At 43.5% G+C, this 144,179-nt stretch overlaps 3 protein-coding genes, 2 long non-coding RNA genes and 1 other non-coding gene across 23 annotated transcripts; 1 reads left to right on the top strand and 5 right to left on the bottom strand.

Annotated features, from left to right (window-relative positions):
- Positions 1 to 27,258: 27,258 nt before the first annotated feature.
- LOC111850218 (uncharacterized) lies at positions 27,259 to 35,140 on the bottom strand. Of its 3 annotated transcripts, XR_011982983.1 has the most exons (7): positions 34,307 to 35,140; positions 32,981 to 33,059; positions 29,704 to 29,942; positions 28,109 to 28,281; positions 27,789 to 27,906; positions 27,592 to 27,660; positions 27,259 to 27,501 (listed from the first exon to the last, which is right to left on the bottom strand). It is a non-coding gene; the product is annotated as an uncharacterized lncRNA (long non-coding RNA). The 3 variants fall into 3 exon arrangements; XR_011982982.1 differs by lacking the exon at positions 29,704 to 29,942; XR_011982984.1 differs by lacking the exon at positions 29,704 to 29,942 and having other exon boundaries at positions 34,626 to 35,140.
- Positions 35,141 to 37,732: 2,592 nt separating this feature from the next.
- Positions 37,733 to 51,457, top strand: nkpd1 (NTPase, KAP family P-loop domain containing 1). Of its 5 annotated transcripts, XM_023823865.2 has the most exons (6): positions 37,733 to 37,774; positions 38,655 to 39,439; positions 47,901 to 47,961; positions 48,348 to 48,476; positions 48,704 to 50,412; positions 50,894 to 51,457. In XM_023823865.2, exons 3-6 carry the CDS (start codon positions 47,946 to 47,948, stop codon positions 51,161 to 51,163), a joined length of 2,124 nt encoding a protein of 707 aa, XP_023679633.2. In that variant the 5' UTR covers positions 37,733 to 37,774; positions 38,655 to 39,439; positions 47,901 to 47,945; the 3' UTR covers positions 51,164 to 51,457. The 5 variants fall into 5 exon arrangements, with proteins under 5 accessions (XP_023679633.2, XP_023679632.2, XP_023679635.2 ...); XM_023823864.2 differs by lacking the exon at positions 37,733 to 37,774 and having other exon boundaries at positions 38,572 to 39,439; XM_023823867.2 differs by lacking the exons at positions 37,733 to 37,774; positions 38,655 to 39,439 and adding an exon at positions 46,894 to 46,913.
- Positions 42,167 to 46,718, bottom strand: LOC111850208 (uncharacterized). The gene is made up of 2 exons (XR_002839730.2): positions 43,381 to 46,718; positions 42,167 to 42,432 (listed from the first exon to the last, which is right to left on the bottom strand). It is a non-coding gene; the product is annotated as an uncharacterized lncRNA (long non-coding RNA).
- Positions 51,458 to 51,727: 270 nt separating the features above from the next.
- On the bottom strand, positions 51,728 to 67,201 carry esyt3 (extended synaptotagmin-like protein 3). The gene is made up of 23 exons (XM_023823863.2): positions 66,582 to 67,201; positions 64,390 to 64,431; positions 63,806 to 63,940; positions 63,270 to 63,346; positions 62,855 to 62,924; positions 61,379 to 61,468; positions 61,180 to 61,235; positions 60,373 to 60,493; positions 60,069 to 60,245; positions 58,801 to 58,883; positions 58,608 to 58,656; positions 58,223 to 58,312; positions 57,218 to 57,280; positions 57,000 to 57,059; positions 55,663 to 55,734; positions 55,450 to 55,536; positions 54,945 to 55,094; positions 54,337 to 54,767; positions 54,066 to 54,164; positions 53,556 to 53,687; positions 53,365 to 53,470; positions 53,208 to 53,257; positions 51,728 to 52,155 (listed from the first exon to the last, which is right to left on the bottom strand). Exons 1-23 carry the CDS (start codon positions 66,876 to 66,878, stop codon positions 52,104 to 52,106), a joined length of 2,589 nt encoding a protein of 862 aa, XP_023679631.2. The 5' UTR covers positions 66,879 to 67,201; the 3' UTR covers positions 51,728 to 52,103.
- Positions 67,202 to 81,192: 13,991 nt separating this feature from the next.
- slc39a10 (solute carrier family 39 member 10) lies at positions 81,193 to 103,173 on the bottom strand. 12 transcript variants are annotated; one of them, XM_023823845.2, is made up of 11 exons: positions 97,985 to 98,010; positions 92,107 to 92,176; positions 90,397 to 91,506; positions 89,016 to 89,193; positions 87,879 to 88,054; positions 87,381 to 87,554; positions 87,146 to 87,269; positions 86,188 to 86,454; positions 86,029 to 86,109; positions 84,095 to 84,285; positions 81,193 to 83,385 (listed from the first exon to the last, which is right to left on the bottom strand). In XM_023823845.2, the coding sequence occupies exons 1-11, from the start codon at positions 97,993 to 97,995 to the stop codon at positions 83,233 to 83,235; spliced, it is 2,535 nt and encodes an 844-aa protein (XP_023679613.2). In that variant the 5' UTR covers positions 97,996 to 98,010; the 3' UTR covers positions 81,193 to 83,232. The 12 variants fall into 12 exon arrangements, with proteins under 12 accessions (XP_023679613.2, XP_023679619.2, XP_072556237.1 ...); XM_023823851.2 differs by lacking the exon at positions 97,985 to 98,010 and adding an exon at positions 92,573 to 97,798; XM_072700136.1 differs by lacking the exons at positions 92,107 to 92,176; positions 97,985 to 98,010 and adding an exon at positions 103,126 to 103,173.
- Positions 103,174 to 125,246: 22,073 nt separating this feature from the next.
- Positions 125,247 to 125,410, bottom strand: LOC111850225 (U1 spliceosomal RNA). Its single transcript, XR_002839741.2, has one exon. It is a non-coding gene; the product is annotated as a U1 spliceosomal RNA (small nuclear RNA).
- Positions 125,411 to 144,179: the final 18,769 nt, after the last annotated feature.

The following is a 144,179-nucleotide window of genomic DNA, read 5'->3' as shown; positions in this document are numbered from 1 at the left end:
CAGTCCACCTGCACCCTGATATCTCCTCATATATTGGATAAACTCAATAGGACACCAGATATACGCAGCACAGAAAGCAAGCAGGAAATAACTGCAAAGAAATGATGGCTCATCAGTCCAATTCCCATTTTCCAAAGCAGAGTCACGGGAAATGATGTTTCAATATGAAGAAATCCTCAACACTCCGGGTCTGGATGAATGATCAATATCTATATGAGCTGAGTGTAATTAGTCTGCGTGGATTCATTAGATGGAATAATTAGTTCAATTAGAGAGCATGAGTGAGCTCTGTGCTAGAGAAAGAGCTGGCACAAACCGACAGTGATAATTCATCTGCACAATAGGATCTCCTTGTCGCCCTGTCTGTCCGTCACGAGCAGAGCCCCTCCCACCTATAACTCACGGGTGGATGCCCTTTCTGTCAGTCACGGCACTGGGCCACGCCCCTTGTCTGGTGTCCACAGACACTCTTCCTGCTTGTCAGTCAGGGATATACATGCCATTTCTACAGCGTGACAAGCGGGGACAAAGCTGAACGGGGCTGAACTCCAGCAGCTTTGCCTTGAGCAGGGCAGTGATTGTAGGGTGACTGAAGCAAAAAAAAAAAACGTTTTGGTCAACATGGTAAGAGAAAGTGTAGAATTTATAAAACACTGCAGTGTGCATTTTTGTGAAAAAAGCATTGTGTTATTCAGAGCACAGGGAAATGTTTAGCGGCTTCTTAATAATCAGTCCTTAGGCAGCAGAAGATGTGAGCGGAATGCAGCTTCACACAGACAATGCTAACGTCTGCATTATCTTTAAATATATATGCCCACAGAAATATGAAAACTCATAACGGGATGTGACTGCACTCTGCACATCTGCGGAGGCTCGCCGGCAAGCACGCTCCAGCCCTGATGCTGTCTGGCAGGAACGCCATGCACTGCGCTACAGTCTCCTCGCAAATCCTCACCCCCAGTGTGAGGAGAGAGCAGGGAAGACGGTGTGTCACAGGTCCGCGTGTGAGCAATGACGGGGGCTGGGGGCTCTTTTTAACACATATGACTGTCACTGTTCCCTGGACGTGAACAAAAGAGGCAGTCACCCTGATTCCTGTGATCATGAGACCAGCAGCTTTTAGGAAGACCATCGACTGAGTCGTTCTAATGCCAATCTAAATAAAAAGTAAACCAAAATGTCAATCAACTTTTGTTTTTCTTCAGATTATTAGTAAAGCAGGATCAATTGTTATTCTGTTCAGGTCTGCTATCGTGTGCATGGCCAGGATGAAGGAGGCCATAATACTGTCCACAGCTTAACTAAAGAGTTGCAGGGATGTTTCAGTCCAAAATACGGGGACATTTATTAGCAGTAAGCTACATGTAGGAGCCCATTGGCTTTGAGTCTCATCACATATAGAAGTGTGGATGCAGCAATACACCATGACTATGTGCAAAGGAGCTCTACTCAGAGTCAGAGAAAGAGAGGAAGGTGGTGAGGGAGAAGAGCAATGAAGAATGCAAGGTGAGGAGCTTTCCGGAAAGCACAGGTCATCGTTTTAGCCGCAGTAACACTCGCTGGCAGGAACCTGCACTCACATAGATTACACACAATTATTTTATAGAAATATAGGGAGTACGGGGAAAGTTAAACCGTGTTACTGTTTACAGCTATTCAGAAAGTGTGTTCAGAAAGTGTTTCCCACTTTTAGTAACAAAATGTACCAGTGCCTCATTCATACATATGCAGCAAATCATGAGAAGTTTTGCTAGGGAGTCAAACCGATTTCTTTGTTCATTGTTGTAAGAAGAGGGAAAATCTGCATCAGAAAAACCGCAAAAATGCTTTTAAATCATGAAATAATGACAACATCAGCTCATAACAAAGAGAAACAGTTTATTCCATGATTACATAAACGCACTTATTTCCCTGATGAGCCGACAAAAGCACACAGACAGTTTTTATTTTTTATAAAAGTTTATAAAAGTTTCTGCCTCTTATGCTCCCTTTTTAAAGTGAGAGCGGAACCCTGAATCAGCTCTGTAAATCCTGGTGCTCCGTCTTCTGACAGTCATATAGGGTTATTTCTCATGTCAGGTGACTAAGATCGACTTCCCAAACTGCACCGGCGATAGGACTAAGCCAGCTGGGTGCTGCTTTAGTCTGCAGCTGCTGGTCGACCCCATCCATCACAGCTCAACAGGTCCTGCCTGAGTGACCACCCCCCGCCCTCCCCCCAAGATCAGCCCCCATACCAGCTCGCCACACGGAAGGACGGACCTGCTGCTGTCACGCTGCAAATGGCAGCGCAAACAGCACCCCCCCCCGACCTGACCCCTAACAGGGCGATGCCACACCTGCATGAGACCAGGGATGGTCTCAAGTAATTAGTGAGGTGCACCAGCGTCTCCAGGTGAAGACCCAGCCCAAAACACCGAAGGCAGCACACGGCAAGTCTGATCGGCTGGAGAACGCCACAGGAAGCGACCAATAACATTTCATCTTTCAGAAGCCTGGAATGAGCCCCCAGGCATGAAAATGTATCAAGAGGGGAAGTGCGGCGTTCATAAAAAGTGATTAAACCCCACTGCTGTTAAACACCTCGGATGTTAAATAGGGATTGCTTCATTAAAATGTGCCTTTTTCATGACATTATTAAATTGCTTTGAGTAATACAGTAAAAAAGCAGATTTTTTTTTCCAGCAAAATCTTTATTAGCAGCTGAATAATCAATGTCACCTTTTCATTAGAAATCAATAACAAAATACCAGTCCTGTAGTGGATTATGGTATACTGTAGGATAATGGTATACTGTAGGATTATGGTATACTGTAGGATTATGGTATACTGTAGGATTATGGTATATTGTAGGATAATGGTATTCTGTAGGATTACTTGGCCAAGCACAGTATTTTTTGGCCAATCCATTGTTTTTTCAGTGTTGCAGTAACGACAGACTGTGGGAAATCAGAAACACCAGCATGTACTAAAACCGCGACTCACTTAAGTCCGATCATCAGACGTGATCAGACGTTGAGATCCGGAAGGGAAAGCATCATTCCTTTTTTCTCCAGAATCCCACAACACAAACACCAACCATTGGATCCACGAGGTCACCCTCCTTTTCATGGGTATGCATAAGGGTCGATTCTTGGATTTGACCCTTTGGGGGTGCTCAGCCCACAAAATATACAGGAGAGAATCACTACAATGATTTAAAACAGTGTTTAGAACCAGTTAGGGAGCTGGGAGGGAGCAAAAATGTGAACTGTCTGGCGGGAGCTGAGACGGATCACAACTGTGAACCACCGGTGGGTCCCCAAGGACCGGGTTGGGAAACACTGATTTAGAAAAATAATTTTTCAGTGGAGCTGAGACAAAAAACAGGTTGGCCTAAGCCACTGTAAACAGGGTTTAGAGTCGTTTATGGGGTGTATATTTTGGAACATATTATAAAGTTGTCTGGTGGACTTATTCTAAGTGTAGAATGCTTCCTATTCCATTTCAGACCGTACCTTCCCTTTTCAGTGGTGTTTCCCATGGTCTGGGGCGTGCCGGGCTCCCTGCGTCCTGAGGAGAGCGACCCCTACGTAAAACCGGCCACTTCCTGTTCCCCGTCCCATGCCTCTGAATGGCGCCGCCGTTATTACCGTGCCATTCAGGGGCCCCCGCCCTGGCAACCATCTAACCATCTGTCACTGTCCGCCATCTCTCCTGCCAGGCATGTGATGACGCGTCAGACCCCAGACTGGCGGCATGACAAAGACATGGGTTCAGGGAGGGGTGGGGCACCGACACTGGAGCCTCACGGACCGGTACCGCTGGGTCCGGCCGCCCGCTCCCTCTGTCCATACCTCCATTTACGTGGCCTGGGAGGGGAGAACGGCGGCACCTCCAAGAAAAATGGTAAAAACCCCCCAGGGATATGACACAAGTTTCAGACGTGGTTCTGTTTCTCATCAGTCATAATACAGGACTGTGCTGGGATCAGCGCCTCGTCTGAGAGAGTGTTAGTGTGAGACCCAGGTAAAGCAAAAATATATATAATGGCCACAGCGTGAGTAATTTAAATAATGCAGACCGAATTTACACAATTTGCAGTATAGATGTTGTAGTTAGAGGCTATGTGGGATGTTTTTTCAGTCATTCAGGAAAGAAAAGCAGCTCTGAGCTCACATAAGGCAAAATAACAGAAAATAAATACATAAAAATGAAAGTGGGTGGTTTTGTACTGGGGAGCAGCTATCAAGAGTGGCGTGTTGAAATGACAGCTTTCTGGGTGACATTTGGGGACGTGGGTAACAAAGGGCAGCTGGAAGGTGCCGGGAGAGGGGTGGCCCGTCGCACAAAGCCGCCAGCGAGGACAGAGGCACAATGCCCGATCTCAGGCCCATGCATCATCCCCGGGCGACACCGGGGCTCGGGGGACGCTGACCCTGCCGAGGACACACACTCGTGTGTGACGTCTCCTTTAACATGCTAACACGCCGCTTTTGTCCCACCGGCTTCCTGATGCCGTCGTCTCCCCCCGTTCCGGAACCTTCCGCGTCGTGGGCATGCGGTGCTGTGAGAACCATCCACCTTCTCAGGTGGTCGTCTCTGGCCACCTGAGGCTGCTGCTACCTTCCTGGATATCTGCAATATGGGGACTGGTGCCAGGGGTACATCAAGTGCCTGGACAATGACCATTGAACATGGGGCTCCATGCCCCCGTGCTCCCAGGAACTGCACAACTCCAAGCTGCCCCTTTCTGCATGCCCCCCACCGCTGTGTCTCTGCTCCCTGCCTCAGAGCCTCTGCTCGATTCTGTTTTCACTCCTCCCTCCCTGCTTCCATGACTCCCTGCCTCAATATCTCTATTCCTCTCTGCTTTCATCCCTCCCTGCCTCAGAGTCCCTCTTCCTCTGTGTTTTCATTCCTTCCTACGATACAAATAATAATAAAAAAAAAACACACACAATTACAGAATATAAACCTCAATAGCTTTGTAATATTTAAATACAGAAGTGGATTCACCATGGAATATTACTTTTGTGGGCTATTTTTCTGACTGATGTTTATACCTCATAGAGTGTCACATGCACTTCACAGGCTGAGAAAGGGATGGAGAGTGACTGACCTGCTCCGTTAGCGCAGCGCTGTAGCCGCCCGCTTGCTCACCCGGAGGCCAGACGGCCGCGTGTGGATTTCATTGTTCCGCTCTACATTTTGACAGTGGAAAAAAGCAGAACACTCATGGTAACTGTCTTTTTTTGTAGACCGTGATGGAGCACATCAAGGAAGATCCTCACTGGGAGGTACAGTTCAAGTCCTCCCCTTCCCACGCCTGCACTGGAGGAGGTCCGGGCCCCCTTCACTCCCAGAGGGGTTGGGAGAGCAGTGATGTCAGCCCAAACGGGGCCGCTGCTCCTGGGGGCCTCAGAAGCTTAGGGATCAGGCCGCACGGGTGTTGGGGCCAGAGAGGCTGGGGGGCTGAGGGTGGTGCAGGGAGGCGGGGCTGGGAATGTGTGCAGATATGATGGATACAGCAGATGAAAGCCCAGGCAGGAGTGGCAGACAGCCAGGCCCCTCTGAGCCCTGTGGGGGGGGGGGGTGTACTATAACCCAGAATGCACTAGAACACCCCCAACCATGTCCTATGGGTTCCCCCTCCACATGCTAACCCCCCCCCCCCCCCGACCACCAAGACCTGCTCCAGACTCCCCTTTCATAGCCCACCTGATTTTCTACACAGAGGGGAAAACAGTCAGACTTCCTGATAGACCCCCTCCAGATAGACCCCCTCCACATGGTGTTTCATGTCCTGCTTGGCCTTGTTCCTCCTGACAGGAATGAAGCAAGCATTATTATAATCATCATTTTCATAATAATCCATCGTAGTTACAGTAGTCACCGGTATTATTATGATACCTGCTTATATAAGCATATATATAAGTAAAGCGCAGTGATGATCTCACCCATTATTTTGAGATGTATATTGAGAACTCTCTCATCTTCTCTGCAGATGTGGTGTTGACTGACTGTTTGCACGACATGATGTTTGCACCACTATGCTTCTCCTGGAGCCTGGAGTAATGCTGACCATCTCAGCAAAGAAGTTCCACTTCGGTCCAATCGGATTTCAGTGCCTTTTTTTTTGTGACCCTAAATGGGCCCAGTTAAATGACTTAAACTGATATCTACCCATTAAACGGCATATTCATTGGTTTCTGCGTTTGGTCTGGACCCTGTTGTACCGGGTTAGACTGAGTCACATACATGGGAGAGCTGATACAAAGACACAATCCAAACTGGGTTTTACCAAAGTTTAATATGAACCCACCTACAAATCAAAATTACGACTTTATGTCCGGGAAAAAACTCTCCAAAATGACTTTACAAAGTGCACCATTCATTGGGAACATAATTAAATAATTCATGAATTTGACAGACCATTATGATCCGACTAGTGAATTAAAAGCATTTTCTGTGTTGTTGAATTATTTTATTCCAGAAATAGTAACTTGGCTAGCATTAATTTTCATTACGGTTCCTAACTAACCTCTCAGTGATTTATTGAGACAGAGCTGGTCTTCTTTTGTCGTATGGCAGCAAATACCCACATCACGTTGGAAGCCTTCGGAAGACTCTGGATGTGACAGATGGTTAAGTGACAAGGGACCTTTCAGCTCCCGTACCCACAGCCAGCAGCTTCCAGACCCATTTCCTGACACCAGTATGGCTTGTTTACCGGTGCTGGTGTCCCTTGCCTACACAGCCCCCCCCCCCCCCCACCATAATAAGTTGATATTCCCTCGGTGCTGCTGCTGGCTTTCATTTCCACAGTTACAATATGAGGAGGGGAAATTTCAAATCAGCACAAATGCAGCTCTGCAATAAATCAGCCTTATAAATAATTAAGAAATACGCAGGATGCCGTTGAATTAATGACACGCTGTACTTTTAATAAACATGTTTGCCTTCGGTCAAATCGAAAGATTCATCAGGAGGTTTACTGGTGCTGATGTTCGGTGTGTCCCGTTAAATTAAAATGCAAGCTGTTGGCCCTAAACTCCGGAATGAGCCATAAATATTATTCAGGGCTTCCCAACATTCAAAAGAAATGTAATTAATAGTGAAAAGGCAGATAAAGCACATGCTTGTGGAGTAGACTGGTAGACCAGTGAGCTATTCGTTTCCTTGCTGCTTTTGTGCTTCTCCTTTCCCTGTGATCTCCCGCTCATATCTTATAACTCACAATTTCAGAAAAAATGTTTTCCTCAGCAACTTCGCCTTGACACTGAGATTCATCTCCGCACGCGGCCTCACACGCGGTTTCTTCACATCGCTTGTCACGCGCATCCAGACTTAACACAAAGCGTCACTGTTAAATGAGGGTGCTTAAGAAAATCACACAAATGAAATCTGTAACATTTATTACTGTTTTGCTCCAAAACGCTGAGAGTTTTAGTGAGTCTGCTGTTGGTGCAGCTCTGTAAGATTCGACAGACCAGAATGCTTTGCGCTTTCATGTGACAGCAGAGTGTTCTGCCCTTTGTATGGGTAGTCTGCACGTCTGCCACAAGGCCGAGGGCCCATCAGATACCTCCACATGGGGTATGTGTTACTCGCACATGCTCACACGTGTGCCTGAACCCAGACTCATTAACCTACACCAGGTAACTTGCTTATCACCCGTAATGGTTTAGGTCGAAGGACAGGTAGCCATGGAAACAGAATTTAGCTACGCCAGAGAAAAAGCAATGAAACAATAATTAGTGCAATTAATCAGTCCAATCAGGCTGAGGAACACAGAGAAAAACACCCAGGGGTGGAAAGATAAACACATAAAAAATTAAAATGAAACGGTGTAATATGCATAATTTTTATTCAATGCACACCTTGCAGCATTTATATTTATATAGGTTTTTGTGAACATTTAAATATTTTAAATTACTTCCGTTGTTATTTCACCAGTCTGATGACTCATCTGCCCTATAGCATTGGAGTTCACACCTTTGGGGTGAACATCCATCCATCCATTCAATTTCCATAACCACATACCCAATGCAGAATTACACATGCTAAGGATGATTTAGACACCAGTTCACCTAAATTACATATCACTGGACTGCGGAAGGAGACTAGAGTAAGCTACTCTGAGAACAAACATGATTGTACTTGCTTGACTAGAACAAAAAAAAAATAGTTTGCACTGGTAATATTATTATTGGAAATGCAAATACATTAAAATTAACAATTGTCAATAAGATATTGATAAGAAAAAATGAGACGATGGCTTGCAATCTATGTTCAAACAGAGTGAAAGTCTCATTCCAGAGAACGTAATTGTGTAAATTGAAACTGCTTTATTACAGTCTGGCTTTAATATATCCAGATAGTATTATTGTACGGCTTAGTTTTCTATATAGGAAAGTGGGGGGAGGCACTTTTGTTAAGGGATTTTCAGATAGAGTAAAAAGGTAAAATCATTTCCTGTGTGATAGAGAGAAAATAATATCAGCAAAAAAAGGCTGGCAGCCAGATAGCATACAGCCTTTGTTAGCTTGATAACAATTTGTTCATTTCCTGACAACAACAAAAATATATAGAAATCTCTTCAGAAATGAAATGGGATGCCGTTTTATTTTTGGCTGAGGGTGTATTTCGTGCTGCCGGAGCAGTAATCGCAGCATCAGTTATTACTGTAGTATCTGTGTTGTGCTTCGGTGTGCATGGGCAAATTCACTCACTTTTGTGCGACTTGATTTTCTCCGCAGGGGACATTTGCATTTTAATGGAGGAGTTTATAGAGCTCGCCGTGGCTTTTGGGTCGCCACAAGTGGCACCGTTAAGGGGCTAAGCTGGATTAGCGCTCACGGTGAAGGGGGATCGCTCACAAGCGGAGGCGCGTCTTCGCGATCGGATTAGCCGTCCATCGGCGAGCTCCGACCGCGAAAGGGCCCCAGCGCCGGGACACTGAAGGCTCCGCGGTCCATGTTGAACTAAAGGGATTCGTTTTAGCCATGGACTGACAGGCTAGCACCCGCGGTACGTGTGCGTATGCACCTTAATGTTGGCATCGTATAATCCCTTTCTCCCTATCTGCCCAATAAACTGTCTACAAATAAATAAATTAAGAAATGAACAAAGATATCAATAACAACCACAATAATGATAATAATAAATAACGTATGTGGTTTTGGACACTTGCTTCATGCATGTAAATAACCCCTTAATTGCAAAGTAATAATTACAGTGAGCCACTTCGCTAGAATAGCAACGGGAAGTTTTATGGCAGGAATCTGAAAAAAACTTCTGTTTTTACGGCATCTTAGGCGTCGTGTTATCGTCGTAAAGATGTCAGCGTCACTTACTGCGTCTTGTACAGGCACGAATTTTCATAATAGATTTTAAGTAAAATTATGTAGTTATACTGGAACTCGAAATAGTCTTTGATTAGTTCACTGTGCCACTAATTAATGAAACGAAATGAAAGACCAGATAAAACCCTTTTATGGGGTTAGTAATTTGTTTTATTCCAAAAGTGTATGCTTTGTATTTAATTATGTAACAAATTATATGAGGATTAAGGTTATTGCAAGGAGATTAACCACAAATAATGTGTACTTAATGTCCTTTGTTTTATATATTCAAATTAATATTTTCAAGGCAGTCACTATTTTAAAAAGAAGTAAATAGGAGAATCTCTGTTGTTTATGAATTTGTCATTTGCCATGACAGTCAGCATTAAGATTTCTTCTGAAATCTTCCAGAAAATAGCCCAATTCAGGACTGATCTCTCTGGGTTGAGACACTGATAATGGAAGTGGGTGAATCCCAGGCTTTACTGGGAAGAGTAAGAGATTCCAGATTCCCCAGCCTGAAGCACATATTGTAGACCGGGGCATCTCCATGTCATTAGAAGATCTAGGCTAGAGACGCAAACCAACCTCTTGTCTTTTGGCTACTTCTCTGAATGCAGGGAAGTTTAAGAGCTGGTGAAGGTGCTGGGGCTGACTTGAGTTTTTCATTCCCAGTAACTCCTGTCGTTTCTTTATACATTTGATTTAGTTTTAAGCTCTTCAGTGGTAACACTGCTCCATTGAAGCCCAGAAGAAGCAGTATGTTTCTGACTATGACCATGAAGTCCTGCTTCTGGCTCAAGGACAGTGCTGTCTGAATGCTTGTTGTCCTCAGAGCCGTGGCTCTCTCTATCACACTGCTGCCCTCCTCCCTGGTTTCCCTCCACGCTGCCCAGGCACGTTTGTTCACTTTTCTTGGATAATTAAGGCCTCCCCACGTCTCCGGCTTCGAGTGGAGCCTCCAAATGTCACTGGTTTCGATTTATAGCCCAGCAGCGAAGGGCAGCAGGCGTGTTCCCGGGCAACTAAGCCAAATGACAAAGGAGAGACGAGTGAGTTCCCGAAGACGTTTAGCGTGAGTGCCGCTTTACAAATGAGAGCAGCACTCAAACTCCCGGAAACGGATCGCTCCCGGTTTTCGGAATTCCACGGGACAATGCTAACATTTACTTATCTATCAGGTGTTTCTGCCTTTCCGCGGGAAAACACAGTGGGTCCGGCTAACGTGAAAAATAAATTAAAATCAATATAGCAACGTTCTCCTCAAAGCTTGATTAATGACCAGGTGAGGAGCAATAAATCAGATTTGAAAGCTTTCTTGTTCTTTCCGTCCCCGACAGATTCATAACCCATAGCCGTTTCCCATTAAGCTAATACAGGAAGGTGTCCCCGCTCTGTCCAAACTGTATATCCCTTTAATGGCCATTTTCTGTTAGAGTGCACAAATCCATTCAGAGAAAAACAGCCATAATTTAGGATTAATGCACAAACTAAAATCTGCAGCCAATAGTCCCTCGTCTGATTGCTCGTCTCCCGCATTAAATGCGGCGGCGTTGGCTGCCTGTGCGTAATTGCTTTCGGCTGCGTATATATTGATAGGAGGTACAGGGCTGTGGGGAGAGCTGTCTGCGGCCTTGTCTGCGAGGAGGCAGATAAAAACTGACACCGCAGAGGGCCGGATGCTGGACCCAATGGGAGCGGAAGCTCCTCTGGCATCAGGGCTCTGTTTAGCCAGACGGGGGGGGGGGGGGGGGGTATTATAACTGATAGGCTGATAACCCTGCAGTTCCTTCTCATTAAGCCTTATCTGTCTGCCGCGTTCATCAGGTTTATCTTTTTAATTATGTCGCCACTCACCTTTAAAGAGGATCCCCGAGCCCCCTACATTTAAAGGCTTGTCTCCCTCACACGTCAGTGACCTACTCGCTGTTCAGACGCCCCCACCCTTCCTGGCACATGGGCTCTATGTCTTGGGGTTGGTCACCACAAGCCCCCCCCCGACAGCATTCCCTGTTTTCGCTGTGCTTGTCCTTGGTGGCTCAGGGAGGATGCGACAAGTCCCGGCAGAGCCGGAATGAACCTGGTCTTCAGGTTGAGCGATGAAACCAGGACGAAATGGAGAGCAGATCCATGTGCTGCAGCAACAGCAGAATCCTGCAGCTTACGTTAGATGAACATGGAAGGACGGTAACCAACATGTGCTTTCTTGCCATTGACTTTGAAAATGATGTTGAGATAATTTGATGTCTGTTGGGAACACGGTGTCCAGCAGAACATTTAATTCTTTCATCATACCCAGTATGCTACCTGGAATTTGTACACACAACCTTTGTAGTACTAGCACAGCCTGCTACTGGAGTGTACAGTGTTGAGCACTAAAGCATTACAGTATTAAGCAGCAAAGCAGCACAGTGTTTCTGTTATGGGCCACAGTCTCGTGTTCTGAAAGATGCGTCCACGATTGTGCATGTGACCCTGCAGCATCAGCAGCAAACTGCTTCCGCTGGGGGCAGCATGCAGTAGCTGCGGTGAAGCGCTTTTAAATGCGTATTGGCTGCAGCGGCCAGGCGCACGGGGGGGGGGGGGTACGGGGGGGGGCAGAGGGATTTAACCTGGGCTACTGCGTAATGACTCGGTATCCATGACACAGCGAACCCCGCACAGACAATATAACCCTTTAATGAAACTAATCTCTAGCATCACAGCATCTTCAAGGCAGAAAATGAATGAGGAGAAGTTAAATGACCCCTTTTCATGTGTTAAAATGTGTTTTTTCAAGGGATTAAGGGATTAGTGCGGAGATTACTCCTTAAAGTGCTCCAAATACCTTAATATTCATTAGGGCAGACACAATAGGCGAAGCCTTCCAATAAAACCCCAGCGCTCTCATAATCGTTTCTGTCATGCAGCTCCTGATCTTACAAGCCAGCGGTCATCCTCTGGCCTTCCTCACTTTCATTACGGTGGCTCCATTTGCATTAGAGAAGACCTGGAAAACACGATGGGAGGCACTGAATTTATAAAAATATTTGTTCGCATGGCAGACATCCCCCAGGGCGCAGCGCGCCGACCGCGCACTCCTGCAAGCTGCGTCGCATTCAGCGCAGACAATACCCCCTCCCTCGCTATCTTCACCGCAGAAGGGGCGCAAGCCCTCCCAGTGCCAAAATTGCAGGAGAGGGTCTGTTTCCCCGAGATTGTTTTAGAGTAAATAATAGAGCAGTGTGAGAGGTTTGGCCGGCCCACACGTGCGAGGGGAATCCAACCCACCGGTGCGTTCATTAACGTCGGCTATGACATTGGGCCCATAACTACAGAGGAGGTGCTGCAGGTCTGTGAAGTCCTCCTCCATTTTATAACTATGCTAAATGCTACATTAGCAGCTTCAGCAATGAAGGAACAATAAGGATCCGTGAAGAGGATTGCCCCCTGCCTCACCAGAGTAGCAACGCTTTGGGGGCAATTTCTTTACTAAAGAAAACTGACTTTTCCCACCACTACAATGTTTTGCAACATTCCTGAATGTCAGGGACAAGGGCGGCACGGCGTAATGCGGGCCAAACAGAAGGGAAACTGCAACTTGAAGTCATCCAAGGCTCTCTAGCATTGCTCTTATGATTTTAATCAGTCCCATGATAGTATTCTGAAACATTTCAAACGTTTGCCTTGGAATTTCTGGCTCATCACACATCATGCGAGTTGAAAAAACCAAAAGGACAGGATTGAATTGGAAGGAGTCTCAACATTTTTATTGCAATCATAACGACATTCAAGAATAACATTATTAGTAATTTTACATTAATAATTACATTTACAGTGTTATTTCTGTTGTCAACACTAACATTATTTTATTGCTTTCTACACTAAGTGATTTCTATTTTAATGTTTTGGTTACACCATTCAGGATGTTCTATTTGAGCATCACACACTAACTCCCAAAATCCATAGTGTAACAGCAGGGCTCGCGCTGAGCAGGCAGTCGTCAAGTTAGGAAGGTGCATCTCTGTACCGGAGATGTGGGATGTGGGTGGCCTTGAGCGAACACAGCTGACTGCCACACCATAAACTCCCACGTGTCCGATGTGATCCGCAAGTTAAAAAGGGAATATTATACCACCAGACCGGTTATTACACTCACACTCTCCGTAAGAAGAATTAATATACCTCCAAATGTTTTTACTGAGATAACTAATTTTTCAGTTATATAAATGAGCCTGTGCATATAATAATGATGCAATACACAAAGTAATTACTCCACGATTTCATTTATGACATAACTAATGAATTTTGCATGTACTTGTATTAATAACGCTTTGTTTGTTTTTGTGGCATTGTTTCTCATAATAATACAAATGAAAATTGCGCAGTTGCTCATCCACATGCTGCTCCGGGGTAAAATGCAGATGTACCGTACCCACATACAGCCGTGTATAATGCAGGGCGGTATAAATAAGGGAGGCTGCACGTGCTCGTTGTGTTATTACGTTATTATATTAATTGCACGTATGAGCCGCAGTGGAGACCCAGCAGCCTGCACTCAGACTCAAACACAGGCTGAGCTCCTGCTCCTCCCGCAGTCACTGCCAGAGGAAGAAGGTCATGCTCCATAATCACTGTCTCCTCCGTGTGCCGCGCGATGCTCTCTCTGCCCTCCGTGTTTCAGTCGCCTTGGGTTCCATTAATCCGGTAATGAAGCGCTTTAACGCGACGTCAGCTGACAGCGTGTAGGTTCATCTGGAAGAGCCCCTTGTTTCATGGGACAGTCCCAGAATTAACGGTAAATTACGGTTACTGATGCACTGCCTCCTTATTCATGCTGCTAATGGGAATTTGGGCAGAAGGATACATATTCTCACAGTGAGGGACCCACAGGGTTCCTTGAAAGGGCTTCCCCTGTGTGCTCTGCCTTCGGAGCGGCCGCCGGCCCGGAGTCCTTCTGTTTTCTGTTGGTTCACTTCACATTCCTGTGCCTTTTGTTACGGTCCGGTCCGAAATGGATTTAAACCCGCAGAGACGTGCAGTTGAAAATATAACCTCCGACGCTTATGTAACTTTTAGCTGTGGGTGGTACAAATAAATTTAGTTCCCTTCACAGTTAATTTTAATAGGCCCATCAATATATCAAAAAAAGAAAAAAACAGAAGAATGCACCTTTGTAAGCCTACAGCTTTCCCACGGGTGCATTAAGCAAATAAAAATATGGTTAAAAATAATAACAATGATACTAACAATAATAATAATACATCATATGTACCAATAATATAATAATGCTGAATTTATTTAATGGTGAAAATTGGTCAACTTGCATAAGTTACATAATTCACATTTTTGCAGTGGCTTAATAAAATTTACTTACAAAAATCTGTGTAATTAATAGGCCTGTCTGTATTAGTATCATATCTGCCGACACAAATGAACATAATCTAGGTCTATATATATATATATATATATATATATATATATATATATATATACTGTAATATCCTCCTGAGACCCCACCCATTCATTCATGTCCATTGTAGTGGACATTTTGTTTTTGCATCTTTTCACTGATGTAAGGAAACATATTTATTCCTGTTGTACACTAAAGAGGACATGCTGTCAAATTAAAAAATAAAAGTAAATTAGAGAGGAAAGAATCTATATCCTAAAATTGAAGGACACTTTTTTCCTTGGGTCTCAGGAGGATATATATATATCCTATATATATCCTAGATATATATATATCCTATATATATCTCGGAGGCGCTGAATAGGTAATGGTCCAGCCAGTGCTGAGCATTGCGGGATCCGCCGGGTGACGCTGCCACGGTGCCTGACCGGCCCATTGTTCGACCCAAACAAAGTGCTCAGCCTGATGCGGAGCCTCCAGCCGTGCAGAAGCCGGACGCTGCTCCATTTACACCGTGCCTTTGACATGGGTGGACAGCCGAGCACCTTCACGCAATCGAGATTGGGGGCTTTTCATGTGCCGGGGTCCAGATATCCAAACCAATATTAAAGAGAGAGTGTGTGTGCATGTGTGTGTGTATATATATTAAACACACACACACACACACATTTTAATATATAAAGTACACAAATACATTAAAAGTTATGAAGGATCCTTGTTCAAAAACCACCGTGAGCGTTATTATCTGACCACACGCACTCACGCACGGGTAACGCTTTCTAATGAAAGCCACGTTGGAGTGTAAAATATCGCCGCGTTATGTGTGATATCACCCGTGTGGGGTTTACTGAAAGTTTACTTAGAGGATTGGATGGTTCCAGCAGATGTTGCAGACAGCCTTTGCCTTTGATCTTCTGCTTCCTCGTGTTCCCGTTCCCCCATATAGGAATTCGGCGGAGTATTTTGTATTCCTTGTGTACAGCGCGATCCATGTTTAATTTGAGTTGCTGGTACATTCTCCCGCACCACCATGTTTCTATCGGTACCATAATGACCCTGCTTAATCTTATTAAAAGGCCCGTAAGTGAGGAGCGCGATGGCCTTGTGGCTGTGACGACACAGTGATTCCCGCCTGCAGAAGGCTTTGATTGGCAGGTGTGTCCCATCCGCTGCAAACAGCACAAAAGCCAACAAAGAAAAGACGATGTCTGACAGAGCTCCAGTGATGCTGTTACTTAACCTCCTCGGGAAGAATATCCCAGACATGCAGACCTCATATCCCTCCGTCATACTGCAATTTTTCCCGCCTGTGCTGGTCTCTGTATTTCCCGTTGGGTTTACCATACAAACCGGGGACGTGCTCACCGGGTACGGAAGGTGTGTGCGGTGCACAGACTCTCTACGTCTTCTGTGTTCACCACATGGTCCAAGAACCTTTTTACTGAACAATAATTTTCAAAATAGAGGTACATAGCATAGAGTTAAAAGAGAGAAAAAAAATGTTAAAATGTGAACAAAATTTGGAAACATAAAAAACATGGACCAAATAAATATATGTAGGTGAGCAGACCATATTATTATTATTATTATCATTACTTTTTTAGCAAAATTAGTACAGCTGCAAATATCCTTAACACTAGAGAATTGCATAATGTTTTTATGATCAGTATAAATTATATTGCCTACATTATAGCCATCGGTTCAAACTAATTTTATGGTTTTCTAACCAAACATTTTATATCTCTGGTAATGAACGACATGGCGCTGATTTTTAAAATCTCTATGAAGAGATGTATGTCATTTCAGCATTTTGGGGTAAATATCAGCTATTCACAAAACCGCAATTCACATTGAGTCTGCTTAATAAGGAGCGTTCTCTCTTTCAAAATGATCGCATCACTGGGGTAATGTAGTTTCAGTTCATTTAAACAGATCCAGGAGTTGTGATGTTTTATGTTTTATTTATACTGGGAACGCATACGGCGCGCACTGGCGTTCCTCTTCATACTCGTCGGCCCCCGGCTTCTCAGTTGTCTCCCGCACACACATCAGCATTGCTGCAACTGCCGGTAATTTTTCCATATTTCAGAAGCTCTGCGCCACCTTCTGGTCGCTTTCGTATAATGTTAGAGCGCGCGCTCTTCCTCAGGCATAAAACAGGTGTAACAATAACTTCCTATTATTTTATATATTCTATATATTATCTTCACACCAATAGAATAGCTATGAAAGATCATATCTGTGTTTTTTAAAACTGAAAAAAGCCCCTGGAATTTATCTATATGCATTTATTTGTGTGTGTGTGTGTGTGTGTGTGTGTGTGTGTGTGTGTGGATTATATTTATGTTACGTTATGGGGACCAAATTTTCCCCATATAAAAACCTGTTTTTTGACGTTGTGGGGACCATTTTCAGGTCCCCACAAAGATCTGTGAATGCAGTCGAAAAACTAAAAATGCAAAAAATCTCATATTTAGTTTGGTTACTTATGGTTAGGGTTAGGGCTGGGTAGGAGTTAAGGTCATCATGTTGAGATTATAGTTTTCCCCACAGAAATGAGTGGAGAGTCCCCACAAAGATATAATTACAAACATGTGTGTGTTTGGGACTTTCTGAAAGGGTTCTGCTTAGGATTTTGGAAGCAGTGTTGACCTCAAACTGGTCAGAGTTGCTGTGTGTCAGCATGTTACTCTAGTTGTTCCTGGGCTTGGCTATGAAACCGGCCTTTTCTATACACGTATCATGGACAGTGTTGATCTTCTCTGGATTCCAGACATAAATGAATATCAACCCAGATTACGAAGTGTATTTCCCTAAGGGTGCGATTCTCCTGCCGAAATCCTTACTTGGAAGACATTGGTAAGACTTGCTACGTGTGAAAAATTTACCCAAAGTGACTTTCCCAGCTCTTCACATTCTGATACCATTTATATAGCTAAATATTCTTACTGTAGCAATGCAGGTTAAGTAATTTGTTATATAGCTGCAACATCTGGGCCAATAAGTCTCAGTGTGGCACCTTATTTGTCAGAAGTTAAACAGCGTATACATTAGGTTACCTGCTGGCTAAATCCAACAACGAACAGAGATGATAACTTATCAATCACGCAGCCCATCTGTAAATTAGACCTTCAGATGGGCCAAGCACAATATGACCCAGAGAGGAGGTTCTCTCTCTCTCTTATTAAGGCCCATGTACAGTAGCAGAGACTGGGAAGACACTCACGGAATTGGAAGCTGATGTTGATTGATGGCCCCCCATTAGATCCTCTCCATCTTCTCTCTCGGACGGCATAACGGCCACTGAGTTGTAAAGCTACAGATTACCTGGGCGTCCAGCCCCCTGAGGACGCTTAAATAAAATATACACCCTTTAAGCTGCATCCTCGTTTTCAGAGCTGTGCATACAGATGATTTCTTACCTGCTCTATCAGTACGCAGCCAGGAACCTCAACACACTTCTCTGAATTGACACACAATCAAACATGTGTATTTTCACCCTGGATATTCTACGGAATACGGCCTACTACTGTGACCTTTAAACATAAGGTAAGAAATTACTGACACACACCTCAGGCAGATGAAAATACTACACTGACCCTGACCACAATGCGTAATCAGAAGGTGGGTAGATCTTTTACATCAGTTAAAAGACCCAAGATGGCTTCAGCCGAAAATGAGTAACCAAGAGATAGCATTTTTCAAACTGCTGACGTGGATTAACTCAGAGACGGGATCACAAACCCCAAGCATTTCTTCTTTACTAAGGTCCCTCTCTACTTTCAATTTGTGGCCTCCCTTTCTTGCATCAGCGATAGCACAGTAGCGGTATGGGCTGCCCATGTCCGTTTCCCTGGGGTATTTGGATGATGTCCCAAATCGCTCGCCTGCGCCGAACACCAAATAGATTTAGAGCTTGTGAGGCGGCCTTGTTTGGCAGCTCGGGAATGATCCCTACGGCTCTTATCAGAGCCTGCAGGAAGCAGTGGTTCCCTTTCTGAGCGAGGTGGCTGGACTCGGGCCTCACAATGACTCGCCTGCACTTCTGCACAGTTCTAAAGTGCTGCACGCATACATCAGTGCACTATCCCCGCTGCCGTTGACCGCTCCACTGGACTGTAATCAATTAAAAAATGGAGGGATCTCTGTGAATGTGCAACGCTTTTTTAAAAGCCTGTTATCTTCCAGGCCCTGTGCAGTACTCGCACTGCCCTAATCCATGCACGGATTGCCCTGCATTAATCTGCGCTGAAGTTCATTTCCATCTTGTCTTCCCACTTCATAATTTTATCTGTTTTCTTATAACTGGTCCACTGCGCAATTTTGCGTTGTCTGCAGATTTGACTAGCTTATTAAGGGTGACAGACGGTTTATTAAGGGTGTCGAAATGTAGTTTATATCAATTAGGAAGAGTAATGACCCACACGGAGAACAATGAGGTACAGTGCGCGCAACTCATTAGTCCTCGCTTATAATGACACATTGTTTCCTGTTTCCGTGAATCCCGTGTACAGTACCTGCGAGTCCAGCTGCCGGTACTCATATGTTGAAATTTGTTAAATTGTTACTGGCTTCAAATGAATTGTGTATCTTTCCTGCTATCACCCACTATACTCACCTACTCAGGAAAATCTAATAAGGGTTATTTATGCCTTTTCTACATACATGCTAACTGCCCCCTAAAATATTAATATTCAACAGTTATCTACTGCCCACTGTGTCCTCTGTAATATATTTAAGGGTAATGTAAGTTGTTAGCAGGGCATATTTATTTTTTTATGAATTACATCAGCTATTTTATTTCTATATATGGATTTTTTCATAACTCTGAGGATTCTTTCAATAAAATAGCTAAAGAACTAGGAAAGATAATCTGTGTGTTCTTTAAAACAGCTGAAAAAAAATTATTTGTTATCATAATAAAATGCATTGGGAAAATCATATATTATTTATAATTAGGCTAGACGACACTATGGTAATTTGAGTTTATTTAATATTATAATGACCGGTCTTGGTGTTATAGAACATGGATGGACGTAGACTTGAAGTTATATGATCTGCTCTCCATCTTACCCTCAAGTCCCTTTGGCCAACTTATCTGCTGATATCAATGGTTATATACTCAGTCTTTCCATGTTAAACGCATCAAGCAACCTTAAACTGTGGGTACTGGATGGCCCTGAAATCAAGGACAAACATGCCTATTGGTTCTGTGAACTTTGAAGAACCGGGCTTCATCTACTTCTGAGCAATCCGTTATGACAAAGTCCAAGCCAAACACAGGTGTAAGAGCCAAGTCCAGCAGGAAGTCCGGCTGGGGGCTGAAGACATGCGTGAAATCAAGATGGCTGAGATCTGTCAGCAAACATCATGGATGAGATGGAATCCAGCAATGCACTGTAAGATCTCTTTAGCTGGCATTGGCAGGTGGAGCCAGACAACATTAAATTCATGACCAGGAGTTTAGGATGTCCCATCTAGCAAAGGCGAGGATGACTCACTGCCATGCCCTCTGTGTTCATGATGAAGAAAACTGGAACAAATCCTGAGCTTCCTGCCTGGAATCCACCATCAATGGTGAAATAATCAGGCGCCTCCAGCAGACACCAGCTGCATCAACAACAGACCCCATATCTACCATGTTGGACCACAGCTAGGATGACCAGATTTTGTCCAGACAGTCCGGTTTTCCTGCCTTCTGCTCGTACTGCTGTCCTCCTTTTAGTGCCCTTGTCCTACCCACTCACCCCCCAGACACTGAGAACGGCCGTGCTTGCAATTATTGTTCTGCGATTACTTTTTGCAGATATCTTTTATCATTAAAACAAATTGCAAGCAATGTTATTCTCGGCTTCAGTACACACACTTTACAGCAGGGGTGGCCGATGTTATCCAGAAAGGGCCGCTGTGTATGCAGGTTTTCGCTGCAACTCCCTAATTAGATTACTAATCAGAGGACTGATTGACTGAAGAGTCCTCACACCTGGGTTTGAATAGCTGACCTACAGGTTATCCCAAAAACCTGCATACACACCAGCCTTTTGCGGATAAGATTGCCCACCCCTGCCTTACAGTGAGTGTTATGGCATCATGGCTAAAGTCTTGCAATTTCAGCTAATAGCTTTCTAATACCAAAACGAAAGACATTGTTCAGACTTCAGTGGAATTCAGAACACCATTTTTCCAGTAAGAGCATGAAAGACATGCATTTCCTAAGCTCAGCTGTGTCGACACAGATGTCATTTGATGCACTTTATTATAGTCTATAAACTTAATTCCTTCAGAGTTTTGAACTGCATCGGTGGAATAAATGAATAAATTAACATAGTTTTATTTATTGACCTATGCTGTTGTTGTGCTATTTCGCTGACCCCCCCCCCCAACACACTCACACTTTTTGACCCTTTGTTCTCCTTTTTGGACACGTGTTCTGTTCTTTTTTGGCCTGCTGTCCTCCTTTCTAGAGTCACAGTCTGAGCCCATTTAGATGAGGAACTACAGGCCAATTTGCCTGCATGATCTTCAATTTCCTGTGTATCACAGGGTTTTGTAAAAGTCAGACCAAGAACATTTCCAAACACGGGCTGCGGGAACCGTTTCAGGATGGTAGTGACCTGTGGGACACTGTGGTACCTGGGCAGGAGCTGCGGATAAATCTACATCCACCATTTTCCCCTTTCCTTAAATAGGACAGAATTCCAAAAAAGCATTTAGCAGGTGTGAGGGGGCAAGACCACCTTCCATTCTGGGAGGCTGAGTCAGACACATTCATGGGTACACACCACGTTTCGCCACCTGCTACTCATTTTCCATGGGTTTATGTATGAATGCCGGTGCTGTTTCGATGACCGTTTTGTCTTGCTTTTTTTGTGTTATATAGTTCACCTCCCACCCACATTCTTTCTCCCTGAAAAGAGGGAAAACTGAAAATAATTTCTGCATTTGTGTTACCAACTTCCCAAGCTGCGCCACTTGGCACTGTCTGTGAGCCACGCTGGCTTCCTCACAGCAGGAAATTCATGACAAACACCCCCATAAGATCACAGACATGAGGTGCAACTTCGGCAGTGCAAAAGCTGCCTGAGTATTTTGTTTCAGATTATTAACGATTCCTGAGGAAAGCACCTGCCACAATTGTGTTTTTCAGGCAGTTTTTTAGTGCTAATACCCCTCAGTACAGTGACAGTACAGCTCAGTGCCTGTTTGATTCCAGCGGCATCTGTACTAAATAAGAGGTTTAGGAATATCAGCATTGTTCCAGCTCTTGAATATGACTAAGAATCCATGATTCCATCTCCGTACTTCAAGAATGCTGCTCTAAAATCATACTGCATTTGTCTTCATTTATATCATATGTAGAGTTGTGCAACACACATCTGAAATCTACCACTCAGTCATGACCATATTCTGATTCTTCGGTATTTGGGCTTCTGTAAATGAATGTCTTGTATGGGACGAATGTGCAGATTGAAAATGAATGCAGGGTATCCTACAGAATCATGCCAGAAAGACGAAATGCAGGAAAGGTAACATAACCCTTGGAGCAATGGTTTTTAGAGACTTTTCAGCAACGTATTAACCATCCTTGGATTAATATGATCTTATTCAAATGTAATTACTGAAGTGAGCCCAGATTAAATGATAAATAATTCGACTCCAAAGACCTAGATACAAACAATGAAATGTGAAAAAGGTCATTTGTAAGTGCCCAACATGTTCAGCTTGAAGAAAGAAATGTAATTTAAGCGCTATTCCAATGTTAGAAGCTAACGCAAGAGTAGATCAGGCCCCTGTTTGTGACTGGCACCAGAGACCGGTATCCTTTGACAATTACGCCCATATCTTGCCTGAGGTAGAGGCTATAAAGGGTAATATACAGTTGCAGTGAGAAGCCATGATCATGTGACTCGCTCCTGTGAGATCGTCCCCAGAGGGTACCAGGCAAATGCTGCAGTTTAATATAAACATGCCTGACGGAGGCTGATGGGATATTACCGTTCTCACCCTGAAACAAGAATCACTGAGTCATGAGTAAAATGTGAACATTTATTAAACGGAGCTAAACACTGACAAACAAGAGCGAAAATAACCTGCTCATGTGAAGGAGAATGAGCAGGTAAGCAACAGCAAGACGAGCTCTGGAGAGAGCAGTTTGCAAAAACAACATCACGATTCACAGCCACTATCGTTACATGCAGTGTAACCGAAAGACATGGCCAAGCAAGATCTGTCGCAACTGCACGTTCACAGAAAGCATGTGACATGTACTCACTATATGCACAAAAATCCTAGGTATTCAATTCACTTCTTTGAGAGGCGCCAGTCTAGGAACTACCATTAAGTTACCTGATTATGTAAATATATAAGATTTTCATCTCCATTCTTCCAGTTCAGGGTCACGTGGGCTGGGAGTTTAATGTAGGAAATACTGGATATCAGGCTGGGCTCATCCTGAATGGGATGTGAGACTATCACAGGACACACACGTAACACAGCAGGAACATGCAGACATCACACACACAGAGCAGGGGACAGCAGTCAAAACACCAACCTTCAAGGTTAAAGGTGTTTGGACACATGAAACAAAACTTGACAAAAAGCAATCTGGTGTGATTTCTGACTACAGAAAACACTACAACCGACATTTTTTTTCTTTTTAGAAACTTCTTAAAGCGTAGTTGTTGGGAGATGTACCACAAGAGTAATGGCCATATGATCACGCAGTGACAACGAGAAGGCGGGACATCCAGGAATCCCACACTCTGAGGAATGAGGCCGTAGCAGGTAAGGCGCATTTCCTGTCTGTGGGAGGTCTGCCCTGGACACATGCGATGACATTCCACACGCAAGTGGTCTACAACTGTGACAGGCCTTCACAAGCTGCAAGACTTGGCATTAGGCGTAACATTCCTATTACGCTTAGTCCTCTGGGTGGTATTAAAAGCTTCAAATGGTCCCGCGTGAGGGGTGGCACGGTGGCTCAGTGCCTCACACCTCCAGGGCTGGGGGGGTTCGAATGTCCCAGTCTGTGTGTGTGACTGTGTGTGCGTCGAGTTTGCATGATGTCTCTGTGTTGTGTGGGGTTACCCTTGGTTCACCACATTCATCACACTGAAATAAGACATGCAGCTAAGCTAACTGGAATTTCTAAACTGCCCCTAATATGAAGTCATATGTGCTTGTCCATGTCTTACAATGTATCGGCCCCCTGTTCCCATGCCCAGTGGCCTGTGCTGCTTTGGCCCCCTGGTGATGTAACACCAGTGGATGGATGGAGAGTATGATCGCTACTCCTTTAGCACTTGATATGTTCGGTGATACCAGTGTTGAAACTCACACAAGCCAATCACATCGTGCTTTGCAGAGACAGCCACAACCCCCCCAGCAGGCCCAGCACCCAGCCAAAAACTGATCTGAGAAAATGCATCACATGGCAACTGTAGCAGTGTATCTTGAAAGCTGTCACCAAATATCCACCATAGAAAATACAGCGGCAGAGAAATTCTGGGTCCAAATTTATGGCTGTAACAATATCGTTACATGTGACAGTAAGCAAGCCAACTTTAGAAAGCGAGGACAGAGCAGCCAGACAGAGGCGGGAGTGTGGAAGGGTTAGGGGTCCGATGTGGACATGTACTTCAGCTGTTCCGGCAGACAGGTGCACGTTTTTGGAGCGTTTGTGACAGCTTAGGACTCCCGGCCTGCCTCCAGTGGAACAAACCGCTTAGTCTCTGAAGATCCGAAGATGAGGCTCTCACTTGATGTTGGCAGTGAGAAATGCAAACACTTGCAGTGCTGATTACCGAAGCTGTTCCTGCACAGGGCTGCAGCTCCGCGCCGAAAACCTTGAGGGAATGCGAGGAATTCCCAGTGGGAACAGAGGGCACTTATTGGGGAGAGCGGCATGGCGATGACTTGGGCCACCCAGGAGCCTACTCATAAAATGCAATGCTTGGCATGAGTCAGTTCTGCTGCAGTCCTGCAGTGTTTAACACCCCAGAACCACGCCGGTTTCGGAAAGTCCGGCAAAACACATGGAGGAGGCGACTGTCCCCCAGTGGCATATAGCCTTGGTGCATTAAAACACTAAAACTGAGAGAAATAATTAGCTTCCGGTGCACTGTGCAGCCTCCTGTGTCTTTTTATCACTCATCAGATGTAGAGCTGTGACTAGGTACAAAAAGTATGATGTGTAAAGAATATAAGGTACAAAAAGTAGGATGTATAAAGAATATAAAGTACAAAAGTAGGGTGTATAAATAATGTAAGATACAAAAGTAGGGTGTTTAAATAAGATAAGGTAAGGTGGGGTGTATAAATAATATAAGGTATAAAAGTAGGGTGTATAATTAAGGTAAGGTATAAAAGTGTGGTGTACAAATAATACAATGTACAAAAGTATGGTGTATAAATAATATAAGGTACAAAAGTAGGGTGTATAAATAATACAATGTACAAAAGTATGGTGTATAAATAATATAAGGTATAAAAGTAGGGTGTTTAAATAAGATAATGTACAGAATTAGGGTGTACAAATAATTTATGGTGCAAAAGTTATGGTGTATAAAAAATATAAGGTACAAAAGTTAGGATGTATAAATAATATAAGGTACAAAAAGTATGGTGTACAAATAATATTAGGTACAAAAGTAGGATGTATAAATAATATAATGCACAAAGGTAGGGTGTATAAATAATGTAAGGTAAAAAAATAGGGTGTATAAATAATGTAAGATACAAAAGTAGGTTGTAGAAATAATATAAGGTACAAAACAGGATGTACAAATAATATAAGGTACAAAAAAGTAGAGCATCCAAATAATATAAGGTACCAAAGTATGGGTATAGAAGCCATTTCTGGGAGAGTTTTCTCAGATCTCCTGCTTTGGGAGATAGGCACAGAATACCTTTTAAATTTGGACCCTGTTTTTTGGATTACAGCCTAATAAGGGAAGAATTGAATTAATAATTAATTACTGCTGAACAGTTTCACACAGTCATTCACAGAATGACTTTTTAAGATAAAGTCAGGTTGGTTAAAATGACATTGCGGTTAATTCAATATTGTGTACAATACCGAAAAAAAAATCAGACACAAGATGATTCCAGATAACGCATGATAAGATGAGTTTTAAATAAACGACACTTCCTCTCCTCTGGAATCTCCAGTATATTCATTCCCACACAGTGAAATAATTGCTCAGCTCATAAAAACAACCTGTTTGCTCCCCCCCCCCACTATAAACGGCACGTCTTGGGACACCACCAGCCTTGATTTGCATGCTTTTTAAAGCTGGCATCTGCACACTTTTCGCTGAATCACAAACTGAAATGCGCCAAAGCCGCTTCCAGAGACAGGCCTTTGGCAAAGACGGCCGTGGTGCTGCTATTTTGCAGCATGCGGTGTACATTAGCCCAGAACCACCCTGGAACGGGCCTTGTGTTCTCTCTGTTGTGCTGTGATACTGATACATCTCTGAGTTACGAAGCGAGAGAGTGAAGCGTTTCGGGCCTAATTCCCACTGTCCTGTGATCTGCCTTCTCCGCTGGGAACGGCGTTGCCAAGTGTTAAGAAATCATGGCACTCATTTACTTTCACACAGAGACAAACTACACCTCCCCACTGTATAAGAAGGCATCTAAATCCATCATCAAAAATGTACATATATGTGAGTTCCCATGCAAGGACAGAATAACATGAGGCACATACAAAACATACATGTACGTCTTCTAGGTGATGCATCATATATATATATTAATTGATTTTTGCATCCTGTGCGTATGCATGACTATGAAATATTTATGTTTCATATATAAATACTATATATAACCTATAATATCCCAGCACAGGATCGCAGGAGCCTGGAGCTTATCTGAAACAAAAGGCAGAGGATCCCAGGAGAGACCAGGATGGGAAGACAGTGAAGAGTAGGGTACACACACACACACACACACGCACGCGCACACACACATGTGCACGTGTGTGCACACGTACACACACACACACACGCACGCACATGTAGGGTATACATATCTTTATGGGGACCGCTCATTAATTTTTATGGGGAAAACTCTAATCCTAACATGACGACCTTAACCCCTACCTAGTCCTAACCTTAACCATAAGTAACCAAAACAAAATACAAGTTTTTGACTGCAGCCACAGATTTTTATAAAATTGAGTTTCTATTGTGGGGCCCGAACAGGTGGTCCCTTCAACGTGCAAATAACAGGTTTTTATCAAATTGTGGGGACATTTGGTGCCCACAAAGTAACATGGCATGTTTTATGTATTCATCATTTATTGAACTGTATGTGGTGGACTGACATTTTGTTATGATATGATTCCTTTATGCTGCTGGTTGTTTCCTAACATGCGCTATGTACAGTATTTATGTACTTTTTCCTCATCATTCTGTGCATTGCTTAAAACTTTTTTAAAGTACCAATTAGCATTTGAAAATGGAAAAAAAAAACAAAACAGAAAGATAGTAAGTCATGCAAAGTCATGCTTTATTAAATCTAAATTAATCCGTTTCAAAAAGCTGAACAAGCCACAGTCTAGTCATCCCTCTCTCAGTGTAATAATAAGTCTCTCCTGATTTCAGACAGTAACCTTGACTGATTTCACTGTCTCTGTGAGTCTCTGTTTTAGTAAACAGATGGTGGGTCAGCCCACCTACGAAAAGCATTCCTTTAAACTGAACGTTCGTGTAGGTAGGACGCTTCTGGGCGTCAGGTCGCTACTGCGATAGGGCATCCTGACCGCCTCCGAAAACTGGCCTGCATGTTAAAAAGAAGGCCCGTTACTAATATATACAAAAGCATCATTTATAGGAAAAGCGACTCATCTGCAAATGATGGTGGTCAGACCTGGGAACTCAGGATATCCTTACGTGGCCAATCTTCAAGGACTTGATGTTAATCTTATGAAGGGGAAAACTGACAAAGCAAAACTAATTAAACCAATTAAAACCGATAAAAGAAATCAAATTAAAGGTGGATTAAAAGAATGAACACGTGAGAATGTTCTTTTATTAATGATATAATCCGAAGTGGAGCTTAGTCACCCTGTCGCTGCAGACTCTGGGATGGCAGATTTCGCTTATCCCTGTGTTTACGCGGGTTGTCTTCCTCCCGCGGTCCACAAATACAACAAGGCCAGCGTGGGTGTCCATGGGTGGGTGCCTACGGCAGTGGGGTGGGGGGGGGCGGAGAGCACTAACCAAGACAGGGATTTCTTAATCCAACTCGCCTCTCCCAGCTCAGCAACATAAGCCTATTAGGTCCGGATATGGAGCAAATCAGAGATGTTCAGCGAGTGGATGTTAAGTGGAGAGCGGGAGCGATAGTAAATATATTGGGGGAGGATATAGAGGAGAGCAATTACCGATGCTGGGGTCTGCAGAGCGAGACAAGGAAAGCAGGCAGGCCTGCAAGCAGCTAACAGCACGGCCGGATCGATACGGGGGCCGACTCGTTGGCTGGAACAGGATCCGGCTGGCTTTGGCACCACCGGCACGCTGTTCAGCGGCGCGGTGACGACTCCGGGGAAACGGCCGCCTTTTGGAGGAAGAAGCCGAATGGGGGACTGAAAGGCTACACGCGGGCCACAGTAACATCAGAACCAGAAATTAAAAGACATGTTAAATCACATAAATTAAAGAAATTAAATGAAATTTTTATATCCAAGCCGGTGCCATCTGTGGAGAAGACTGGGCAGGAACAGGGTTAACTGGTAACAACTTTACTTGGTGAAGCACAATTACTTAGCAGTAACTCAGTTACTACTGAAGTACACATCATGAACAAATATAGTAGCTACTTGAGATAAAACACGTCGTGATTCATTAATGATGAACAAACAGGAGATCAGTGTTTCACTTGTATTGTTCATTACTTGTTCCTTCAGTAATTCACAAAGGTTTGCAGAACTAACAGATACAATAACAAATATAGTAACTGCTTGAGATGAAATATGTCACGATTCAGGAGATCAATATGTAACTAAGACTTACTTTGCGGTTAATTAATACATTAGTAATAGCATAATGCTACATTATTTGTGCCCCCTCAAGACAAGGTAACTTAGCATGAAGAGCTAGAAAAATTGGCTAAGCGGCTAAGCTAACACCATAACGCACCATCATGCCCGGGGGTGGCCTTGTGTCACCAGTGCTCTTTGTCCCTGTGACGTATGCCCTGTACACATTCAGTGTCACAGGCCCTTGTTCAAGGGTCACCCTTTGCCCCCCCCCCCCCACATGTCACAGTCCCAACATGGCTGCCCCCCGTTCTGTTCTGTAGTTTGTAATTAACCCCTCAACCCCAGTGTAAAGGGCCAATTCTCTGTCAACGATGAGATCGCTAAACATGGACAGCCATTGCTGTTTGGTGGGGAGAAGGAACAGAGTTACACTATTCAATTTGCCAGAATTAAATAAACAAAAAAAAAACTGTAGCACTTTACAACAAGAATACGCTAATAGAGGGTTTATGAATGATTTATAATCAGGTTATTAATTAGGTTGTGACACTTTGAAAATAATTAATAGACAATTAAACAAGTTATAACACACTGTTTTTATTATTAATGAGTTACTACCATTTAGAAGTGGCAAAAGGGAGCCTTATTGTAAAATGGTACAAAAAATCTAACTTGCACATAGAAATGAATAACTTCTGTTGCGTGTCTTACTCCAAGTTAAACCGGGATAAAACAGTATCAGGAAAACAAATCCTATATTTCACGCTGCGCATGGTCAGAACCAATGCAGGTTGACACCTTGATTCAAACCTCTATCTGTGGGTATATACCCACTTTCTTCAATACAACAGCAAAGCATTAATTTTATGCGATCGTAGTGGTCAAACGCACCTCTGAAATAAACCTTCATTAGCTTTCCTTTTGTAAGAGTGCAATGAATCCATTATGATTTCAGCGGGGAAACCAGGGGTGTACACGCGTGGCTGTTAGGGACTTACCTGACAGCAAAGTGCACAGGCTTCGCTGCAGTCCCTAAACCGCAGACTCAGATTCGCAGAGCGGCAAAACGTTTAGTGAAGTGCGGCTCGGCGTGCCGTGTGCCCGCAGCTCCACCGTACAGGGGCAGATCAAGAAATCGCCCTAAGTGCCTGTGACAGGCTCCAGTACCGCAATAAACATCTGCTGAGCTCCGCACCGTGGGCTCTGCCGGGGAGCCGCTGGAGGAGAACGGACAGGCCTGGGATTAATTGAGAAATTTGAGTTATAGGGCCGCTCCTGCAGGCCTCTCCTGGGAAGCCTGTAGCTATTCACAGAACTGATCTGGTCAGGCTGTTTTAATCGTGCATCGTGAACAAAGACTGCTTCCATGGAAATAGCTTTCAGTCATGATCTATGAGCAGAAAGGTGTGAAGTGAAATAAGCATTATTCATATGCTTGAAAATAAGTCCTTTTTAGTTATATTTTCTTCCTGAAGCAGATATATATATAAAAAAATCTGTTTATATAGCTTATCTACCGGAACTGCCGGAAGTCACATGACTAAATATAGTCACAGCATAATGAAGAACTCTTTATTAAGTAAATAACACTCACAGCGTTTCAATTCCTCTATTTTCATGAATTATGAAAAGTGTACAAAGCAGAAATCTGCAACTTGCACAAAACAAAAACTGAACAAAAAAACAACAAATTAAAAAACAATAGTTATGGTGAGACTGAGTGCAGAGGCGACGGGTGGGGCCGGGGGGGGGGCGTGTGTGCCGCGCCCTTGCTGAGCGGCTTCGTGGGGCACTGATTACCGCCCTGGGTTACCAAACAGCACCCTGACGCCACCCAGGGGAAGTGATGTCAACTTGCGCAGAAGCGCGGCATGATAGCTGGTGAAATATGAGAACGACGGAAGCGGGAACGGAAAGAAAGCAATATGAGTAAACCAGTCAGGATATAAATATTAAAATCATGCTCTTCATTTAAGATGTCAAAGCGGGAGCAGGGGTGATGCTCCAGGCCGCTTCTGCTTTTCCTATGATGGGTGAATTCATCTCGCCATCTGGTGGCCATTTCCAGTCATAGCGGGGTGCAAGTCCACATAATTGAGTGAACATAGGCTGTGTTAAAATTTGTCTGTAAACCGCATCCAGTTGCATCTGCTTTTTGTTTCGCTTTGAGGCCTCGGGCTGCGGCTTTATGTCTGAGTATACGACAGGATATTAGAGAAGAGGGCGCTAACGGCTAACGGCAAAACAGCCTTGCTCCGCCGACCTCATAAGCTGGCCTGTCCTCAAAATAAACGATGTTTAGCGGCTGAGTCTCAAGGCGACACAGCGCTGCGCGATGCTCAAGGTCATGGTGCGTTGTCCAATATTCTTTATGAATAAATGCACCCTGCACATCCCAGGATGTGGAAACCCGGCTGCACTGCACCACTTCCCTGCACATCCCAGGGATGTGGAAACCCAGCTGCACTGCACAGCTTCCCCGAATAACGTCGGATTTTTGGCCGGGCATCTCCGGGGCTGATGTACCTGCGCGTGTCAGAGCAAGCTAATTGACTGCAGCTTCACAGAAGCAGCAGTTCCACCTGGCTGGAGACCAGCAGCCTGGTAACTTGGGCTGCACAGACTGTCAGCGTTAATCAAGTCCTGTCTCTTAACAGCGCCGCTGTTATCAATGGGCTACAGATTAATATTACGGCTGAAACAGATGATAAATCCTTTGTACATAATTAGTGCACAGCAAGGTTACAGCTGACGTGATTTTTTTTTAATCTTAATTAAGGGGGAAATTTGTTCCATTAATTTAATTTAGTGTGCATGACTGGGCCACAGCTTAACAAAGTTAATCTTAGACCTGTCACTACTGCAGAGGAGTGGATGTGGGAGAGATCCTTCATGGAAACGTTATCAGATTCATCCACAGTGCTGAGCTTGCAAGCTCGTCTTTTGGCCCAGTGTGGGACAGGGCTGACTGAGTGCACAGGGACTCCATGACGGTGTGTGTGTGTGTGTGTGTGTGTGTAGGGGGGGCAAATATTTAGGGCACGTGGCAGCTCCCACTTTTCTGACACTTACACCTGCAGCTGGTTCTCTACAAGCACAACGATGCATTATGGGATATGGGTACAATTAGATGAAGACTGTACTGGTGGCAAATTCGACACTCAGGTTTGCACTGTTTTGAAACCTTCTGATTTCAACTCGGCTCTTCGACTTCGCTTTTGAAATGGCAGGAACGCAAGCGACCTTCTGATTAGTTTGTTGGTGTGTCAGAGATAAATATATAGATACATAGTAGGAAAGGCAATTTCAAAACATTTCAAAAGAGTGTCCCGAGTGCCCAAGATAATACTGTTATTATATACCCTTCTGATGTGCCGATGGTTTCTGTCAGTGAATTCCGATTCTGAGAGTGCTGTTTCAAAACATTTGTTTCAAATCTTTTTGAAATGTCTCGGATATCTCAAAATTGCCATCCCTAGATGACTGTGTAAAAAAAATATATATATATATATATATATATATATATATATGGCGCCAAAATTAGAAACAGTCACGTAATGTGGATTCTAACACTAACCACGGAGCTCAGGGTGCAGGCAAAACACCCACTGGGATGAATAACATTTTTCTGTCTGTCTGTCTGTCTATCCGTCTACCATTAAGCCACCAAGGCTCACCGTCACATTGAGGCGGGCAGAGATCAGCATGTGTGGCGTGGATCGTATTTAACTTGCGTTTAGCCTGCCATCTGCGATGGCCGTAGCTTGGGGGACGGGCCCAGCGACACTCCCAGGTTCAGTGGCGTGAGCATGACTGACAGAGTGCATGGCGTTTCAATATTAATCTGGGGCTAATTACACAGCAGGCCAGCTGGAGACAAAGGGAGCTGAGGAGAGAACGACACACAAACAAAAGGACTGTAAGAGGATCCTCCGCCCCCCCCCCCCCACCCCGGCATGATGAAGCATCCTTGTTTAGCCTGTGGTTTCAGTCACCAGCACCGATTCTTGATCCGCTGAACGTTTTCCTGCATTTTTATATGTCTTTTTTACACACAAATCAGGCTTTAAGGTGTTTATCGGAATTCCCCCTTCAACCAGCAAACTAGCTTTTTCTCTGAATGTGCTATTCTTTTCTAAATTGACACTCATTACTGGTAACTACTTTGGACACTAATTCGCATGTACACAGGTAAGAGGCGAGAACATTCAGAATGATGTTGTTCAGCTCCATTAACTGCTGATATCTGGATATGTGACTAGCAGCCAGACTCACCCATTCTGAGATGGAGGAGAAGGAGATCCTCTTCCCTCGTTACCCCTGGGTATGTTCCTTGTTGATTGTCCTCCATCTACTGGACAAAAGCAGAACTGCATGTGAAAAAGCCTAAGTCAATTTATGTTACCGCCTTTTTAGGAATGCAAACATTATATAAATTATTTCGACCAACATATATTTTCCCATTCTTTTTTACAGCATGTCATTCATTTTCACTAACATCCTATAATATTTTCTTTTACATTTTACTTTGTGTAGAGTAGATTTTAGAAGTTTATTTTAATAAGAACAATTTACCTGTATAAAATTTGGGATTTACTATTTCAAAAGAATTTTGCAAAATTAGCTTTTCTTCTGCACCACTAGAGCATCATTGTAAATATAGCTGTTTATAAATATAGTTGCTTATTTTCTGGTGTATGGCTCCCTCTGCTGGTAACAACTACCTACAACCCTGAGTGCAATACATGACACTGAAATGAATTTTATCATCCAGGTGACCCTGTACTGGTAAAATATGAGAACATTGTTATGTTTTTCAGGATATTTACTCTTTAAACCTCTTTGCAGTACATTGACTTATTTGAACTATGTTATACTGTCAGTGCGCCTGGCCTGTTTGTCACTATACAGTGGATATAAAACGTCAACACATCCCTGCCAAAATGGTTGGTTTCTGTGTGATAATAAAAAACCAAGACAAATCATGTCAGAACTTATTCCACCTTCATTGCAAAATTGCAATCAATACAAAGAAGGGAAAAACAAATCAGAAACTTTAGTGAAAAAAGGGGGAAAATCAAAAACGCAAATACAAAAACCTGGTTACACATTTTCATTTTACTACAGCACTCGGACTTTTCAGGTAATTGTATCAGTTTGGAGTATCTGGACTTGACAATATTTGCCCACTCGTCCTTGCATAAGTGCTCGAATCAATCACATTGCAGGGGCATTTCCTGTGCACAGCCCACTTTAGATCACCCCAGAGATTTTCATCTGGATTAAGGTCTGGCCTTTGACTCAGGACTCAGTCATTGGGCGTTTTTCCACCGCACCAGGTACCGTACTTTTGGTACTTTCGGTACTTCCATGAAGTGCCGAAAGTTTGGTACTTCTTTCATGTCGGTTTTCCACTGGCGTAAAAAATGGTACCGGTGCCAAATGACATCAGTGAACGCCCCTGACTGACAGCACAAAATTAAAACTAACAGTTGAGGCTGGAAAATGCGATTTATTGTTATGACAGCTTCTATCACAGTATAAGATTTAGTAAAATCCTAATCATGCTGCCATCAATTACATTTACGTAGGTACACTTACTTTGGCTAAGCCGATCAAAGGTATTACGGTGTTCCGGGCAATTCAGTTATCCTATGTTTCTCCTGTCTATCAGGAAATAATGTTTCCCCTAATATTAAAGCAAAGAGGTATGTGAAATGTCTGAAAATCACTCAGGTACATTATTACATGTGAATACAGTACATCGTCACGCATAATATAGTCTTATAAGCAATACTATACCGTTTTCATCAAGAAATATCTCTATCGAGCGAAATAAGTAATTTCATTTATTATCTGTAAAAACAAAAAACATAGAAAAGGCATGTGATGTTTTAAAATTAATATATGGCTTGTTTACCTCAAGAGCTTCGTAAAAAGACATGAAAACAGCGAAACCGTGTACAAATCAGCGCGCGACAGGGGAAACATAGGGAAACTGAATTGCCCGGAACAGCAAAAACTTTTTTTATTTCGAGTCGTGCCATCCAAATCCCACTGGATCTGTTCATCCGACCATATGGCGATTAAAGCCTGTGTTTCCTCGTTTGTCAATCCTTCCATTTTACTTTTTTATATTTTTGTTTCTACTGCTTTTTATTTTGTTTCTCGCTGTGATCGCTCTGTTCGCTGTGTGTTTCAAAAGATGGCGGTTGTATTTTGTGTTTCAGCGGCAGGCTATTTGCATAACCAATCGACAGCAAATACGTTTGCAAGTCCCACCCCAAAGTACCGAAGTACCAAAGAAGTACCCCAACTGGTTTGGCACTTTTGGTACTCGAGATTTCGGTACTGGTACTCGACCGGAAGTCAATGGAAAAGCGAAAGTACCGAAAGTACCGTACCGAAAGTACCGTACTTTGTGCGGTGGAAAAGCGCCCATTGATTCTCTTCTGCTGAACCCATTCCTTTTTGATTGAGATGTATGCTTTGTGTCGTCATGCAGGTGAAATTCCTCTTCATGTTCTAAGCGGATGCTTGAAGATTTTGTGTAAAAATAAACTGATATTTGGAGATATTCATGTCCGGATATTCATCCACCTTGACTGAAACCCCAGTTCTAGCTGAAGAAAAGCAGCCCCAAAGTATGCTGCTGTCTCCGCCAAGCTTCACTGTGGACATATTTTATCCACCTGTTGATTGTCTTCACTCTGCTCCATGGGATCTTTAATGCTTTGGATACTTTTTTTCTACCTCTGTCCCAATTGATACCTTTTAATGGTGAGATTCCATTCTGAAAGCTCTTTGAGGACCATGGCTTTTGGAGTATGATGCAACCAGGAGGATATCAGAATAATCTTACAGGTACAGTCAAACTATGTGTGAGGTCAATCAGAGTCACTATAATTGATGTCATATGTATATGACATCAGTATGCTATTTAACATACTGAATGTGACTGGTTGATTCGAGACAGAGGCTCATCCTTGATTATTAAAGACTGTGCACAATTATGCAGCCAGGTTATTATTTTAATTTTTTACCCTTAACAGTGTCTGATTTGTTTTCACCTTTTTTTGTATAGATTGCAATTTTGAAATTAAGGTGGAATAAGTTCTTATATTGTTTATCTAGGTTTTTTTTGTACACACACAAACCTGCCATTTAGCTCAATAAATTGTATCTTAGTCCATCGTGATGACATAGCCCTGTACCAACCCAGGGAAGCTGTAAAAAGTGCGGCACTGGGAGCACCATCAGAACATCAACTGGGGACTGTGAGCAAGAGGTGGAAAGTTCGGGTCCAGAAGTAGAATTCCAGTCCAAGATTTTATTTCAACCATCCAGCAGTTAGTGTGTAATATACAAGATAACAGACGACGTATGTAAAGAATGAGTGAGATCTGTGTTTCCCAAATCACTTCACTATTCCAGAATTAACTAATGAACTTTAAGCAGCACTTTCTTGGCTCCTTCCCAGCTTTCGCGTGAAAAAAAGCACTCAATGATCATAACAGGAACACCGATTCCACGTTTCAATGGTGAAATATGTTATATGATTGTCACACCTTACATATGCAAAGATAAAAAATATATAACCTAATTAACACACCAAAGCAACCAAAATGAAGACCAAAAAACGAAATAAACTATTTGTTGAAAGTATTAAAATCATCAAAATATGGTATCGTTTCTTGTAGAAAAGCTCAATAGCGAGGGAAAGGAAGTAACACTTCTCGAACAAAGCCTTAAAAGCAATTATTGAAATATATTTTAATAAAATGATTACTGCAATGTTGTGCAGGATACTACACACAAGACCAGCACAGCAGCACTCAGGGTGAAACCTTAGAGCTCCCAAGGACTCTAGTCACATCTTCCACATGCCCAAAGCCCGTTGTGTGTCTTTGGTCTGCCATGTTATACTTTTCCTCAGCCACAGTTTGCTGATTCAACACCGGAGTCAGCAGGTATTGGCTAAGAGGATGCCTGCTGTCTCCCAATAACCAGCCACCAGCAAACACACCATTCTTTGCCATCTGACACTCCAAAGCTGAACCAGATATAAGCATCATGTGTCCTCCCAGGCCACTTGGTGACAATGTCTGTCAAATGTCCTTGATGGTTGCATGTCACCTGGATATTTAGGCCTAGTGCCAAGAACCCTTTCCAACAGGCACAGGTGGGATTGAAGAGGCTGCAAGTATGAAGAAGGTTGAGGGCTCCATCCACCAGATGCAGGACACAGCAGCCTTGAAGCCATGTGCTGAAATCCACTGGAGGCGCAGAAGCAGAGAGCTGTCAGAAGCTGCAAGATGCACTGAGGGCAAAAATCTGGTGTGTTCCTCTTCTCAATTTATCCTGCACCAGACCAAGGAGGTTCATTGTTTCACCCCTGGTCAGCCTGTATTTCTCCATGAAATGTTCAATACTGAGATGGTCCAAGGGGTTCATGATCACACAGTTAGACAAAGAACTTGGCTTCTTTGGTTACTGCAATTCTCTGCCATTGCTGGTAGTGAGGGGTGATTCACCTTTCCAGTTTAAAGAAGGCATATACCTGTAAATATTGGACTTCTGTTCTATTATGCATTGCAAGAAAAATATAAAGCACCTAATTTCTAATAGTATTTACTGCTTGTGAATATCCGTGAACAAGATTACAGCACAATTACAATGACTTCTACTGTACTTAATATTATTATGGATTGACAGACAATGCAATGCAAAGTTTTTAGATATGGTGACATGAGTTTTAAAAAGTCTGTGAAGTTTTCACTGCGAAAAAAATTGCAATTGAAATAACTTTTTTTTAAGTTACATTATATACCTCGAGTATAGAAAATGGTATCGAATCTGAATATTCTTTTTTGGTCTTGCAAGTTTGAAATGTTGGTATCATGACAACAATGACATGAACTATCTGCCTCACTCATTGGACTCACCGGAAATTGCTGGGCTGGACTGGTGAAGATAGCTGACAGCATGCTGTAAAGTTTTACAGCTATTTATTCTGAAAACTTACCTGTTGATTACGGTTCAAAGTTTGCAGTACCTCTTTCCTTGAAGGTTAGTGTCTTCTTTTAGTTGATTTATGTTTTTTTCTCATAACTGGATAAAGTTATATTAAAGCTTAGTTTATCAATCCTTCATGTTCTGTTTTATGTCATATCAAGCGCAAATTCTGCATATTCAGACTTTAACCAGGTGTCGAGCTCGGTTGGAATATTAGACAATCTCAATCTCAAGCACCAGTGCTGAGGGGACAATCAATGCTGGTCGTGTGGTAAAAACAATGAGACAGATGTCGTATTGTAGTCTTTTCTTATTATGCACAAAGCAGACACTTGGCAACTTCCTTTTATAGGAGTGTGGGTGTTTGTGTGTGGTTCTGAAATAAAAATGCGTAACATACTGTATTATTTAGATATTATCAAACAATCAATATATTATATGCAATATAAATGTTTCAATGCCATAATGCTTTTACAGGTAACTTTAGTAGTGCATACAACTTCACTAGACAGTGGAATAACAGGAATATTCCTTGCATTACTACTGTTGGCTGTAAGGGGGGTCAATCTACAAAAGAAGTACGTACCACAATTAGTCAATACTTTTAACACAGGTTAGACTAATACTAACATGATTTGTTGATGAAATAACATCTTTTGCAGGAGACACCACATAACAGTAGGGCTGTATATAATGTGTTATCAACAATAGAAGAACATAATAATGCTAACTGGATTTATATGGATTGCTGTTAAGGCACATGGCCAACGAATTACTATCGCACTAACAAACAATAGGTGTAACGAAAACAGCAAGTAACAGTTTTAACCCTTTCAACCCTATCCATTTTTGAGTGTTTTTCTATCTCTTTGTTAGCCTTATTACATGGCATGTACATGAGTTAGTCACACATGCTTTATGTTTTTGTTTTCAGGACATTTTGAGCAACTCAGATATGTCATATTTTGATGACAATGTCTTGACATCATCCTTTTTATGAGAAAAAAATACTTGTGCCTATTGAAATTTCTGAGATGTTCGTCTCATCTAATATAAAAATTTGCAGGCATTTACAAATTGTAAGGAAAAGTAGTAAAGATGTCCCAATGTTCTTGGTTGATCGTCTGAATACAGACAGTGTTAGAAATTCATTATCATAGAGGAAGTCAGGGATAGAATGGGGGTTCCAGTCGGCATCACTAGGGTGACAAGGAAGTAATTGAATTATAATCATCAGAAATTCTCCATCCTGTCCTGCCCCATCCCCATCCCCATCCCCGCCACAGGCAACTCATAGTCCATTAGGTCACTCTTTATATGTAAATTCACTCACAACATCTACACACAGTACCTTGTTAGGGAGGGTCTTTTGGGGTATAAAGGGGGGTGAAGAACTGCCCTTAATTTGTATTTGAGCTGCCTTTCAGTACCCGGTGTATGTCTACACTGTATTACATTATATTATTTTTACTGTTCAATAAACCACCGTTTTGCTGAAACTGCGGAGACTCTGCAAGTGGATTCCGTATATCTTTTTGCCGTGCCAGCCAAGAGAAGGGGCTAACAACTGGAAGAGTGACCTGGGAACTTTTTTTGGCTGATATTTTCCTCAAGAAGAGACAAGATTGCTTCACCTTAGAGAGAAGACTGACCAGAAAACTTCATTCCAGACGTGCCACCTTCGTCTGCGAACTGAACAACCCAGAAAGAATCATACTTGTGAGTATAACTGGTTTGCGATATCAGACGTCTGCTGAGACGAACAGTAAAATAATATAGGAAATAGGGAGTAATTCAAGACTTAGGCATGAGAGATCTCCTAGCTTGACCTGTTTATCAGTACTAGATGGTAAACAGGAGGTGTGTTTGTAGAGGAATTGGGCTTTGGTAAGAAGGCACCAGCAGGGTTCCCCACATTTTAACCCTGTGTCCTTGAGGTAAACCACCACCATAGGTATATTGTGTAAGTTTATACTGTGAGAGTTTAAATCTATACTCAGAACCTAAAATGATGGAGTGGGCCATCGAAAATGTTGCAAAGCATTGCAAGGAGTGATCATTCGGATCTCTCACAGATAAGTTAGACCCTCTAAATTGGAGGCATGTAGGGAAAGGAACATGAAATGTTCCAAGAAAAAGTATAAGCATGCTAACGTGTTACAGACCTTGCCGGAAGGACAGCTAGATATTAAGTGCAGACTGGCAAGTTCGCAGTCTGAGTGTGCTGAGCATAGGAGTACAATTGGTGAATCGGGGGATAAAACAGAGAGTCTCGGACAGGAGAACTCTGCTAGTCGAGCAGAGTGTCGGCTAGCCACCGAAAATAGTATTGAACTGAGGCAACTGGTAGCTTCTCTTAGGCAGTGCCTGAAAGCGGCTAAGGAAACTAATGCATTCCTTAGAAAGGAACTAAAGAAGTGTCAGAATGCTTATGAGGCACTATAGTCTAGAAGTCTTAAAGTGTGCTGAGGATGAGGATACTGTTTTGAAAGGCAAATTAGAACGGGTTAAGGAACATGTTGCAGCTTTGGGCATGTTGTTCTAACTTCAATCTTTGCTTTTGAGGATCTTTTTCGGCTTGCCTGATTGTTCTTGATGACTCTTGTCTTTGTTCAGTTTTCTGTTTCCCTTACTTTTACAATCCAGGCCACTGACCTTTTCAGCTAATTCCAGTCTGAGTAATATTTGATCAGCTGGTTCATTGGTTCCATATTTTCATTGACTTTGATGGTGTTAACTATGACTGTGTTCTTGACTTCTGGATCATTTTGAAGGCTTTCCTTGGATCGCACAGGCTGTTCCGGCCAGTCACACTAATTCAGGAGAAAATCTGGTCCGTTCATCCATGTTCCTCCTTGTACCAAACTCTTTGCTTTCAGCCCTCTGCTGGCTTGATCTGCAGAATTTACCTTTGTTCTATCATACTTCCATTGTGATGGCTTGGTGGCTTCTCGGATCAATGAAATTCTGTTTGCAATGAAAGTTTTGAAACGGGCAGTTTCACTGTCAATGTACGTAAGCATTTTAATACTGTCTGTCCAAAAGACAGATTGTTGCAGTGGAACTTGAAGTTCTTGATGTAACATCTTGTCGATCTTCACTGCAACAACTGCTGTGGCTAACTCAAGTCTCGAGACTGTGACCCATTTGAGTGGAGTCACTCTTGACTTCCCCATAAGGAAAGCAATATGTTTCTTGCCTTGGCCATTCTCTAGCAGCAGATAAGACACAGTGCCATATGCGTATTTCGAGGCATCCGAAAAGTGATGTAATTGCACTGCAGTAGTGCATCCAAACTCCATAGATTTCAAACATCTACTCACATGGAAGTTAGAGAGGTGAGTAATATCGCCCTTCCATCTTTTCCAGTCTTCACCATGCTTTCCATTGATGTTCTCATTCCAACCATGTTGTTCTTTACAGAGATCTTTCAACAGGAGTTTAGCAGGCAAGATGACCGGAGCCAGATAGCCAAGGGGGTCGTAGATTTTACATTTACAGCATTTGGCAGAGGCCCTTAGCCAGAGCGACTTACATAAGTGCTTTAATTGACAACTCATAAAATGCCTCTTCTGGTCATCGGATTGTCTTGCAGCTTTATACTGTGGGTGAAAGTATCTATTTCCTTGTTCCATTGTACACCGAGTGTCCTCTCTACTGGCAGAGTGTCATGTCTTAAATCCAGGTCTTTCACTTCATCGGTTCTGTGATCTTCAGGGATTTACATTAACACCTTTCTACTATTGCTCATCCACTTTGACAAGGTGAACCCTCCACTGGCACACAAAGCACGAAGATCTCTGACTTTCAGGCAGTCATCTACGTAGAAGTTGCGCAAAACTGCCTCAACAGCTTCTGGAGATACAACATCTCTGTGATCCTCTGCAGTTCTTCTCAATGAATATGAGGCAACACTTGGTGAGGAAGTGACTCCGAAGAGGTGCACTGTCATATGGAATTCCTTCATAGGCTTGTCCAACTAGCCGTTGGGCCACCAAAGAAATCGAAGGAGATCCACATTGTGTTCTGGCACTTTAGCTTGATAAAACATCGACTCAATGTCTGCCATTACTGCTGCTGGCTCCTCATTAAATCTTAGGAGGACACCTACTAATGTGTTGGTCAGGTCGGGCCCCTGGAGCAACTCACTATTTAGAGACCTATCCTGCAACGAGGCTGTACAGTCAAATACCACCCACAGCTTTCTTTTCTTTGGGTGATAAACTCTATGGTGTGGTATATAGAACACACTATTGTCATCACGGTTCAGCTTAGAGGTCGACCGATATGGGTTTTTCAATAGCCGATGCCGATGACGATATTTAGGAGTCAGGGTCAGCCGATGGCCGATATATGCTGCCGATATTTTTTGGCCGAAAATTGGACGTATTCCCCTCTATTTGCATGATAAAATATCACATTAATAATAACAAACGATACACAAAATTTCTCAACTTATCATTTATTGAATACTGACTTGTGTAAATTTAAATATAAACTTAAATAACAAAAACACAATACAACTTATAAACAACTTAAACTTATAAACAATAAAGATAGCAGCATCAGAATCTCTTTAGCAGCAAACTCATTCTTCAGCTCCCAAGCTCACCAGTCTGCTGCAGATATTGCACCTGGCTTTTCCTGGTGTTGGCTTTGTGAAATGCTGCCATACAGGATTAGATTTTTGTTCAGCCATCAGACAGCAATTACTAAAACAGAAGAATAAATGCAAGGTTAGAATTTTTATTATAGTACCTTCATCTTCAATTCATTCTACAATTCCAGTATTCCATGCACATTAAAACAATTACACTCTAATACATTTTGAAGAAAAAAAAACACTAAGTGCATCATAGTATGATGAGTAGTGTACACTAACATGTTGTTTCTGTTGTTAGCAGACAGATAGCTTAAAGCCAAATTCACAATCAGAATCTAGTGATCCCGGAAAATAAAATAACTGTCGTATTGCACAGCCTTGTATGCAAGGACAACATAAGCCCCTAGTGATTGTGACGTTGTCTACGTATAAGCCCGTATAAAGGATAGACATGTTTAATGAGGAAACTAACTGCGCAAAGTCATGCACTTTTTATCTAGACGTCTGACAAATTGTTTGAATCTCCGGTCTCAAATGAAAAAAAGTTGCACAGAAGGACCATTGTCAGCATCAGCTCAAGTAAATGGTAACCACGCTTTCGAACAAACTCTTTTCTCCGCCATGCATTGTTCTTAGCAGCTCTGTGTCTCCGAGGACGGCGCTGTCTGTGATCAGGGCAGAGTAACGCAACTCTCACACACGCTGCAGTATTTGAGAGCTGCCTGCTCCGCCCCACACACTCACAGACTGAAACTCTCCGACACAAGAAAAAAAGCATAACTGATAACATCGGGCTGATATGGTAATAATTAAAATGTTAACAATTAAAAAGATTTTTAACGATTAAAAAACGTCTGTGAGCCCACCAATAAGCGCACAAAACGAACTCTATTAGAATCAATGATCCTTAATGTTACCTGTAAGCTACAGTTGGTTGAAGGCTCATTATCATTACCCCAGTTCCCAATAGCGTAATTCGCGTTTTCTTTTAAAGCAACATTTCATAGCAAACTACTTAAATAAACAGGTCATTGAAAGATCAGAATTTAAGCCTTACCGTTTTATCCCAGGACTCTTCCAAAACTTCTGGCTGTGGTCCTGCACAAGGCAGCATGGGTCACGTGTTCCACAGCAACAATAACACTGGGCTGCCCGCAGACGTGCCTGTCTGAAAATCGGCGTAGTGCACTCGTATAGCGGCCGATGCCGATACATTAAAAAATGCTAAATATCGGCCCGATATATCGGCCGGCCGATATATATCGGTCGACCTCTAGTCCAGCTGATGTGCCGGAACCTCGACAGCATAGCCATTGCCAATGATGGTCTCCATGAAACTCTTGTAATCTTCAAAGAATTCAAGATTCTTCTTAAACTTCCTAAGCAAACATACTATATGCTGTTCTGCCACACAACCGTTATTAGGCATTTGGAGCTTCTCATTCCTGAGCATTCTCCGTTCTCCAAAACCATCGTTTTATCCACAGACTGCAAAAACAGTTTGTCTTCTTATCATCAAAATTACGCTCTGGAAAATCAGTGTTGTACTGTTGGACCAGTAGCTTCTCAATTTCCATCACAGATTCTGCTTACTGAGAAATGAGGCGGTTCATTATATGTGTCATTCAGATCTTTCCTTATGGGTCCATTCACAACCCATCCAATGGCTGTTAACTGCATAAGGACCTCCATTTCGACCATTGATTATGCACCATGGTTCTAACGCTCTTGAACAGTTAGCTCCAATAAGTAGGCCTACCTCAGCTTCTATCTCTGGAACGCTCACTTCATGAAGATAAGGCTACTTCTGGATATCTGACAGTTTGGGGGACGTTACCAGTATGAACAGGTATACTGCTATGCGTGAACACCTTGGGTAACTCAATGAACTTGGTGTCTTCCAGCCCACAGACATTCTTGGTCTGATATCACTAAACTGTTCATGAGCGTCTATTCTCCTGGTTTATCTTGACCCATAGTGCTAAGAAGAATTCATGTTGGTTTTCCCTTCACATTCAATTTCATTTGCAGGTCTTCTGTGCAGATAGTTGCTGTGGTTCCCGGGTCCAGAAAGGTGTACGTTTCAACATACTTGTTACTTTTCTTTGACTTGACCTTTACTGGTACTATTGACAACACACATTCAGCTTCTCCGGCCCCTGTAAGGCCACAGGATTCCTGAGTGATAGGAACTCGAGAACATGACACTCCATTACATTGAGCACCATTTTTATTTTCAGGTAAGACAGAATTTTCATCTTTTACTTTGTGTAGAAATGTCTGAGTGCTTTAATGCACATTCTTTACATTCAATTCTTCGTCTGCAGAATTTGCTGAGATGGCCTAGACCCAAACATCCAAAACATAGGCCCTTTGATTTTAAAAACTCCATCTGCTCTTTATGGGGCTGGCCTTTGATTTTACTGCACAAAGCAAGAGTATGAAACTGCTGGTAGTACAAATATGGCTTTTCAAAGGCACTGACTGTTTTACCTGAGTTTGCTGGCTTAACATGAGTTTCTTGAGGCCTTTTGCTTAAGCATTAGTTACGAAACTGCTTCCACGGACCTCTTTCTTTCCTGGATGCCTTTCCTTTTGGTCACTATTTCAACTTGTGGTTGGGCAGCCATCTGAGATATTACCAAAGAGGGGATCCATAGCTATCTTAGCTTGGCGGTCTATGAAATTCACCAAATCTGCAAATCTTGCTCTCCCACTTCTTCATTCTTTGAGCTCGAAAGCTTCAGCATGCCAACGTTGTCTCGTTTTTTAGGGCAGTTTTGATATCACTGTCCGTAGGTTTGTGGGATTATCCATCTCTTCTACAAATTCGATATCCTCCATGGAGTTGCGACATCCGATCAAAAACATTGCATAAGCATTTCATGCTTTTCTATCATCTGACTTCACTTGAAGCCATTTGAGTGCTTTGACAATGTACACGCTGCCAATCTGTAGCTCATCCCCACAGTACTTATGAAGTACCTGCTTTGCTTCATGATAGCCCTTGCTAGATGTCATATAGGCACAGCTGCGAACAAGCTCTTGAGGTTCACCAGCTGTAAATTGTTCCGAAAAGTACAATTTATCTCGATCATTGTTGGTCTTCTGCTCAATTGCATGCTCAAACACCATCATGAAGGTTTTGTATTGTAGTGCATCACCCTTGAACACAGGAATGTCCTTTGTTAGTAGCAGAGATGGCTGCTGTTGCCTTAGAAATAGCTTGGTAATTACATTCTGCCTTTGCATGACTGTTAAGAAGTCATCATCTCCAGTAACTTGAGCATCATACCTGCGATTGGACACTGGTTGTGGCAGATGTGGTTGTGGTATTTGAGAGTGCTGCGCTTGTGGTTGTACGTGAACATTCACATTTGCTTGTTGTGGTAGCATCATGCTAATTCTATGCTTCTTCACGTTCCCGCTTAGAGACACTGACACATAACTACTAAAACAATCTTCAGATCTTTCATATTCTTTAAGCACTTTTAATTTTGCTTGGCTTTCGGCTAACGCAGTCTTCAGCTCCATTCTTTCCTTTTCAGCTTTAATTTTAGCTGCTTCAAACTCAAGCTCTTGCATAATCCTGGCAGATTTCCTAATGTTCGTCTCCTCACCTTTGCAATCGATCTTCTAATGCCTTCTCTGTTAGCTTGCGTGATCTGCCCTGCTCCACTGCATCCTCGCCATATCTCTGTTAATCTTTATCAGCAATCTTACAAATTGCAGAGTTAATGCTTCACCTGCATGCAAAGGTTTAAAGCACTTTCCTCAAAAAAGGGCTTTTGTTAACAAACCAAGTGCAAACAACTTCTCAAAAATCGGCAAAACTCTACACTGACTGAATAAAGTCTTGCTATCAAAATACGTTTTTGCAGGGAGAGACAGGGATCGCTATTTCTAACACGCCGTTTAACTTTCGTTTTCGTCCGAACTCTCTAATTATCTCCACGCATCCGACTCAAGTCTTTTCTTCATAATGTTCAGAGAAAATAGGGAGTTTTATAGCTTTTCCTGGAGAGTGCTCAAAGGATTACCCGTTTCGGCGTTAGCTTCTTTCGGCGAGCACTTGTCCTTTCCCCTGCGTTATCCGCCTCCAGGCAATCCAGCTTAGTTCCGCTAGCGAGTTTTTTTTTACTAAATGTAGTGGCTCTCCGTTTCGTTTCTTCTGTACCACCGTTTGAAACCAGTGTAACAGCCAGTTTTTGAAACGCAAGTGAGACCAGATAATCTTTTAAAAATGTCTACTTGAAAACACAAATTATACAGGAAACTCGGTCAAAAAACTGTATTGCTTCCTACTTCTCTGGCTTCAAACTAAACTACGTCCAATCAGCTAAAAGTGACGTATCACTATCTGCCAGCAGCTCAAAATACAAAAAATATTTTATAATTTATACATCACTAAATTATGCATTTTAACAAAAGTAATATCTATAAATTCTTATGAAACCACATAACTAGTATTTTTAACCGTTTTAAAAATAAAATTATTACTACCAAAGAATTGCATCCTGTTTGGCTCTTACAGAGTCTAATGCTGAATGTTTATTGCTATCGCTTTCCCGCCTATATACGGAATGACTGGTAAAGTAGTATGTACGTTATTGTGTTTACATTGGAAGTGTTCTAATATGGGTGCGTACGATCTCAACTGTTTTGACGGAGCTCGACATCAAACATTCATACACAAACTTCTGTGAATAAATATTCTGAAAATGTCAAGTAATTGTCTTCCTAATAAACACAATGTTGCGTTTTGTTATTTCTAGTCGAACTCATATTTTTTTCCTCAGAAGTGTAGTACATGGATCATTGCCGAAGCGAAAATGTATCATTTAATGTGAATGATATCGATGTTTCATGGATCATTAGGGGTGCGTTTTGGAGGAAAATGTTTAAAATATATGTCTCACTGCGCACAAGATTGCAACGTAGACGACCAGTGGCCAGTACTACGAAGCGGGGTTACTGGCTTATCGGGGTAACTTGTCGGATTTAAGGTACCCCAGTTCAAATGGACTTCATATCCGTTCTCTCACATTTTGCCCAGACTACCTTAAATCCGACAAGTTACCGCGATAAGCCAGTAACCCCGCTTCGTAGTACAGGCGACAGATCGAGTACGTTCTCTCAATCGATATGCAATTCATGTTTGTGCGTTATACCTATCTAAAGTTACGAGCCTGAGATTAATGAGTGAGAAAATCGACGCATTTCGCGTTTGTCAGGTTCTAAGGGTTAAAACATATTATATAAATGTATAAACTGAACATACAATTTCGAAACGAAATTTGCAATTACCACCCACACATGCTCAACTATTGTGCTGAAAGGGGCGGGCACAACCATATATAAGAACTGGACCCTTGCATGATTGACAGCATTATTCACCAATAAGGTTGAGCAACAAGGTGATTGGGTGGTCATTCTAAGATTTATTTATAGTGCCAATCAAAACGATAGAGCTGAAGTATTTTCCGCTCATAGACTCATAGCCCTTTTAAATGCCAGGAATAATAATAATAAATCAGTAAAAACAGCCCGTAATAATTCTACATTATTGTTTTGCAGGCAGAAAAGGTGTTTTTCTTTCTTTTAAGCGACCACTACAACACCATGAAAATGACTGAAGGTAAGCTGAGGGAGTGTTTGCAAATACAGGTAAAATAAGATGCTGTTGGCTATGGATCCCAGAGAGATGTTTTCTGGTATGTAATGATATTTGCTGATTTTTACATGTTCTTTCCTCTGGGGTAGCAGAACTGGGTAGTAACGATACAGTGCAACCCCTGGGGATCCACATCTGTCTTTTGTCCCCACCATTTTGGTGTTGTCTCTCTGGATGTTGTTTGGGCCTGTATTGATAGACTTTGATAAGTGGAAGACTGGCACCACAAGCAGAGCTTAAACTCAAAATAGATCATTTGCTACAGTGTATGTCTTTACTGATTTACTGTTGCATCCTCAAGTATGTGCTGAAGGTAATTAAATACAGACGTTGCTGATTTTCACCTGCAGAGCCGCCTTCAGACAGTGTCTATGCCTACGCCTTGTCCAAAACCCTCAGCAGGGTCCCCGCCCCAGCCACCGTGGGCCTGTACTCATCCTGCCACAGTCGCATCCACATGGTACTCAAGAGCATAGAGAGTAAGTGTGCAGCACCTGTGGCCGAGAGGAGGACCACTCATTTAAATATAACAGCACTAAATTCTGAAAACACGTGCACTGGATTGTCCGGTCAAAATCAAAAACAATATTTCAACACTATGTACCATATTGAATACTTTGCTTATATATGAGAAGTGTAGGTATGTGTTTTTGATCTATCTTACAGGAATGAGGCTCTTCTGTCAGCTCTTTTTTCTGTTCCGTAGGTCAAATGACGAAAGAAGCTCAAGAGAATGAACATCAGAACCACAGGCAATCTGTAGCTGATTTATTCAAAGTTATATTCAGGTTGCTCTTCTATCAACCAGTGGACAGACTGGACACAAAGGGAAATCAGAGGCCGAAGCCTGCGCGGTACATATTCGTGAGGTTTAGTGCCTGGCACTTTGCTGGCAGCGACATACTGTGGGCTGCTCTGGTGATGCGGCTGTATGAAGCCTTTCATGAGAACTTTGGTAAGTTCCTCCTGAGCCTATACCGTGTAACTCAATACACAACACCGATGAACAGGATAGTGAGTAGATGTGGTACCTTGGAGTGGAGGTCAAAGAAGTGCTGCTGCATTCCTTTATGGCTCTTAACACTTTTTGTACTCCTGGGGATCCTGGTAGGATTCCCATTGATATTTTGTTTCTCTAAAGAGCACATGGATGCACAAGATAGCAATATAGAGTTACACACGATTCAAAGCTTTTTAATTGGAATTATTGGACTCCCTGCCACCTACGTCATAAGCTCTGTGTTTCTTATTGTGAAAAACATTTTCTACAACCAGTATGTTAACATCAAGAAGATGATGGACAATGAGAAAGTGAGTAGCCAGCTGGGATTTATGAATGAGGTGAAGAAAGAAATGGAGATCCTTTCCTATTTCATCAGTTTCATGGAGACCTTTGAGAAAAAGAAGATACGAGTGGTGCTGGAGATTACCCACCTGGACCGATGCAATCCAAGGAGGATTGTCGGCGTGCTTGATGCCATCAACATCTTACTTTCGGATGAAGGCAGTCCATTTATTTCCATGCTTGCTGTCAATCCAGAAGTTCTTGCTGAACAACTGAATTATGCAGAAAGTTGTTTTAGTAAAGAAGACCGAGCTCATTCCTTCTTGAACCGTCTTGTGACGTTAGCTTTCACTATACCTGAGCTGTGTGATTCTTCCAAGCGAAATATCATAAAAAGGATTTCCTCAGGACACTTGGAGCTTCCAGATGACATTGAAGATAAACCACTGTCCTCTTCCTTTGAGAAATATTCAGAGGAATGCCATGTTATTTTAACTGAGAGAAAAGACCCAGAAATTAATTTGAATGAGAAAGATACTGAGAACCTAATAGAATCGGTTTTTCAGTGTATCCGTGATAAATGTATTTTCCGTAAGTATATTATGGGAGACACTATGTCTATAAGAAGAATAATTACCTCTGTTAGAATGTCAATCATCATTATGAAGACTTTGGGACACGACTTGCCCTCCGCAGAGCACACGGCCGCTTGGGTGGTTCTAGCTAATCAGTGGCCATGTCGGCTGAGCTGGATCCTCCAGTGCATGGAGGATGACAAACAGAACGCCGAAATAAACCAACAAAGCTTTGATACCTCGAAAACTTTATGGCAGGTCTTCAGTGAATCCAGGGTGGAGCTGTACATGATCAGAGACAGGGTCCGTCCTCTCTTGGAACAAGATGGTGACCCTGAATTGTTTGAAATGTTTCTGAAGGTTAATTTTACATTCACCATCAACGATGCAAACAGGTTGAAATTGTCCACTGTGAACCTGGACCACTCCATCCAAAGGCAGCTGGCTAGGATCAAGGGAATGTCCAGTCTGAAAGACACAGTTAGCCAAAAAACACCCATACCACTGCCAGTCAAGGCCGTCATCAACATGAGCATGGAGGACATCTGTGGGGAGGTAAGACAAGTCATTTTTAAGCTGGGTGTGACATGCATGGAGACCAGAACAGTTACCCAAAAAATTTACGTACAATTCTACTCCATTTCTCAGATGCTATGCACAGTGTCATGTGATCTCTGCTCTGAGTGATTTGCAACTAGGGCAGCGTTTCTCACACCAGTCTCAGGGGATTGGGAGAGAACATAAAACTTAGTCTTGATAGGCTCCTGTGATTGGCTAAATAGTTCAGTTCTTCTTATGCTTTGACTAGTTTGTTTCCTTGATTGAAAGACTCATCCAGCTGTGTCACATTTATATTAGTGGCACATGCATGATTATAAGAGACCAAATCGATACCCAGCAAGGACTCAGTGCTTAAGTGAAATCCAGGTCCCTTTGATTGAAATGGCAGTTCTAGCTCAAAGTGTCCTCCCTGACATGGATTAGGTGGTAATCCTCCATGCAGTATACCTGACTCCAAGTTGTTTCTGATCATTAGCTGAAGAAACTGAAGCTTCCTGACCTCTATGTTGAACGGGTGCAGAAGAACATGCTGGATGGGTGTGCACTGGTCTACAGTGATAACAGTGAGATCCAGAAGATGCTGGAGATGCCCCTGGGACATTGGACAGCCTTTGCCATCCACTTCCTGGGTGTTACCCCACCTGCCCCTTCCTGCCTGATTGCAGGTGAAGACAAAGCAGATGTAGCATCACCAAAAAGTCACATTTCCATATGTAGTGAATCAAGTCACATTTATAGAAGCTAGGAGCTGTAAACAAAGACAGCACTTTCATCCATTTCATATGTATAGTTTTAATGTGCAGTTTCACAACAGTTTGCATCTTCAGTGTATATTTGCTGTAACCTTGTTCTTCACAGAGCTCGTTATTGTTAAACTGAATATCCCAGATATAGAAACAATATGATAGACTGAAAAAGTAAACAATAAATATTACAAATGGACCAAAAATCACAAAAAAAATTTGAATGAATTAATGTAACTTGTAGCCCAACCTCCTGAATATGATTAGAGGGTTGAACAGTAAAAGTATTTATATAACCCCGAGTTTGTGGTGCTGCTTCATCTCTCTTTCCTGTAATTCTGAGTGCCAGTGTTTCAGACAGGTAACATTTTGTTAATGTTTCATTAATCTGCTTGCCAGGGATGCTCTGGAAGCAGCCGCACAGCTTTCCGCACACTGACACGTCACACAGGCTGTCTGACCCCGCACTAGTGACATAGCGACGGCTATCGTGCAATCCAAATACACGGCTGTACATACATTGAACACGGAAGGCTACGTAAATAACGGGAATCGTAACTATATGCTCCTTATTGCTCACCAAACTTTATTTTCTCAATAGCCATGCACTGCATGACTAAATTCCCTGAATTTGATACTTTAATATATATATTTCATACAAATTTATGCCTTTACAATATCACATTTTCCATTCATACAAAAAAAAGCAAAAACGAAATTCATGTTAAAATTTCAAATACAGAAAAATTCAGACAAGTACAGAGACGTCAACAGTAAACATATGTACATTCAAGAAATGACTATTCATCTATAAAATGCTTTTAAATAAATTCAAGGTAACATAAGAGCGTTACTAGAAATAGCAGAAATGAAAGACGGAGAGGAGAAAACGTGGAATGAATTTCCACATCTCGAGTCTTCATTCGTGCAGAGGAAGTTGGTTTAAATTTCCCTCTGTTCTGGCCTGTTCAGCCCAGGTAAGGTTAGCTCAAACCTGCGTCAGGAGAGATAAATGGAGGGATGGACTGAGCACATGCCTGCGGATCTTCTCTGTATGTCACGTTAGATTACTAGATGACCTCATGCAGGCCAGCCCCTGCACTCCAAAATTCCAGGAGGACTTACTACACTTCAACTGCAAAGCCTGACCAAGCTGCACATTACAGATTTTTACTGGCTGATTTTCTCAAGCTTGATTTGCTTCTTTGATTTGATTTGCTGACTGTTCTTTTTAAGCTCTTTAATGTCTTATCTTCATTCCTCTTGTTGCATTGAGCATGTTGTAAAACAAAAGAATTTCCCTCGGGATAAATAAAGTTCTTCTTATCTTAGCTCATGTAGTTTGTAGCCATTAACAGTTATGTCATCCTGTAAGTAATTTTATAACAAGCTGTTAGTTCTGTATATGAGATGCTACTCGTCTGTGTTGATCAGGATTAATAAAGTTACATTCATAATTCAAGCTACATTCATTCTTGTTTTGTTTGCCTCATCTGCCGGCCCCTGGAGGATGGGCTCCCCCTTTGGGTCTGGTTCCTCCCAAGGTTTCTTCCTCTTAGGGAGTTTTTCCTTGCCACCGTTGCCTTTGGCTTACTCAATGGGGGGTCCTTACGTGGCAGAAATGTAAAGCGCATTGAGACAATGTACTATTGTGATAATGCGCTATATAAATAAAATTGAATTGAATTGAATTGAATTCAAGTGTAGCTGAGTTTCCCCAGATTTTCCAGTGCAGAGGACACATTCAAACATATGGTACAAATGCTGATTAAAACTATCAGACCGCATTTCTGCCTTAAAAGGCAAACACAGTAAATCCCCTGTCACTGAAATTGAGAAAAATGGTGTCTTGTCTTATTTTTACTGTGGATTTTGTAATTATTGTAATGTGCACACTCCATTTTCTTCAAAGCCAAGCATAGCCAAACTAAGAGTTTGTCACAAGACAGAACAGAGACTAAGAGACACAATTTTGGTCATAACTCCAGTTTAATAATGCCATTTTATCACTGTTAGTCATAGTTAAATGAGTAAAGCTGCTCTTACCAGTCAGTGAAGCCTTTGGTTAGGTCCTTATCGGATAAATCAATCATTACCTATTCATGAAAAGGGGCAAAGTCTTAACTGAAACACCAAATACACAGTGAATCAAATGATACTGTTCATTATACTATAATTCATACAACGTTTCCTCATTACATACCATCCCAATGTCCTTTCGTTCACGTTTGCGGAACATGCTGTTGTTTTTCACGGCTACATCCAACTTCCTGGTCTTTACCGATTCTAACGGTCCAGAAAATTCAAACCTACAAGACATGAGAACGTTGCCAGAAATGAGAAGAGGCGGAACAGGGCTTTGTGTACTCGGCCCGGACAGAAGACGAGCCGTACTTCTCATTGAAGACCGGATTCATGGTCTTTTTCCTCACGGACGTCTTCATCCTGTGTTTCCAGGACTGGTCAGGAAGCAGGTAGATACGGACGTAGGTGTCAGAACCTTCATCGCTACAGGGGAACAGGCTCCTGCAGATCACAGAAGACATGCTACTCTTAAAAAAATGGGCATCTGTCGCAGTTGCTTCTCACACGAAGCCCACAGAAGAGGAAACAATGGAGGAATCTTCTATGAACTTATCACACCATGAAGTTCATTTCCATCCATTTTCTAACCACAACTGCATGTAATAAAGGCAATGCAGAGATGCAAGTTCACATAACTGTGTAAGAAAACCCAAAGGAAACTTGGAAACTCATACAACACAGAGAGGACTCAGGTTTCAAACTCCCAACCCTGGTGGTTGGAGATGACCACATGTTTTCCACTAAGTCACTGTACAACCCTAAAAAAAAGGACATAAAATTTCTTGGTAACATTATAACTTCTGCATGCAGCCCACTCACCTGCAGGCATTCACGACAACGATGAGCTTCTTCCTCAGGGCAGTGTACCGCACAGTCAGATGAATCGCTCCAAAGTCCCCCTGGTGGTTCAGGATGGCCCTGCAGTCAACCCAAGACCAAAGCTCAAACATCACACCATGACACCCAAAGGAATCACACAAGCACTGCTACCAGACATTATCCAGGATAAATCAGTAAAGCATGACAGCTCTGTAGTAAAGCACAACAGCTCTGATTTAAGAACAACACCACCACTGCGCCGAGGACTCACTCAGGATAGGGCTCTGTCAGGTCGAAGCGCGACGATGCCATGGATTTATCGGAGAGAATGTTGTGGGAGTGCGAAAGGTGCGAGAGGTCCCTGTAGCTGGCCGTGGAAGAGTGCATCGACTGCGTGTCAGACGCCGACTCGGTCCGATGGGGGGCGTACTCTGATTGGAACTTCCTGGGGGCATTGACCAAGGGGGCGCTCGGCAGGGCATCTGGATGGGCATTGGTTAGTGTATTGGATGAGGTACTGGGCAAAGTACCATGATGGGCATTGGTCAGGGTACTGGGTGAGGCTTTTGGCAGTGTACTGGGGGTGCTCTGTACTCCAGGGGTGGAAACGGTGTTTTGCAGATGTCCCTCTGAGGTCTTCTGGGTTTGAGAGCCAGGGGGGGGACTCATGCTTTTAGGCTCTGGCTTTTCTGGCTTCAGGATCTGTGGGAGAGGACACTGTCAAGACTAGGGCATCATCGGCTGATACAGACCCAGCAGAACCAGAAAGTATAAGCCATTGACCATTTCTTCAGGAAAACAACTGCAGGACACACCCCAATCCCAATGAATGTCAACTGGGAGTCAACAACCTGTAGTTCATTATCATTTTATGCTCACTCTGAGGGAAGCTTTCATCTTGAGATGACTGTTGGCTCCTGAGCGCTCCAGCAGAAAGCGCTGGTCCAGCGTCATTTCAGAGACGGTGAGGAGGCGAGCGAGAGGCAGCGTGAAAGTGCCCAGTAGTGTTTTCTTCTCGTGCTGTTTAACCTGGATTCCCCAGAAGAAAAATCACTCAGCAGGAATATGGGACTAAAACAGGAACCAGAAATAAGAAGTTGTGCAAAACAAACCTGCAGGGCGAACTAGACTAAAGGGAAACTCAAAATTCAAGAAAACCCACTAAAATTCATGCGTCCCAATAATGATGAATAGTGGTGACATCACATCATGCAAGGGGTGAATCCAATATCCAATGCGAATTCAATCTGAAGACAGGTAACAATAAAGCTTTTTTTTTTTTTAAAAAAAAAAAGGGGGGGGGCAGCGGGACAGAGGGCAAAATTCGGTCCACCCTTCCTCCCACGCAACACAAAGATCTGACTCTTCACAGCAATATCCTTACCTGCACGTGAAGAGACTGGTTTGTCACACTTTGAACGAAGAAAGTGAAACACTCCTCCCAGACTGGGTCTTTGGATGCAAACGCCACCTGTTGACGAGCGATGGGAGGACAGGCGAATGGTGAAACAAAGATGGAGGAATGCCAGTTAATAATGTCATCAATACAGAGAGCACAACTAAACACTGCCCGAGAATGACACTTAAACATCCACACCTTGCTTTTCTGACTCTGTTTGTCAACAGAGACTTCCACATAGGAGTCCGGGTTGGCATTTCTCCTGGTTACCTATGAAGATGATGAAAAAAAAAAGACTTTTATTTAGGTACTAACCAGGATTTCTTCAGTCAATAAAGCTGTACTTTTCTGAATAGAAAATAAAAATTCCAGATAATGAGGTCACTTCATTAATAGCAAAACAATATCACGTTTAATGTTCCCCTAAGTTTTTCACTGAAATCACCAGTCACACTGCGTGCCGCACTGTGCTGTGGCAGCATATGACCACTAGAGGGATGAAAGAGTCACCTGTGGCACAACAGCATAAAACGCAAAGAACCTAAATCTTGTGCCCGACCCTGGAGCAGGAACCAGAGACAAACAGGGTGGGGTGCAGAAAGTATTCATTTCTGAAACCTTGATACCTTAACAGGGCTGGCAATGCAGGCAAAAAAAAAACCCTTACCAGGGGTTTGGTTGGTGCAAATTGCAGTAACATTTTGAAGAGCTGTTTATCAAATGTTTATAGTATGCCACCTGCAATAAACTTAATACCAGAGGCAGCTGCTGACCAAGACATTTACTATAGCAAATTCCAAATATTAGCATATTCATTACATTATAGTCCTAATCATTTTCCATTGGTTGCTAATTCCACACAAATGTTCCCCTATTTAAGCTGTTTATCAAGCCTTCAATTGTGTTGCTATTAACCTGGTGAGCATTGAAAGCAAAACTGATGAAAATTGTGGTTGGAGTGACGATTATAATATGAGTAGGCTGCATAGCTTTACGTTAGCGTTTTGCTCTACATTACATGTACAACACAGACACCACAACAAAAGCCAGAACGCTGCCATATTTGGAAAGAGCATCTGTCAACTCCATGTAGTTTCCTTTATTGTCAGAGTTTTCACTGTCATCGTGTCCCATAAATGCCAGCTCTAGGAAGATCGTTTGTGCTTGATGAAACACATCCTGTAATGGTTCAAAATGGAGAACTAGCAAGAGTGTGCATAACTGGTAAGACTAGGTGAGGCACTACTTCACCAATTAAAGTTGAAGCATATTAGCTTTCTGAACTGAATGTTTTGTTTCAATGAAGTTACCTTATCAACCAGCAGGTCATGCTGTTTTGCACAATACTTTTTTTACATTTTTGGTTTTTTATGGAAATGGTTGTTGTCATCATACATCGGCATCATAAAGATATCAAATGATATGAATGTTACGGTTTTCATTTCTTTTTTGTGAAGCACTGCTTCACCTGTTATCTTAAAGAAACTTCCACTGCTTCACACCCTCCATAACTTTTTCCTCACAGAAATTTGTACCTTGGTCTCCTTGTGGTGTTTTCCTGGTTTCTCAGTATGGCTGAACTCACTTTGGTTCTTCTGCAGAGGAGAGAGACTAAGTCAGTTGGCTGCCTTGTGATGATGAAGCGCCAAGAGAGCACCACTAAGAAAAATTACTGTATAAACAATCCTGCAGCAGCTATAACACAAAGAAGATTTCAGAAGATCAGTGCCTCTGACATCACCACCACACTTACTGGCAGATTGGAGGCGCTGTCCACATACACAGCAAGCATAGCACAAGAACAGCCATCCAGGGTCTGAAACAGACATGAGACAGGGAGTCGGAAGACAAAAGTGGGCCCAATTGATACTGGAGCACCTAGACAAAGCACAGACTATGGCTCTGTCCCATTTGTCCCACTTGGTCCCCACGTAATGCTACCATACTTGGCACACATGCTCATGCACTTACTGCAAGTATTCAAGGGTGTCCCGTTCCTCAAATAAGCCAAGTGCAGGGAGCTTGAAGTGCACTTTATCCACACTTTGGCCAGTACCACATGGAAGTGGTCTTTGTCCAAGTATATAGACCACAATAAAGTACATCAATGACGGCTAATGTTTACATCGAACGCGGGGACGTCTGTCAGCATATCAGAGCGCAATATATTTCCTAAGAGGTTTCAATTTGAGTGTGCAAGGTTGTATAATGAATATTTACGTAGGCTAAGCTACAGTGAAGAACAACCCCAAACACAACCAACACCATGACAGCATACAAGACATGACAGTTTTACATACACAAAAATGTTCAGATTGGAGAGGAGGTGGGTCTAATCATTAGCGGAGGTGGGACCAAGACATCAGATTGGTTGGTCCCACCACCCCTAGTTGCTTGGGCAATTATTTTTCGCAAAGCTACCATGAGCTGAAAACACATTTTGCAAACATGAAACAAGTGCTATGTTTTGATAGGATTTCAGAAACATTTCTTTTCAATTTGAGCAGTTATTGAATTACTGAGAACTAACACCTGCCTTTTATATACCTGTCAGACTCCTATATTTGTTTCTATAGGCGCAGAAAAACAGCAACACTGATGCGCACACCTTAACGTGCAGCAACAGCTCATATGGCATATCCTAGAGTGTTGGTGATGATTGCTTGTAGAAATGTTTATTCATACAAGCTCTTTGCTAAAACTCTGCAGAAGATGTCAGTGCATGTGTACCCATAATTCCCTGCAGTATGGCTCTAACCTCCACGAGCAGTTTGGGGTCCGTTTGAAGTGACATCCACTGCAGATTCAGATGGACCTTCCCATGGTCCACTCCTTCCAGTGGAAACCACTGCAACGTACAGATTGGGTGTAAATCTCACATTTCAAGATTCTGGACTTTACACTAAACCAGGAGGAGGTAACACACATAAAAGCAAGAACTCTGCTTGTAGGGTGTCAAGCGACCTGGATTCAAAGTTCAACACCATACACTGATACCTTCTACCATTCAGAAAATTGCCTGCATGTCTTTCGAAATGACATTAGCCCAGCTTCAAGATGAGATATTCATCTGGAGCTCCTCTCGTAGTGCATGCAGAGGTTCGACACATTGCAAAATCTTTCATATTTCATGATTACCTCACCTTGTCCATAACTCGCAACTTCTTCACTTCTCCAAAATCCAGATTAAAGCTGAGGACACAAAACCAAATCTTAACATTTTACTTAAGTCCTGATATATTGTCAATCCATCACAGCTGTATGCTGGCAGCAAGCGTTTCTCCTCTTGTGGGAGATTTAAATTAAATAGGATTTTCATGAAAATGCTGTTCTCACCGGCCCAGGAAGTCGTCCTTGTCCGTGTCTTCATCATAAAGCTCTACTTCCAGCTCCTGCCCTGGTGCCTCGTGGATCACAAACTGTAGAGACAGATGGACTTTACTGATCCCGAGAAGAAAATTCAATTAACCAACTGAGCTAAATCCGCAACCTTCAATACCAGACAGTCTGCAACTACCAAACACAACGCAGCTGTAAAAACAGAGTTCAGAAATCAATTGTTTTTCATATTTTTCCACATCAACAACTGGCAGATGTTAACCGTCCAACCATTCTGGTGATTTATGCCCAATTTGCTGCCCATATTGTGAAGCTGCCCAGCTTGGGGCTGTCATCTAGTGGTCACTCAAGGTCAGATTAAGCCATATACAAGGACAGACCCTTTCTGACAAAAGAGATGTTTCCCACTGAAGTTCAGGAACCTAGTGCCTGGTTTCTGGAAGTTCCTCGACCATATCTACTGGGAACTTCTTCCACTTTCATGTTTCTCTTACCCACACTGCACAAAGCTTGTAGGTCAAACTTCACATGAAATTTCATACAAAATTATACCACCAACCAAAAAACAATGGAAGATTGAACAAGTTCTGTTGTTAGTTACTGGGGGGATCGATCGTGCAGTCTGAAAAACAGGACCCAGCCTTTTATCTATATTTTATTTATACGACCCACAACCTACTTATAATTCATTATTAAATCTGGCCAGCAGATCGATCTTCTGTTTTTCACAGAACAGAAATTGATAACGTTATTCCATTAATCAGCACTGGTAAGACTCACTGCCAGTTCCGGTGATGATAAACAAAAGTATATCGGTTATTAATTGAACTTTACAATGCAGAAATACGGAGATGCAAACAAAAACATGCATTGATGCATTAAATGTAATTGTGACATGAAAATAATTCCATCAGCTCAATTTTTGCTACACTACTTCTCTTTTCTTAGTTAGTGCTGGTGCTTCTCTTCAGCTAATCAGCAAGTTTATCTGTATAAGCCCTACACAGTAGTTCTTGGTAGAGCGAAAAGTACCTACTCCAGAGGTGGGACTAAAAAACAGGTTCCAGAACTATCTCAGAGGAATCATAATTGAGGCAAGTTCCAGTGGAGGGAACATGACATAAGTTCCGGGTCCCTGAACAAATCCCTGGTTCTGGAAAAAAGATCCTGCAGTGGGAAAGTAGCAATAGACCTATCATATCCTAGTTGTCACGACAGAGTTTGGTAAGTGTTGCTTGTTAAGGCATGATGGGATGTTTCCTCACCTCATAGACCTCGTGCCAGCAAGGGTCTAGAGTCTCCTTTATTGTCTTGCTGCGTTTCTGGGTGCTGCCCACTTTCAGGATGGCATACGGGTCTGACTTCCCCTTCATCAGCCCCATCATGTAACTATCCATGGCAACCAGATCTTGGGCCTCCACGAGGTGGACTCGAGCTATCCCCTAGAGCAGACTCAAGTTAGTCTCACAAATGAACACTCACAGTGTAGTTAATGGTGCTGCAATGTCACACATCCCAGTGCAAAGCTAAACCAACCCCTTAGCGGCCCCAGCAGCCAAGGAGACCTACCCGAGGAAGGGGAAAGCGCATCTGCTCCACCTTGACCTGGTCTACTAGGGGGATACACATGCGGTTGGGCAACATCATCATGGAGGCGATCACATCCAAGATGGCGGATTCTGTCATGTTACTGAGCAGGGGACGAAGAGAGGGGAGAAACTGTCATGAGTAGGAGGGCTCAGCTACACAAAAAATAGGTCTAATTTTCAGTACTGAGAATCGGTCTGCAACACCATTAACAACTCATAGACCTACAGAATCTTCACCTAAATAGGGTGCCTAAATATCAGACAAGCATGGGAAAATATGTGGCTAATTTACTGCACCCTGACACAGTGATCTTCAATTAGAGAAAAAATATCTATATAGTACAAGGTTCTTCAACTCTGGACCTCGATTCCAAATCCAGGCCATGTTTTCAGTTCTCCCAGGTAGGTAGTTTAATAATGACTGATTCTGATTGGTCAGAGGCTTCACACCTGACTGACAGGTAAAGGAAGGCTGGAAAACCAGCAGTGCTCGGACCTCGAGGACCGTGAGTTGAATAACCCTGATATAGTACATTATAGTGCTTCTTATGGGTCATTTTCCTATAGCATCCTAAATATCTGCTAAAACTTTTATACAACTAGAAATTTGGCTAAGCCAGATTAGGCAGGAACTGGTAAACCAGTGACATTCTGGTCTTCACCAAGGACCCTTAGCTCTGAGAACTATCCTTCTTCAGTGAGAAGGTCTTTGGGGCAGGTAGGGCTTACTTCAAGGTCCTTCCTAAAACTAAACAAATGTAGAAAAACGCAGCTGCACAAGCCGTACTTTAGCGCTGGTGAATCCAGGAAATTGGTCACTCCTGTCCAGTCTATTTCCAGAGTCTAAATATACATAGTACAAAACATCCATCAAGATACAGCATGCATGCATGCATCAACAATTTCTGGAAAACAAATGTATATAAATAACAAGTAATCAAACTTAAGTAATAACTGTGATATTTACTTGCTTCTCATCTACTCACCGGTCGGCGTATAAAGAACATTGTGATCCCGCCCACCAAGGGAGACTGGCCAATCAGGGGCTGCAGAACCACACGCAGCATTCCATGAAGCTGAAACAGAAAAGATGTTGCCCCAGACTGCCGTTTTAGATCACACCAAATACATTTTGGCATTATCAGAGGTAAAAAGCTCAGGTTTCCGACAGTAAAAATCCAGACTAAGATTTTGTTCCAACCAATCAGTTGAGTACTCTGTGATTCTTTAGATTCAGGTAGTTGGTTGAAAAGAGATTTTGGTCTGGATATTTACTTTTTGGATCTGAATTTTCCAACTCTGCTCATTACTTATTAATTAATTAAACCCCTCCAGTATCTGTTAGAAATATTCAGGGACAAATGGACATGAAGAAATGCCCATAACATAGGAAGAAGAAAAATCCCCACACAGACAGAGCTGGGCGTAGATTTCAAGCATTTCAGAGTCCCAGCCAAACTCTCTCTTTTTCTCACTGTGTACAGTGCAGGGGCACCTTTGCACCAAATGGGGAAGCAATGGAAGAGCCATCACTGGGCACCAGCAGGTCAGAGGGCCTGACAGGGAAGTGTGTTTTTGTAACTGTGAAGTAGTGAGTGCAGCGGAACAAATTAAACAGTAAAGGGCATAGTCCAGGTTCAAACAGGAGCGGATATTCATAACAATTTACATATGGATGAGGGAGCAGTTTATCTGTTCCTTAGGGACCAGACTGAGAATAAAGCTAACTTTAGTCCTAAAAGAGGAAGTGTCACAGAACCAACCAAGCGTAAAATCCAGGAGTATAATTTGACAAACAAATATGGCAGAGAGAGAAAAAACAGCCAGATACGCATGCATAAACAAATAAACAAACAAACAAATAAATAAATAAAAAGGTCTTCAGCTTGTTGTGAAGATACTTAAATATCACACCAAGCATAAGAGAATATGCGGTTAAGTATTTTCTAAGGTCAGGACGCAGAGACAGCATCCCAGCGAAGGATCCGGAACACATCACCGTCCACTTAGTATAGACAAGAACTGAGGACCAGAAGATTAAGCCAAAGTTATAAGGAAAATTCACATCCACAAGATGTGTAAAAAAAAATCATGAAAACAGCACATCAAAGATATAGAGCATATTTATGACACAAAAGGAAAACTGGTTTTTCCTGCTCTGTTTGATTGCTTGGGAGTAGTCAGACATTCAATCGCAATCTTTGTTCGAAAGAATGCAAATTATTCAACTCTGATTGGTTGGCTGTTGACAGAAGCCCTTTCCCATAGTCCAGGTGGAGTACCAGATGGATGGATGGGGCTTGTTTGACCAGTTTGGCAAGATGACTCAGAAACACTGAGGAGTTTGAGCAGTGCGTCAGGAGAGCGTTGACACAGCACACAGCTGGGTGTACAGGGCACAAAACATAAGGGACGAGAGGAGACGGAGAAGATGGGACAGGGCTGCCCCAAGCTGCACACACCTCCAGACTTTTCACTCCAGCAGTGATTGGTTTCTTCACGTCGGCATCAATGTCCACATCACCCACATAGCTGCCAATCAAAAGAAGAAAAAAAAAAAACCCCAGAGATTACCTTCGCTCTCTGGGTAAACATAACATGTCAAGACTGCGCCGCTCAAAGTTAGCATGGCTGGATGTTTTTATCTTGTCTTTCAGAGAACAAGTCTTTTAAAGAAGGCAGGAGACTTCAGTGCAATGTGAACTGTTCTTTTAATAACAATTTTGCCCTGACACACACAGACACACGTATCACGTTAGTTGCTTCAGGTGAACAAGCCCCTGCATAGCTCAGCTTTGTTTTCAGGCCCTGGGGTGTTTCGTGGAAAACCTTCATTCCTGGTCTCTGAGGATGCAGTGTTTTAGGTGGCTGACATACCTGAGATTCAGGTCTAGGACGACTTCTCTCTTGTCCACTTCCTCAGTATATGCCTTCACGCCAGTGATCTTCAGGGGCTGAATCAAAACACAAAGCACACTGAACAACATGGAATGTTGGAATTTTACTGAATGGAATTTAACCATGACTCACACTCTATTATGGGAGTTTCATTTACCATCGTTGCATTATCATTGCAATACTGAGCATATATGCACTTATAACACAGTAAACAGCAATATTACAGTCATGTTTTATCCCCTTGACTGGGCTAAGATAAGCAAATTAGAACATGGAAGGATTTACATTTGATTTACTGTTAATTTAAGATTCATATACCCATTTCTCAAACAATTATGCAACAGAGGTACATATTCTTCTTAATTTTATATTAATTGTAGAATTATTAGACTACAGAGGAAACTAATCAGGGGGAGTAAGGAAACATTGCTACTGTACTGGATCCCAGGAAAAATTCCCCCAAATGTACTGCTAATGATGGTGACGTCAAAAAAGTGAAAGCAAAATAACTCAACCTTCTGGCCAAAGTGCACTTTGGTAAAGGTGAAAGTTTTGAGGGCAGGGTTAGAACTCTGGATGGATGGCTGGACCTTCTCCTTCAGGAACTTTTCCATGAACATTCCAAAGAACGGCCAGGCTTGCAACAGGATCTTTGGGGAACAAAAAAAGCAAGCAGGCTCTCGAGGCATGAAGCAGCAGACATTTCTGAAAGTGGAGCAGTTTTTGCAGACAGTGCACAGATACTGCTGCCTTAGGATCAGATGATGCATCATGTCATGTGCTTTACAGACTGCAGCTGTAATCCCAAAACCAGAAAGTTTTATATACAGTCATGTGTCACTTAATGACGTGGATACCTTCTGAATATACCAGATAAAAAGTAGAGTATAGCAAATAAATAAACCAGTAACATTATTTATTATTATTATTATATTATTATTATTAGTAGTAGTAGTAGTAGTAGTAGTAGTAGTAGTAGTAGTAGTAGTATTAAGTATGGGAGCACCAACATACAAGTGGTCCATCGTTGACCAAAATGTCAGTATGTGGTGCGTGATTGTAATTATAAGAGGGCGATGGAGAGAAATAAGAGTGTTACCTTATTCAGCCATTCGACCTTTTCAACCTCTGGGAAACTGACCTGGAGTAGAGAGAGACAGAGACAGAGAGACATAGAGAGAGATGATACAACAATTCACCATTATTGAACAGAAAGAACTTTTTGGGCAAAGTATGATAAAAAAAAAATGACATTACAAATGAGTACATGAACGGCTTGGTTAAGAAGGCAGCCTGACAGTGTTCCGTTGTTCACTGTTTTCATGCCATTATTGAATCTATACTTGTGTGTCTGCTGTCCAATACCCAGACATACAACTTATGCATCTCTTTGACCTTTGCTGCCCGTCGTGGAGGTGGGAGGACATTATAAACTGCTTTTCAGTCAAAACAGGTTTTGGTTCCACCCCAGAGGGGACATACCCTTACCAGAATCACATCTGCATTTACAGAAACAAAGTCTGGACAGTTTGTGTTCTCCTGAATTACAGTAATCAGCTAGGAGTAAATAACGCAGAATTATGTCTATAGTACACAAGTTAAACCTTTTTGGACGTACTTTGACTGGTCACTGTTATGGTCATTAGTGACATAAGCCCACATATTCGCCTTTAAAAAAGCAGCTACTAATCTAGCAGAACTACAGCAGAAAGGATCCAGACATTAGACTGATAAGGACGTCTGAACCAAAGTACTTTGACTACAGAAATCACTCACTTAAACCCCTCCCCCCGCATCGGCATGGCACTCATCTCTGATTTGCATATTTACAGAGAAGTTCCAAAAACATCACCACATCCATGGAAGGATTAAAGGAGACCTTACTAGGTAGCGCCTGTCCTGAAACACAACTAGAAGACCACAGGAGCAGAAGATCCAGGTCAATTCATGCAGAGATTGATCAGCTGTCTAAAGCAGTGTTTCTCAAACCTGGTCCTTGGGGACCCCCAAACTATTCACACTGTTGCTGTTGGAAGGGAGGGAGCGAAAATATATACTGTCTGACAGGAGGCTGGAGGGGAGCAAAAAAGTTGACAGCTGGGGGTCGCGAAAGACCAGGTGGGAAAAAAACTGTATTTAAAGATCAAGACAAATTGCAATTTTAAATATATATGCAATTGATACTTTTCCATCACTTCCCTAAAAACACCAGAGTGAGAAGCATCATGCAATTAAGCAGGCCAGCTAACATGTCACACCAGTCAGAATGGATCCATGGAATGCTGGAGGCATATGCTAATGTGCAATTATCAAATAATTAGTTAATTACTAAACGGGTGAATGGCCATGTCCTACTAATTTGTTCCAAAGGTGAAACATGCAAGGGGAAGCAGCACAGGACAGACTCTTACTGCAAAGTCACGCTTGTAATTCTCACAAAACCACAACCTGTCTCACAGCATTCTGGGAAATGTGGTTGTTTTACAGCATTGTTTTAAAATCTATACAGCCAATTTAAAAAAATGTTTTGTTTCAGAAACATTTAGTTAACATTAACCTGTACATTATGTTAAATGTATAAGGATAAATCTACTGAAACTTCATTACATCAGCATCGCAATATTATTCACCTTGTACTATGCAGACTAGCAAACCTCTGGCTTACGTCTTTGCACATTAACTCACTCAAGTTTGTGTACACCTCACAGGTGAGCAATATATAATACAGAAAACAAATGGGGAAATAGCCGCACCGTCACAAAAAACCATAAAAATCACAGATTATGACGTAAATAATATAATGAGGTAAACCATTTAGAACAGGAAAAATCAAGTTCTGGTCGTTATTCAGTAGGCCTGGCTGATGTTACAGAGGGAACCAAGCACATCTAGATGTGGCCTCCTCAGCAGTTCAGCTCTGAAAAGCGCTTCTCAACTCACATCTAAACTTAAACTAAGAGAGATCGAGTCTGTGGACATGTTCGCAGAGGAAAAAGTGGTTAGAGTATTTAAAATTTAAAAGCAATTAAATCTGAGGGCTGCGGAGATTTTTTATCAGGACATTAAGTTACATGCAGTCCAGACAAATAAATACGCAAACAGTAAACACCCTAACAACAAACAAGCCACGCAGACAACAAAAAACCCAAACTTGATCTAATATATTAATGCTTCTAAGCAGGGTGGTGGCTATTAAAAAGAAAAGAATGAGTGTGATCGGGGATTCTGTTTTTCTCCAGTCTGGTGGCATGAACCTAAGAGCGGTAATAAAAGCCCCGCAGCGCCACGCACCCACGCCGGCATGTTGAGCGCCTTCAGCTCCCGTTTGATCACGCTCTTCTCGTCCTCCACGAAGCCCACCGCCGTGTCCAGCCGGGCGCTCTTGCTTCGCTGGTTCTTGCCCCACAAGGTCCACATGAGCAGGCACAACAGCACCCAGCTAATGCTGAAGCCCAGGTAGCCGGTCAGGTATACCGGGTAGAGGACCAGGAGGAGCTTCCCGAAGTGCATTAGGAACTCCATCGGCATCTGGTTCACGGCGGCGCCCGGGCTGGGCTCCTTCTCCGTGGCGGCTCCCGGAGGATTCATGGTTTCCTAGTGTCAAACGATTCCTGGAGATAGGAGTCAGGTGCTGCAGCAGCATAGACCTGGGTCAGATCTTTGAAAAGAGTCAACAGGTGATTGTATAGCCCATCACCAAATTGTGTTTTTTTTCCACTATTTATAATCTACATCTAAACATGTCTTTGGTGGATAAGCCGAAATCTCGATTGGATACGGGGAACTTTCTGACTTCCGTGTTGTGAGCCGCGGATCTCCACACCCACCGACTGCTCCACGCCCTCTCCACTCCCAGGACCTACCAGGTGCCGGTAGCACCGTGACCCAGGCGGAGTCTAACCCGTGTAAGACAGCCGGTGTCGGACAGCCGATGCCCGTTTGCGTGGAGATCCGTGACCCAGAAACGGAGAGGTGTGACAGAGTGGGGGAGGCGCTCAGCTTACCCTGCACACCATGCAGTGTTCGAATTGGGGAGGTGGGTGGACAAAGTAAAAGTTATTAATTTGCTGCTTTAGCGATTCTGCTAAATTGCCAATGATCGTTCAGATTTGGCTTATCTCGGGTGGTTGGCAGACGACCCTTTTGTGTCGGCACTCCCCCCTTGTAGCCGCCCCCCTACCGCTTTCCCCTGTAATCTTTAAAATCGGCGGTACAGACCAGCACCCATGGGCGTAACTTTGGCTGGAACATTGGGGTAATACTACATATTATGCACTATTGATATGGTCAGACTTTCTTTTCAGTAAAAACCACCATTTAGTAATACGGCCATACACGCCCTGGGTTGTGGGTTCAGTACCTGATTTATAAAAATATGTGGAATGATAGTGTGAATCACATTTACCATGTTAAGCCAACCACTTTCACTAGGTATTCGGGTATTTCAGTACTCCTTGATATCTCGTTAGAAGACAATATGCATATATGTAACAGCTGTAATGTGATGGTTTAAACTCCAAGTTCTGTAAACCCCCCTTTTTAAACCTTAAACGGTTTCATCTTGATCAACAGTCTAGACCAGTCCATCCCAGCACACACCACTCCACACAGAGAGGTGGAGCAGTCTGAAGGTATTATGCCAAACCAGCACGCATCTTGGGATTTTTCTTTCTTTCTCGAAGTTCTAAATGTAACAATCATGGCAATGCTGTTACTGAACCGAACTGTAATTTTTAAATATACCACATGAGGGCACTGTTTATCTACATTATTTCCAGCTGCACGCTATGCGGGTCTGCATAACACAAGGCTGGGATCCACCCTGGATGTGATGCCAGTCTGTTTCAGGGCACATGTATGCAAGGGGGAAACCACCACAATATGGGTAGAATATGCAAAAGTCCACACATACAGAGTAGAGGTGGGTGGCCTTATCAGGACCTCATGCTTCAGATGACATATAGGGTTAGCTGGATAACTTTAAGCCAAACATGAAAACCGTCCAATAGGTGGGGAGGTAAGTGGCATTCCTATTGGACAATCCTTTCATTTGATTTGAGTTATCTGGCTAATGAAGAAATCCTGCCTTGTGGAATACCCCTATGGATCTCTGGATCATTGAAGTAAACCTTGTTCTCATTCACGCTATGGTCCTGATTCTCTGGTGGGAAGGTGTGAGGGGGTTGTGTTTGATGCACAAATTTGTTCAGCTATGATTCTCTACAATGTTTCTGATACCAACGATCAAACAAAAAGATCTCAAAGTCATTTCCAGAAGGAACTGATCCAAAGAATAGGTTGGTGCTTACTGAGGGTTTGTAGGCCTATGTAGTAACTTCTCCAGCAGGTCCCTCAGGCTTTCCACAGCACCAGCTCTGCACAGTTTCTTTCTGCCTTCAGAAGTGTTGCTTTCTCCAGTTCAGGCTCCTTTGTGTCTTTGATCAATGCCTGAGATCTGAATCATTCCTCATTTATGTGAGTTCTTTATGATAATTCTTCATTGGCTCTCAGCAGAAGAAAATCAATGGTTTTGATTGCCTTAAAAAAGAGAATGGTGACTGTGGATGTTGTGTTTATCAATGCAAAACCCATTTGAATGCAGAATAGGCTGCCATGATTGTGCTTATTTAGTTTGTCAGGATGTCTGAAAACATGACTGCAGTTTCCATTCATACACAAGCATTTACTGTTACTCACTAAAATATGGCAGACCATATTGATTAATGCGTTTGTTAGAGTTAATCATCCAGCCTCATTAATCATTTACAAAATGCAAGCAGCAGTTGTGAATGCTACTGGATTGAGCTACATTGCTATTCTGGAAATATAAAACAAAACCAGATACAAATGAATTTGTGATATCAGAGATATCTGGTACAAGACAGAGCATGTAAGATACTGGGTCAAGTTTAATTAGGAAATTTGGCTTTTGACACTTACTGGTCTCTTTTTTGCATATAGAACGACTCACAACATATTACAATTTAGCTGTATGAACTGGCATGGCTGAAGGTTTCATAATTACAAGAAAATAACTTGATCTTTGAAAAACAACACGTGACCAAAATATATTAATAATAAATATGAATTCAACCTTTTGGGGGGGGGGGGTTAGGATAATTCATAAATATTTGCATTATTAGATTGGTCTGAGTTGGGGCCCCTACATTTCATGCATCCATGGGGCCCAAGATCAGGTTACAGCTATAAGCGGCACAACTAGGTTCAATATTCTGACCTATAAGGAAAGTAAGTTACTGTAACCAAGACTTTTGAAAAAGGGGCATAATTTCTGTTCTTTATCACATTCAGCAAATTATTTGAGACCAAATCCATCAGGCTTCCTCAGTCTTAGCTAAAACTTTTGCTAGTGATTATGTACAGCTGAATATATTTAATATATTTTATTATTCTCTTATTATGCGCAGCTGCTTGGAGTGACCAGGGTCACATTTCACTACATGTTGTAACTGTGTATAGTGACAAATAAACCTCTTGAATCTTGAATCTACTGACTAGTTAGCAAAGTGACATCAGAAAGCACACCGTTCTTCTGATGGCTGCAAGGACGATTTTACACGGACAGGAGGGGCTGAATGCCTTCATTCATAACACTTACAGCGAGGGCATTAAATGAGGCCCTAGAAAACAAATCAGGTAATGATGTTCTTTTCTGTCTTTGATAGTTCCTTATTTGGAGATGTGCATATGTAAAACAAAACAAACAAAAAACACCTTAGCATGTAAGCTAACTAAGCCGGTTCTCCATGCTCTACGGATGTATACGGCTTTCTGCGTACAGTTTTCCTGTGCTTTTCATAGTCTCTTTTTAGCGGCCTCAATAATCAGAATTAAACACAGAACCGATTACTAATTAGACACGGGGATGTGTAACAGTCTGATCAAAAGCGACGTCTCCTTTACTGCGCAGACGTAGCCCGTCTGGCTCACAGGGAAGCCGCTCTCAGCGCTGTCCGTCTTCTTCTCATTATGTCGACTCTGACGGCAGTAGAAATGGACTCATATGGTACTGAGACCACGCTGTCACCATCATCTCAATCCTAATGACACCAGCGGTGTCTCGATGTCACTCTGGCAAGTTTGTTCCATTGTGCTCAAGGTGAAATCTGCAAGTTTACGGAATTTTGGTGTCATTGCAGGCAGCTGTGTTTTTTAGCATAATTATGATATGGAAAGGGCAGCGACATCACCCAAATGTTATAATTACACTGATCACAGTCGAGGACAGACTCCTAAATACACAAAACCATTGTTAAGGTCAGTGCTGTAAATCTATCTGAACACTGTCAGTGCTATTACTGGGGACTCAACGCCACTGCAGAGCCTTCAAGGGGCACTGGAATGGGCACGGACACCAAGCAATAACAGCATGCAGTGTCATTGTGATTAAGTTAGGTGTACAATCACATCACTGTGACGCTTAATCTGTCATTTCATATTTTTGTATATGTTTTTCCTTCAATCTCCCTGCTGTTTCTTTGGCAAAAGCATACCTGCCAGTCAAATCACAAAACAAACCAAATCTCTCCCAGGAGATCGCTTGAAATAACTGAAACCTTGTTGGGGGGGGGGGGGGGTTAGAGGGCGGTTGGCGCTGTCTTTAGACTTTCACTTGGCAGGTGATAAGACAGAAATCCAGCCCCAAACGTCAGGCACAGGAATCTCAGTGCTCTCACTGAACTTGCGATCCAGTGGCCGCAGGGATCGTGGCCGGGGGGAGAGCTGCCATAGCCAGTAAGCATCCAGCACAGCAACTGCAATGTTACAGTGACACTGGCTGTCAGCATGAATGCAGTGAGTGTGTCACATAGGAAAGCTGTCATCAAACACTTCCTGTGAAACTGACTAAAATGTGTATTAACTATATTTATCCTCTCTTTTAATAATGTCTCCTAAATGCCATTCTGAGTTGCTTCTGTGGTATTTATTTCACAATTTTCACCCTCTTCCTGTCATCAGGGTTGGATTTGCCTTGTCAGGGCCCATAGGCGGGCCCATAGCCAGAAATAAATTTGGGGGGGGGGGCTTCTGTCAATCTGAGCCCACTTTTGCTACTCAGACCTGTTACATTTTTCTTAGGGCTCCTGCAACACCCCCTTTACGGGGCCCATGTCACAGTGATCCCTTTTCTAATCAATAAAATGTTTATTTTTTTCATGTGTTTATAGATGGGTCCTGTTCTGGGTTAATATGGACCCAGTACATGTTCCACGTATCGACTGATGTGGGATAAGAGGGTTCTGCTTGGGCATTTTGACCCATCGGTGCCATGACGACCTTGGGGAATACAGGCACTTACTTTCTAAGCAGAACTTTGCGTATGAAGGAAGGTATCGCGCTCCCATCAGCCCCCGGCCTGAAGCAGAGCCTTGTGACTGCATTGTGTTTATTCTGCTTTTTGTAGCTGAAGATCAGATTCACAAAGAACCAGAGAGCAAAATGCAGTTTATCTAAATGTGCAAATTCATTATGAGCAGAACAATGGCAAAGATCTGTGTCAGCGAAGCGTCCTCATCTCTTCTGTCAGCCTTTTCATCCGTAATTAAATTCCACTTCAGCTGGATCAGCCTTATCCCGACCGGCCATAATAAAACGGCTCCTACTGGCGAGACGATGTCCACAATCTCTGCATTTTTATTACGCATTAGAGGCACTAGGTGTTCTGTGTGTTTATGCAAATGTCTGGTGCTCTGCAGAGAGATGACTGTGGAGCAGAATGCCGTGCCTGCTGTATCTCTCCAGGCCTCCGTTCCCTTGGAGAGACACGTTTGCCTCCTTCAGACACGGTGTTGCTCTCAGAACCTCCAAGTTCATTTGCTCAAGCTGAAAGATTCACTCACACTTGTATTCAAGCTTCTCTACGTCTCCTATCTACAGCAGCCTTCTCTCTCTGGGATGACAAGGAATCTTCTGCTTTTGTTGTGTGAAAATCTTTCTTGAGCCCCCATAGTCCTACATATTAGTGTGCACCTGTGTCAACCATGGAACAGGAGGAAAAAATGATCAATATCATTAAAGATCATACAAAGCCTTTAGATATAATGTTAATGATTTATCGTTCTCAGTCAGGTTATGATGCAACGTTCTTTTGATATTTCTCAGACATGCCACCAGAACTCTTAATGTCAACTGTGGATTTCTATATGGTGATGCAATCTCCAAATGCTGGAAAAAACCTGCATAAACAGTCTGTATCATATCCGAAGCACCTGGCAAGGCGTCTGGAGCTCAGAGAAAGCAGCGTAGTAACCCGACTGCCTTGCTGAATGTCGCAAACCCCTTACTGAACTTCAAAAGGCTCCTCCATCAAGTCCTGCTTTCCATCTCCTACCTGAGAAGATCAGCAGGGCATCAAGAGAACAGAAAGGAAGCTACTTAAGTTCTGTGCTGTCCAATCTCCCTGCCAGTCAGGCAAACTAAAAGAGATAAACATTTTTCACAAGGACACTTGTCAACTCTGTCCTCATACAGGAAACTCAGACCATACAGATGGAGACTCAGGCATGAAGACTTCCATTGGCTTGTAGCATTTAAGACCTTAGACTCCCAATGGTCTGTGACATTTAAAAGCTAAAACTCTGGTCTGTAGTATTATATTAGTTAAAACACTAAGTGGTCAGTAGAGCTTTGTGTTTGCTCCTTACAGCCGCACTGCAATGTCCAGTCAACAATTGAAATGGGTGCAGTACCCCATATATCCTCCAGGTGTCTCCCTTCACCACAGTTTCAACGTAACGCGTGACTGAGACCAGACTATCGGAACTCCAGGCAATTCCTTTTAAATGAGACAGAAACCTATAAAAGAGTATAAATGGGCTCTTTATTGTAATTGCAGTGCAACAACCAAAAAGAATGTGTAATATTTGCAGCTTCAGTACAGTCCTCCATTTGGAAAGTCAGGTAACTGCAGTGCCTTTGTTCAAAGTGTAAATCCTTTTGAATGATTGGGGGGGGGGCACATTTGCATGCTTAGCATGCTGGCTACGCAGCTGTGGCTCCTCAGCTTCCCTCCGCCCTCATCAAGCCCCAGCGAGAGCAAAGCTCTGTGGCATTTGTCACCTTGCCAGCTTAAACCTGACTTTGACTTCTCACTGAATTGTGCTAACAAGAAAACATGTCTTCACCTCTCAAAGATAACTCACTGGATGTCTTTCTTCGGCCTTGATGATAGAAGTCAAATTTTTGAGCGACTTACGGGAAAAAGATATAAATTTACATATGCAGCAGTGTTAAATTTGGCAAACCACACATTAAATGGCAGCGTGGCAGGATACCTTGTGGTATTCGAGCAACAGCTCAGCAAGACGAAACACAGGAATGCATAATTTATTAAAGGAGGGAAGAACAAATGCGATAAAATCTTCAAGTTAAATCATCTCAAAGTAAAAATATGAGAAAGACCTGTAGCTGGGCTGGCATTTTACACATAATTCCCCACGTCAACATTTTCAGAGCTATGTGTGAGTATCAGCTCTCGTGAATTCTCAGAAGATTGCCTTGGGATTTGGGTCTTTGGACCAGTACTCAGTGGAACCCGCTGCCGGAGATTTCATAGCATCTGCTAGTCTGCAAACTGCTGACATGAGGCAGAAAGTTCCGGCCACAAAAGCACAATCTTGCCACATTTTTAAATTTTTTTTTGGCAGTGATTCTAAGGCTGGAGACGCAAGAAAGACCAGATCTGGGGCTTTCAGCTGTGACTAATGCAGGCCAGCACTAGCACTCTGCTACCACACTGATCTCCCTTAAAAACAGCCTAAATCAATAAGCAGCTCATTTTCTAACAATATAATGTAACCTTGGTGTTTTTAAAGTGGTTCCTCTGACACTCTGTGAATAAAAGCACAGCTTACCTGACATTCATTTTTAGGTGATACAGACCATTTCTGTACAGAACAGCAATTGATGCTCATGTCTTATACTCAGTCAGACAGCACTATCACATCTTCTATTATCAGCTGTACCATAGGTGTCACATGTCAGATGAGTGTGCCTCGTGACTTTACAAAGTTGCCATTGGTTTTACAAAAATAACATATACAATAAATGCATTATGAAGAATGTATTCTTCAGTTCCTTAACTTATCGTGGATTGGGAACTGCAGAGGGTGGTTAGAGCAGCTGAGAGCTGCACCAGATCTGCCTTCCCCTCCCTACAAGACATCTACACCAGCCGCTGTAGGACCAGAGCAACGAAAATCTTCAAGGTCCCCTCCCACCCCAATAACTCTCTGTTTTGCCTGCTGAACTCAGGCAAACGCTTCCGCAGCCTTATGACCAGAATGGAAAGGTTAAGGAGGAGCTTTTCCCCAGGTCATAAGGCTCCTAAACCAGGAGTCTCAGTGCCTCTAGGTGCTGCTTCACACTGTCCAGATTGTTGGCACATACCTCAGGCCTCTTGCACATTGCACTAATATTGCACAGCAAAATACCTCTTACCTGTCACGTATGTATAGATTATGTACAGCTGAACCACTTAGCTCTTGTGCCTGGATAAGAGTCTAAACCAGGGGTGGGCAATCTTATCCGCAAAGGGCTGGTGTGTATGCGGGTTTTCGGTGCAACTACCTAATTAGGTTACTAATTAGAGGACTGATTGACTGAAGAGTCCTTACACCTGGGTTTGAACAGCTGACCTAAAGGTTATCCCAAAAACCTGCATACACACCGGCCCTTTGCGGATAAGATTGCCTACCCCTGGTCTAAGCCCTGTGTATCAGTGCAAGGGGTGTTTAGGTGTAGTTTTTGCCGGTGGTCAATCAATCAATCAATCAATCAATCAATCAGAAAACAGAAAGAACATGAAATTTTCAAACTTTCTGGTGTTTGGGTAACCCTTCTCCAAGGAAGAAATGTCCCAGAGTTTCAAGTGGAACACACGGTTCCCCCATATCCCTACACAAGGGTGCTGACACTTGTTCTAGACACTTACTTAAATCAGGGGTGCTCACTAGTATAAGAGACTGTGCACATTCTTCTCACTGTTTGCTGTAGGAGGTTGACAGAAGTGCACCTTACTGAAGGAGAGTCCATACTGTCATTCACAGAGGTATTACTGGTCTTTGAGTCAGGTTTTGGGACATGGAAGAGAAGCGATTAGTGGTTTTTTAAAATTCCATGTGTAGCAGAGACTGCTGGAGCTGGACGAAGGCGGGACAGCAAGATGAGAAGCCTACAGGAACGGTACCACGGGGCGGCGTGTCTTCAGTGCATCTCTGCGTCTCTTCTACTCAGTCTAGGGACTCCAGGAGCACCTGAGGCCTGGAGACGTTCAATAAATAATGACTGGTTGACAGTAGCTCTGTGGAGCTGGTGGCAGGTGAGTGGCACAGCCTGCTTACAGTAGAGTTAGAGTTCAACACTCACATACACGCTGGCGCCCGGGCAGAACTGGCATTAGAAGTGCCAGGAGGCACCGCGGTTAAGGAACTCGACCGGAAGGCGTTCAGTTCAAGGTGCGATTACGCTGTTGAGCCCGTGGGAGTTTGAAAAATGAACCTTCTATCTCAGGCATGTAGACAGATAGTAAAATTATGGGGTTTGAACACCTGAAATTTGTTTGAACACCCCCAGTTGGCAAAATCTACTGAGGGGGACCCCCCTGTCCCCATTGGTAGGGTTTATTCCTGACTATAGGCCAACTGTATCTGGGTGGGTTTGAGGAAGCGCGAGACTTTGGGGGGTCACATCCTATATCTGAAATGGCTTATTTTTCTCCCAATCGGAGAAGCCATTAAGTAACCTTGGAAGTGAGACGTCTGTGTGATAGTATCACCAAGGTGATGGGAAGCTGGTGCTGTTACTCCGTAAGAACTCTCTCTGTTCTGCTGCATGCAGAAGTCCCTCGTCCCTGAGCAGACTGCATACGCTACGTCGGGTACGAGAAAGGCAGCACTGTGAAGCTCACACTCAATGACAGATGGCAGGCAGCTCCTTGTGCCTGATTAAAGGTATGCAGAGTGGAGATGCTGTTTTCTCTGACATACCCATGGAACATCTACGCATAGACATCTTCCATACCCGCTTTTCCTATGCAGGGTCATGGGGGTCGAGAGCCTATCCTGGAAGCTATCGACACAAGGCACAAGGCAGGGATTAACCCAGGATGGGGCGCCAACCCGTCACAGGGCACAAGGCAGGGAACAACCCAGGATGGGGCGCCAACCCGTCACAGGGCACAAGGCAGGGAACAACCCAGGATGGGGCGCCAACCCGTCACAGGGCACAAGGCAGGGAACAACCCAGGATGGGGCGCCAACCCGTCACAGGGCACAAGGCAGGGAACAACCCAGGATGGGGCGCCAACCCGTCACAGGGCACAAGGCAGGGAACAACCCAGGATGGGGCGCCAACCCGTCACAGGGCACAAGGCAGGGAACAACCCAGGATGGGGCACCAACCCATCGCAGGGCACAAGGCAGGGAACAACCCAGGATGGGGCGCCAACCCGTCACAGGGCACAAGGCAGGGAACAACCCAGGATGGGGCGCCAACCCGTCGCAGGGCACAAGGCAGGGAACAACCCAGGATGGGGCGCCAACCCGTCACAGGGCACAAGGCAGGGAACAACCCAGGATGAGGTGCCAACCCATCACAGGGCACAATCACACTCTCGCACCATTCACTGACATATGCATGCCTATGGGCAATTTGGCAACTTCAGTTCACCTTAGCATAATTCCAGGCTGTCAGGTGAACCTATAGGAAACCTCACAATGACACGGAGAGAACATGCAAAGACATACGCTACCAGTCCAAGGTTTTTTCGCACACTAAGATTTTCTACATGTTACTCACTTAAAATTTACTAAAAATACACTCAATATTCTTTGCTAACACATACATTTACAGTATGTTCACCATTTGAGTACCTTTATTAGTAAGAAAATATTATGTGTTTGATTCATCAAAGTAACCTCCTCTAGCAGTTATAACAGCAGAGAAAATTTGAGGCATTCTTCCTATACTGGACATTAAATAAGGTTCTGTTTCAGGGGAGGAAACTAGTCAACTAGTGCATTTAAAGTTAAAGGACAGCCTAGAATTTGACTATGCCATCACCACACAACCAATTAATAGGATGTCAGACATGCACTGTTACATACATTTTGGCTTAAATTTTCATTTATAGTTGTTCACTCAACTTTCCAGTGCTTAACTAGAATAAAAAATATGCGGTTTATGAAATGAATGGAAAAGTGATAAAAACATGCGGTGTGTGAAACCGTTTGATTGGTGGTGTACAGCCTGCGGGGAGAATCCTTGTTAGCCAATGGAACTGCTTCATCTAACTGTGCAGAATATGAAAACATACACAATGGACAAGTACTCATGTGAAAACGCAAAATAAATAATGAATCATAAAACAGTGGACAACAAAAAGCACAACACATTTCTACTAGTTTTCTTGTGCTGCATATATGCCGATTAGCCAAAACACGACAACCCACACATGGTCATGTCAAGCTCTGGGGTGTATTAGACAGTAACCTAACATTTGGAACTAGAAATCAAGATGCTGAATGCAGAAGAAATGGGTAGAGATAAAGATCTGAGTGACTCTGACAAGGGCTAAATCATTATGGTCAGATGACTGGGTCAGAGTATCACTGAGAAGATAAGGCTTGTGGGGTACGTAGCTGGCCAGTCAGAGTGCTGATCCATCAACTGTGGAAAACACCTACAATGGGGAAAATTAGTAATGAGCAAACGAGCGATGGAAGAAGGTCACCTGGTCCGATGAATCTCGTTTTATGCTGCATCATGAAGACAGCACAGTACATCAAACATCTGTGAGATGCATTGGACCGACGAGTCCGATCTGCGACTAACAGCCCCATATACAGCAGGGTGTGATGCACTTTGTATCATGACGCATTACTCCTGTGATCATCATCAAAATTATCTGCAATTTCTGCTACTGTAGCATTTCTGCTGGCTCGTACCACGCGGGACAGTCGTCATGTTTAAAATCAAGGAGTCTTGGCCATCAGACACTGTCCATGGATCACGGTTTTCCCTCCTCAGCCCACTGTCAGTAGGTACTCACTATGGTCAACCATCAGCACCCAAGAAGCTTTGCTGTTTTTGAGCTGCTCTGACTGAGTTTTCTGGCCTAAACAATTCGGCTCTTCTCAGTCGCTCACATCTTTATCCCTGCCCATTTCTTCTGCATTCAACATGCTGACTCATGTAATAAATCGCAGACCTTCACACATTTTTATGAGATCGTCAACATTATTCGCTTCACGTGGGGGTGGTCATAATGTTTTAGCTTATTGTGTATCTGTAAATACTGAAAACGTACAGAAAACTACAAATGTCTCCAGAAAAATATCTTTACAGACGTACACACACTCTCTTAACCACATGGACACCCACTGCCCTTAAAAATAGTCTTATAAAACTGTAACTGATTTGATGCTGGATACCTTTATCTCTCCAGGTAGGTATTGATTTACCTTCTACAAAATGGACACTGTGGTTACAGAAGGAGACTTCCAGCCGTGAAAAATACTGGAGGCTCACAGTACAAACATGACTTGCTCTGTCTGCTGTTTCTTACCTCTCTTCCACCCTGTTGTTTTAGAATGCATTACAGCCGGAGGTCACCCAACAGTGACACCCACTGGTACGAAACTGAACAACTGCCCCTTGGCCTGGAGAACTTTAATTTTATGAACCATCCTTTGACAGTAGGGGCTCCGTCTCCCTCTGCTTTCTCAGACCTCAGTCACACTGATTCCTCCATATTTGCTCAGTTCATGCAAATTAAGACTGCTAGTTTCTACGAAAAATGTATTAGGGTTCTGGAGGGTTCAGTGAAATTCACCATCTTTTATCTTGATAAAGGGAGTGCTGTACTGAAATCATGAGGCATCACCTCACACATCTCCCATACTGCCTCAGTGCAGAGTCACATGGAGCTTGGAGCCAATCCCAGGAAGCAGAGAGCATGAGGAAGATGAAATAGTCAGACATCACACACTATGGACAATTTAGTGACAGTGGGAGGAACCCAGAGTACCTGGAGGAAACCCAGAGGAACACTGGGAGAACATTCTAAATATACGCTTCATTATAAATAATAATTAGTGTGATTGTGGTGTAAACACACGATTGTTATCCATTGCTTTTAATAATTTTCTTATTATTCTTGTTCAGCCTGGAATTTGGGAATCCTCTGATCCTACAGCTTTTGAGGTCAGCCCCAAATCAGCTTTCCCCTCATCTGTCCTATACCCAACAGGCATGCTTGATATACACCTTTTGGATACATGTACCCGTTTCTCCAGATTGTGTCATTTTTTGCCACTTGGTCACTTTGCACATCGTTGCCACCAAACTCCATTGGCTACTTCAGGGTGCAGGTCATACAAAAATCCAGACAAAAAGAAAGTGACCCAGACTCATCTTTCACCCCATTTCTCTCATCCCTCCATCTTCCAATTGCCTTCCATTCATTTTTCAGGGTCTTCTCACTCATCTCACTCATATGCCACAGCCACCAAACGTGATAGCCTCTGGCCATACCTCCCAACATGCTCTGAAAGTCAAACGGGCTCGGACTCATCTTTTGTCATTTTTCATCACTTGTTCCTCCCGTTGACTTCCATCCATTTTTCAGAGGTTCCCACTTAGTCACTGTCAATGACACGGCCAGCATACTGCATAAGCTACCATAGTAACACCCTAGCAACCACTGTAGCTACCTTAACAACACCGTTGCAACAACCTTGAGATACAAACACCTTAGCATACACCAAAGATACCACAGCAACCACCTATCGGTAGTATAGCAACATTCTAGCAGCCTAAGCAAAACCATAGCAACATCCTATCAACCACCTAAACTACTTTAGCAACACATTAAAGTCACCTTGAGTAGCATAGCAACAACTTGGTGTTTTGGTTGCCATTTTCTTACAGTAAAATAGTTAGTTATGGGAAACCCTATCAAAAATTTCAGAAAACACTAACCTACAGCACCTGTCACTGCTACGGAGCAATCATACACGGATTTTTCCTCAGGAAATGCACTTTTCTATTTTTATAATTGTGTTTTATACGTGATATTATGAGCTCTCTATCATTTAATAGTACCTGTAGTATTATATAAAACCTTTAAACAAAAAGACATGAACCTTCAAAGGAATAATGAGAGTGTCAGATTGGTATTGGCGTGGACTTGGCCTCCCTGAAAAAGGCTTTTCATCACCTGCATGCTCCTGCACCTTTCCTTGGGGAGGTACAAAGGCAGCACTCTGAGGAAGCTGCATCTTCTCATCTACTCCCTTTCTTCCTTTCATCAACCAGTCGATACCTTGTCTGAGAAGGTTCATTGACCGCTGGGCCCTCCACAGAAAGAGCCGTGGACTCAGAACACTTTGCTTGTTTCCACACGGCACTAACCCTGCATGACCAACATTTCCATAGAGAGCTGGCTGCACATGAAGGACTGCAATTAGCATTTTAATTTTAGGACCTGATTGACTGTCCCCTGCTTGGGACAGTGAACACAACCAAGTAAGCTGGTGTCAGTGACCAGGATCAGTGAGCAGCAGGTACCTCACACCTTCACGGTTGGGGTGGGATTAGTGCCTCTGCTCTGTGTGGCGTTTGCTATGCAATTAGGCTACTTACTTTCTCTAAATTACCCATAATGCACATTCACCAATGGACTACACTCCTTGATGCCCAATGCTGACTGAGACGCTCTCAAGGATAAGTGACTGGAAAATGCCAGGATGAGGCTGTAACATTAAAAGCTATATTTTTGTGAAGTAATGTAGCGTATTCGTGAACTTAACGTAACCACCCGGTGCTTCATACTATACACCTGAGATTTTTTTTTTTTAATTAAGCACAACACAAATAGCACTACATTTTTTGGGTACAACTTTATTTTTCTGTCTTGATTGGGAAATATACAATAGAGGACTAGCGAAGATGTCAGTGAATACATTTAGATTTTTTGGTTTATGAAAATTATGCAAAATAAACTTGTACAAAATTTCGTCATTTGGAATTAAGAAGAGATCTTTTGTGGCGGATGGTATTTTTTTGGGATGCGGAAGCAAAACACCATCTGTATAAATTAGCATAACAGTGCAATCATCTGTCCGTAATATAGAACAAAGTTTTGGAAATGATGTCGTCACACACAGTGTGCAGTGCTCTGGAGCTCTCTGGTTAGTCGAATTCCTGCCTCCTTGCAACTGGCAGTGTTGACAGCGAGTATTAATACCCCTGTTTTTGCACACTGAAATAAATACTCTCAGTATTTAATGTGGCATGGATGTGCTGCCCACCTCTCTGCCCATTGCCTTTGTGCTTACTGTATATCCTCGGTGAGCCAACTGTGGGGTACGGTGAGGAACAAACTCGGTGTGAAATCAGATCCTGAACGGTCCGTCGTCTCCCGATCTGTAGAAGTCAGGACACGTTTACAAATACCGACTGCAGAAAGACTCACATGTGATGTGCAGTGCAGCTCGATGGGGGACACAGGCATCCACAGAGGCCGTTTATAAGCATGATCCACGCAGCAGGACTGGAGAGCCTGATGGGACGAGGCCTTGAATGTCCCCAGGTGACGGGGGTTGAGAGAGACCTGGTTAAGACTTGGGTAAGTGGACCAGCTGGCCGACACAGATGTGCATCTCACCACACAGTCACAGTGAGCCGTACGACTTTTTTGTAGCATGACACAAGCATATCCTCCCCCTGTCCGACGGCAAACATCATCACACCACAGTGAATCCGCTCTGCTGTCCTTCGACAGATAAAGGGCGGCATTTTAAACACCAAGAGTGTGTGTAAGCACAATTCCTGTCAAAAGAAACAGGCAGAAAAAATAACCTCCTTTCAGTTGATATTACTTCCTAAATCAAGTTTCCGACATTTTTATATAAGATGACGACGAGCAGAGACGTTTTTGCATAAACCGTCATATTAAATGACTCGAACTGAAACATGTTTGTGCCAGACACCTGATGATGAAAAATAAGACAATTCCTTTGACTTAATTTAGACAAAGCAGATGCTTTTTAAGTTGATCAGTGATTAGACTACAGAGCACAACAATCAGGTAGCAAAATAGAAACCAATGTTTTTTTTCCAGGTCATTCCTTCATTCCTCTCTTTCTGTGGAGGGCTGTTCCAATTCATCTTCTCTCAACACTAATGGCAAAAACAAACATGACGAAATCAGAGAAATCCGTCCTCTCGTGGATGCAGGACTTTGTTAATGGGTCATTCTTTTAACACTGATATGCATTTCACTGCTCCAATGAGGATGAGCACATCTGCAAAACCTTCTTGAGCCAACTGGTGGAAGCACAGGAGTCGGGATGTTTCTTGACGGTACAACGAATTTCACAGCGAAGAACAGATACAATGACTTGCTCAGCATCATGGTCCTGCAAAGTCAATGTTGCACAATGACTTCACAATCATGGGACGTGACACAGCACAGGTACACGACGGTCACACGTAGCACAAGTACACAGACGTAAGACTTCGGCTGTCGCTGGCTTGCTGGGTTTGCGCTCTTGGAGCCTGAAATGGACGTGCCTCAAGGATTGGGAGAAGGCTTTAGGAATAAAAGGCAGCTTTCCTGTTACAATGAAAACAAACACCAATGTCTGATCGCTTCTTTGTTACATTCAAGTGTGCAACAGGAGAATTTCCTGGCTGACATTCTGAAGTCTCTAATTGGCCAAGAAACTGCCACAGGCTGGTTGATGCTGGGAGAGATGGGTTCAAATGAAGACCTCTTCTGAGGTATCTTCTGAGAGGTTAACCTGGACCATGAGGACGTTATGGTGGGCTGTGAGCATGTACCCAGACTTATGGGAATGGAAAGCTGAGCTCGCCCCACTTGATGAAGCAGGAATGACTGCGGTTGGGCAGTTCGCATCTAGAGGTCGAAGTCCAGCACGATGCGCTCTTCAAATATGGCGATGAGCAGCATGATGGCAAAGCCACTCAACATGCCCAGGTTCTGCAGCAGGAAGTGGCCCATCTGGCAGCGCTTGTAGTCCTCGCTGTCGCCATGTAGCATCTCTGGGAGCTGTAGAGACAAGGCCAGGGATGACCGGTGTTCCTAAACATGCATCGCTGGTGGGATTGAACCCGAGACACAGAGCGTGGAGAGCTGGCTGACAACATGGCGTTCCAGAAGATCACACCCTCCTCTATATTATAGATACTTTGCTTCAACTCGCCGTTTACAATTTGAGCCTCGTAAAACTTGTTTTGTAGTTGTAATAAGGAAAGTGTCAGTGTTCACAGAATGTATGGGAAAAAGATTAGACATAATTTAGTGAAGTACTACATCAGCCTGGGCGATTCATGACTCCATAATGCAAATTTACAATGTATTTAAGTATTATTTTGAGTAATCAAATTTACTCGGGAGGCCAGACAATACAGCCTGGCTGCGTCTCACCACATCCACCAGAGGGACAGATTAAAAGCAGCTGGCACAGCTGTAGGGACCTTCTCACCGTGACCATCAGAGGTGAAGCCACAGGGGGGTGGGGCTACAGGGAGGTGGGGCCACAGGGAGGTGGGGCCACAGGGAGGTGGGGCCACAGGGGCACTGGCTTCAGCTGAAAGCTGATTGGCCCCTGGAGTGTCCCCTCCCCAGTTTCTCACTGATACAAATCATATCATTGGCTAGTGATAAGACTGGCTCCTCTGTATGAATGATGACCCTTCTTATATCTCCCCACCTTAAACAAAACGTTAAAAATCCTAGAATCGACGGTGTTTCTCACCATGTCCACCAGAGCCACATACAGGAACATCCCAGCGGTGATGGCAAAGATCCAGCTGGTGACATTATGGGTGTACTGGCCGACGGCCGTGCCGATCAGCATGCCCACGTAGGCCATGAGGGCCGAGAGCAGGTTGTAGACGATGGCCTGCTTCACGGACATGCCGGCCTTCAGCAGCACAGCGAAGTCCCCTGTGGGCAGAGCAGAGCCGTGACAGTGTCAGCGAGGTCACCCGGCCGGGCTGCGGAGCGCAGCGAACGACGTCACAGAAAACCCGACGGCGGCCTAGATCCACAGGAGCTTTATGGGGGAACTGTCCTAAATATACCTGAATGCGTTTACTGGAGGATGAAACAGAGGTCATGTTAAGTCTGAAATTCAAAACTCAACCAGACAATTAAATGAAATGGGAAATGTCAGACCCAGGGGAGGAACCTACTGTCTAACGCAAAAACCGGTCTGCCTGTAACACTCGCCTGCATCCACCCTGCATACGTGCAGCGACAATACACCTGGAGACAGCGGTACAGCCGATCAGAACAGGCTACGGGAAACGCCTCCCCATCGGCTCGGCACGTAGCCGTGAGTGTGTGAACCGCGCTATAATCGCACGCGTCTGACCCCCGCGTAACCGCTTCCAGAAAGCGTGCAGGCCGGTGGAGGTCATGACTCAAGAAGCAGGTTTAGAGCCGCCGGCTCCGTGCTCGACTACAGCAATGGCGGGCCGGTGTTCCCCGGAAATTCAGCGGCCAGCCGATGATCGCCCCCAGAGAGCCGTGCATGGACAGACGTGGGCGGTGATTTACAGCGAGATCAGAGTCTGTGCCAGTGAGCGGCCTTCTGCTGGCACGGTGTGTAACTGCGTAATTTTCCCTGACAGAAGAGCATGTGATCCTTTGGTGTACTGTTAAGCGTGTTGGCAGGACCCCGGTGTAACTTCCTGCGAGTTAAATCTGGCAGGCGTTCTCAGGCCTGCCGTCTGGCTGAGGACCCCGTGGCATCGGCCTCGGTGACAGGAGATGTCACTCGTGATGAGTGTCACAAAATAGCCTCATTAGACAAGCTGGGGGTGAAGGGGGTGCCCAAAACGACTCCTGTGATTATCGCCTCCCCCCCCCCGTCCCCATCATCGCATCGGCCAGCTGACAAGTCGCTCCCATCCTGATGGTGGAGGCCTCCGGGCCGCGAGCAACGTCACAAAGCGAAACACACCATCTGCGACTGAGGCGAGAGGCGTCGCAAGGCACTAAGCGCGTAGATTGTCGCCTAATAAACCAATCTGTCAATTTCAGAAGCTCCCACCTGGGTCGATCACACTCCGATTGGCGAACGGCTCCAACGGAGGAACCGGATTGGCTACTGAGGCTAGCCGCTGATCATTATTGGCTTGCTGAATATTATTAACCATAAAAGGCGCATTAAATAGAGGAATGTTTACTAAACGGCAGGGGGATCATGGATCATTGGGCAGTTCTGTAAGCTAATAAGGAAGGGGCAGGTCATTTATCATCTGACACTCAGACGTAAGTACAACCCATAATGACGATCCTTTACATTCTGAGGGTTTATCACAGCTAGGCAAGCAGGATCTGCCGAATGATGGCAGGAAAAGTAAAGCGTCCAAGACAGACAAAGTTTAGTTCTTATTTTCAGGCATTTCAAAAAGACAGGAGGAGATCCTCATTCGGTTTTGTTTGCAGGATAATTTAGTTTATTACTAAACAATGTTCTCTCCTGTTTTCCGTTCAGGGTAAAATACACAGCAGCCAAGACTGCTGGCTGAAAACTATGCACAGTGAAGAATGCATCACACATCAACGGTGAACCCCACCCCCACAAAGCGCGTACCCCGAACACTGAGCCTACCCCACACCCTCCCCTGAAGGTCCACACACAAACGCAGCTGACTGGCCACCCCGTGGCGTGACACTCACCCAGCTCGTGAGGCAGCTCATGGCAGAACACAGCCACGGAAGTGCTGATGCCCCCGGTCACATTTGCGCTGAATGCAGCCCCTGGGAATCAGAAACGGCGCCTGTGAGACATCCCGCCTCCCGCTACCGAGCCACTGAGCGAACGGCGGCCCCTCCCACCTATGGCCAGCCCGTCGCTGAAGTTGTGCATGCCATCACCCATGATGACCATCCAGGCGATGCTCGCTATGCCAGCATCCTTCATTTCCTGGTCTGAGTGGCAGTGGTGGGCGTGGCCGTGGGCGTGGCCATGGCCATGGGCGTGGCCATGCATCTTAACCTTGGCCTTCTTGGTGCTCTCGCGGACAGAAGACTCCTCCTCCTGGGGGCTGGAGGTCTTGGGATTGCTCTGCGGGTCCCCCAGTGATGATGCAGAGCTGTCAGCCCCTGCCAATGCATCAGAGGGGGAGGTTGGAACATTTTACATGGTCTCGGTCACCAACTGTCTGTAAAACGCAAAGCCAGTCTCAGCACTAAATAAAGACCTCGTCTTATTTCCTATTACAGATAAAAAGGAGAGTATTTAGATCATTTAAATCTTACGACAGATCTCAGATTTTATAGCGTGTCCTAAAGCAGGTGGTCCCTGGCTATCCCATGTAGGCCTACAGATAAGCTTGGGTCCCCATAATTCTAGTTGGATTTTCAGTCAACAGACGCAGATAAACAGGTGGGTGGACAAGGTGGAAAGTCAGACATCCCCTAGTGAGCCCAGATGGATCAGAGCCATTGTCAGAGTGGCGAGACGGCAGTAATGATCCAAGGTAAGAAGAGCGGCAATGCCGACTGGCCATCCTCACTGAGTCTCTCTTACCATGAGGGGGCGCTGTGCTAGTTCGAGATCTCTCACCGAGCTGCGCTGACAGTTCGCCCTCATAGGTCCCACAAAACGGCTTTAATAAATCATGTGTTTGTCTCTGCCGTGTCACTGCTCCCTCCGTGAGCTGCGTCTCTCCATCGCGCAGTGCGGAAAACGAGCCGGTTACAATAAGGGGGCCTACAGAGCGAAGCTGGCAGGAGCGGAGGAACCCCGGCGGGGAGCTGGACAGCTCGTTAGCACTACAGAAGGAGGCTCTACCGGCAGCAGGCAGCGGCTTCAGGTGCATCAACTCCACATCGGAGCGCCGGTTCATCTGATGGTCTGACAGCTTTCGCCCAATGTTGGCCTCCTCCAACTTCCTGCTGGAGCTGCACCAGCTCTGCTGCGAGTAAGACGGTAAGCATACAGACTGTTTAAGCCAGCGTCTGGGTTTGGCTGTTAATGGCGCCCCTTTTTACGGAGGTTGCGGGGCGTGACGGTCCGCGGGCCTCACCTGCTGGTCCCTGTAGTGCTTGAACATGCCGATGCAGTGCTCAATGATGAAGAGAAGGTAGATCCCGGCCAGTGCGGTGAGACCTTTCCACACCCCGTCGAACTTGGTAGCGAGGTCGGCCTCCTCCTCCCCCTCCCCCTCCCCGCTGTGGTCGTGGTCGTGCTCCCCCTGGGACTGCAGTTACAGGGATATAGGGTCAGTGAGTCATCAGGGGATACCACAGACCGGGTACAAAGAAGACACTCCATAAGGCCTCAGCACACGTGACCGTGTGGGAATGTGCTCCGGTTTACACGTATGTGTGCCTTGCCCTCCTGCAGCATTTCCAGGCACAAAGACGTTTTTTCTGTTACCCGAGCTGATATACTGCAGACTCTGGAACCAGAAGCATTTCCTGTCGAGCTGTAAATCCACCTGCACCCATCTGACTGCATCTCTCGACAGCCAGACAGGATTAATAATGGGACCGTCTCCGTGGCGGCCAGCCGCAGTACCTACATGTGGCAGCAGGTGGAGCAGTGCGTCGCCGCTCAGGGTGCCCACCGCCAGCGCCACCAGGAAGGTGAGCAGGAACTTGAAGCAGGATTGGTTGATGATGGGCACCAGGAGCACACCCAGCAGAGAGAGAAGGCTGATGATGGTGATAGAGACAAAGCCCCAGACCCATGTCCACACTGCGGGGAGAGGGAGATGACGGAAATGTTACTGATCATTCTGTACAGCGTGTTCCATGATACACAAAGTAAAGCAGCCTGACAAGACCCTGTCAGAGAGACTGTGCTAATTCTGCCATTATTCCACACGGGGATGACTTCCAGCCAGTGTTCTGCATTGCAGGAAATGCGGTTTTTAAGAATCCCGCCAAAGCAGCCTTCAGATCACATCACTGCTGCTATCCGCCATCGCCTGTCCTGCGCCATGCTCTCACGGACACAAGGGGGAGCCCTTTACATCTGAGGGAATTCACCAGAAATGCCGGCAAATCAACACGGAGGGCAGACGCAGAGAAGGTCTCATTTTGTTCTGGGGCAGAAACCAAGTGTTAGAACGCAGACTGGCAGAAAGCTCTTCCCTCTTTACTGGACAATGGGAAGGAATGATCAGCTGCTCAGTGTATGTACAGTATAATCATCACTGTAAATGAAACTGTTAATGGTAAAACACCAGGCCGTCGGCAGGTTGATTAGAAACCTTCCATAAGTACTGCCCCCTACCTATCCGACCAAAGTATTACAAAGACTGAGGTGAGCATCCCAAGCTTCTCAGACAGAGGGGAAAAGGAGTGCTACACCCTATCATTTATTGGGTAATACTTGGGTCTCTGGGCCAGTAAAGCGGACTCATGCATTAGGTTTTGGCTCTAGGCAGGGATGCGTGTAACTAGCAGGCAAGTACACATTCGCCTCATAAAGCAATACGTGCTGCAATCACAGCAGCACAAATTCATATTAATATTATTTCCTGTCATAACATAACTAATGCACTTAAGACAGCGCATGAGTACTTGCGTGCCAGTTATGTGCATCCCTGACTAAATTAAAGTGTATTTAATAGGGAAGATTTTAACTTTAGATGCACTATAAGCTAACTCCCACCCCGATAGTTAACCAGCTCAACCATCGTAATGGGCAGTACCTGAGTGGGTCGGCTGCAGGGCCGAGGGCTGGAGCTCCACCTGGTGGTAGTGCCTGATACAGACACGGCTGTCAATCTGGTAGAGCAGCGCCGGGCACAGGTAGGAGAACTGGGTAGGGGAGATGAGCGCGTCCGGGCTCAGGCCGTAGTAGTACAGGAGCTGTGTGAGGTTGAGACACTGCAGGGGGGGGGGAACAATCAGAAAGGAGCACTTCCAGAAATTCATCTGGGCCGGTCCTGCTTGTGGTGTCTGAATAAACATGAAAGGCAGCCATTACTGAGTGGAGATCAGGGAAGACAATGCTGGCAGGAAAACAAAGGAGCGGGACAGAGGGCGGATGGCACAGCGCCGTCACCGGCAGCGCTGTCCCCAGTGCCCCCAGTGTCCCCAGTGTCCGCGTCACCACACCCCTCCTGGCGTCTCCGCTCCGTCTTAAGCGATACAATGCGTCTCGTGACAGCTCAACATCAGAAAACCGAAGGGTGAGCGTTTAGTGGGGAAACACCATCCTTGCAATCAAACACGGGCAAACCCGCACGTGTAAAGCGATCGCACCGGGACACTGTGACGCTCTGCAACGGAAACGCCCACTGTACGTGACAAGACAGCAACGCCCCCTACAGGGAACGAGGGTCACGACAAACAGCAGAGCTTTCCAGCGAGCAAAATGCTTTGCTTCTGTCACAGACAAAAGATTAAAATTTGATCCCAGCCGTGAGCTGTGGCAGAGCAGAACTGGCTTCTCTCTTGCATCCAGCTCCTCCCTGGAGGAAACACTCCATACTGTGCATAAGCTGTGCCGTAAGCAGGTCGTGTTCATAATCTGTACCATAAATCCCTGCTTAATGCCACATGTGCCACAGATAAGACAGAATTAGTCTGAAATCTGCCTCACAGACATACTGTGTAAACAATGCTCATGCTAACTGCTCCCAGACTGCTACTGTTTCATATTCCTGCTAAGTGCATGGCTACCGTTCTGAGCTCTAATTATCAGAGCCATTCTAAAAACCATAAGTCTCAAATTTCATTTACAACTAACTACCGGGCATTTCGCTAGAACGATTTCATTTTGTGCCTGTAGCTTTTTCCACACATTTCAATATAAGCAGTTCCTTATGATTTTGTGTAGTGCTCTACCTTTACAACAGGAACACAGGAATTGCAAATCAAATGGAGATTGGTCTTCTTTGATATGCAAAACTGACTCTCAGGGCATACAGACGTCAGGGTTTGGGTGCAGGATAAGTCTTCTAATGAGCTTAGCCAGTAAAACAGAGAAGTTCAGCCCGGTGGCTGTGCTTGTACTTAAATACGTCATGCTCACAAGCCCGTAAGAGGAGATATAGAAAATCCCCACACCCCAGTAGCGCCCCCTACCTCTTCATGCTGGTGTGTGACGTCTTCATTATGGATGGCCTCAATGTTCCTGACAGGGGCTGACCGCTTGCTAAGGTGGCGCTTGTTATGCCGGTGGACATGATCGTGATCTTCATCACGGTCATGGCGACTGTCTTGGCCTTGGTCATGGTCATGATTATGGTCTTGGATGTGGTCTCTGTCTTGGCTAGGTTCATGGCTGTGGTCGTGGTTATGGTCTTGGATGTGGTCTCTGTCTTGGCTGGGTTCGTGATCATGCTCGTGGTCATGAGCTTGGTCTGGGTTATGTTTGGGGTCATGCTGTTGTCTTTGTTTGTGGTCGTGTTCCTGACTCCCGAGGCCCCTGGCTTTGGTGCGAGGCCCTTTGTTCTTGTTGGGCTTCTTGGGCCTCCCGCTCTGGGCGTCCGGGGGGTCGGCAGATGGCTGCAGTCCTGCTCCCTCCGGCTCCTGATGCTCCCCAAGATGCCTGTGGTGATGCGGGTGCCGTACTGGCTCTTTTCGCTCGTCGCTCCTCTGATCTCCGTCATTTTCATGTGTACCGTGATGTTCGCTCTCAAGTTCAGGACCAGACTCGCCTCCTGGTGAGGCACCCGGGCTTTCGGTGGCCCTCGCTTCTCCGGGCCTGCAAGGGGAGGGCTGAGCCGTAGTGCGGTTGTGTTCTGGCTCGGAGCGTGGCAGGGAGTGCACTTCACCATGCGGGCTGTGGGTGTGGAGGCCCTCCTGGACATCCAGCATGTCCAGATGGGCTACATGATCGTGCCCCAGGTTCTCGTGTTCCAGGCCCAGCAGCCGGACCTGGCCCAGCCCCAGGCTCAGCAGCAGGCTCTGAAAACCATTGAAGTCCAACTGGTCCTGATTTCCATAGCGAATGAAGAGTTGCTGGATGTAGAAGTTCTGCTCATTGACAGCCTCACTGGGGCCCAAGCCCTGGTGGGGGTGCCCGCTGGATCCCGCTGTCTGGGACATCCGCAGGCTATCGTGGATGTGCGCGCCGTGGGGGTGCCCGTGACGGGCCTGGCTCTTGTGGACGTGGCTGGGGGAGCCCTGCTGGAGCAGGACGGTGAGCAGACAGAGCAGGCAGACCTTCATGACGTCCAGACTGCTGGGCACCTGCAAGACAGCACAAGCGGCATCATCTCCCACTGCTCTGGGGCAGTGCTGGGAACAGGAATCCTGCTGTTGTACCCTGGAGCAGTGTTTCTCAACCCGGACCTCGAGGTCCCCAGAAGCTCCACTTTGTTGCTCCCTCCCAGCTCCCTACCGGACAGTCCATTGTCTCGGGGTCCCCAAGGACAGAGTTGACAAACACAGCCCTTGAGCACAGAATCTGACCTGAACACCTTTCATCCAGCTCTTAAAAGTGTAAATTGTTTTGGATAAAAGCATCACGTAAACCGTCATAAAGGGTGCGTTCCCTGCTGCCACTACAGAGGTTATTTAACACGTAGTTATGCTGTAAAAAAGCTGACAGGCTATGATTCAGATGGTCTAGACGAGATTACAGATGCTTTAATTACAGCTCCACATCGTCTGAAAAACAGCTCAACCTGGCTCCATCCAATCTGAGCAGCAAAAATATATACAGATGCTCCTCAACTTATGATGGGGTGATTTCCCATTCTAAGTTAAAAATATCATAAGCCAAATATCATATATGATATGATAAATAATGATACACTGTTAAACACGGTATGAGATGTTTACACTCACAATCGCTACAGACTGGAAGCGTGGCTGTGTAGATGCAACAGTAGAAAGTATCGTACGCTTTATCGCTGACCTTGGAACAGATCGAAATTCAAAGTTCAATGACTACTGATGGCACATATCCGTAAAGTCAAAATATCCCAAGACGAACCATCTTAATGAGAGGAGCATCTGTATTATGAAAAGACAGACAGGAACAAAGATAAAAACACTCCACGGGAAACAGCATTAAGCACCATTATAATAAGTTACTACTGACTGAATTGAAGGCTAGCTCACACACAGTCCCTGCCTGGGTCCTGGGTAGAAGTCAGTGCTTCATTCATTTGACCGTCAGCCAAGGAGACCATGAACAGGGCAGATGCAGCTTAAAGAACAACATGCAGCTCCTGCAGCCAGGAGAACAGCGCCAACCGCAGGTGAAACAGCACGGCCCAAGAGACCATCTCAGCGCCTGTAAAGTACTCACTTCAAATCGCGCAGTACTTTTCCGTCTGATTGCTCCACGCTTGGCTTTCACACATTGCTCAATTTCAGGCTAATCTTCCGATGCTCCAAACTACTGTTTATAAACTTGAATGCGTGAACTTTGACCTCTGACAAACGAAATCTGTCCTTTCCTCGCCCTCCTTCCACATCTCTCATCCACACAAATGGCTCCCTGTCTGCCATCAATATGCTCTTTGTTGGAGTCGCTACACTTTCAGAGGGATACCCAAAAAAAAAAAAAAAAAAAACACACACAACACACTCACATATACACACAATAACCTATATTTTCTGGAATTATCATGTGACGATAATTTTAACAGCAGCTTTTCGTCGTTGGGAAAAGGCTGAATTATTAGCAGGAAAGCAGGCAGCCCACAACAGGCCTATTTATCAGCAAAGTGCTGCACATCCCAGCGGCACGGCCCTTTCACTCACACATCGCTTTTTCTAGCCCTTACTTATTCAGAAAGTGTGGACTGCCTGTGTCAGGTCATCATGGGGCACCCAGACACCAGGGCGACCAAAGCATGACTTAAGACCTCTGAGCTGGGAATGATGTCACTCCCAAGTTACCATGTTCCAATACAACAAACCAGAATGTCATTCAGCAATACTAGTTCTAGACATTGTTGCCCATTGTTAGCAATACCAGTTGATAACGACACGTTGTACGGTATTTTGCGCATACAAATACTGTAACATGTCCACAGAGGTTGGACAGTACTCTGTGTACAGCTGATTTAATGAGAAACAATTAGGACATAAGTACTAATAAATAGTAAATAATTACAGCTTTCACTTCTGTTGATACAGAGTTTCCTCTGAGTTTACCTAGTCAGAATTCAGACTTCCACTCCAGTTGAAACTTCTAACCATGAACTCTGAAATTCTAACTTCCCAGTTAAAATGGAATGCACCATTAAACCATTACTAATTAGCGCACTGGCAGTTGATGAAAGGCTACGGGGCAGATTACAAAGCCAGAGCATGTGGGGGTTTATTCGAGGGTGGGGAGAGATCAGGTGATAATACAAGGGTGACCTATATGTAACCGTCCCTTAAAATAAAATGCTTCTAGACTGTCCTTCGCCCTACACACGCTGCCATTCCCAGAACAATCCCCCTCCCCTGTCTCCTCCCAGCTTTGTGACATGAGGAGGGCCACACGACTGTAGCTGAATGTAAACAACTCCTGAACAGTGTCGTTCACCTTCACCAAATGCATTTCAAAATTTCTCTATTCGCAGCCAAAAGCTTGTCAGAAACCAAGCACCACTATATAAATATTAAGTCCAAAACAGTAATTAGTGAACTATATAAAATTCATGCAAAACATTATTTCTCACAATTTACATGCCCGGGCAATTCTTTTTTCCAATATGTCACGACGACTTTGATGCGGATCATTTAAATGCAAACCACTGCATAACTTATAAAAAACAAGAAGAAAAAAACCTGCCTAACTACACTCCCAGGAGCACCTGAAGGACAGACTGAAGGTACATCACCACCATGCTGCAGTACAGCCACCTGACCACTAGGACTGGACCGGCTGCGTCACATGATTTACCAGGCGGCTGTCTGAAACTGGTCTATGAGGAAGGTCCGATTAGAGGGTGCTCACAATGGCCGGCTTTGTCCAGAAGGTCACGGGAGTCAGGAGAAGTCGATCGTGCTCAGCGATCACAAAAAGCAACACCATTAGCTGCCAAATGAGCGCCAGTCACTGTTATAGGGCTCATTTTCACTGAAACATGGCTCAAGCCGATTCTTATTTAGGCGTTTACACCACCCACAAACTCATTCTGCTTACGAGGTCACAAGCAGATCAGAAATAATAAACACAGCTGACCGAAACCATACGGGTAGCCGGCCCTGCCGGTTCTCCTCACAATCTGCGGTCTCCTTTCCAAAAAAACACTGCCAGAAACGTACCTCTGTCTTCTGCAATGTGGCTATTTAAGGTCAGAGTGTAGAGAAACACAAGTAGGCAGGAGATGATGTTCCATTCGTAAGTAGGTTAAATGTTGATAGTGGCTTGCAAGCTGTGAAACAGTACTAATCTGAGAGCGGGTTCGAAGGTCAGAACTTCCCCTGTGCACGTAAACTCTCTCTGACAGCCACACCCACTAACATAACCATTATCAAGTGACAATTACTACAAATGGGTGTGAAAGTTTTGCAAAACCTGTGCAATTATCTAGTTTTCTTCATGAATGCTTCAGATAATGAGACCTGATCTTCATGTTAGACAATCTATAAAGAAAGCTTGCAAACACTCATACAGGTATCTGGTAACCAGTGGAAATTCTTATCGGCAATAAACTCAGAGACTTTTGGAATCTGCTGACCAGAGCTGTGCAGTGGCTAAATTCTGGCCCATTCCTCGACACATTATTTCAGTTCAGCTACCAGTCAAAAGTTTGGACACACCTACTGCACATCTTGATGTTCTGCAAGTACTGTATCATCATGTGAACTAGGAAAGAGATGGAGTGCTGTGACAGATGACCTGGCCTCCACAATCCCCTGACATAAACCCTACACAGCTGGTTTAGGATCAATTGGATCAAAAAGTAAAAGCAAGGTAGGAGAAGCATTCCAGGTAGCTATATCTGGAAGCTGGTTGAAAGAATGCCAACAGTCTACTCTACTGAGGCAAAAGGGGGTTATTTTGAAGAAAATAAAATTTGAAGAAATGTTGAACACATCTCTTGGTTGTTGCAATATTCGATATGCATTACTCAGCATTTAGGTGGGACAGACACCAGGACTAACTTGGTCATTCAGAAACATGAATGGCCTTCAGTTTGACCAACTCTTTTAATGATGCATGACCACAGACACGCTGACATTCTGCTGTGGAAGTCCCAGATAAAAATTGGAATTTGTTGGACTCTCAATGAGCACAAGCCTTCCAGACCCTGAGGCAGCAAAGCAGTCTAGCGTCATTACATTCCCTCCACCAGGCTTTGCAGCTGGCACTAGATTTGGCAAGTGTTTCCCTCTCTACATGAAACATATCACGCTGTACATTTACCGAAAAGCTCAACTGTTGTCTGATCTGTTCACTGCTGGGGAACATCCAGTCTACAGCACATTTTCTTGGGTAACCTCTCATGGGTACCACTTATTTCCCCTCAGCGTTTTGCTAACAGGAGGCTCATGAACTGGTATTAAGTGCAAGAGGAGCCTCCAGAGACCCTTAGCTATCACCCTAGGGCTCTTTGTCACTTGTTAGAGGACTCCACGATGCACCTTTGCACTGATCTTTGAAGGACATCCATTCCTTGGGAGAGCAGCAACAGTGCTGGATATCTTCCAGTTGTATACTACCCATCTGACTGTGAACTGATAGTCTTTAGAAATGCTTCTGTAAGCCCATCCAGTTCCATTTCAAGGTCCTCTAAATTACCTCTAATTGGGCCAAGAGCAGGCAACCAAACCTGTTTCTATGTATGTGTTTTTTTAATACTGCAAGCTAAAACCCTGGGTTCCATTAAATCAGAGCTAGATAAGATTTTAACAACTCTGAGCTATTAGTTAAGTTCTCCCCAAACGAGCTTGATGAGCCGAATGGCCTCCTCTCGTTTGTAAATTTCTTATGTTCTTAGTTCAAACCTGAACTGACTGGAACATCTGACTCGAATGACCATCTTTAAGAGATTATCATCCTACGAGGTCCACATACCTCGATTGTTTAAACCATTCCTTCAAAAAAAATTATTTTTTTAATAAAATGCTTTTGATTTGTGAGATTAGAGGTGCGAACTCCTTCTATGCAATTGCAAACTGCAAATATCTGTAAGTTGCCCATTACTGGGCTACACAAAAAAGTAAATGTTTATCAAGTCACACTCCTTGTTGTTATAGTCCATAAAAATACATAAATGTGACAAAGCAGCACAATTAACTGGAAAGTAACATTTGAAGAACAATGTTACCTAAAATGCTTACAATTGCACAATTATGACCATGTCAGCAATTTGTCACAAGATTATATCTGGTTTCCTACCAGAATGTGGCTTGCTATTACTTAGAAAAACAGCACAAGGATGCCTCGGCCAATTAAAAACAGAGAAAGGGCTAGGTTCTGCAAATCCAATAGCGAGTTATTTCACCCAAACAAAACCAGCAACACCACATTGTAAGTAACAAAATAATAACGATATTGCCATTGGGATGCTAGTTTCTAGGAAAACTAGCCAACTAGGATGGGATCATACCAGAAAACATGATCACAGGGCATTCTGGGTAAATTGGCACATGGGAGTTCTATAAAACCATAAAGACACCATATTCAGGGTGGCCAAGCACATGACAATACCACAAAGCATGATTACCTTCTCTCATAACACTGAATAGCACAGTCACAGCACTGTCAGTAACGGGCTGTAACAATATGCGTATGTGTCGTGCGGCACTCAGTTTCATCACTGTCGGTTCGGTTATGTTCTTATGCACAATGAAAAGAATGTAAACATTTACTGACACAGGTGGAACCTAAATTTACTAGCAGATGTTCAACATGGAAAACATTATGCTACATTTTTATGAATTGTGTCCGAGTTGGTTACGGTTAATTATGGTCAAAATCAGTTGTCATAAGTGGTTTGAAAATTTTTTAGTTTTCCAATAAATTCCATCAACAATGGAGAGTCGATAAGACCAAGGCTGCCTGTCAGCTCTGCTACATCAAACTCTGATATTTTCTCACGGTCATTTGAGACATCATCCGAGTGTTTGTACGACCAAAGCAAGGTGGACACCATCTCTGCAAATTAGTTTCCCCATGGCATTTAAGGGACTTCTGTCAAGAAATTCAGACTGAGCTAAAAAGGTAAACGCAACTTGGGGTATTTATTGCTACAGATATGCTACCATATTCAGTGATAGAGAAGATGGGATTTACTTCATTCTGATTGTTTTGATGTTATGCATTTAAACTGAACTATTTTTACAATGTGCAGATAAGAGTCTCTTAGGTTTTGTTATTCAGATGCATTGCCTTGGATTTACAGAGTTCCTAATTATGTTTGTCTGCAGTTTTAATAACTACAATACAAATGTTTTCCCTGCTGTACTAAAATTACAATGAACAGGGAACCCAAAACTGAGATTTATACAGTACCATGCACTTTGTGTACCATTACACAACCTAACCCTAATCCTAGCAAAGCCGATAAATACTTGAGAAACAGACAGCAGCAGTAGCATACCTGAGCAAGGACAGGACATCCCCACATTGCGGGGACCTAACTCGAAATCATGAGGGAAGCTACCGGTCACATTTCTGGTCAACGATAGGCACCAAAGGACAAAGTCTGACCAAAGGAGATCCACACATACATTCAAAAAGACACAGATTCACACAAGGAGCACGTCTCACTGGCTGATCATCACCGAGAGGCTGCAGGCTCTCTCTCCAGGTCCAGGATCGCCCACATTCTTGGCTCAGCTTCCAGGTCATGTGCTGAGGAGCTCTAGCTGGGGGCCGCAGCAGATCCTTCATATGACTCTCACATGGCAGAGCACAAGGTGTCCACCATCTGCTCTGCTGCACAAGGCCTTCAGTCACACTAAAGAGAAGCTTTCAAGGTGTGCACCAGCGAGCCGACTGCTGCACCGCCACGTTAAACCAAAGCACACTCCCACAGAGGACGTGGGGGTACCTTTAGATGGACACCAAGTGGACATCAAACGAGACCTATTCTTTGCTCTGAGATACAAAACAGAAGACTGAACGCTTATTTAATGGATTATCCCACCCTTTTATTCTCCCCGCCTAAAACGATTCAACAGGTTGCTCAGATTTTTTTCACTAGTGACAGGTATCTGTCATCCTGCTTAATCCTAGATGTCACACAAAACGATAAGGAGATGCAGGTCTGCGTGGCACCGAGATCCCAAGCTGAGGACCGACTCTTGGCACACTGACGTTTTACACGAGTAAACATTTACAGTCCCGCCTAGCTAAGAGATAATGGTGGCCAATGCCAGAATTCCTGAGGTAACATTTTCCGTAAAAGCAGCCATACTATAAAAGCTCAAAATATGCATGTGCGTAGGCTGGACTCTGCAGGCATTCCATACCTCCAAATAAAACGATGGGTGGACAAGACTGCCAGGAAGGCTGCACATCTGCAGAACTTGGCCTTACCAGTTGTGTTAAGCTAGAGACCTTCAGGTTACACTTGCATATCCTGAAGAAGCACACCCTCCGCTACCCTTCCAGCTGCTGTTATCTCTGTGAGAATGCTGGCTGTAGATATCCAGGCCACAGGAAATTAGTATTTCATCAGAGAGAAGTGACTTGTTGCTGATCCTTAGCACAAAACTGACACTACAGACAACCACAAAGGAACTCTGATACCACTGCCAAACAATTTCAATTCCTTTAAGACATTGGAATTTCAATTTCAATTTCAAAAACACCACCTCAGAGTAACCTGTCTAGCATACATAAATAAAATCAAGAATCATCATTACAAAACCCTCACTAACGTAATTCCAGAACAACACGTCACCCTTCTGGCTAATATCTGAACCATGAAATGAACTGGCTCGACAGAAGCAGGATCTTATAAGCACATGTGTCACCGGGAACACAAATCAAAATAATGATCCTCACTAAGCCGTGTCTGTACTGGAGAGGAAGACGGGGTATGTGGAAACCAGAGGATTCCAGTGTCCAAAAGGCAAATAAAGAAAACCTTAAAAACAAAATGACTGGAAGGGAGAACAGAGGACAGCGTTCAGGCTCCGCGCCGTGTCACTGATATCAAGGTCGTTACCCCCACCCCTGAACCTGTGATAGGAAGACCCACATTATAAACACAGGTTATTACACACCCAGGGGGGGGGGGGGGGGGCGTCCTTCACTCTCAAAGGAGAACTCACCTCTTCACACCACGAAGAACCAGCCAAGCCAAGTGATGGAAAACCAGTGCATACATCAAAGCCTGGACCAGCTTTATATATATAGTTTATATATATATATATATATATAGTTTATATATATATAGTTTATATATATATATATATATATATATATATATAGTTAAATTTACTGGGGGTGGAAAAAAGAGGCAGTGGCTCTGGCTACACTTAGCTATTGGACAAGCAACCCAGACTATGAAACTCATAGTTGGTCAAGCACAAGATCAGTGGATTAAGGGAGTCCCTGGAGGCCGGAGGGATGAGCATGCTGAACTTCAAACGTTACATTCCAGAGAAACCAGAAAAGAGCCACAGTACAACCTGGGAATAGTAAACGATACCAAATCTCACAGGAGCACCCCCTATTTTTTCATTTATTATATTATATCCTAATTGTATTTAATGAGTATAATGTGAGTCTGGTCAGTGTAGCTGACTAAAGCTTCCAAAGCAAAGCGCCCCCATGAGGTCACATTCTTAAGTATGACAGGAGCCTCAGAAGCTGCTCACCTAAGCAGACAGTGGATTCCTGGGTCAGCCCGTTTCCAGATAAAGATATTTACATTAAACATTGATAATCACGCTGCTTTAAGCACCACCAAAACCTGACTGTGAGGGCCCAGGAAAGAAGAAAGATTAAGCACACTGTGGTCTTGTGGTTAATAAAACTCCCAATGTAAAACACGCAATCAATCTGGCTGCGAGAGAACAGCTTATTGTCATTGTGAAAACCCTGGAAATGTAAAAATGAAGCGTCTAATAAAAGTGATGCAGTCATGTAGCTTCAGATTACAGCAGCAACACAAAGGCGGCTGTGGGCTATAGTTTTACTCATTCAAACTGCACTAAATCTTTCCTTTTAACAATGAAAGACTTTCCGTTTCATAGCCTGTATGAAAATGCAAAGACACCCCAATAAAAAGCTCAAAGCGATTTGAGTCGAAGAATATTGCAGCCAGTATCACGCCGCCCAAACAATGTCAATTTTAATCTGGGCATTGTGGACACCAGGAAACGCCGTTAGAAAATGGATGGATGGATAGATGGATGCTAATATGTATGTGAGGGTATGATCAATCCAATAACCTCTCGTTTAAATAGAGCCAGCTTTGTATTGCCATTGAGTTGTATTATTCATCCTAACAGTATTATGGGTGTAAAAGGTTATGGGAGCCTCAAAATAAAGCAGAATAACAGGACATACATTTCAGTGCGTGTGTGCCTATATCCGCCTGTGGTGTTCAATCACCAGGGCTGTCATCCTGAATACCGAGGAGATACAAATATCAGTAGCAGCCATCATCCATCATATAAAGACATTAAATGCAGCCTTTTATAATAGGAGCCAGTGGGGGAGCCTCTGGCTCATCGCTTCTGCTACAGTGGTCCTGTGTGGCAAGAGTCTGGCTTAGCACAGGGTGTCCAGAGTGGAAATGAACTTAAGCACATTTTTGGACTGGGGAACTTCAGAGGGAGGGACTGGGCCGGACGGACAGACACCGAGGCGCAAATAAAACTGTCAGTGCCACAGGAGACCACAGCACCTTCCTTCATTGTCAATAACTGTGCTATATTTCAACATATTTAATATTTTCAGAAACAAGTTCGACAACATGGATCACAATGGAAGCAGAATATCTGGGACAGTGTCATTTTCCAGTATAGTAAGACAGGCAAATACCACAACTCCACCACACAGTTTCTAAATGACAAACGTTTGCCCCCTAGTATGAAACGTTTAACAGCAATGATGTGTGCGACACTTCACCAGTCCAGAATGCTTGGTGCCTCCCTGTCACATGTGCCCGTGACGACTCAGGGAAGGTTGTTTACAAAAAGTTCTCACTTCCACAATGAAGAAAAACTGCAAAAACAACCATAAACAAGTTGCACCAAGTGTCTTTTCAACCATAAATGTTTACGAGTCAAACCAGACCCAAGCTGTTGTATCCATTCGAGGACTGAGTGAGAGTACTTCTCCGTCCGGAAATGCGAATGCCCTTTGGACACATAAGGCCCTGGTGTCTATTCAAAAGAGAAATAAACATTTAAAGCATGGTTTGTTGCATGAAACCTTACTATGTGTGCACTTAGCACAATAGCAAAGGCATTACGGTCAGGTGACAGCCTGAAGACACCAACCGTGCAGCACCCTGTGTCCTCTACCTAACTTCTTAGTGCTCAGTGACACAATCCTTGTGTTCGGCCCGGTCTGCTATCCAGCGCCATCTAAGCTCAGTTCCACAGGAGGAACAACTGTGGATCCGGCTTCAGTGTGAAATTATGCAATGCACTGATTGAGATCTTAACCGATAAAACCAACAGAAGTGATTAGATTTCAGACAAACAGACCTATATGTGCAGGCAGATAATTAACCAACCAAAAAATATATATAAATAGTAGATGTGCTTTGATGAGTAAAGATCAACATTTAGGGAGGTTTCGGTCTCCAATACCCAGATACATACACAGACAGAGTAATGATGTGCTTGTGCATAGACCTATATGAATACAGAAAAAGCAAAGACTGATTATTATGAAGCCAGACATGAGTCTTGAATTAGTTTCTTAAGGGAAAAGGAAAGGCACTAAAAATTTTGCCCCATCTCTCAACACTCGGATACCGTAGTAGCCCTGGCACTCCGACCGACCCCCCCCCCCGGCTCAACGTGCCCCAAATGCCCCTCGACACTCATTGTCCCCAAGGAGGGGGCATCTATACCCGGGTCACGTTCCAGCCCGGATCGCAGTCTCAGTCCACGCGGCTTCCGCGGCCCCGTTTTCGGCGTTTTAACGCGTTAAAAGCCGGAAACAACACCGGCCTGTCTACGAGGAGGCTCCGGCCGACGCCGGCTCACCCAGTCCACCGACTGGCAACCGAACGACCCGCCGACACAGAAATGCTCGCGTTCAGAGCGCATTTTAGTATAAAATAAGTCGTACGCGTGAGAAACCTCAGTACGGAGAAGCCGGCGGACTGCTAAACAGGCAGGCTAACCTGGTTAGTTAACCTTGCATTTTTAAGACGCGCCATGCTCGACTGCCGCAGGCGGAATGTCCCGGGAGCGCGCAATGGCGACCGCGACATCAACATTAATACAATAATCACGACAAAAGCGACAAAAAGACGGACGCCGATTAAACGAGTGCCGAGCGCTACTGAGGTTCTCTCCGGCCGCCAGGCGAGCACCACCCCCGCAGCCCGCGCTGCGCACGACCCGCACGGCGCCGTTACCTCACTGCAGTGCCGTGCGCATCCCGTCTCCACTCGGTACCGACGCCGATCCACCGACCAAGCGGCCGACAACGGAACTGAAGGACGGCGCCGCGCTCCCGCGGAATTCACAGAGCGGCGTACAGGGCGCGCCGCCCACACTCTCCGTTGCACTTACGCTGTTCACGTAGTTGGATCCGAAGCACGAGGCGTGTTGACGCTGCGTGCTGACACGTACCGGCGGGATGACCAGATGTTACCTTCTCGGTTTTGTGCTGTTAAAATTCCGCTTAATGCTTTTGCTGTGTCGCGAACACCTTTATGGATATGGAGAAAGGTTAGCTAGTAAATGGCTTTGAATTACCGGACTTCCTACCTTAAAACGAAACTCTCTTCTCTCTCTCCATTGTTTCAAAACATCAAAACTTCCCACTTCCGGCCTAGACAGTAGTGTTTACCTAATTTATATAATCTATAGCAAAGAAGCACTGCCTCTGTTTTGTTTAGGTGAAACAGGAAACATTTGGTCAAAAAGAAAATGTCTTTGCATTTCATTGTTTTCTGAAAATGTATGAATTCTTGTTTATCACCTTGCTGCACAAAGGGATGCATTTTGGTGGACAGTTTGGAATAACATTGCTTTTGAACCTTGCTGATAGTGGCTGTGGAAATTGCTCATTACATTTTTCATATTACAAGCAAATTATGGTGGGATTTTAGAATTTTTAAAATTATCCCCCTGAAGAAAGGAATTTCTGTCAGCTGGGACTAAACTGATAAAATGAAGAATGAAATAGTTTAGCTAACAGAGCAAATTGACTATGAAAATAAGAGTGTGATCAAAGACCCCAAGAATCTGGCTGACAGCTTTGCACCGTCATGGAAAGCTGAAGAATTGGCTCCTGATAAGCATGTCAGTAGGGGATACAGCTCAGCAGTTAAGAGTGAAGTTTGATGCTTCCAGGTTTGCTGGTGCTGCTGTCAGCCCTCTTAGGTCACTCCAGATCACTCTGGCTGCCTGGAGACCTGTGGTCCAGGTGAATTGAACTGATGTCCCATCTGACGTTTACATCACCATGTTTTCCAACATTTCTTTAAAAAAAAAAAAAAACCTGTGCACAAGCTGCTTGGATTGAAACCAAAAAGAGCCTGTTTTCCTAATTTTAGGATTTACTACATCTTCAGGGGGGTTTGTTCTTGATGTGGTTTTTCTCCTACCAAGTATTACATTCAGGAACTTTTTCACACCCCAAAACTTTTCTAGAGGATTTTTTTCTTAAGCTTTAAGATTTTTTTGTCTTGTTTGTGCTTGTTTGTACTCATGGGTCTGCATATTGTTTTAATGACAATAGAACTTGAATTGGATGAGAGAGAGAGAGAGAGAGAGAGAGAGAGAGAGAGATAGTACTTCAATGATCCCTAGTGGTAAATTAGGAATGTTGAGTGGTGATCTGTTTCTTTTCAGTCTTGGTTTATACTTGGCTTTTAAATGATCATTGTCTTGCTTAAAAGTCAGTTTGCAGGTACGTTCTGATGTCACAGTGCACTGGAATTCATTAAACTGGCATTCATACTGTTTCCATCTGTTTTAACCTCAAGTCCAGTTGACTAAAAAACAGAAAGACATTGTGCTGTATGAGGCTCCTCTTGGCATAGGTTTCATCCTTCTGACAGAATGAGTATTTTCACACATCAAAAACCTGCAGTTTTATCTTTTCAAACCACATGGGATGGATGCAGCTGTAAAATGAGTGTATTCACTATGCACTGAGACCTCACAAAAAAGCTTCCCCTTAAATTCCTTCTGTAAAAGTCCATTTTTAACACTGGGATATTGGATGGAGGATTTTAAAACTTTATAAACCCAAGATTTCAGCTTGTCTTAAAAGCCTTCAGCTGCCACCTTTCTTTAACCTCTGTCTTATTGTACAGGGGGGGGGGGAGATGAGCTTGTGTCCTCTACCTGACAGTATGTCCTTGTGTCCTCTCACAGGAAGTGTGGCTTTATGTCCTTAGGCAGGAAGTGTGACCTTGTGTGCTCTCACAGGAAGTGTGGCTTTATGTCCTCTGGCAGGAAGTGTGACCTTGTGTCCTCTCACAGGAAGTGTGGCCTTGTGTGCTCTCACAGGAAGTGTGGCTTTATGTCCTCTGGCAGGAAGTGTGACCTTGTGTCCTCTCACAGGAAGTGTGGCCTTGTGTCCTCTCACAGGAAGCGTGGCTTTATGTCCTCTGACAGGAAGTGTGGCCTTGTGTCCTCTCACAGGAAGCGTGGCTTTATGTCCTCTGACAGGAAGTGTGGCCTTGTGTCCTCTCACAGGAAGTGTGGCTTTATGTCCTCTGACAGGAAGTGTGGCCTTGTGTCCTCTCACAGGAAGCGTGGCTTTATGTCCTCTGACAGGAAGTGTGGCCTTGTGTCCTCTCACAGGAAGCATGGCTTTATGTCCTCTGACAGGAAGTGTGGCCTTGTGTCCTCTGACAGGAAGTGTGGCCTTGTGTCCTCTCACAGGAAGTGTGGCTTTATGTCCTCTGACAGGAAGTGTGGCCTTGTGTCCTCTCACAGGAAGCGTGGCTTTATGTCCTCTGACAGGAAGTGTGGCCTTGTGTCCTCTTACAGGAAGCGTGGCTTTATGTCCTCTGACAGGAAGTGTGGCCTTGTGTCCTCTCACAGGAAGCGTATCCTCATGTGCTTTTGCAGGAAATGTAGCTTTGTGTTCTCTTGCAAGAAGTTTAGCATTGTGCCCTCTCACAGGAAGTATTTCCTTGTGTCCTTTTCCAGGAAGTTTAGTGTTGTGTCCTCACATAGGAAGTGTATCCATGTGTGTTCATGCAGGAAGTGTACCCTTGTGTCCTCTCACAGGAACTGTCTTTTCTGCTCTAGTGGTCTTATTGTTCATGATTGATTTTGTGTTTCTTTGTCCCTCCATGCTGTTCATTCTCCCACTACGTATCAGATACTACTCATTCAGATTTAGTGTATATTTAATTCTAACGAGGTACGTACTGAGCAAAAGTGCATATGGATGATTTATTAAATCTCGGTTTAGCATCAGTAGTAAACTTAAAGCCTGGGGGAAGCCATGGTATACCCTGAATACATCGGCGCGACAGACAGCAAGGTCAAAGACGTTCTGCCTCAACTCGGAAATTAAATATAAAATGTGGAGCCGGTCAGCACTTTTAAAATATTGGGCGAAGTAGTAATGGTATATATAAAACATTTTTTCAGGAATGTCACCCGTCCCCTCGATACGCCCCACAGCCATGAGTTTATGAGGGTGGCCTTGAACGAACACTGCCAGCCAAAGTGCTATCCATCACGACAGGGAACAGAAGCCTGGCCCGTCTCTGGAAGCACACACGGCTAGTAATGCATCCTTAGCAAAGTCCTCTGAAGCCTCCTTAACTACTAATGATTTAGTGCTTTTGATATAGCCGCTTTCTCTGTTCCAGGAACATTTCTCATTATGTCACAGTGTTCTTGTATTATGCTTCTCTTACGTCTTATTTGTTCATATAGTCCTTTCTGACACTGCTTTAATGAGTAATGCATAAATAGTAGCCTAAATCTAGGCATCATCTAGCAAAGCCATATTATACATGTAGGCTTAATGGCTTCAAAAACTTAGGCACCTAAAACTTAAATGACACTTCAATCTGTTGCAAAAAATCACATATTGTTATTGGTTTTATCCACCGAAATGTATGCATTTTCTCTTGACAGTTACTGCACACCTTGTTCTTTTCTATTTTATTCATCTCGCTTCATGAAAAAAATATTTGTCTGGTACCAGCAACACAGTTGCACAAGCACAAGAAAAATGTTGGCACCCGTAGGCTGAAGGCTGAGTTGCAAACGTTTTAATGTCAATTTCAGGGTTTATAAATCACAACCCCGTGCTGACTTTGATGTGCACCCGGCACGCCATGCCATCCATATATTCAAACCTTCAATAGCTGAGGCCTGGGTTTAACGAAAAGGTGTCATGTTCCTTTGGAGAAAAGATTCTGGTGTGAAGCTGAAAAGGTGTCTAACAGCAGTTCTCATATTTTCAAACGTTCACCTAAGATTATATTTTTGCAGCTTCAAAAGTCTCGGTACAGAATTATTTTAGCACCTCGCCTGTCAGAGACCTCTGTGTGCAATAAAGCTGAACTGATATGTCCTGTTTTATAAACAGATCTCCATTTGATTCATATTTCATACCTGGTATGTCAGACTTTTGGATCTTGAACATCCTCCAATGCATCCTGACAAGTCACATGTTCACACTGGGTCCTGAATTCAGGCTGGAGGGATGCTGATTTCTGATTGGTCGTTTGTGCAGCACAACCACATTAATACCCTGCGTGTCATCGATATTGTACATGTCCCCAGAGACTGGTATGGCTGTGAAAGCAATCTTACCCCAGGATTAAGGCATGACAAACACCAAATGATGGTGCACATTGTTGTTGGGATGAAATGGGTTTGATTGTCACCTGAAGCCACCTGACGTTTGTCCCACTAGACCACCAATTCATTTCCGGAAGGGCTGATTTGATAGTTGACATTAAATTGCCTATAGTGTGTCTTCAGCAATGGACTGGTTTTACTGGATTAATAAGAGAAATTGCTGGAAGTAATGTGTTGATTTAAATCCTTATAATTTCTTTGCAATGGGCACCACAAAATCACCCTGCATAACAGTGTGGGTGACTGACGGAACACAGCAGCACTCTTACAAAACATTTCTCTCAAGAATTTCTTTGGTACAGATGCAAGACACAATGGGAAATCATAATTATAGATCTGCATGCTCTCAGTGTGAGGATGCTGAATACCGTATAGTAACTTCTCTGAGCTGCTTGGGGTGGAACTCAAAATGCACCCCCTGGTTTTTAGGAGATTAGACAGGCACAGTCGGATACAAATGTACTATATTATCCAGTCACAATTTAACTTTCATTTCACATCACAGCCCATTTCACATAACAGCAGGCAGAAAACTCTTTCACAGAGGAAGAAGGGGAAAAGGGTAATACCCATATTTTTCAAGGCTTTCCATCCATCCGTCCATCAGTCCATCTATCCATTCATCCACCCATCCATCCATCCCCCAGCCAATCATGTATTTCTTGTTTCTGAATGCATTTGTCTGTCTTATTTTTATACAACTCACTCATAAACTAGAGTTTAATTTCTCACAATTTATCACCACTATATTCAATGTTGTTCGAAGCAAACTCACCAAACAATATGAAACACACGTAAGACACGGCTGATTTCAGATGTCTCATCTCAATGTGTCACACAGAAGTATTTCCTTGTGAGTGAGGCTTCTCCAGACTCTCTTCATAAGTGTGAAACACATCTTGAGTTCCATTTGAATCTTGCCCTGAATCTTGGTCAGTCTGTGTGGAGTTTGCATATGCATATATTTATATTCCTTTTATTGTGTCACCTACAATGAATAATACTAATAAACATATTTATTCTAAATCAATTATTATTATTATTGTGTTGTACTGTTTTGTTTGAGAGACTAAATGAACCTAAATAAGGAAACATTTAATCAATATTTTACATCCTTATAATGCAACATAATGTTTAGATGTTTATTGTACTGTTTTATGTTATGTTTTAACTATGCCTGATTTGCAGGATGGGACTGGCCATCTGGCATTTCCTGGCGGACCAGCAAAAGTTATTAGGGATCCAAGGTCGGTAAAATTTATTGTGGGGGCCCCCAAGGTCCAGGGCCGATTTTTTATTCCAGTCCAGCCCGGCTGATCTGTCATAGTTGCAGTCAGCCACGCTTGAAGCTCTATCAGCCTGTTTGCACTGTTTGTAATGACAAAGCCTACAGAAGAGGCTTCTTATTTAGGTTTATTAAGGCGATTTTAGTTTGCATTTTATCTGGCTTGCCGTTACTGCTCGTAAACTCTAAGTTGTTAAATCATTACTTTGTGTTCAAGTTTTATGGAAATGTTTAATCAAACTGCAGCATAATTAATTTCCTTAGCTGTGTCGGGAACATTTGTTTGACCCCAGGGTGGCCGGCAGTAGTAACATCTGCTGGTCTTCCTGTTGGAGGAGAGCGGATTTTTACTCTCCCAGCTCGGCAAACTGTGTCACCTCCACCTGACAGCCGGAACGAGGCCTAGACGATGGCCAGTGGGGGGCAGTCTGGACGGCTGACGCGCACATGGTTTAAGGGCCCCCGACAGGCCCCCAGTCGGCCACACTTCACTTCGGCGTGAGTGGTGAGGGCGGGGGTCCTCCACGCCTCCCTACTGAAGGCCAGTGCTGGGCCAGAATCCCATTCGGGGCACTGCGGGCGTTTTAGGTGAAGGTCTGCACAACATTCCCGTTAATTGCTGTCACATGCAGAGTGTTTTGGACGGAGTATATGAGTCTAGATTCAGCGGTGGGGCTATGGTCAGTAAATCTGTTAATAAAACACAACTACACATAGCGTCTGGAGTCACTACTCTGCCCTTGAGGAAGCACTCAGGGTCAAACTTCCGGTCAGTATCACATACGTCATATTGATCCTAACTGGCAAAACTAAAAAAAGATAAACTGTTCTGTGGACAGTTTATTTTGTGTTCCACAAAATGACATTTGGTCTTATGTCAAAATTCACTTAAAGTGATTTTTTTTCCATGTTACAGACATTCAGGATTAAAATAATGGAGAGCCGTACATTATTTCTTAAACTCTGGTTGTTCCATCAGTTCACCATCTCTCATTTGATCGAAATCATCTAGTTAACTGCAAAGTGAAATGATTATGATTCAGTTTGTAGCGTTATATTGAAGTGGTTTAAGAGGACAATGCGTTGCCGCTCATTTACCTCAAAATACCGCATTATTAAAAAGGCCACTAGCAAAGTTTTTGATAGAACTTAAATACCATCATGTCATTGCAAAAAATATCCAGTAACTATCAAACCCTAAGGCTAAATGAGATACGCAATACTACAATGAGCCACAGGAGGCAGTGTTGTACCACAAAGAAATAAGCATGATGCGATGTGAGGGTCAGCAGTGACCATTTTTTAAATTAGGTGAGTGAATTTTTCCTGTATATCTATATAGGGCATGGATTAAGGCCACAAAGCTTGCATTCTGTGAGCCCAAGAGGCAAAAAGCAAAGACCCTGCGATTCCTGGCTCCTTTAATTCAGAGCCAGAAGGTCGTTTTGTAAATTGTTTGGTTAACCTACCTGTTCCCCATGTTCCACCACCCCTTGTCCCTCTACTTGATAAGTGGTTGGAAGATGGATGGATAGAGGTACGTTGGTTATTTTTACCATACCCTACAGCTGGCTAACTATCTGTTTTTCCACCACACTGAATACATACTCCAGCCTTATATTAACCAGGAGACGTTTCTGTTTATGGTATGCAGCTGGCGCATATGACGACAGCTATGATATGCAAAAACATTTTCTTCCGCTAAAGGTCAGCTTTTGCCTCGGTGACGGCACACTTTGTGAGGAGGGGCTGTCTGAAGTATGTTAGCAATAGAAGGTGGCGATTATTTTTATTTGTGACTCCAAGGCAACACGCATTCATTATATAGCGGCTGAAATTCTCAGACAATGGGGAGCAGAGGTCTTGTAATGAACACGTCTCTTTGGGGAAAATGGAGGCCGCAGGCACAAAGTCGCCCTTGACGTCGACTCGAATAATTTATATACTTAGGAGCCAAGGGTTTGCTATGAAACTCATGTGCTATTATGTGCTAATACTCGCGTTATGCTGTTTTTTAAAGACATGGTCAAATTCTCATAATGATCCTTAATTGTGGGCAGTTAGATTATTATCCAGGAGCGATGGAGTCTCTATGGAGCATCACGGCTAGTTTTGATTCCATGTCGGAGGTGATCAGCTTGGTGTGAGATGCCCTGTCCTCGTTACACGTGTGAATCTGTTGTTTTTAGCCAAAGAAGGAGAGCCTGTCCACTGTGGATGTACTGCAATGTGTGCCTGCATTCTGATGTAACCTTGTAATCAGGGAGGCAAAAAGTGTCAATATGCCAGCACAAAAATATCCCACCTGAGGTAAATAGGGATCAGATGAACCCCGGTTTCTACAAGAAGCCAGGCGGGGGCAGGAGCACCAGGTGGGCGCTGCCGCGTCAGGTGTCACCCTGAACCTCCTGCTTGATGCTCCTCTAATTGGGCTCGAATATACTGATCTTCCCCCATCTCTCCAACTGTATATGATGTGTACGACCACGTCTCGTTCCCCGCAGCCCATCTAAGCTCTGATAAACCTGGTCTATCGGAGAAGTCTGGAATCAGAGGAGATCAAAGCCAGTTTGATGTCAGACTGGGGCCTTGAGGAAAGATAGAGACCAAACCCGGCACCTAATCCCCCGGAACGATCCTAAGAGTGAGCATGTGACCCTGTGAAGCAGATGGACGGTGTTCGGTGTTCTCCCAGAGATCTCCACAGGTCTGAAGACTCACCGTAAGAGATTCCCATAGGGGATGGCCGAACTGTCAATACCCAAGCAACAGTGCAAGCACGTGCAATGAGCAAACGTCTGCTGCTGGAAGGGTAGACGGTGTTCCAAAATGGGGAGGGGGGCGGCTTTCATTACTGTTGTCTGTTGTCCTCAGTACAGGGTAGGGACATGGACAGAGGGGGATGAATGGCAGGGGTTTTTAACAGACCTTACTCCTATCACCAAAAGCTAAAAATATACAGTACTGTACAAAGGTCTTGTGTAGTCAAACATAAGATTTAAGGCTATTTATTTGAGTAGCAAGAGTATATTTGCTCAGAAAAGAAACATATGAACATATGCAAATTAACAACAACACAATAAAACATAAAGCATAAAGAATTTCTTCTGTTCTGTGAAAAGTTACTGATATCTTGTTGGATGGTTAGATGAACATGGGTACAGTTCTCAAGCTTCTCCTCAGGCCCATTCCATGCGTCCATTAAATTTAAACCATCAGCCTAATTAATTAATTAATTAGTCAAATTAGTTAAATAGCTCAATGGGGGGCAGCAGTGAAGTCAGGAAAACACAGGAGTATAGTGGGGGGTTGCTGCAAATACTGGGGTGACAGCAGAGAGGTCTTCAAATGGCCAAGCTGACTCTTTGACACAGAAAATATCACAGTTTTATATCAGCATGACGATAATTTAAACATTATTGTCTTGGACTACCTAAGGCTTTTGGATAGTACTATTTTTGTCAACTATCAAAAAAAATCCTTTTCCTCAGTTTATATATTGACAAATAACAGTATTAGGGCATCGGCAACAGTCATTGTGCATCACTGTAAACTTGTAAAGATAATCAGGTTTAATAACTCAAATTTAAAAAGCCATTTATACTCACACTGGTGCAGTTTTTAAAATCTTTATTTTTTCCATCCCATTTTTACAATAATAATTAGATTACTGTCTGTTGGACATCCCTGTAAAACGCACAGGTGGCTGATCGCTGGAGCCCACCGGGAACAGACAGAGTGCAGTTTGTGGTGTGACAAGCTCTCCGATACTCTGTCAACTTTTGGGCCGTCCGTCGTTCTCAGTGAAGCTCCGCGTGATCAGTTCCACACCTATGCTGCCTTCTAAGTCAAGCAGAAGCAGCCTGACATAGGCTCCTGTTTTTGGGTGTCATTGACCATGGAAATTACCTTCTGTTTTCCCATCTGGGTTTAAAAAAAAAACATGTGTAATTATTTCTTAGAAAACCTGAAAACTGTTAACTAAAGACTATTATACAAATATGTAGCTCACATGTGTCTGGTGCTGATATATCACCCCCTTACAACATCTAAGATGTCAGTGTCCTGTCTTCCTGTCACTCTACAGAAGGCATCTCAGACAGCTTAAGATTTCTTCACCTCCGTCTCTGTGTCAGCCTCCGTCTGCTGGAGAGGAGATGGAGCAGGAGGGAGGCAGATTAGATTAACCGCTACTGATTGATACCGTGTACCTGCCACGGAGATTCTGTCCAGCGGAGATGTGGCCATCCTCCTCCATCAGCTTCCCCTTTCGGCTCCATTCTGGGTCTGTCCTGCTGGTTCCACACACGCTTTAGCTTGGTGTGTGTGTGCTTCATACCTGCTGCTCTCCCGTATGCTTTATGCTGCAAGAAAGACAGCCAACGCTTTCATGCATAAATTAAATTTAGGTAATCTTATGCTGTAAAAATGTCCAAATAGGACACATCAAATGTGCACAGTCGCTCACTGAATAAATTTAAATAATATTTTATTATATTATAATTACAAAAAAAATTCACTAATATGTACTGTAGCTGACTCTGTAAATACTTTTTTAGCTTCAGATATACAGGGATATAGGGATGCATACGTTTCACACGTGATCTTCAACTGTCAAAATGTATTTTAACATTTTTTAATTCAGTGTTTCTCTAGACCAGAGATATTCAAACCAGCTCTGCTGATTCTCCAGCCTTCCTTTACCTGTGAGCCAGGTGTGAAGCCTCAGTGGCCAATCGGAATCAGTAATTATTAAACTAACTACCTGGGAAAACTGAAAACACGGCCTGGATTTGGAATCGAGGTCTAAATTTTAAGAGCCCTGCTCTATGCAGTCTATCTAACAATGAGTAAAGCAGCACAATCAATTATAGATTTAAAGGCTAATTATATAATTTTCCTCAATAGGCAATATTTTTCAGATATTTGTGAACACACTGTATATATGTGATGACGAGGTGAGAGATTTTTCCTTTTGGTTTGATGTTTTGCGCTTTGCTCTTAAAGCCACCTTGTTTCTTCTTAGTGTTGTATCTTTCTCTCTAAACAAGCACAGAGAACACACTCAGAATACCCAGACGTGCTTCTGTCGCTGACAGACCCGTGCGGTGCGTTGCCGTTGTGTTGCATGTTGTATTTGTTATATTGCTTCTGCAATCCTTCTTTTACCTGCAGAAAACAAAACTAGACTGATGAAAAGAATGATAAAAGTACTCAGAATGACATTCTGAGATGATGGGGCATCCGTCAAACAGCTGAAAGGGATAGAGAACATGGGACAGCAGCTCATTAAACTCCCTCTATCCTTTTTGATGGGGCTCAGACCGTTAACCTGGGAACAGTTGAGCCTAGATTCATTTAGATCTTCTCATAATGATACGGGTGACTGATGTAATGAAACGGTTGTTTTCAATTACACAGGTAATAGTAATGTATTCTACACATTTATCACTCAGCTGAGACATTGTTCACGTGTCTTAACGTACAGTAACTTGTTTTCTCAATGAGTGAATCGTTTGGCACATCGTTAGAATCCACTTCACAGATTACAGCATGCCCTGTGATGTCGTCGGGTCTTGTGCCCTTTGCTGCCTGGGATTGGCTCCAGGTCCCCCCTCCGTGACCCTGACCAAGATAAACAAAGATGGATGGACAGATGGATAAGTAATATTAGGCTTGCTAAGACAAGGCAGCTGATGGAGCCAGGACTGAGTGGACACTTGCTAATTTTCAGTGGCAGGGGGTCTGGCACTGGGGGCATGACAGTGGCCCTTGTTGATGGGGGGGCGCCGTGGGAGGCACAGAGACAGCTGCTCCTGCATTGCCATGGCATTTCCGCCGTGCCGGCTTTGTCATCAGTGCCGCAGTTGCACATTAATGCCAGAACACCAGGTCACCAGCAGCTTCAGCTCTAACGACATCTGCTCTCGTCAGTTTGAATTTTCGGACGGCCGGACCTGGAAGCCGGAGCCCTGATCCCGGGAGTTTATGTACAGGAAAGTTTCAAAGGGGTGGGAAGTATAATTACTGCCATGGTGCATGTGCCTGATCGTTTGGTTACATTGTAGCAGTAACTGGTCAGTACCAGGGGGTCTCAGTTGGTGGCCTCACACCTGCCAGCCTTTAGCTTGGATTCTGGTTCTCTCTGTTTTTGCTCAGCTTTGAAACACAGCATTTTGGTGAATCTGTGTCATTAAATTACCCGAGTGTGTGCCTTGTGATGGACTGGCATCCTGTCGCAAGTCTGCCCTGTGCATTCAGGGATAGGCTTCAGGCTCTCCGAGACCCTGCATTCGATAAGTGCTTGTTTAAAATGAGTATATGTCCGGTATCTAAAACTGCTTCGGGAAAGAAGTGATTAGACAATCCCAGTACAGCCAGTCAAGCCAGTTTATTCTTAGAGCACTGGGAAGTCCAAGAGTCCTCACACTCCTGCGTCAGATTCTCAAGGTCCGCACCGTCTTCAGGAAGTGGACTCGCGCTCGGTGCTGCTGTTTGCCTCCCAATGAGCTGCAGATTTCCAGGGCCCCCTCCCTGCCAGATCTCTGTGTGGCTCCTGCGCTGTCTCACTCATCCTGTTTTCCTCAGGCTGGCTTTTTGCCCGTGGACTTGTCTTTCCTGCAATTTCTGTTCCGGTCTTCTCCAGAAGCCGTTAGCTTATTTGTTTACGTTTGCTGTAAATCTCTAAGTTGCCGGGCTCCAATTTCCCTTTATTTTGTGCTGCAGTCCGCCGTCGACAGACTGTCAGGCATCTTTTATTGCTTTTTGAGGCTGTATCCTCTGTAATGTTGGCCCCGAGCTCCGTGTTTCCTGCTTTCTGTGTCAGCATCTTGCCACTAGCTATGACGCTACCCCGATGTTCTTTGGGGAATAGAGAAATATTCGTCAAGCGCAAGAAATGTGGGAACACATCTGGTAACTTCTGGGGGCATTTGTGAACCATCTTAGCAAAGCCAGGCATAATAAGAACCGGGCTTTTTCCATTTCTCCAGAATAAATGATTGAATAAAACTGCACAATAGCTGTTAATGAAACATACTGACTTTTTCTTACATTTCAGGTACACTATTATTCCAGATGATGGCTTTTCGCATCCATACCAGAATTGTTATGAGTTGCTGGGACTATAAATTGTTACACAACGAAAATACCCCTCAACAATCAGCAAACTGATCTAAATCACCTCGCAGGGTGTTACATTGCAAGAAAGACATTTTCATAATGGCTGCAGGAATTTTATCTTCTTGAAGAGAATTGCTACCACGGGCCTTTTTGAAGCATAAAGCACAGGGGTCCTCTTGAGTCCCACTATCACTGAGTTCTTTCATTTTAATATTAATCTCAGGCAGCCTTTAAAGTCCCCCCCCCCCCCCCCCCCCAGCTCTGACCACCTTATAAACTGCTTTTTCAGACCAGCATGCAGTAAAATGCATGCTGTTGGTTATCTTCTTTTGCTAAAGACTCACCCTCATTTTCCCATAACATGCCACGAGGGAATTATCTGCAACGTTTCCATAGCTGTTGGTTTTTTTTCTCTTCCTGCTTGCTTCTTTCAGCCTGGTAACCTCAGATAACTTACCGAAAGGTCCATCTCTAGCATTTGTTGCCTTGAAGATATAGCCTTTTTGACAGACAGGCGGAATCTATCATGTACAGCACAGAACTCTCTGCTAGGTAAATCTCCTTATACAGAGAGCCACGGCTCGTAGCTGCAGCCCAGCTGATGAAGGGATCGGAGCGGTTTTTCATGAAGAGGAACTTTACTCTGGTTTACTCCTGCAGTACACATAGCTGGGCAGGCACCTCATGCACACACATTGCCTGCTACACCCTGCAGAACTTCTGCTGAATGGGCAGCCTGAGCACGCCAGTTAAATCTATGTGTACAGACTATTTTCAGATCGTGCCTTGCGCCGCTTCCTGTTCAGCTGTCTTAGCAGAAACATCACTCAGGGCTACTGACTTCCCCTCATGCAGCTCTGCCCTGAAGAAAAAGGGCGGTGTGACTCCATACGTCGCCGCCACGCCGGAATCAGAAACACGGCCGTCTATCGAAAGGCCTACAGCCGACGCAGACTGATGATGACACACGAAACGCCTCATTAGCTAGAATATTGTACTGTGCACTCAGTGTTCGAAATGCGAGCAGTTACTGAATCACTATAAAACCCGAGGAAGCGCCATTACCCATTGAGGTTGCATACAAGCACAGAAGGCAAGGAAAACCCTTTGTACCAGTAATGTAGAAGTATGTAGAGGACAGAATGAATCCTGTTTTCCACATGCTGTGAAGGTCAGTGACAAGATCAAGACTAAGCCCATTGTCTACGTGTTCAGGTTAATATTCCTGTGTGCTGTTGTCTTTTGGTATTAAATGATCTGGTCACTTTAAATAGTTGGAAATTGGTCTTTTGTGAGGTGAGAGCTGTCTGAACTGTCTCATTGAATGGATGGATCTTTTGCAGTGCTGAACAGTAAGAGAGGAAAACACGTTGGGAAATTTGATAAATTTGCATTTGTCTGTTTTGTTTTTTTCAGTATGTGTTCAGTATGGCTGCAAGAATGTTTCAGTTTGACACTTACTAAAGACTGGAAGTCCGGTGACCAGGAAATTGAAAGCAGTCCAGTAGGTCTATTGCCTGACCATTCATGATAATGGGAACTTTTCAGTGCTTATTACTCTAGTCAAGGTGTTAAGCAACTCATTTTCTGCTAATTTCCCGGTGGCTGTTTCACATTATTGTTTAATATGTCTGATAAATGTAGTGTCATTGGCATAATTCAGTTTAAGGTTGTTAGTAACACCGGTGCGCCACAATTCCAGTGTGTTGGTACTATGGTGCATTTCTCCTGCAGTGAGTTTAAGACACCAGTGCACCATTATTCCAGTGTCACAACAGATATGTGCTTTGACTCTGACCACTAGGGGGAGCTCTTACACACGGAATAGTTAGCACTCTTTTTACGACTGTTATGACACCAAGTGCAATGGAAACAACAGTGAAGAAGATATTTAATTGCTTCCATAACAGTCCAGCAGAGAGTGTGTTGTGGAACCATTTGTCTTCTCCTTATTTCTTTCTTGTCTGTCTTCTCCACCTAATAATACCTGAGTTGGCTGAACTAGAATCTCAAATACGAAAAACCCTGGAGCATAAACTGTTCATTTCTTAAAAATGTAAAATAGGATCAACAGTTCAAAAGATATGCAGACATACAACTAGAAAATACATCAGTGAAAAACAAAAAGAGTAATAAACATGTAACAGCATGCAAGAGGAACCATTTTCTCCTCTTGTCTTTGGTCATGGCTGCTCTCTCTTCTCATGAAACTTTATCTACTTTCCACAGATGCAACAATTAACAATTAACACAGGCAACTGATGAATCGCTTTCTATTAATACACTGAAGAATAATGGTCTGCTAATCCAAAGATGGATGGTTACACCATCAAATCTAAACTTAATAATTACGCATAAATAATTAAACTTAATTTGCTGCCCTTGTTCCATATAAGTAGAGAGAAGTCATTACACACAGGGTTCACCTCCTGCCTGCTCTGCTCGTCAGCACTGAGCAGGAGCTATAACACAAATCCAAGCCACATTACTGATGCAGGTTCTACACAGTCTCCATACATTACGCGTATATGTATTGTTTACTGAGACGATTAGCTCTCCCAAACACCTTTACTGAGATGTGGAACTTAGAGCAGCAGTCCTCAACGTCCCAAGGCCATCTTCTGCTGAAGACGGGATCACAACCCCCATTACAGCATCCTAGACAGCTAAGCTCAGCGTGCAACTTCCCTGCAGCACCCAGAGTCCTCTCCATTCCCCTCCCATTTCCTCCAGGCCTCAGGTATCATCCATCATCACTCTTCGAGAACTCCATCCGTGACCCGAGCCCTTCATCAAGGACTGATGGCCTCAGGATTCCCACAGGTTCTGCTGATACCCAGAAAATATGCATACTCCCCTGTTCTATGTAAGTCAAAGACCACACCTCTCCAAATCATGGTTAAGATCACCAAATCTTCAGTGAGAAGTCCAGATCCAAAACCTAATTTTCCCCGTAGCAGGTGACTGTCCTCTGTCATTCTATTTCAGCAGGGAGATGTTGTCACGACCTGTCCTGTCCATTCCCCGGTATGACCAGCAGGTGTCGCTGCTGGTCCTCCGGAATCCTCCTGTTTTCTTCCCATGTGTGTCCCGTTCATAATCCCTGATCCTATTGTGGTAAACGTCAACACCTGAATCATATCAGCCCTTCATTAGCCCCATATATATGCGCTTCCCAGTCCTGTGTTCCCCAGTCCGGTCATTAATGTCAGCCCTCCTGTTGCCTGTGCTCATCTCAGAGTTAATCTTCTCATTTTGACCCCTTGTGGTCCTATTTGTTTCCCTGCTCCTGTTTTGGTAATAAAGCCCCTTTTGCTCCCCTGACACCTGCCTCAGAGTCCTTCGTCCATTACGATGTGACAGAATGACTGGACTCCGCAAATCGCCTAGTGAAAATTCTCTGGAGCCCCTTACACTCCGCATCTCTGCCAGCATGATCTAAAACCACACCTAGCCTCCTTTCTCAACCCAAGCCTCTTCCCTGCTCACCTCGGCGGCTCATGGACAATCCGGTAATTGACTCAATAAGTGACAGCAATCTGGAGGGGCCTGATGATCCCAGCGCGCTAGCGGAGCTGTGTGCTGTGCAGATAGTCCCACTGGTGCCAACCCCATATGGGTTACGGCGCTGGAAAAGGAGACCGATTACAGTCAGGCTCAAGCTGATGCTGAGCAGGATTCCTAGTTCTCCAGAGCCTGCCATGGTCCTGCTGCACGTTGCTTCTCCAGAGCCACCCTGCCTGTGAGTTGAGAAATTCTTCTCCCTCCTGGATGGCCACCTGGAGTGGAGGCTAAATCCTGCCATGTGGAGGGTGCCCTAGGCCTGGGCACTCTTCATGCAGGCAGGGGAGATGCTAGCAGGGCTCACCCCAGGTGCAGATTCCCAGGAGGCAGAGAAGGTCCAACCCTGTATGGGGGACATGCAGCGGCTACTCGAGCGTGAAGCCGCTTAGTCTGGTGCTTTTCCGCAGCTCAGCCCGCTGGCTCTTCTCAACTTGCTGCAGCTCATCCCACCGGCTCTCCACAGCTCAACCCACCAGCTCTCGTCACCTCACCACAACTCCCCACTCTGGACGAAGCAAGAAGAAGTAGAGGAATCGGGCTGTGCCCGTGGCTGCCACCTCACCTGACCGGTGCCTCCTGAGCTCTGCCCAGGGGAAGCCACCACCACACCTCCAGAACCCTGCCCAGGGGAAGCTGTTGCCATACCTGATTGTTCTGAGCCCAGCTTGGATGAGGCTGCCGCTTATCGCTAACCTCCAGAACTGCTTGTCCTGAGCCTTCAAAGTCTGGCTCACTAGGGCCCACTCTGCTCATCCTTGCCTCTGCTGCACCCCCAGAGGTTGTTCTCATCTCTGCTGCACCTCCAGAGCCCATCCTCACCTCTGCTGCATTCTCAGAGCCCGTCATTGCCGCTGTGGCACCTCCAGAACCTAAGCTCTCGGCTCCTGGGTCGTATCTCTCGCGACTGACCCTGTGGCAACTGTGCCACCCAAACCTGACCCAGGTGAGACCACTCCCCTGGTCAGAACACTCTTGTGGGCTGTTTGGCCTGCTCTGCTTCATAGTCCATCTCACAGGGAGGCCCTGCCCGCTTTCCAGGTTCCCTGGCTGCACACTGTTCACCTCTAGCTGTCCAACTGGCGCCCACCTGGTCTCCTAGTGATCTGTTGGCACCCACCTTGTCTCACTTTGTTGCCTGGGTGGCCTCCTTGCTGCCACCTGAATCCTCTGCCATTCACCACTAGGCCGACGTACGACTCCCGGACTGCCGCCAAGCCGATGCCCAACCCTATGGCTGCCGCCAGGCCGGATGGGATCGATCCGGAAGATGCCATTTTGGAAGACTTAGAGTGAGACACAATGGGTCTTTCCCAGAGTCCAGCTCCTTGGGCCCTTCAGCTCAATGCTTAGGCTGATCTGGTCCCAGGTCCCAGGACTGATGGCGCACTGCTGCTCCAGGCCTGCTGTGTCATCGGTGCCACCTGGTCCACTGGCCCCCCAAGGCCCTTTGGTCCGGTGGTCTGGATGGAGTTGGAATTCCCGTCTCGTGAAGTCAGAGGCATCGACACAACCCCGAGCACAGAATTCAAGATGGCTGCGCCCTTTAGCAGGAGAAGATTAAGCTGTAGTTTTATCCTGTTTATTAGCACTTACGTCTTATCTGTGACTCATTAAATTGGTTGCGCACACAGTTCTGTCTAACCGCTCTAGGTGGACATGTTACTACGGTGTGTTTATGTGCAAAATAATGCATAATGTGTTGTCATCCACTGATATTGGTAACAATGGCTAACAATTAACCGGGCTAGAACCGGGGACAGTTTCAGTAAGCAGGATTTTTTGCTTAAGCAGACAACTTGTCGGATTTAAGGTAGTCTGGGCGAAATGTAAGTGAATGAAGAAGAAGGCCATTTAAACTGGGGTAAATTAATTCCGACAAGTTAGCTGGGTCAGCAAGAAATCTTGCTTTTTGAAATGGGTCCTGGGTATTGTTAAATGGCTTTCGAGCTTGCTATACCGGAACACTGTTAACTCGTGTGTGATGTCATTCCCAGTTCCGAGTTCCAACCTTTGAGGTAAATGGGACACAGCACTAGAACCTGCCCTGTTACCCTGTCCTGCCTTTATTGTCTCCTGGTCTGTGTCCCCTCTGGCTCCCTCTTATGTTTCCGCTCCTGTCTCTGTTGTCCCTCTACTTGTTTGTCCTGTCTTGGAATGTGTCATGGTGATTGTCTCTCCTGTTGCCCTTTTGGTTCTGCTCCTGCCTTTTCTGTACCCCTAGTCCTGCTGTGTGTCCTGTTCTGTGTTCTGCCCCCATGTCTTGCCTGGTGTCAGTTTTACTTCATGTCACTGATCGAGTCCTGCGTCTTCTGGTCCTTTTCTCAGTGCCGCTTTGGTTTGGTCTTCGGTCCCATCGGTCCTGTCCATGTTGTGGCTGTGTCTCCCGTGCCTGGAATGCACGCTTTGGGCGGGACGGAGGGGTGTGGGGGGGGGACTTGTCATGACAGATCCTGTCCATCCCCAGTATGACCAGCAGGGGTTGCTGTTTGTCCTCTGGAACCCTCATGTTTCTTCCCAGCAGCAATATCAAGATCTGAATCATTTCCGTCCCTCTTTAGAATCCTTTGTCCCACGTGACATGACAGACATTCTTAATTCAATCTGCTACTGCAGTCTGCTTTTACTTTACAAATGTAACTTTTCTGTAAAGCCTAATGCAAGAACTCCAGAGTGGTTGGGGCTATCAGTTGCCAGATAGTATATGGATGACTGATGAGCTACATTCCATAAACAAGACAAGAAGTTCCTGATTTGAAAGTGAAATATATCAGTTATATAGGGTATTCAAAATAGCAAAAGCAGAATCTGACCTACACACAATTAGAACTGATATATAAACACAAACGTTTTCCACAGAAACATATGCAGAACACTATATCCTCCTTAGACCCAAGGAAAAAACTGTCCTTCAATTTTAGGTTATTTGTCTTTGGAGGAAATAAGACATCTTACAATTTAGATTTTTTTCAAATTTATTTTTATTTTTAATTTCACAGCATGTCCCCTTTAGTGTACAACAGGAATAAATATGTTTCCTAATATCAGTGAAAAGATAGATGCAAAAATAAAATGTCCACTACAATGGACATAAATGAATGGGTGGGGTCTCAGGAGGATATGTCAACATTCGGCAGTGTTACACTGTACTTAATCTTAAGGAATGGTAAGACAATCAAATAATGGTAAAACCTAAAGTTTAAACATAGAACCCTTCTGAAATGAGTGACCATGATCACTGCCCTAGTCAACTTTGCACGATTTACAAGGTCAGTATCCAGTTAAAGTTACTTAATGGCTGAACATTAACACACTTAATCCTTGGTATCTGTAATACCAGCCTAGTGTGAACGTTGTCCTACATGATTAGAAGCATTAAATATGCAAGTACAAGAAACATGAGATTATATTACATTCTGACACATTTTTGAGTAATAATATTTTGTCATATTGAATCAGCGCCTCACTTTTTTATGTTATACTGGAAAATGCTCCAATTTCACGATGTTTAAAACAATCACATTTTACAGTATATTTCCCTTCCATTTCAAATGATCCAGCTATAAAGCCCAAAAGCAATTTATTACGTTAATGTGTTGGTTATAAATGGCAGCAATAATTGGTTACTAAGATACGCTGGGAATAGAAAGGGGTGTAGTTTGATTTGTCCAAGGTTGTGGGTTCAAACGCTGATTTGAGATAGCAGCTGTCATTTGTTTTTGTTTGACATGATGCTCCACATTAGGCTAATTAGAACCTGGTGAACTGAATTTCCTACTTGCTCCTCACCCTGAGGTTTTTTCATGGTATCTCCCCTGCCATCCCATTGTTTAGCAACACACACAGACTGAAGTAACTTCTGTAGTTAATGCTTTTACTCTTCACCTATTTGTCCGGCTACAAATTTTGCCGCATTTTGCCAGTGCTGTTTTTGAAAGCTGTGATATTTAATGTACTGTAGATGATATGGATCCAAGGGCCAGAGGTCTGGTTTGAGTTTAATGCTGGGCCACTAAAGAGCATCAGGAAATTAAGTAGGCTTTCTTTAAAGGATATGAAACAAACATGATTTTTTTTCTCTTGCAATTAAGGGCCCGTCAACGTAATTCATTTCAATTACTGACATCTTAGATTTCAGGTACAGATTATATTAGCTAGCTGATAGCTCCTTTATTCAGAAGAAACAAAATTGATATGCTTTTTAACCAAATGATTTACTCAAGCCACTCAGGTACTATTTTTACGCAGAGCAGAAAATACTTCCATTGAAGTCATCTGACATCAAAAGCTTTTAAAAACATCATTCATCCCTTAAAAGTTTTCTGAGCAGGAAACGCCTTGCCTTCTTTTTTCTTCTTGGACCGTTAATGCATCTCAATTGGCCTCCACCCCCACATTGAGCACATGACCAAGAAAAACACAGCTTTCCCGATCACCTCTACTGCCCTAATTGTGACGGGGCCCCCCAGGACTCAGCAAAAGCAACTCATTGCATGTTGGAGCCAGTGGGGCCAAGTGCTGTTTACTCGAGGAGTCGGGGGGTGGGGGCTGGTTGCATTGCCTGTGAGCCCAAGGTAACCTAACAAGGCAACAACAATATAAGGGACATCAACCAACTGACAAAGTTCAAGCATCAAAGCCTCTCCATAAAACACAACTATCAGGTAAAAAAATTTAAATAACAAAAGCATCATAATGTTATACTATTTAACTGGAAATTAAACAATATCATAAAAATGCACATTAAAGTATGAAACGCTTATTTGATTTGTAGTCCAGTGTAAGGGTTGTAAATGTGTCATTGTAAACTCTGTGTAACATAAACACGTCACAAAGTTGTTTTCCCACACGGAGAGCTCATAGGGCCCGATTTATCATCCCGCACCTGTGTCAGCATGTTGAAAACCCTTTACTAACAAACTCACTAGCAGGACACAATGGCTTTGCACCAGCAAAAATGTATCGAAAGTAGGATGGCTGAAAAATATTTTGACTAATGAATGTTTAAATTAGGAAGTTACCAAAGCAACCTGCAAAATCCCAGGAGAGGGTTATGTGATGTGTCCATTAAAAATGGAGTCAATGCTTTCCTTAAGCCGACTTAATCCCTTTCCTCATGAAATCTATTGGAATATAATCTACAAAACCTTGCCCAGCATCCAGAAGGATATTGCATGGATGCCCTTCCTTGACTGTGTCCCTGCTACAGTTTATGCTGTGTACTTTGATTGGCTCCTTACCACACATTGCCCAAGAGATACAACTTGTAGTTAGTCGGTTCCGGACCAATAACAGAAATTCCTGCACACAGGACGTCTGGCTAGTTCTTACGCTGAACTCTGCCTCTTTAATTATGACCCTATTCAGATATTTCCTCATAGTATGATTCATGTTCCAAGTGAGGGTAGCTCAACACCTGTGCGCCAACATCACTGAGAGACCATTAATATCTCTGCCTACGTCCTGTGAGAGACAAGCAAGATCTGATCGCAAGTCACTGAAGAGTCCTGCACAGTAACTTCTGAGCCTCTTCCACAAACACATTCTCTCAAGAACGACTCTGGTCATAGCCAAACCCTTTCTTTTTCAAAAATACATTCCTTATAGTTAATCATCTATGCTATAAGTATTATATTATAAAATAAAATGGAAATGACACCAGAATGCACTTAGTACCATTTACTATGCATATGATGATGATGATGATGATGATGATTGCCTACCCCATCCTGCTGTCCCAGAGACACACATAGATACATATACAGGTGAGAGCAAACTTGGGGGTCACTGCAATGGGTTAGCTACACATGGTGCTTATGGAGCTGGGGATTAAGGGCCTTGCTTAGGGGTCTGTGGACAGCCACACACTACTCACCACCCTGCCACCTCCAAAAAACAAAAAGTTACTGATGGCCAAATGAAGCTTCATGAACCATTTGCTGTATTTTCTGAGCCCACTAGATGGTGCTCTTAGTTTGCTTTGGTCCACTTCTATGAACAGAGAGAACCATCTAGTGGGCTCAGAAAATACAGCAAATGGTTCATGAAGCTTCATTTGGCCATCGCTACAAAAAATCAGGGGAGGATGTGAACACAGTCCCCCACTACCAGAAATCATGCAGTTGAGATTCTCACATTTGGGGAATTTGCAGGGGTCACCACAGCCGCAGTGCAATGGCTGAACCTCGGCCTGGCTGAACTCCCTTCGTGATCATGGTATCTCCCCTGCCAGGTATGTATCCATCTAGAATATATTCTATTGATTGACTGAGCAGGTGCAGTATAACCGGATGGACACTGGCTCCTTGAACACATCGGTCCCTTGTGTTCACACTTTGTTTTTGTTATGCAGGAGGCTTAGGGTTCTAACTTCTAGCCAGGTATACTTTTAACTGTAAACGGTTAGTAGGAAGTAGTGATGTGTTTTTGCAATCTGATGATAGCAGGTTAACTACAACTTCTCCTTGTTTACTGCACTTAAATCGTTTAATGACTAGCATGAAAATGCAACAGGAGATACAGAATAGTAGAGGTCTGAGCCTTGTGTGCAGAACTAGTGCAATGAGAACTCACAAGGGCCTAATAAAGGCTAAACACATGATATCACTATTACATTCTAATTCCACGAGTGCACCTGCATATTTTAGAGGGATGGTAGTATCATTCTGAGCTTTAGACTGACTATTCTGAATTCATTTAATTTAGTTTTTTCTGATATTACATTGGGTCCTGACATTGAATAGTATGCATGCATTAAATAATACTGATCAATGATTTCATTAAGAACCGATTACCAAGAAGTGTGATTTATTATTTTCCGTGCCATCCAATATGAAAATATATTGCATGAATATATTGATACTAATAAACTGTAGACACTAATTTGACACAAAATGGGCCGTCCATGTAATTAAGCCCCACTTTATTTCAAACAAGCTATACATCTCAATACTAAAATTATGAAACAACAGGGAAATGGTTTCATGGATACGATAATAAAATAAAAATTTATGTCATTATATTCAAACTGGTGATACTGTATTTACATTATACTTATTAAATTATGCCATATTTGCAGAATATGGAACATTTTCCATATTAATTTACAGATTTGGTAGGAGATGCAAGTCCCTTGGACACTGAGCCGAGAAGATTCTATGGACATATCAAAAGGAAAAAATCAAGCAGACCTCCTGTTCTGCAGCTTTCTTTATCTATCTGTCAATTAGGGAGGCCACAGACACGGCAGGTGGGGAGAAATGCTGAAGGTGTGCAGCCAAGCAAATGGGACATGAGGGGAAAACACATTCTCACACATTTGTGTTAATAGTCCGAAGCAGCGCTGAGTCTAATTATGAGTCAAATCCATCACACATAATGAGACCTGTCATTGATATTTAGTGGGGAAAGATTGCAACTTTATGTGCTATTTGAGGAGGCCACCATGAATTTACCAGTTCCCCTTTCTGACAGTAATGGCTTATCTAATTTAACAAATGGAATATAACAGAACTGGAAATGAAAAAGAAATAAAATCAGCATGTTAGAGAAACAATGGTTTCAGATCGGGTGTCTACAGATGAGGTCATTAATGAGGTCAGAGTTATCATATGCACTACAGAAACACCGTGGTTATGGTCCCCAGACAGGCTCTGGGGTCAGACTTACCAGAGTCATTAGAGCTAGCAGGTAAGCTACAGAAATACCGGGGTCAGCGGTAGCAGGTAAGCTAGTGAAGACCCAGGCTCACAGTTAGCAGGTAAGTTACAGAAACACCTGGTTCATAGTTAGTGGGTAACCTACATAAACACAGAGGTCACAGTTAGCAGGTAACCTACAGAAACACAGGGGTCAGAGCTAGCAGGTAAGCTACAGAAACACCAGGCTCACAGTTAGTGGGTAACCTACAGAAACACAGAGGTCACAGTTAGCAGGTAAGCTACAGAAACACCAGGCTCACAGTTAGTGGGTAACCTACAGAAACACTGAGGTCACAGTTAGCAGGTAAGCTACAGAAACACCAGGCTCACAGTTAGTGGGTAACCTACAGAAACACTGAGGTCACAGTTAGCAGGTAAGCTACAGAAACACCAGGCTCACAGTTAGTGGGTAACCTACAGAAACACAGAGGTCACAGTTAGCAGGTAAGCTACAGAAACACCAGGCTCACAGTTAGTGGGTAACCTACAGAAACACAGAGGTCACAGTTAGCAGGTAAGCTACAGAAACACCAGGCTCACAGTTAGTGGGTAACCTACAGAAACACAGAGGTCAGAGCTAGCAGGGAAGCTATGGAAACGCCAGCGTCACTGCTAGCAGGTAAGCTGCAGAAACACGAGGCACACAACTAGCAGGTAAGCTACAGAAACACAAGGCACACAACTAGCAGGTAAGCTACAGAAACACAAGGCACACAACTAGCAGGTAAGCTGCAGAAACACAAGGCACACAACTAGCAGGTAAGCTACAGAAACACGAGGCACACAACTAGCAGGTAAGCTACAGAAACACAAGGCACACAACTAGCAGGTAAGCTGCAGAAACACAAGGCACACAACTAGCAGGTAAGCTACAGAAACACAAGGCACACAACTAGCAGGTAAGCTGCAGAAACACAAGGCACACAACTAGCAGGTAAGCTACAGAAACACAAGGCACACAACTAGCAGGTAAGCTGCAGAAACACAAGGCACACAACTAGCAGGTAAGCTACAGAAACACGAGGCACACAACTAGCAGGTAAGCTACAGAAACACAAGGCACACAACTAGCAGGTAAGCTGCAGAAACACAAGGCACACAACTAGCAGGTAAGCTACAGAAACACAAGGCACACAACTAGCAGGTAAGCTACAGGAACACCAGACTCACACCTAGTAGGTCATCTTCAGAAACACCAGGCTCACAGCCAACAGGTAATCTACAGAAACACAGCGATAAGAGGCAGCAGGTAAGCTACAGAAACACTTGAGTTACTGCTAGCAGGTAGGCTACAAAAACACTGGGGTCACAATTAGCAGGTAAGCTTCAGAAACACCAGGCTCACAGCCAGCAGGTAAGCTACAGAAATACGAGAATCACAGTTAGCAGGTAGGCTACAAAAACCCTGGGGTCACAATTAGCAGATATACTACTCTCTCTATATTACGCTTTTCTTTCCAGCTGATCATATAAAAACTTACTATATAAAAAATCAGACTATATGATTAGCTGAGGTTTTGATCATCTCAAAATGAGAATAACTAGGTTAGCTAAGTACAAATGTCACTTTTATGCCAGCAATGCCTGTAATAGTGAAAATATATTGCTTTATCCAGTGCAGGGTCATGGTCAGCCTGCCGTCTTTCCCAGGAAGCCAGTGACTTGAGGCAGCGGACATCAGTTCAATTAATCAATGGCAACTTAATCATAATAAAAATAGAATTTTCCTCGTCCGGCATATTTTATGACTATCTGAAAATATTTGGAATTATCAAAACAAAACAAATTAGTATTGAACTTAATTTCTATCAACCGAAGCCTTGTACGACTTAATTTAATTGAAAAGTTACATTGAGTTTAATATGATTTCCATCCTTTATTTTATTAGATCAACAGCTCACTCAAGACTCATTAATTATGAGTTGAAGATAAACGAGCATTCATGGCGAGTCTTCAGAAAAAAGGTTGAAAACCGCTGACGTAGTGAATCCATTGACCTACTTCAATGTTATGTGGTACAAGACATCTGTGCTAATGTTGTGCGATACTGAGCATCATTTTCTACCCCAAGGTATGTATGACAGACCAGTGTAGCACAGTCTGCTACAGCTGGCTTTGTGTACGTGGTATGTTTCCTGTGATATCGTTGATATGCTTGATAGCATGATATATCATGTGCTGTAGCAAATAATTCATACTGTGCTATTTAGAGGTCACTTTCTGATGCAGTGAAACTTGTGAGTCTTAATTCACTGTCTGGCCATTAGAGGGTGCTGTTTGGATTACTTCACAGGTGCTCATATTGTCCTTCTGTATGCTATAACCTTTCAGGGACTATACATGCACTCAATAACTTTACCATCATGCAGTTGTAATAGGGGTTCATCCTAGTTATAATCAAATCCTCCCCTTAATTATCACAAGCATGACATTCATGAAAGACACAATTTATTATTTTGCTGCTTTTACAAAGTCATATCTTGGAGAATGAAGTGTTTAGCAAGTCACACGTTAGCAGCCAAATGGATTTTTTTTCCGAACTTAGATATTGGTTAGGCTTGATGTTATTTTGCCATAACTGAAGCTGATGGTCTTGTACGTTCTGTAATAGAGCTCTGTCACTGAGCAGCCATTGTTTTATTGGATAGATTAATGGTGTCCCCCAATAGCTAAAACAACTATTAGCACCAGGAAAAAACACACATCAGTCAATGGCTATTGCCTGAAAGGACCCAATACCCAGAGGAAGGCAAGTACCATTTCTCAGCAACACCTTGATTAATGCATGTGTTCAGTGCTGGTTGTGGTATGGGCACCCACAATGCTTTGCAGACCTACTTCCTCTCTGCCTGGTGTGGAACTGGAGGCCATCCCTCAGTGGGAAGTGGTTAAGCCATTACTAGGAGTCCTTTGGCAATGAATCATGTGTTGGTCTTTAAGTGACACTCAAGGACTTTTCCAATCATTCTCCCATCATCTGAAACTCAGTTTACAGGTATGTGAATTTTACAGGTTGACTAAGCATGGACCTAAGGGGTACGAGTGACCACTCTGAATCTTGCATAGCTCCCCAGTATGTATCCTGGTTTGAGTACTGCTGTTGATCCTGTTGGAGGAGAAAGTGTTAACCTTTTCTGGCTCTGGATGAGGGCTGGTCTTTGCATTGATGCTGAGGCAGACTCTTATGAGGCATCTATGAAATAGCCCTCATGTAAACAGAAAGAAAGAATGACTGGGCTAATTCTGGGTCCCCCCCGCCTGCGTGGGTCACCTCTGAATACTTACAGAGAAAGATGGCAGCAGGGGCAGACATGAATGGCTGTAAATGCATTCTTCCAGGAAAATTAGATTAAGCCATTTTCTGAAATATGTAATTATCATTATCTCTAAAATGGCCGAATATAAAATAATTGAAATCACGAGTATACATCACCATGAGTTGACTTTGTTGACCTTTTCTTTTTTCAATAACAACATTACTGGCTAAGCAAACGGAGAATTGTGGGTAATGGCAGCCATCAATATGGCTGTAATATCATTGCACGACGCATCACAGTCATTATGGACCTGCTGATTTAGAACCATAACTCACAGCAATGACCAAGATGTCAGAAGAACGGATTTTATTACTCAGGGGATGAATATTGCAGTCAATCAATATCGAAGTGGCAAGACGCACTATGGGTTTGCCTTATGAAACTTGTGCAGGAAACGAAAGGAACCTACTTCATCAAACTCATGTAGGAAAAGGTCAAAAGGAAGAAAAGGGTGGGGATAGACCCAGATATAAGCTGGTATTAATTTGTTCCTGTCTAATGATGGCTGTGAAAAGGTTGAAGACCTTGGAAACCATAATCTTTCGTAACAGGATGCCCTAGTATTACAGAAAGAATTCAAGCAAAAGGAAACTTTTTCTCATTTCCATTCCCTTATTTGATTATTCTTATTTGCTGTTAGTATATAGACACCTACAGAAAGACAGTAATATTGCTTGGACAAATTATTCTGAGGACCAAACTTGATCTCAATTTAATACTCAACAAGCCTGGTGCCGATTACTGGAAATAAAGTCCAAAAATGATAAGCTCTTCTTCCTTACTTTATATACACTCTCTGTTGCAGTCGCAAGTTTCTGTTATGAAAAAAATAAGAAATTTGCATATTTTAGTGCTGGATCATTCTTTGATGCCACAATGACATATGTGTCATTGTCCCAAAAAAAGATTTGCATGGCAGCTTGGCACAAATCAGGCATTAACCTCAAAAAGTCTTCCGTGGAAGTCCTATTTCTAACAATATTTGATTTTTTTATTTATAACAAAAGACCTTTTCTCAAGATAAGAAGAAATTGTGTGGTTTATTTTTCCTTGAAAATTTTCCTGTCTCTTCACGATCCTGTTTGATGAGACTCACCATTTATATTAGGAATCTCGGCACCACAACTGAATGCCTAGACTGTGGGTGTTTTACATTGTTCATTTTTATTTTAGTACTTGGTTTTAAAACATCAATTACTGAAAGTAAGCATTGAATTTTTGTGCATATTTGGACACATAATTTGTTATATCTTGCCCAATACATAAATTTCAAAGAACATCTGATCTTTTGAAGTGTCAAACGTTGTCGATGTTCTGATATACCCAATTAACTGAGTATTAATGATAGCTGATGATTAATGTGGACTGTGGACATTAACTGTAAATCTTAGGATGGGAAAAAAAACTGCTGATACAGGGCTGAAATTAATTTAGAAAATCTACTTAATTAACAAAAATTTGTATGTGCAATTAAGTGAACTATTAGGTGACACTGGCCTGGGATGAAGGGTTATGGGTGTGTGTGTGTGGGGGGGGGGAGAGATTTGCAACTTAGATCTATATATTTTTCACAAAGTGAAGTATTGCTGTGATGGATCTGCTAAGCAAGATTTTGCCGACTGACTGTGACACAGAAATAGGCACATAAATAAAGAGAAACACATGTTTACTGATATTTGTGCCATAAATAATTTGCTGGCACTGTCTAATAAGACACAATCTGCTACTGAGAGGCACCAAGTAATTCTAAACTACTTATAAAAAAATAAGTTCAATAACATAAGTTGAAGTTCATTCAATAAAAGATAAAAAGCACGCTCTTTCCATTCCACATCATTAGTGGTCTAGAATAGAAGATCACTCCATCATGTTTCATGGGTTATTGGGGAGTTTCTTATCAGAATCTAAAGGAATGTTTTGCAGAGAACATTTCTCACTGTGCTGTACACGACCCAGGTGAGGCCATCTTCATGTCACGTTTAATGAGCTCCTAATGTTTTAGGACAGTTTCCCAATCCGATCCTTGGGGATCTGCAGCAGTTCACATTTTTCCTTCCTCCCAGCTCCCGGAGCAAAAATGTGGACTGTCTGGCAGGGAGCTGGGAGAGAGCAAGAACATCAACCGTCTGTGAGTCCCCAAGAACGGGGTTTGGGAAACAGTGCTTTAAGGTACAGGCACACATCTCAACAACAGGTAACTATACTTATGTTGCATATATGATGACTGCTACTCCAGGGTCCCTTTCTACTAATGTTCCAGCTCTATAATAGATGACCATGTATTACCTGTGAATGGAAAAAGGAAAAATAGAAATGAGGAAAATAAGAGCTTTCACATTGTGATCTGAGTCCCAGGCTATGATTATGAATTATAATGCTTCTTTTTAGGGGGACTTCATTCATTTATTTGCTATAAAATGACTGTTACGATATTAAAATTGGAACTGAAATGCAAAATTACCCAATTCATGAGGCAATCTGGTTTTGAATACAGCTCTACTATCTGCTCTATCTAACTTAATTGGCAGAATTATAGAACAGAATGCCTTTATCGTCATTGTACTGGTGGCAAGTACGGTGAAATTTGATGTATGTGAGCAGGTGTAATAATGTGGCCTTACTCCATGCGTGTTTATGTTCCTGAATGTTTTAGTGCACATATACCAATCACTGTAACCACAACTTTCTTTGTGTGCCTGTGTATGTGTCTATGTGTATTTGTGCATTGACACAAAAATTTGTTTTCCTGTAGAACGCGTGATTGCAAGCTTATACACATAGATCAATCAATTACATTATACCTTTTGTTTCAGCAAGATGTACACAACGACAGTAAGATAATCTTTATGAAAACCGAACACTCATGTTCACTCCTGGGGAAAAAAATGGACCAAACCCAAAACTGCTAATCATTAAGCTTTAAGGGTCTCCACAGCAAACAGGCAGTAAATATTGTTTGAAAACCCGCACATGTGTTAGTTTGAATTTTATATCAAACATTTAAATCTTTTTATGATTTTATCTTTGCATACAAGGAGACTATGCAAGTGACTTTTCCCTGTTTCCTGCTTTTTCCACACTAACAGTTCAGTGCATCAGCGAGCAGTGACAAGCAAATGGTGATTCTGGTCTCTGGAGTGGATTTTTTTTTCAGTTCTTGATCATTTTCAGACCAATGACTTGTTGCTAAGACCATTAAAATCTTAGTATTTTGCAATTTTGGATTTGGCCCATTTTTCTGCCCAAGAGTGCAGAAAAAAAATTGCTGAATCTACACATTACACCCAAAAATCACTTCATCTGAATAAAACAAAACATAAAAGTCATTCGCTCTTAATCATTCCAACATGCAGAGGGAATTTAAGCACCCAAGATAATGTGACTGAGACTTCAAAAGACAAGCATCGCTCCCTAAAAGTAAGCATCTGCCTTTGCTTTCTGCAGAGATGGGTGAAGTTGCACAGACCTGGAAATCTAGGTTTCAGTGATTTGCTCTGTATTCTTAGTCTGTGATACATCACAGACATCCATGATATAATAAATCAGCCACCACGAACTATGGCTCGGGAAAATCTATAAAAAGTATCTCCAGAATCTGCCGAAAAGTAAATATTTATTTTTAGGCTCTGCGATCAATCGTTTGTGCCTGACAGAGCTTTCAGGAAAAACAACGTTCGGCTGTTTGCACTGTGTATAATGTGAATCTGAGTTTCTGTGTATTTACACGGTCATCTGCACACACTGACAGACATGTAAGACACAGATGTGCTGGGGGTTTGGAGGGGTAATTCCATACTTCTATAAATGTGCATCCACACGTTTAGGTGTCCCTAAATTTATGCTTGATAAAAACGTCTTCCCAAAAGGAGGCCATAACTCATGAACCCCTACTAGTGGACAGATGATGAATTCCAAAATGAGTATGAATGTTTATCAGCACTGGGAGTAAATGAATGGAGTTTCTCAAGGAGGTTAGTGTAGCTGAGTACATCACCCTCTACACTTCCTTTCAGAATATCATGAAAGTCAAAATGTAGATTTTCCTCATTTGTGGCCTGTTCTCCTCTATTATTCAGGGGAACAGACAAGGGTCCACAGAATTTTGAGGACATAACATCTGTTTTGCTTTCATTAATGTCAGTGTGACACTTTTATGCTTATTTTTATAACACGTACCATCTGTGTGTGTCCCAAATGTTCATCACTAGGGTTGTACTCTGCTTATTGTCTAACAGCAATGTTGCGCATGGACGCACTAAATGAGTGCCGTTCATTGAACATGTTCATATTTTTGGTGAATGGTGAACTGAATGCATCAGTTTGCAATTAATGAACGAGGCTCACACACCACAAGTAACAATAACAGGCAAAAATTGACTTTCATATTGTGATACGAAATATGATGATTTACGATGTCTCAGAATCGTGCCTCAGAAAATGATTACGTGATGATCTTGAAGTCTTGATCAGTGTTGATCCACTCCAATGCACTGGTCATGACACTAATGATCTGATATATCAATAAAGTTGACTCCAAGAACAAAAATGGAAGCACTTGAACACTAACCAAAGTCAAAGACGTTTGGAAGTGATTAGTATTTTCCAGAAAGCTTAGGTTTCGAAGAAAGCACATAAGCCGTGAAAAAAAGATTTCCCTTCTGTCCCTTCATTACAGATATCCAGAAGGCCAAACTTTATTTTAAATTCTTGTTTTTGCAGTTAAAATCCTTATTTCTAAATCACAAGTCTTTATAAAGTCCTCATAAATGAAATAAAATCCTTTCTTAATTAAATCTTTGTTTCTTCTCCAAATAGAAACTGCCACTGATCAAAGTTGCTGTAACAGCTGCCTTAGTCAATAGTTCTATGATCTGATTGTAAATCCACACTGTGCAAAGTGTTTATATGAGTCATTACTCACGTGGTGTTTGTGTGATATGTGGAAAGAGCCACTTTACATAAAACAATGACACAATGAAGACCAAAGACTTGCATGCTGTGACTTGACTGATATCACATGCATCTTTTGACCTACATCCCTATTCTAATAACCTGCTTAGTTGGAGACAAAGCCTAATACTATAGGATCCAAATGCTACAGAAGACATATTTTCTATGTCGTGCATTCTTACAATACTAAAATGTAACTGATCTGCAAATATCACTGGGATGTCAGGAAACATTACCGTGCAATTCAGAGGTCCTGTCCTGCTCTCCACTCTTCACACGGTATTATGTGATTTTTTTCTTTTCTCCATGAAACATGTTAAAACACGTTCATTTCCTGAAGCAGAAGGTCCTCCGCACCTTGTTTCCCTGCTGATTATACTTTTATGCGTGTGATGCAAACATAAAAAAATCCATCTAAATGCAAATGGAAGCATATAGATAGGTTTATTTGATTAATAAGATCAAGCGTAATGCCTCTTTTGGCTACTTAATCAACTTAATTATGCACCATGATTCGTGAAGATATGCAGATTAGCTGACTTATTGTCGTATATAAAAATGATTCCGACATAACAAACCCCCCGTACCGAGAGGTGCCTGCAGCTCTCTGATCCTCTGAATGGGAGTATTGTTAAGCCGGATCTTTTCAGATTTTAGGTGGTGCTTTGCCACATTCGCTGTGAGTGTGCGACCTTTCTGACAACAGCAGCTACTCAGACAGTGCTTACGTTGCTTATTAGGCTGAAATTTCTGATTTCCTGATGCATTTTAACCCTCCACTCTGATCTAATATAAGACAAAAGCCAGGTAAATGACAGGAGCAGCTCTTTAATCATGGCGGGGAGATGGCACTGTGAGCAGGGCGAATGGCTGATCGGCGACGCAGTCACATGACAAGGGACGTACCCTGTATGGTCCCTTTCTGAGGCAACTATTGCATTTATACTGTATTGCATATTAAAGCAAGATGCCTTGGTTAAACATGTATGTACAGAAACCATCTGGTAACAACAACAACTTTAACATTATTACGATCATAATTATAGAAACTGTATTCTGGCCTCAAAATATATAAATACAGTAATATTACATTCCCATATCTAATCATAATAACACAGTGGAATACACCCAAGTCCAATTAACGGAAAACAGTCAAGAAATGGTGCCATAATTAAGCCTGCCCACACTAGTGATACAGCCATGGGAACCACTGGAACGGAAAATATTAATAATAGATAAAGATGAATGGGATTTTATATCTACCCCGCCAATCCATAGCCTAAGGAAGCGGCTCTGAATATTTCCTTTGACGTGCAGCAGTGAGCATCCCTGTCAAAGATGCATCATCTTCTGTATATTCCCCACCTACATTTTACCCCCTGGAGCTGCTGCTGCTCTCCTGTGGTCAGCAGACGGCCGCATGAGCCCATTTTTCATGGTGCCGCGCGCCGGAGCATTATCGACGAGTGCGGGGGTCACGTGCCGGTGCACAGGTTTATTATTTCTTTATTTTTGAAGCTGAAAGCCATCTGATCAATCGGAATGCATTAAATATGTGGCTGGAGTGAAAACATATCTACCGATGTGCGGAGCAGCTGTTCCGGGGCTGGATCAGATGGGATTTTTTTATTATCACCGCCACCCCCATAACTGCCTGTGACAGGGATAGAAGATCATATTCAGGTTGTCACCACTAGGGCGCGCCATTGGGATCAGGGGTGGCCAATCTTATCCGCAAAGGGCCGGTGTGTATGCAGGTTTTTGGGATAACCTGTAGGTCAGCTGTTCAAACTCAGGTGTGAGGACTCTTCAGCCAATCAGTGCTCTGATTAGTGACCTAATTAGGGAGTTGCAGCAAATAGCTGCACACGCAGCGGCCCTTTCTGGATAAGATTGGCCACCCCTGCCGTGGACCAAAGCGTAAGGTGTCTCCTCAGGAATATTTTAACTTGACAACAGAAACCGAGAAAAGGAATGGGTGTAGACATTTAACCAGAAATAACCCCAGAAAAAAAGCATCTATTTCAGATAGAATAGTCCCACTACAGGGAAGATAAGATCCAGCAGGCGACTAATAAATGGATCAGGGGGACTGGGAGCAATGGGGACTCCTGCTGAGCCCGGGTACTGAAGACGCCAGAAAGATCCCCCAGAAAGAACGCCAGTGCTGCTGTGTGAATATTATAGGAATCCCAGAAGAACATTTATATTAGGAAACATCAGTTTGAAGAAGAAGACAAGGACATTCTGATTTGTAAAACTGATGCTGAGAAAAAGTGTTTCAATTTTTGAGTGTAAAAATGTGAATATAACTTGTCAGATATTTTAAAGCTTTAGTAGGTAGAATGTGAACCAGTTAAATTGTTTTCTCAGCACTTTATATGGTATTCCAGATCATTTAAAAAATCCATCCATCCCTCCATCCATCCATCCATCCATCTTCCAACAGCTTATCTAGTATAGAGTTGTGATGGGTGCTGATACCCAGCGTGCGATGCAGGGGAACACCCCGGATCGATGTCAGTCCACTGGAAGGTACACACCAACAGCAAACTACTGGACATTTAGAAATATCACTTCATCTAATTGCATTTCACTGGACTGTGGGAGGCAGTGGCGCCCAGGTGGGGGGCGGGGGGGCAGGCGTTGACGCTTGCCTAGGGTGTCACATGGGCCTCAACCACCACTGGTGGGAGGAAGCTAGAGTACCCTTAAAAAAAGCTGTGCGACGCAAAAGATTTCCAAATTTACATCACTGACGATCAACCAGTTATAATGTCATGTAAATAGTCCTTCCATTTCATTAGAGTAACGTGTAACTTGATAGAGTCCAACCATAATTACTCCAACATTGTACTCACAGAGTACCAGAATCCTTGGTCCAAAATATTGATTAGTAGCTCAGTTACAAACTGTTTATTCACCTAATACATATATTTTAAGATTTTTGTAAACTTTGTTTTGCCTTGTGAAATTTCACATGACAAGTTCTATAACAGCATACAAGTGAGGGGCAGGTGTAAAATTAATTTGAGCATCTGCTAGTAGTTCTGATTGCCGCAGGTCATGTTCCCATGTTCTCTGTATGTCCAGCCGGACAGATGTTGTAGGTTCTTCTCTATATTATGGACTGTAATTTGCTGAAGGGCATTGACACGTTAGGCTGGATGTTAGCGTGAGTCCGGTTCAGTGTTTTAGCCCCGTGCCAGTCTGTGCCAAGGACGTGATAGCGGTCATCCGCAAGGTCGTACCAAAGCCACAAGCTGGGTTCAGGTTCCTGCCTCTTCAGCTTACTTCCTGCCAAAATCCTTCTGTTCTTCTCTTCACAGGATTCTTTTGCCCATGAAAAACAACAGCTTTTTTCTGCTCTTCTCTGTAAGTGGAAAACAAATTGGGTCGCCATGTTGAGCAGAAATTTCCACATCCTTTGCTTTTCATTTGGTTCCTTTCTGTTTGGGGAGGGAACAAGAATTAAGGAAAAAAATAGATCTGGCTTGCCAAATGCCACAGAAAACATTCTTCTGGATTTCCAAAAAATCACACCTTCTCTCATTTTGAATGCATAGTATTTTATGACAGTTATCTGAAGGGTCAGCCAAATGTCAAAATTATGCAAAACATCATTACAAATTTTCCACCATGTATATAATGAAAATGCATGCCCCTGAAATGATTGGATAATTTATGCTTGTGTTCTTGCTATTGCTGAAATATTTATTATGCAAATATGCATTTTATCTGTGCTTCTATTATTGCAGTGCATCACTGTAAGCTGCAAGCTACATGGGGAGCAGATTCCTAATGTTTGCCAGGGAAAGTTTTATGGAAAAATAATGATGCTTCTTGCATGATTTATTTATGCAATTCAACGTTTTAAGGAACAGATTATCTTGTAAAACTAAATAATTTGTTGTTATGATGAGAGTGGAGATGAAGAAGGATGGGAGGGTGGAGACAGATGGGGCTGGCTTTCCTAAAGGACTGAGATGTTCTGCTAATCGACATCAAGCGATTATTATGGGCTGTGAGCATTCTTTTGTAGTTGAGGCATCTCATTTCTGCTGAAACATGTATAAGTGTAAATGTTTAACAAAATTCTGGAGTTTTGTGGAGATTTCATGATAAAAGCATAGTTTTTACATTTTTGGTACTCCTTCAGAAGGCTTTCTGAGGAAACCTGGTCCATCCCTTGTCAAACTGCCACTTCATGGAGCCATTGGGAGAAAAACCAGTGGTAGGACAAAAGGGAAAGTTGCAGGAGGGGAGGCGAGGCGAGGAGAGGAGAGGAGAGGAGAGGCAAGAAGAGGAGAGGCAAGGAGAGGAGAGGAGAGGAGAGGCAAGGAGAGGAGAGGCGAGGAGAGGAGAGGAGATGCAAGGAGAGGAGAGGCGAGGAGAGGCAAGGTGAGGAGAGGAGAGGCGAGGAGAGGAGAGGCAAGGAGACGCGAGGAGAGGAGAGGCGAGGAGAGGAGAGGCAAGGCGAGGAGAGGAGAGGCAAGGAGAGGCGAGGAGAGGAGAGGCGAGGAGAGGAGAGGCGAGGAGAGGCGAGGAGAGGCGAGGCGACACGGCGTGCACTGCAGGTGCCGGACAATTTAACATCTTTAAGCAAAGGAGGAGGTGAAGCCCTGCAGTCACTCAGGAGACAGTCGGCCAGATGTGTGGTCCATCTGCCCTCTATTGCTTAGGTTGATCTGTTGCTTTCCATGTTTACGGAGCGCAGCACTGATTGTGAGATACTCAGAGGAGGGAAACGGCCTCCCTTTGGGTTTATTGTGTAACAATAGCCCTTCCCTGTCTGACTCACAGAGTCATCTGCAGACAGATTACTGTGCTTTTAATGCGTCATTATTGTAGGTGCCGAGCTACACCAACAATTTATCTTGCCTTCGTTCTCCAGAAGAATTTCTCACATTTATATTGGTCATTTCTAAAAATGCTTTTAAATCTGTATTAAATGGCTCCTTCCATGTGGGCAAGAACAGCACCCAGACAGTGCTGACAGTGTTTAATCTCGTACCATATGAAACTATCATTGTTGGTTTGAATGTGACACAATAAAAATAACAGAATAACAGCTAGAGCTTCTCTTAATTAGCCTATATCTGAAAATAAATATATTTATATCTCAATCGCTGGGTATTCTTGAACTGAAAAATATGCTTTCTTGTACCTTAGAGCTTGTTTAAATTACATATATTTTATATAGTCACACAAACACACACAAACACGCAAGTTGGTCTTCCTATCTAAATGGGGACCGTCCATTCATTTCTATGGGAAAAACCCTAATCCCAATCACAACACCCTTAACCCCTAACCTTAACCATAAGTAACCAACCCAAGTACAAGACTTTTGGCATTTTTGGATTTTGATTGCATTCACAGATTTTTATAAAACTGAGATTATCCAAAAGGGGACCTCAAAAGATGTCCCCAAAAGTAGGGAAATTTCAGGTTTTACTACACTTTGGGGACAATTTGGTCCTCAAATGTGATCTATGCAAATCCACACAGACACACATACACACACACACACACACAGACACACACACTTGAAAATGCCCAATTATGTATGTTATTACTATTTATAGCCACGTTCGTTCATATTGTACCATTCCACAAAACATTTACCCCAAAGAACCTAAAAAATAATTCCAGTACACTGAAAAAGTACTGCACATGGAAAATAAAACCAATTAATATAATGTGGCTACCTTCAGATTTTTAGCTTTGCATGCACTCCAAGACTGTGTAAATTGACTGATAAACTTATAATTTCGTTTGTCCAGTCCAGTTCCAAACCGTTTAATTTGCATGTCAGACTCGCTGAGCTCCACCTCCCTACGGACACTTGTTAGAAGCTCGAGTTAATGAATGTCCGCTTGGTTATAATGGAATGCAAATGGTTATGCAAATGTTGTGGCTGAACCTACCACCTGACATGGCTTCCTGAAGTGTGTGTCTGTGGGGGGGGGGTAATTTGGCTTCCACTACACTTCTGTATCCTTCAGGAAACATATCCAGGTAAATCGGGGGAGCCTACAGTTTTTACCACCAAATTGTTGTTTTGCTTGTGCGGAGTATTATTCCATGAAAGTTATCAACCAGAGGAGTAAGATGACACACTAGCATCACAAATAAACTTGCATTGTCATCACACAAAATGTATATAAAGACATCAGACCCCGCAGTGACATTTCACACCGCCCAGGTTTGTAACTATATTTTTGTGGGGACTCTCCATTCATTTCTATGGGAAAACACTAATCCCAACATGACGACCTTAACCCCTACCCAGCCCTAACCCCAACCCAGCCCTAACCCTAACCCTAACCCCTACCCAGCCCTAACCTTAACCGTAAGTAACCAAACTAAATATGAGACTTTTGGCATTTTTATTTTTTTGGTTGTATTCTTAGACCTTTGTAGGGACCTGAGAAATGAACATTTGGTCCCCCACAATGCAATATAAACCTAATATACACATGCAAGCATGCACGCTCGCACGCACGCACGCTCGCACGCACGCTCACACGCACGCTCACACGCATGCACGCGTCCAACCACTACCTGCAAGTGGACCACTCACCTGCAGCTTCCGAGAGGTCCACCCCCCCTGGGGACCCCCCTCAGCCGGCCACTCGAATCCTTAGTTGGCTAATCAGTCTGATCAAAACCAGCTGAGTTTCATTAAACAAGGTGACTGCTCGCGAGGGGCAGGCCATTATTCACCATGACAACATGAAAAATTCACCATAACCCCGTCTTGTCCTTTTGCTCTCCTGCCCGCCAGCTCTGAATAATTACATTTGATGCAATATTATTATTTTAAGCACCAAAAACGAAGATAAATATTGGATTTTTGTTCTCTTAGCTATACAAATTCACCAGCAAAAAGAATATGGAAATGTTGAGATAGATGAGTGAAGAATAAAATTTGATCAACTTAATCACTGCTAATTATGAGCTCAGTGCAGCGGAGCACAGCCCTCACTGGAGCACGACACTAAAAATCATTGGATCTCTCTGGCGTTAGGATCATGTGAGATTTTTTTCATTTCCTTACTGTAAACTGCTTTCTTTTACACCTCATCCATTTCCATCCACATCTAAGTACTAAGGGTTACTTGTGGCATTTCACAGTGATGACCAGCTGAGTACTCTGTTACTGTGACTCTTTATACTCAAATGGTTGGTTGAAATAAAACCTTGTTCTGGATTTGTACTTTTTGGACCTGACCTTTCCACCTCAGTCTATGATGAGGATGATGATGATAATGATGATGAGGATGATGATGATGAGTACTCCAGTTTCCTCCTGCGGTGCTAAGACCTACAGTTAGGTGAACTGCCATCTCTTGCCTGTAGTTTCTGTGCCCTGCGATGGGCAAGGAGGCCAGCAGCCTTGTGCCCTGCGATGGGCAGGGATAGGCTCTAGTTCCCTGTGACCCAAACAAGGATAAGTGCTTAGAAAATAGATGTATACTCATCCGAATAATAATAATAATGATAATAATAATAATAAAGTTCTTTCTTATGGCTAAAAGTGCCGGAGAGAGTTGTGTACAAAAACTTTCCATGATTTCGTCTGAACCCTTCAATATTTTGTTGGTCTGCTGCCTCTGTCATGTAGACACAGCTCTCTGTTCTCTGCAGCAGAAGCCTAACGATACAAGTTATTCTGCCCTGGAGCAAGCAGATTTTTTCATAAAAAAGAAGAAACCAATATAAAAAATCCATTCTATATTCTTCTTCAAAGATTCTCCTGGCTTATTATTGTCTTCTCTCAGTGGAAACCTCGCCCCCGCTGGTTCATGGCAGAGATTAAAGGCAGCCACAAAACCAGCGATGCTCACCTGGCCAGGCCTGGAAGGCCTTTCTCACCCTTAAAATGCCTTCTCACAATCTACAGGTTCTACTCATGTCTTGCAAGGTATCCTCATCTCTGGCTATTCTGTTTAACTTACTCATTTTGGTAACACTTCACTTGAGGCGGCGCAAATATACCATCATGCTCTTAATTAATCATGGACTAACTCTTGCTTAATATATTAATGTACCACAAACTAAGTCTTAGTTACACGTAAATTACTGATTATGTACTTAGCTGCCACTCATTGAGCTCAGTGCTAACAAAAACAAAACAAAAAACAAAAAACAACCTTTTATGTACATTTTCCCTGTTCATGATTTTATTTGTGGGGTCTACTAGAATATATTTACATGCTTCTGTGTTCCAAAAACAAATTATTTTTCTCATACTGTACATCTCAATTCATCTTCTGCCTGAAATGCTCTGTTACAGCTTTAAGCCCCACCCCTGATGAGCCCAGTGTGCTTTGATTGGTCAACTTGCCCTACACATTATGCCTTGTCTTGTAGTATGCAGACAGATCCTTGCAGGTAAGCGGCCAATAAGGATTGTGTTATGAGGTGACCTCACCATTTACCTCACGGAAGTAAGGGTTGGAATTCCAACAGGGCGTTTCAGGCAGATTGGAGAAAAATGCTTCTGCAGTGAGGGTTACTCCTATTGGCGTGTACTTTGGGCCTTAACACTTTGCAGACCATTCACATGCACATATAGCTATGTAACAAACTAAAATAAAGGGAAAAACCAGAATAGCATAATGGGGCCCCTTTAGCCATCATGTTATAATGTACATAATCATTATCTACCTACTAGATATTGGTAATTATGAATCTAATGAACCAATATACGTATATTTGCTCAAGTAAAAAAGAGACATTGCACCTTACCACCACTAATATTTTATTTTTATAAATTGATCTTGTGTGCCTTCTTAATGAATTTCAAGCAGCTACTATATCGATTACTATATGTTAACTATGCTACATCTTGTTAAACCTTTGTGAACATCAGAAAGAAGACAAAAAGTGAAATACTGATCGAATGTTTGTTCTTCATTATTCATGACTGGTCTTTTGTCTCAAGTATCTACAGTATCTGTTCATGATTTGTATTTGAGTAGCAATCAACATACCTTTAAGTTACTAAGGAACCGTATCGTAAAGTCTTACTCA

Source organism: Paramormyrops kingsleyae, chromosome 16 (assembly GCF_048594095.1).
Source record: "Paramormyrops kingsleyae isolate MSU_618 chromosome 16, PKINGS_0.4, whole genome shotgun sequence".
NCBI classification, from domain to species: Eukaryota; Metazoa; Chordata; class Actinopteri; order Osteoglossiformes; family Mormyridae; genus Paramormyrops; species Paramormyrops kingsleyae.
Note: the sequence above shows the minus strand (reverse complement) of the source record. Positions and strands in the feature narration are given on the sequence as shown.

Excerpts from the sequence above, each read along its gene's own strand:
- slc39a10 (XM_023823843.2), bottom strand. The coding sequence starts at position 98,107 with ATGAAGGATCTGCTGCGGCCCCCAGCTAGAGCTCCTCAGCACATGACC. Across the intron at positions 87,270-87,380 it reads AGCACTACAGGGACCAGCAG|CAGAGCTGGTGCAGCTCCAG; the intron begins GTGAGGCCCGCG and ends TCTTACTCGCAG. Across the intron at positions 83,386-84,094 it reads ATGTGGCTCTGGTGGACATG|CTCCCAGAGATGCTACATGG; the intron begins GTGAGAAACACC and ends TTGTCTCTACAG.
- esyt3 (XM_023823863.2), bottom strand. The coding sequence starts at position 66,878 with ATGAATCCTCCGGGAGCCGCCACGGAGAAGGAGCCCAGCCCGGGCGCC. Across the intron at positions 57,060-57,217 it reads ACAGCGCCTCCAATCTGCCA|AAGAACCAAAGTGAGTTCAG; the intron begins GTAAGTGTGGTG and ends TCTCCTCTGCAG. Across the intron at positions 53,471-53,555 it reads AATCCGGTCTTCAATGAGAA|GTTTGAATTTTCTGGACCGT; the intron begins GTACGGCTCGTC and ends CATGTCTTGTAG.
- nkpd1 (XM_023823865.2), top strand. Across the intron at positions 48,477-48,703 it reads GGTACTCAAGAGCATAGAGA|GTCAAATGACGAAAGAAGCT; the intron begins GTAAGTGTGCAG and ends TCTGTTCCGTAG. Across the intron at positions 50,413-50,893 it reads TGGAGGACATCTGTGGGGAG|CTGAAGAAACTGAAGCTTCC; the intron begins GTAAGACAAGTC and ends TCTGATCATTAG.